General features: G+C 37.2%; 4 protein-coding genes across 8 annotated transcripts; all 4 read right to left on the bottom strand.

The window, feature by feature from the left end:
- Positions 1 to 4,834: 4,834 nt before the first annotated feature.
- On the bottom strand, positions 4,835 to 7,816 carry pou4f1 (POU class 4 homeobox 1). The gene is made up of 2 exons (XM_026256300.1): positions 7,343 to 7,816; positions 4,835 to 7,022 (listed from the first exon to the last, which is right to left on the bottom strand). Exons 1-2 carry the CDS (start codon positions 7,463 to 7,465, stop codon positions 6,042 to 6,044), a joined length of 1,104 nt encoding a protein of 367 aa, XP_026112085.1. The 5' UTR covers positions 7,466 to 7,816; the 3' UTR covers positions 4,835 to 6,041.
- Positions 7,817 to 8,954: 1,138 nt separating this feature from the next.
- Positions 8,955 to 12,969, bottom strand: obi1 (ORC ubiquitin ligase 1). The gene is made up of 6 exons (XM_026256301.1): positions 12,798 to 12,969; positions 11,973 to 12,108; positions 11,757 to 11,848; positions 11,216 to 11,437; positions 10,570 to 10,658; positions 8,955 to 10,432 (listed from the first exon to the last, which is right to left on the bottom strand). Exons 1-6 carry the CDS (start codon positions 12,867 to 12,869, stop codon positions 9,319 to 9,321), a joined length of 1,725 nt encoding a protein of 574 aa, XP_026112086.1. The 5' UTR covers positions 12,870 to 12,969; the 3' UTR covers positions 8,955 to 9,318.
- A 45,162-nt stretch (positions 12,970 to 58,131) lies between these two features.
- rbm26 (RNA binding motif protein 26) lies at positions 58,132 to 69,293 on the bottom strand. Of its 2 annotated transcripts, none has more exons than XM_026256305.1 (22): positions 68,906 to 69,293; positions 68,436 to 68,554; positions 68,100 to 68,236; positions 67,790 to 67,878; positions 67,429 to 67,664; positions 66,452 to 66,715; positions 66,118 to 66,357; positions 65,903 to 66,043; positions 64,890 to 65,024; positions 64,641 to 64,752; positions 64,214 to 64,373; positions 63,978 to 64,130; positions 63,037 to 63,144; positions 62,861 to 62,926; positions 62,537 to 62,662; positions 62,367 to 62,441; positions 61,414 to 61,581; positions 61,226 to 61,330; positions 60,173 to 60,361; positions 60,002 to 60,088; positions 59,801 to 59,914; positions 58,132 to 58,933 (listed from the first exon to the last, which is right to left on the bottom strand). In XM_026256305.1, exons 1-22 carry the CDS (start codon positions 68,962 to 68,964, stop codon positions 58,844 to 58,846), a joined length of 2,973 nt encoding a protein of 990 aa, XP_026112090.1. In that variant the 5' UTR covers positions 68,965 to 69,293; the 3' UTR covers positions 58,132 to 58,843. The 2 variants fall into 2 exon arrangements, with proteins under 2 accessions (XP_026112090.1, XP_026112088.1); XM_026256303.1 differs by having other exon boundaries at positions 67,790 to 67,881.
- Positions 69,294 to 69,855: 562 nt separating this feature from the next.
- Positions 69,856 to 119,939, bottom strand: nbeal1 (neurobeachin-like 1). 4 transcript variants are annotated; one of them, XM_026256314.1, is made up of 54 exons: positions 119,624 to 119,939; positions 118,679 to 119,043; positions 109,979 to 110,070; positions 106,825 to 106,986; positions 105,434 to 105,515; positions 105,118 to 105,245; positions 103,700 to 103,782; positions 103,156 to 103,241; positions 101,624 to 101,966; positions 101,438 to 101,544; positions 99,967 to 100,050; positions 98,241 to 98,324; positions 97,341 to 97,439; positions 96,669 to 97,243; positions 95,479 to 95,611; positions 95,270 to 95,389; positions 94,810 to 95,196; positions 94,189 to 94,278; positions 93,916 to 94,090; positions 93,018 to 93,151; positions 92,776 to 92,935; positions 91,733 to 91,835; positions 91,483 to 91,639; positions 90,322 to 90,480; positions 89,479 to 89,638; positions 88,882 to 88,970; positions 87,986 to 88,528; positions 86,815 to 86,990; positions 86,355 to 86,643; positions 85,246 to 85,557; positions 84,922 to 85,071; positions 84,306 to 84,463; positions 84,054 to 84,178; positions 83,832 to 83,955; positions 83,024 to 83,172; positions 82,807 to 82,940; positions 82,436 to 82,540; positions 82,254 to 82,349; positions 82,018 to 82,142; positions 81,382 to 81,522; positions 80,475 to 80,605; positions 79,520 to 79,629; positions 79,093 to 79,210; positions 78,641 to 78,738; positions 78,380 to 78,496; positions 78,213 to 78,302; positions 77,893 to 78,002; positions 77,543 to 77,715; positions 77,278 to 77,372; positions 76,064 to 76,180; positions 75,674 to 75,835; positions 75,443 to 75,591; positions 74,071 to 74,206; positions 69,856 to 71,940 (listed from the first exon to the last, which is right to left on the bottom strand). In XM_026256314.1, the coding sequence occupies exons 2-54, from the start codon at positions 118,727 to 118,729 to the stop codon at positions 71,839 to 71,841; spliced, it is 8,178 nt and encodes a 2,725-aa protein (XP_026112099.1). In that variant the 5' UTR covers positions 118,730 to 119,043; positions 119,624 to 119,939; the 3' UTR covers positions 69,856 to 71,838. The 4 variants fall into 4 exon arrangements, with proteins under 4 accessions (XP_026112099.1, XP_026112103.1, XP_026112098.1 ...); XM_026256318.1 differs by lacking the exon at positions 99,967 to 100,050; XM_026256313.1 differs by lacking the exon at positions 69,856 to 71,940 and having other exon boundaries at positions 73,456 to 74,206.
- Positions 119,940 to 121,896: the final 1,957 nt, after the last annotated feature.

The following is a 121,896-nucleotide window of genomic DNA, read 5'->3' on the forward strand; positions in this document are numbered from 1 at the left end:
CTGCCTTTATGTCTTGAACACGCACACAAACTTTCAAACTTCCACTGGGCTCAGGCTAAGGAATATATTCAGTCATTCATCGTGGTTCACGCTTATCCAGACTGAAATGTGACGAGTCAATGAGTTCATAGTGACACAGTATTGGCCCCGTCATGTCAGATCTTGTTTGGGATATGTTTCATGCATAATGTATCGCATTAGGGCTATCTTTACCTTTGTGTGCAGACATCTGTGATCGATAAGCCATTCATTGGGATAAATGATCAGCTGCCTATTTTTTCCCATGTAGAGATCTGTGGAAGTTTCTGCAAGAGCTGTAATGCTTGATAATATCAATATCAATGGTTAAGCAGAATTAGGCAAAAAAGATTAAATAAGATGGATCTTATGATGTAGTGACATAATTTGTACAGGGTATTATAATTACAAAAGATTTTGTTCATTCATAGCTTAATGGAAATCTCAGATTTGACTCGTTTGAGCGTCAAGTTTGAAAATATAGAGCTATAAAATTAATTAAGATAGATAATTTGGTCATTGAAGAGAAATGTGTATTCAAATTAATCCTTATATCTATTTTGCAAGGAAAAACATGAAAATACTGGGTCATTTTCTGAAAGAAATCTGAAAAGGAGGAGCCTGAAGCAAAAGTCTCCATTTGTTCTCAATGCATCTCACTGAGAAAGCACTGAGATGCCTTTTTTATTTTTATTTTCCCTAGGAAAGCATGTTTGCTTTTTTTCTTTAAAATTGATTTGAGATGCATAATAACATCTCTACAGTTTTCTCCACACTGTCTTTGTGCCATCAAAAGGCTTCAAAACTCCATGTGAAGGGCCCATTTGTAAACAGTGTCACCCAGAGCTGGTTTGTAAATATCTCCACGCTTTGGCGAAGAGGGATTGCTGGAACAAACGATGAACTCCAGAGGCAAAATGAGGATAATGATGAGGGGCGAGTGTGTTCAATAGAAGGTCAAAAAGTGCAGGGCCCGGGGCCATGAGAGCGTTAAAGAGACAGGATGAGAGAAAACACTTGACATTTATACAGCCCATCATAAAGAAACAGACTGACAGCTACTCTAACAATCCAATGGCAGAGTTGGATCAGCTGCAGTTCTCACGTGCTTAAAGCTATAGCTGAATATAGTTTGGCAGGAACCTTGCTGGCTCTTTCATTTCTGTCAGTTTGTTCTTGAAGGGTGCGTTCATTTCTGGAGTCGTCCTGTCTGTGACAGAGCAGCATTTGATGCGCAGATAAATACAGAGAGCCGAGCAGGTTTTGATCTGCATAAAGACTTTAACCTCTATTTCCTCTCAGCTGCAGTAAACGCTGCGGGTTTGGAGAGGGGTCAGCCTTGCTTATCAAATATTTTTCAACTTAAATGACGGATTTATTAAACAAATAGCTTTTTGGTCTGACTCTGAACCCCTTGTGATTGAAATACGCCGTTGTGTCAACAGCCTGCCTCCTCTCGTGGCTGGCGAGATGCTGAAGATCACTGAATAAATACAAGTTGGAAATGAACACAGATCCGGAGGATTCGCTCTCCCAACCCCCTGTTTGACATTTCCTTCCATGGGCCATCCTTCATGGACATTGTTATAACGGATACAGAGCCGTGCGCTCTATGTGTGCACGTGTTTTCCATAAAACAGCCTGCATTGGTTGCTACAGTGGCCAAATGGTTAATTACATGTTTAAAATATAATAATAAATGGTTAATGCCATCATATAGTCATATAATAGATAATTTGCTTATTTAAATTTAATTTCTTTATTTTTTACTTAAAAATTATATGTCATTTATCATATGAATTACAGAAACGTTACATATAAATAAATGATTTTTTTTTTTTTTTTTTTTATAACTATTAACTATTCTAGATCATTGTATGCCAATAGGGAGGCTCTTCTAGATAAATCTGAGGTTCATCATTTACTTGAGTAACTTCATGTTTGGATTTGATTTATTCTGCTCGCTTAAATATATATATATATATATATATTTTATAATTAAAACCTGTATTATCTATATGGGTTGAATCCTGCAGAAATTAAGTCATTTTAGTTTATCTTTCAAATTAATGTGTTTTTTATCAAAGGTAAGAAATTATACCAATGATAAGGGTTTTATCAAACATTCTCATTGCTCTATTAATTCATGCATTTAACCGTGTAAAAAAAAAAACTGTAAAACAGCACAGCTCGCATCTTTAACTTTCCCCAGTTGCCCGTTTTTCTCTTTCACATCCATCCGCAGAGTGTTTCTCTTTTTGCCTTAAATGGGTTAGCTGGTGTTCTTGTTGTCGCTGTTTGTAGCTGCTGAACTTTGAGGGTGGGATGCTGTTGAGTTGTGTTGATGAAGTATCTCTTGATTAATAGATCCATGAGGCAAACCGGCTGACATATGGCTCATGAAGCAGCTGGGATCTGTACCTGCGGCATCCCCTCCGGCCATTAACATATTAGAGGCTTTAGTGCAGGCAGAAAGACAGCAGCACCCTAGAGCTGTTTGATATAGACTCTCAATAATGCATTAGTCTTCAATCTGCGAGGGAGCTGTTCGTGGTGCTGAAAAATGGCGCTTGCGCTTTTCGGTGGTGTCAAAATGCAGGCAAAATATAGTTTTAAATTAATATATTAGGAATTAACAGCGAAATTGTGCCTTTTGTGTTTAAAAAACTCCTACATCGTTAAAAATATATTTAAATGATCGAAATATTTGAATAAATTATTATAATATCTGTAAAAGCGAGCTGTTTCTAGCTGACGTAACTATTAGAAATTATTTTCGTTAAGGTAAATTATTCTAGTCGGGTTGATGTGGATATAAATAATTAATTTGACTTTAATAAACGAGTTAATTTAGTTCTTACCATAAACACATTTTTAGATTAGCAAAACATTGTATAGTGTAAGAAGAAAACTTGATCTCAAAACTGACCTCCAAGGCAAACAGCATAAAGACGAATAAAAATAACTAAAGCAATACACTTGCAAATTCTAATTTCTTTGAAATATTCGTTTGTAGAAATTGTTACAAAATAGAAAACTAATTGAAACTGCTGGGTGGCACAAACTCACTCGATGGCACTTATGAGCTAAAGCTGAAAATGAAAATCTGCTATATCTTAATAAGCTGTTGCAACAATAAAGCGTCGAATTATGGAACAATCCAAATGCATGTGTAGATCGGGAGAATTTTAATGCCAGTCAAATCAAACTTGTCATTCTTTCCAAAAGAAAATGTCCATATACTCACTGCGTTCTTCTCTTCGTTGCCAAAAGCCAAACAGTAGCAATAAATGTTTCTTTCTCCAGCAGCACTGCAGCTGCGACCTGCTTTCATCAAGAGCTTCCCTGAAAAACCCCGATAGCTGTCTGAAAATATTGCATTTTATATCAGCAAAGCGCGATTAATATTGCATCACCTACATATAACATATCTTTTTTAAAGGCAGCAAAATGTAAAGCTCCCCACCCCTTCCCCCACTGAATTTTCTTCAAAATTACAGTGAGGAAGATTTGCGGTGTCGTTTTTTATGAATAAACAAACTTTTAAAATTAGACGCATTTTATTGTGAGGGTATATAAAATACACTGTTTGGAGACGGCCTGGTCTCAGGCTTCATTAAATGTTTATTGTCAGTTTGGCAGAGTAAAACAAAAAGCATAGCCTTTCATAGCATTTGCTTCTGTTTGAGGGAATCATTTCGTATATATTATAGGCAGATATAGAATCGCAGAATTGCGTTCAGATGGAGATCTAATGTAATGATCATGTTACCTCATTTAGCAGACACGTGCATGGCCAAAAATTCCATTTGTTTGACACACTAACATCCCATTAGGGCGCCGATAACAATTACCAAGGTTTTTAATTAGTGTCTTGTTGTATTCCGTTTATTAATTTTCCAAACCACAGAGCATGAATTATTTAATAAACCGTAGTAATAGTATTTAAATCTAATGCTCAAGTAGAATCATGGCCGAAATAGTGCCACATTTATTAAAAAAGTGTCTAATATTATTAAGTTATTATTACTGTTTATTGTTATTATTGTTATTATTATCATCATTATAGACCGTCTTGTCTCTTATTTACTATTTTGTCTGCAATGTATTCTGGTGAACGTAAGACGTTTTCTTGTTAACAGTTAAAAACTTGAATTTCGTGGTAATGAGTTGTTTTTTCTGGTCTAACGGAATGCACGGCCTGGACTGAGAATTTCAGATCATGGAAATGAAGAGAAATAAAATGTATAAATAATGCATGTTTCCAGAGTAATGACTGTATATCAAAGATATGCGCTAAGGAAGCCAATCAAACCACTGTAAGTGAAGAAAGAAAGAAAGAAAGAAAGAAAGAAAGAAAGAAAGAAAGAAAGAAAGAAAGAAAGAAAGAAAGAAAGAAAGAAAGAAAGAAAGAAAAAGAAAGAAATTTTATTGGATCGATTTTCTCTTTCAAATCAAACGAGGGTTGGACTAATATTGGGCTAATGTTTTCCGCCATTGATATATTACGTTTTAATTATGACATGAAACTTTCTGGGTTCATCGTTTCGCCGTGTCTTGTTTTTTATTTTTATTAGTATTTACCTAAAACTTTATGAAGGCTATTTTGGATTTAATTGTGCAGAGCACTATTTGTTGTTGTGTTGACAACAGTGGGTGGGTGCTGATAATTTTGAATTCTAATAAAATATATACATTTTACATTCCTCGTTGATGTGTAAATGTAAATAAAAAGCTGAGTATGAGAACGAAAAATGTGTCTGTTTGTACAGTAGAATAAGATTCTCATCCAATAAACCTCAATGACAGCCTCGACTTTGATTTTCCATCGTTTATTAGAAGATTGCCGGGACGTGTGTCCCTGCAGCTGGATTTGGCTTACAGAATGGAGAAAAGTTTGGATGATAAGATGGTAAGACAGCAGACTGTTGGACAGGTGCACAGGTATGACAGAGTGAGACGTCTCGTGACGCGCACGTGGCCGCTGTTTGTAAACATACTTGTGCACAAAATAAAAATCATTACAACTTTTTCAGGAACAATTAACACGACAAACAACGTTGTGTCTTTATGTGAAAACAGGCATTAAACAGTGACTTACACCATCCACAAAGGTCTACCAGTAGATACTCTATGTAGTGCTTGTTTTTTCTTTTTTCTGTTTTTTTTTTTTTCTCTCAATGCATAGAATGTTTGCACTGCAAACCAAAGTATACAAACCAACGAAATTATATTTTAGGACAATCTTTCTTTAGAATGTAAGTGTAATCGTCTTTTTCATGCGAGTTAACTAATATCCGCAGAGGAAGAATTCTAATTAGCCAAAATAACCATTAAATTAAAAAAATAACAGAAAATAAAAAATCGGCCATTGAGTTTTGCACGGTGAGCAAGTGTCATTTGTACGTAAATCCATATATATACAAAAGCATTTGAATATATCTAACCAATCTAAATAACAGTAGATTTCAGTGCAATTTCAACAAATACGAGCGGTGGTTGCCACCTTAATTATTTAAAAGGGACTGTGTATCATTTTCTTTTCCTACTGTGTATTCATCAGAGCAGACCTTTGAAACACTGAATGATCACATTAGTTCATCAGCAAGACTGTGAAAGAGGGATCTGCTTTCAACACATTTAATAATCAAAAATATAGCAGTTCCCTGTACGAATGAATAAATACACAAATATGCCCAACATAAATAAATACATACATAAATAAATAAATTAGGATAGAGTTAAACTATGAGGTAATCCATCAATGGCTATTTTTCGTCATTCGTCGCGGAGAGGTGGGGGGCAGAGCTGGGTGTATCTAAGTAGAGTTGAACCGCAGAAAAGTAGTTCATCTGGATTACCTGTTATTTGCATACTTCACATTCACCAGTACAGTGAAAAGAAACACGAGTTGTGTAAATAAAACGGTACTAATCATGAGCACACGCGCATTTGAGCCAAAGCGATGATCCTTGGTCCCCAGAAGTCCTATTCGTTTTGTTTTCACCTAGAAGTAAAGTCCATCAGTGAGTCGCGGAAAATTTCAACCTCTTCTGTTTTTGTCTTTGGTTGCAAAACCATACTCGCACCACGTTCTTTTTGAGGTCCAATTTCTCAGCTATAGCCGCGATTTTCTCCGACGACGGCCGGGGCTGCACCGCGAAATACGCCTCCAGAGATCGCTTCTCCGGGGCCGCTATGGAGGTCCGCTTGCGCTTCTTCTCGCTGCCGTTGAAAATGTCGGGTTTGCTCATTTTCTCGCGCTGGGCGCCCTCGGCCTCCTCCAGCCACGCCTGGAGGATGGGTTTGAGCGCAATCATGTTGTTGTGCGACAGAGTTAGAGACTCGAAGCGACAAATGGTACTTTGGCTCAGGCAACCCACGCCTGGGATCTTCAGGTTGGCCAGCGCGCCCCCCACGTCCGCCTGAGTCACCCCGAGTTTGATCCGCCGTTGTTTGAAGCGTTCAGCGAACGCCTCCAGCTCCCTCGGGTCCGTGTCCGAGTCGTTAATGGAGGGCAGTCCGTTGTTGGCGAGTCCCGGCGCGCACTGGTGCGCACCGCCGTGGTGGCCCGGTAAGAGGCCGTGGTGCGTGAGCGGCGAGTTCATGTTCATAGCAGCCTGGTGGGACAGGTGCGTGAGCCCGTGCATGTGGGAGTGAGGGTGGGCCGATGTGGAGATCAAGCCCCCGCCGCCGCCGCCTCCTCCGCCGCCTCCGCCGGACCCCTCGTGCGCGCTGGGCATGAGCGCGAGCGACGGCGAGCCGATGTGCTCCATGAGGTCTGCCGGCTCCAGGTTCTGGTGGTGGTGGTGATGGTGGTGGTGGTGGTGGGCGAGTGGCACAGTGGAGGCAGACGAGCATGGCACGGTGTTCATCGTGTGGTACGTGGCGTCGGGCTTGAACGGGTGACTCTTACCCTGGGACACCGCGATGTCGACGGCCGCCAGAGCTTCGGCGCGGGCCAGGAGCGTCTCATCCAGACTGGCGAAGATGTTGCTCTGGAGCTTTTAGAGTCGGAGAGACGAGAGGGAAAGACAGAGAAAGAGAATGAAAGAAGAGATGTCAGCTGGGGAATAGTGTCAACACACATAACACAGAGAATATTCCTTTTAAGGAGCTTCCAGTCATAAAAATGTATACAAAAAAGGCTGGAGCCTGAGCCTTCAGTGAGCATGCCTTCAGAAAAGATCACAGGCGTGCAGATGATTGCTGTGGAATACATGAAAAAAACATTAAGGCGGTGTATGCGCCTCCAGCGCTCCTCCTCGCGCGCGCAGGAGAAGAACGCGGGAGGAGAAACGCAGAAGTTTTGGAGCTCGTTTACCTGTGGAGTCTGCAGGCAGGCTCTCCGGATCGCCTCCGAGCTCGAGTGCAGAGTTGTGTACTTGTGCTCAGGTAAGCTGTGATGCATGGCGAAATGAGTCTGTTTGCTGTTCATGGACATCATGTTTGCGCGGGATCCGGCGCAGATCAAATGCGCGAAAAGCAAAGCGAGAGTCCGGCGGCGCCTCTTCTGGCGTCTCACAGCAGTCAGGCGGATGCGGTAGCGCTCGGCTGCTGATGCTACAGAGGAGATGCCCGCAGTGTGTTTGTGCGTGTGTGTGTATGTCTCTCTCTCTCTGTGTATGGCTGTGCTGTGTGTGGATGAGGAGCGCTCTTACACCTGAGTCCCTCACATCTCGTCCGGCAGCCTTGCCTATTCTCGCGAGACGAGCGCGATTGACTCACTTCTCCTCCTCTCCTCTCATCTCATCTCATCTCATCGCGCCTCTTCGCCTCTCATGTCCCCCTCGAACTGTAAATCGGCCTAACGACGGTGAGGGGAGCTTCCTTCCATACCTGTGGATTCTGCGCGCATGCGCACTGTCGCCACCGATTTAGAATGTTGTGGCTTTAAACGTTGTGATAATGGAACCGCTAAAGTTCCATATGCAAATGAGGGCTGTATTTTTATGTTTTAAAACACATTAAATAAAAAATATGTCCAAGGCAATATTTTAAGATAATTATTAATTATAATTATGTTTGTGTGTGTGTTTTAATCATATTAAAATGCTTACAATCAGCATAATTGTTCTTATATGAATCAATAAAATCAATTTAAATCTAAAGGAAATATATAAATATAGTTAAACAGGGAAATAAAAAAAGTTAAGTGAAAAGAATCAAGTATGTTGACCCATACTCATAATTCATGCTCTGCATTTAACCAGTTTAATGTTATCAATTTAAGTTTATTTTGAAAATTGTTTGCATGTATAAAAATAAAGTGAATGTGAATGTTTCAGAAGAATTTGCAAGCCTGGATATTTAAATTTAGCTAATTTAATCAGGCTTATTTATTAAGCAACGTGAATCGTGTTTCTATTAAATTAAGTAAACGGAAAGAAAAACGAATAAAACAATTTAAACATATAACGAAGATCGTTTTGGACATTTCATATAAAGGCTAAGCATTCATTACAAATTACCTAAATATGACATTTCTAAACATCAAAATATAATCTGTTCGTATTTATTTGAATATTTAAATTTCCCTCAAGTCAACGCGAGTCATTGTGACAATGTCTTGATTGATTACGCAACTATCATGTATATTTCACTAAACTCTAATCACGGCATGAATTTTTAATCGCCTAACACTTATAGTTGGCGCTAGTGAAGTGTTAATTTACTTGCATTAATTAATTCTTTAAAATACTGAAGAAGTATCCTGGTGACTACACAGGAATAATTCACCATTAAACACTGAAAGACATGTTTTTGCATGCATTATTATTAAAATTATGACAATTACAGTGTTTGTCATAACACTAAATCATGACTTGAAAATGAAACCATGCATACAACAGTGTTTTTTTTTAGACAACATCCAAATACATAAACATATGCGTAAATATTAGAAAAATAGAAAAAAATCACAATATTTTCAAACCTTATGCAGAAATATCATTTATTGTTTCCAGTGTTCATATACAGAATTATTTAGATGCCTCATCATTCTGTACAACCACAAAAGCATTGCAATTCCATAGGAAAAAAATCTGTTTAATTTCAAGAGAAAAGCATAATGTTAACACCTTATCCCCTCAGGATACTGAAAAGGTTTTTAGAACATACAGAGTAACATCATCCAGCACACACTGCTGTCATAATAATGAACAGTGAGGCAAATTCATAATAAAAAACCCTGATGGAAAAGAAAGGCTGTTAAATCTCTTTGAACTCCTAAAAAGTTACTGAGAAGTAACTCACTGAATTAGATCAAAATAGAGACCATGCTGGAAAATACTTCTGCTTCTACTTTAGTTTTGAGAGTTTCGATGGACTGGAGATGGACGATCCTGGGGGACACTTGCGTTTGGTGGGCTGTGTGGGATTTTCCATCATAACTCCAGCTCTGTCACTGAACTCCACAACTGAAGCCTCTTCCTCACAAACCGTAGCTGCATCACAATTGGTGGTCTCCTGAGTCAAAGATGCAGTTTGGTGCTCTCTTGCCGTTCCAGGATCAGCCAAGAGGTTGCTGCAAAAATCCAGTTCTGGTATTTGGGTGGCATCAAAGTCTGGAGATTGTGATGATGATGATGATGATGATGATGCCAGCGGTAGGTGAGAAACTTGACTGTTGGAGCTCTCCCCTTCAGCCATCATAGAGTCCAACTCAGAGATCTTGTCCAAGTACGCTGCATCCATACAAGCTTCACTGATACCCACAGGATCCTCTGAGCACTTGAACTCCTCTCTATTTTCATCCAAACAGGGAAGATCGGGTCCACAGTCCATCCAGCCTCCACACAAGACCTCTTTGTTCAAATTCACAGTGGTTTTCTCACCAAAAGGAGCACCTTTGTTGATCTGGAAGGAGCCTGGGCTTTGATTGACTGATGATGAACTGGTTGAACCCTGGCAATCATCAAAACTGAGTCTTCTCAGGTAAGTGAGAGGTTTGAGACCTAACTTTCGGTCACTACAAACCGCAGCAGGACTCTTCAAGCTGAGAGATCTGAGAGCCGAGGAGGGCGTAGAGGGAACCGTAATGTCTTTGAGTCCATCATTCTGTGGAGTCAAGGTCCCTCCTAGAAAACCCACATCAGATGTTGTCAGGAGCTGCCCATGGTTGTTTGGCAGCTCTGAACACTTTTGGTCCAGGTCTGTGCAAACAGAAGTTTCCTCCATTTCACTCAGGCTCCTTCGCATCAGGGCGATTCTTTCAATCCCTCCGTTTGGAGTCCCTCCAGAGGCAGCGTTTGAACAAACTCCTTCTTCAGACTTAGGGTTGTCCCTCTGGTTCTGGGCTTCAAGCTCTTCGATGTATTTATCACTGCGCTCCAGAGCTCTTTTCAGCTGTGCCACGTCCCGCTCATACTGATGAATTTTAGCCTCAAGAGCTGCGACTGTATACCTGCCAAACCTTGATGGAAATTGAGACAAAACACAAATAAGATCATTTTTGTACATCCGAGTTAATAATACTTTGTACGATTTCTTGGTGTCATATTTTGAAGTGGGTACACCTCACCAGCATTATATTATGAACATTTCGCTTACTTTTGAGGAGATCTGCTGTCCACTTCAGCTTTCAGGCGCATATTTTCCTGAATTAAGTCAAAAATTTGGGACCGCAAAGTTTTGTTAGCCTGAGGGAGAGAAACATGTTGCTTTCAGAAGAGTTTCTTTTTTTATTTATAAGCACAGAACACAAATAACACTATTTCCCATATTTCCAGTGGTCAGTAAAAATCCATCCAGATATATATATACACACACACACACACACACACACATAATCTTATTATGGTTTTCTATGCACATTTAAATAACAATTATTATATTCATATTATATTATTTTATTAAGTATGCGTTTCTATTCATCCATTATAAAAACAACAAATTTTAAAACATTTTAATAATGCCAAATGAGACATTAAATGTCTCACATGAAAGAAACAATAAACACTTCATTTCATATATTTTCCCACAATGCACTACAGAATATTTGAAAACAGAAAATGTGCATTATTCACAGGAATAATGATAAACAACAGGAGATTTCCTGACATATAGCTTCAGTTAAATGACCAAATGATAGTCAATGCATAGTATCTTAAAACGGCTAAATTATGGGATTAGATTTATTTATGCACTATTTTGACCTGTTTTTATTGTATATTTAAAAAAGCAATCACATTCATACTTCTTTTAGCCTTTCGAGGTCCTGCTTGACCTTCCTGTAGAGGTCATTGGTAGCTCTCAGCTTATTGGCCGATTCCTCCAGAGCACTTGGGTCGACAGTACTGGTTTCAGTCTGAGGAACCAAGACAGTGGTCGGTTCCACAGCCGTCTTAAGTTGCATCTCAAGGCTCAGGTTTTTGCTTTTCAAGTCCTCGTTCTGTTTCAAAAGGGTTTCGATTTCATCCTGTAAGATTCATAAAATCAGTGAATGTGAATCTTCCTGGCTTTCATTGCATAGTTAGGACAATTTCTAATAGGCACACTGTGTCAAATTTAGAGTTTCATGTAAGTGTGCCAGTTATATTGAGGCCCATATGGAATGTACCAGATTTTGTTATACATTTTTTTAATGTTTTTTTGGAGGGAAGTCTGCAGAATTTTTTGCAATGGATTTAAACATGGCAATGGGTATACAATGGGTATTCCACTCTAAATTACACAGTAAATATCAACATAAAATTGTGTTCATCAAATATTTTCATTTTGTGTTTGACTAGAAGTACCTCGTATTCTCTTAAAAGCAGCTCCCCTCGAGTCTTTCGGAGCCGTCTCTTCACAGAATCTCTCTCACTGGACTCACAGTCAGTTGTGGCTCCTGTGAACACATATACACAAAGGAACACATTTCATTACACTCACCATCCCACAATAACACTTAGTTCTACAGCTTTGCATTTCAAAAACAACAATATATGACTGCTGAGGTCAGCTGACATTACCAATGATTTCTCTGCAGGGGTTTTCTGGGGTGATGGCCACTCTACAGGTGGGACACTGACTGCTCTTCTCCAGCCACACTTTGATGCAGTTGGAGCAGAACACATGGTTGTTGCAGCAAATGACCGGCTGACGGACCTTTGAGGTGTAGATCAGAACAAACCAACAGGTAAATGCATAGTAATGACTTGTAATATTATTGAATCGTACAGAATCATTAGAAACAAAAAAGGACAGGTGCATATATGTGTGTGCTTGTGTGGCATAGCATGTCAATTTTCCCTGCCCATATTAAACTCACACCATTCAGATCAGGTGATGCATGTCAAGTACTGGGTTTGCAAATGTTTTAAATAGATTGAAGTGACTGAGTATTAAACAACTTTAAGGCTCCTACATTAACTGGCCCATTTTATTTCATCAATCTTTATCATCACTCTATCGTGAATATTTAGGGAATTAAATGACTACATAAAATGCAACCGTGCACAGTCAGAAGAAGGCGTTTAGACGACTGCTGGCTGGTCTTTATTGTTATTTTGTGTTTTAGTGGAAAACAAAAACTACTGTAGAAAAACTATCGCTGCTTTGAGTTGTAGAAATATTATTGTCTATAATATGCACCTATTTACACATTATCTTCATTAATTACATATAAAAGTGCGTTGCATTATATTATGTATAAATGTAACTTAGGCCTGTAATAGAAGGTTGTAATATTGTATAATTCAACAAAGAAGAAACATGACGTTCACGCGCACACTGCACGACTCTTGTTTGTTTTTCTTCTGCCGTGTATTTATAGTTTTTTAAAAAGTTTTTTTTACCTTTCCGAGGCAAATCTGACAGGATATCGGTAAAGTCAGTGAAAGAGTAACGTTTTGAAAACTTTGCGCCATGATTTAGTCCTCACACGTGAAACATGATCCGAAACTCCCTCCAACAGAAACAAAGCAACGAGCAGCGCACGCGACTACGGCAAGCGAAGCGGACAAAACTACTATAACGAAACGCGTTCTCAATGCGGTTAACGCTGAAGAAATTATTAATGCGTTTCTGAAGTAATGTTATTTGTTCAAATTTCTTATGTAATAAATCTTGACTTTATATAATTTTTAGTCAAAGCGAATTCAAAAGTAATTCATAGGCTACATTAATACCCCGGAACAGAATATTATATTTCTGTTAAAAAAAGAATGCTAATGCATGCCTTCAGTAACCATTAACAACAATAGCAATAACAAATTGCTAAATTGCAAATAGAAATTGTAAGAATAATTTATACAATTTAACATTATTATTATTAGTAGATAATTATTAGTACATAATTAGATTAGTGGATGTAATATTAGTAGATAATAATAATAAATCAAAATCATCTGTGTTGTTGTTGGTGGTGTTCTTGTTGGTGTTAGGTATATTTTATGTATATGATCAAATCTTGAATCATGATGTCTGAATGTTTAGATTGAGATCCATTTCAATTTCATTTTGAATGGGATATCTATCTGCAAAACAATGTATAAAATAATCAAATGTCTTAATAACAATTAAAAAGTCAATTTATGTGTATTTTTCTAATATTCAAAATACTCTTTGATGTAAAAACCTGTTCTGTGGATGCATCTTGCCTCTTTTTTTAAGAGTTTTATCACAACAGGGCAAACCTGTTTTACTTCGTTTTTATTTGATCTCATAATTCATTGGTCATTGCCAAATGATGGCTTTATTATCCCATAATGACAGACCCAGTGGCTGAGCGCTTGTGAGATAACTTTATTAGCATTGAACTGATGCAAAACAATGTTGTACATTGATTGCATCAAGCGGACTATTGGTGCTGCGACTACATTACTGTCATTTGTTGCAGGTCTTTCATGTCAACACAGCGCATGGTGACTTCACTTTGTCTAGACTATGAGCAGTCTGACTGTACGCCAATTGGTCTTAAATGTGGAAGCACTCCTGGAGAGAGAGTTTGTGAGCAAAGACCAAACTGCTGAGCATACGCTTACATAATAACAAATTTGCCTTGTTTTCTTATTTTTACAGACCCCCTCCCTCCCCTTTTGTCGCCTGTCAGTGAGATCAGCATCTCAGAAATACACCCAAAAATCGCTTGCTGCTCAATTTAAAGTTCGTAAGTGGAACTGTGAAGAGCTGTGTCGACAAGAGATGTCCATTTCATCACCACATATATTAAACCCTGATGTTCCAAAGTTTGGGGTCGGTACAAATTTTTAAAAGCTTTTGAAAGCCTCTTTTGCTCAGCAAGGCTGCATTTTTTTGTATTACAAATACAGTAAAATCTGTAGTGAAATATTATTACAATTAAAATTCCTTAATTTTCAGCATTATTAGTGTCACTTAAACCTTCAGAAATCATTTTAACATTTCTTAGTGTTCTCATGATTATTTCTTGTTTTATAAAGAATTTTTGGTGAAAATGAAAAGAAAAACTGCTGCAGCATATATTTGAATTAGAAATCTTTTTTAACATTATAAATGTCTTAATGCTTAAATGTCATTTTTGATCAATTTAATGCACCCCAAACTGAATAAAAGTATTAATTTCTCTCTCTTTTTTATATATCTTTCTGACCCCAAACTTTTGAATGGTAGTGTATATTGTGTTATATTATAATTGATGTCAGATTTCTAATGTTTTGATGATTTATGCAACCAGGTACAGTTTTACACAATGCATGATGGTTATTGTCGTAAACATGGCAGTTTACTTAGAAAATCTGCTTAAAAATATTAATTTGCATTTCCACATGACGTTGTAAGTATCTAGTTCAAATCATATTACTGCAACCTTTGCGATACTCTAAGGATTGCATTTTGTCCACATATGCTCCAGACAATGGTTTGTAATCTTTCCCCCATTAATTGGTGACAGTCAATTAATCACGGCCAGTTGAGGACCGCAGGATCTATTGATCTCATCCGAGGCCTTATTTTTCATCCCTTAAATGACACAGATCAGCACATTTGCCTTGGCTGGGTAATGGAGGGTGGCGAGCCAATGACCCGTGTGTCATGCCTACATGTGTCCCATGCTCCTCCATTGTGAAATGGCATCTTTACCATTTAAGCTGGAAAGGTTTAGACTGCCCTAAGAGCAAGGCACTGGGACAGGCCTTGCGCCGCTACTCAGCTGACCTTTCTGTTTAAAACTTAATCACTGGCAAGTGCTTACATTAATTAGCCTGTCCTCTCTCTTTCTCTCTCTATCGCCCACCTGATCCCACACACACACACACACACCAACATCATGCCAGTGGCTTGAGAACCAGAATGAGTGTAACCTGCAGTCGTGCAGATCTTAAGAACATTAAGACATTTTCCCCCGCACTCCTGCAGGCTTCATGTATTGATTAGTGTGGCCCCTGACCGCGATTGCTGTGGCGCCAGAGAGTGTGTCATGGAGATGAGGGACCCCTGTTGTCCGCGGGATTCTTTCCTAAGCTCTGGCTCTCTCTCCACAGACACCTCTCATTGCCCTTTCGCAACCCTCCCCTTTAAAAGTTGGAGCCGCATCCGGTTCTTTACGTTTTGCATCATGGATTGAAGCTCACAGCATCTGGAATTATCCATTATGTGTCAGAAACTGTGCTAAAAGCTTGCATAGGAAGAGTAAAAACATGAAATGTTCTGGCATAAACATTACTTCTTTCATTTTTTCTCATTCATCTATCTATCTATCTATCTATCTATCTATCTATCTATCTATCTATCTATCTATCTTTGTCTGTCTATCCATCCATCTATTTTTTCTTTGCATATGTTGTTTCAATTGTTTCTCAATTTTATTTATTTGTAAATTTAGAACTAAAGTTTTTGTTGAATTAGCTTGTGAAAATGTCTTCACGCTCATGGATTCAAGCTAACGGCATCTGATTAAATACATTTAAAAAATGAAATTTTCTCTATGTATAAAAATAGAAATTTGCTCTATGTTTAAAAATATTTTTATACAGTTATCTAGAGTATGTCTTTTTGAAAATGATTGTACACCGAATACGGTTCGTGATTGAGACCCATTGCTCTGTTCTTTGTACATCTTGATCGGAGGTGGGGCCAACTCTTTGTTCAACCAATCACAGACGAGGACAGTGTTGGGGAAGAATGTTTGGAAACAAGGAGATGGGGCAGCATCTTTACATTTATTTTGAATCATGGATTGAAACTCACTGCATCTGGAATTAATCTGGAATTATCCATTATGTGTCAGAAACTGTACTAAAAGCTTGCAAAGAAATGGGAAAAAAACACTAGATGTGTTCTTGCATAAAAAATTCCCTTATGGAATTTTTAATTTTATTTTTTTATGTTAAAATGTTTGGTTCCAGCTTAAAACGCAGGAATGGAACAGAATTATTCTTGCACTTTTGTTTGGTCACACCAGTATTGAAGAAATGACAGACTTCAAATCAGTTAAACATAGAGCTCTACACTTAAGACACCTGTCCCGCCCTCAGAGTCATCTGATTGGACCAAAGATGTCTATTTGCCACATGCATACACAGATTAAACACAAGAACCCATATCCTGCACAAACGATCCCTAATTGCACTGTAGTCTGCCGAAAACCAGACACACATGAATACATGCATATAAACACTCCTCTAATGGAGAGCGTGAGATGCCATCCCAGTTATTAGTACGAAAGTCTGTTCTCTAGCCGTGCCGCCACCCCCTTCATCTCTCTACTCTCTCCAGCCTCAAATTTATTCTCCTCTGCGGGTGCAGTTTTAGTGGTGGGCCGTGCGTCACGGTGCTGAGAGGAGCAGCGTGTGGTGATTTTATTGCATTGCCTACAGGCTGCTTCAGCCACACGACTCGCTCGTGCCGCCCCCACCCTTCCACACCGCAGATGAGGCTCCGCTCAGCCCGACGGTGGCTCTGCTACACCCCTCATCCTCCACCCAGCCCTCTCTCAAAGGGCCCCTGGGAGCCCAGGGTGGATTATTATGGAAATACTATCTTCCACTGGCCCTCTGAAGCACAGCTGGGCAGGGCCATCATTACATGCATTGTGACAATCTGTTCTGGGAAGGGCAAATGTGAACGTCACGGCAGCAGAGATGAGAGTGGCATGCATAGATCACATTAAATGTGTGCCGGATAAAATGCAGAAAACTTAAAAATGACCTCGATAAATTCTGTACTTTTTGCCTCTGGTTTTATTAGGGCTCTCTTGCAGCTGCATCTTACAGTACGCATGTAAATAAGACATCTTCATCTCAAATATTTTATGTCCACCTGTATTACGGCCTGTTTCTTTTGCATGGCAGGAGCTCTTGTCTCATGCCGTTGTGTTACAGCGCTGATATCAGAGCAATCTGTGCAGCAAACGTCGCCAGTTTGTGGATGATATGTCCGAGTATCAATCATAGTCACCGGTCTGAGTGCTGACCGGCCTCTGAGTGATTGCGTTTAGTTCCTTGTGAGATATTTCTGCCATGCTTGTTATCAGATTAACCCGCGCACTGAGGCTGATCATTCAGTGCCCAGTAAACGGGGTCAGTCACATCCATCAAATGACTGTACTCACACTTTCTGCCCCAATCTCCTGTACTTGATCAAGTAGAGCTTTGAAGACGTAAATAAAACAGTAACATCATAATCACTAGTTTGACCTGAGATATAAAATCCTCATTTCATTCAGTTGTATTTTTGGAAAAATTCGATGAAAGTGGGTGTGGAATTTGTCACAATGATCCATAAAAAATGCATAGAACTTCATTACCTTTTGCAGAAGCTGAAAGCTCTTTCTTATAATCTCTTTCTTTTTATATCACTTCTTTTTATATCTATTTGCAATATTGGATTCATGGTGGCAGCTTTATGAGTCTAGGATCTGATCTGTTGAATTCAGCCTGTAAAAAACTTTTTGAGTTTTACAAATGGAGAATTCAGTTGAAATGCATGCTGTATCCCTTCTGATCGATATTATTCTTTGATTAAAATGTATTTATTTATAAAAATGTTGTAACAGCTATCAAAATAATATATATTGTTTTTATAATTTATAATTCTTTTATTTTATACATTGTATGTTGATTTGTTTTTAATAATTATTGTTGTTATAACTTAAGAGGCTGTTGGAATATTGTAATTTTTTGTAGTTAAAAAAAATTATAATAATAAGTTAAACCACATTTAAAATGAATTAGAAAAAAAAATATTAAAATTATGAAAAAAAAAAAAATGTTAGTTACAGCAACTGTTAAACAGCCTGTGGTAAAAAATAAATGAATAAATGTTTGAAAAAAGAATAATAATAATAAATTATTTTAAAATAATAATTGTTTTTAGAATTAAATTTTTTTTATATTTTATTTAATTATAATATACATTTCTAATTATATGTTGATGTAAATTTTAACCTTATATCTTGATGTTGATTAAATAAAGCTAACGGACATGCACCAAGCTCCCTTGTGTGAAATCTAAATGAAAAAGTACAACTTTTTAAATTTGCTTCTGTACAGCATGCATATTGACATGCAAAACACGCTTCTTGTAATCAAACACACTCTCAGCATAAGAGCTTATTAATTATTAGTGCCCACTTGACTTCATATTGTGCTGCCGGTGGCCTGGTCAATGTTTGTATCGTATTCATCTCCTCTTGCCTGTAGTACTGTATTACTCTCAGCATCTCACTCTATATCTCTCTCTCTCTCTCTCTCTCTCTCTCTCTCTCCCTCTCTCTCTCTCTCTCTCCCGTACACAAGACCAAAAGTGCAGGCACATCATTTATTGATAAGACAAAAAGAATGTAATGAAATTATCAATGTTCTTGAATTAATTATGAACATGATTAAGAAAGCTAAAATCTCAGGAGCAGAGATCTCATTACCCATTCAGTCTCAGGGATTGCTTTCATTCAGGGAGAGGCAAAAGAAGCTGTCCACCCGGCCCGGCTCGAACAGTCCTCTCTGTCCCTGCATGGAGCTCCTCTTTACCCTGATGCTCTGTCCCTGATTTATTCCCGCCGGCCTGTGCCATTCCGTCCCGATGGAGCCAAATGAGATCCGCGACTGTATGCATGCCGAGAGGTCCTGACCTTCCCTCTCAGACAGCAGCTTCTCACTGGAGGTAAGACACACAAGCTGGTTTTACTGGAGAGCAGCCGCTCCGCTCCACCTTAGTTTGGTGTTTGTGTGGAAAGTAGTACTGGGAATTGTCTGTTAAAACTGAATGGTTTTGTCCTAATTGTGGATAATTACTTTTCTGCACTGCTATGGAAAACTTTTCCCAGTCAAGCTGTCTTGTGTTTGTTTATGGAGGGTATGTTGAAAAACTTAAAACTCTAACATTAAACTCTAAACGTATTGACTTTTCCTAAATAGCAAGTCTTTTGACTGATTTGAATGCGTGTATCATTTAAGGGCCACAGAATGGAAGAGGCCGTTCATACAAACTATCTTTAAACATGTGAAACATTTCAGATATATTTAAATATTGAGATAAAATTAAATATAAATATGACGTTTAATTATTTATTAATTTGCACACATATATATATATATATATATATATATATATATATATATATATATATATATATATATATATATATTATTGTTGTTGTGAAATTGGCATGCTGTAAAGGCAAAGTACATTTTTAATGCAGATTTCTATATAAATCACATTGTAAAAATATGCTAGTTATTAAAATGTCTACTATGGTTTGATATGTTTCATATGACCCGATAAAACACTGAATCATTAAAATACTTTTTTATTATTATCTTTTTAAGTTGCATATTAAGAGTTTCTCCATTTTTCATCAGTTGTCTGTGGCTCCAGTCATTTAGTATCTTTGCATTATTACCGTGCCTTTGCTATTTGTTTACACTGCTTGTTTAGTGTGAATCAGAATGCGTCGCTGCTGTGGAGAAGAGTGTGAGAATGACAATTGCTAGTTTTTGGTCACATGGGGAAGTGTGCACCAGTATATGTGCATCCCCAAAGGAATGGAGCTGGGGTTTCAGAGTCCCATCTCTCCCAACGTCTCTGTCTTTCTCTCTTCCTGTCTACCTTTCTCATATCCCTGTTTTCTTGCCTCTATTTTTCTCTCCATCTCTTGTGTCTTCACACAATCAGGCTCCAACACACACACACACACACACACACACACACACACACATTCACTGCAGCACTGCATTGTAAAGCCGCCCATCGGGGAACAGTGTGCAGTTGGCGAAGAACTTGTCGCACTTTCTCAACCGTTTCGAGGTCCTGCAGTAAACATGCATGTCTTTACTGTGACCTAAACAAATAAAAACACACCAAACTCTCATTATTCTTCCAGATAAGAAGGTTTATGTTATCCGGTTTTAGAAAACGTGTGTTTTGCGCTCAACCTCGGTCTCGGTGGATAAGAAAGCCTCTGGAGGATAATGAGAGCTCTCTGGCCCGAGGATTGATCCGTGTATTGGATCTGCTGTTACTGGATATTACCCAGCGCTATCGGCCAGCCGTGATGGCCTCGTGATAAGAAGTGCTTACCAAAGGGGAAGCTCCTACAGGGCAGATACGGTTTCTCAGCCGCCCTCAGGGGAGCGTCAGCCTCATGCTGCTGAGCTCAGGAGCTTTTTACCTCATCAAGTAAATTCAGACCCTTATCAAGTTACCAAGCAGGCCTCTTCCAGGCGAACAAATATTTCTGCCCATTGTCACCGTCAGTGCTAAAAGAGCCGGTCGCATTACAGCGCACCTGCTTTTCATTGATAACCCAGGAAATTTGGGAGGTGATGGATTTGTTTGGGTGATTAGGAGAAAAGTAGGGGACGTGCAAAACTTTATCTCTTTAGCCATCTTAACAGTTTCCAAGTGTTTTCTCTGAGTCTGGGAGTCTTTCGTTTTAATTCATGTGGGATGAGAATTCCCTGATAAAATTATTCCGAATTTACAGTCGGGACTGAATGATTTGAAGTTTTTATGTCCTTTAAAGATAATGGCATTGTTGACGAAGCAATCTGCGTCCTGTAGAGCAGTTTAGCGTGTTCTGGATCTCTAAAAGACACTAAGCTCTCAGATAATGAAGTGGTTGGTGCATAACGTGCCATCTCCAGAGTTTTTCAGCCCTTCGTGGCAGTGTTTAGGGCCCAGCAGAGAGGCGATGCAGGAGTTTGTCAGCTCCAGTGCTATTAGCCAGGTGGCATCTGGTACCCGCCGCTGCCAGAGGAGGAGGGCCCAGATGGTGCGTTAAGCAGGCTAATTATTTCAACACAAAACTATCGCAGCCCGCCAGGGTCCAGTTTCCTTCTTTTGAATCTTACTCACCGGGCTTTGTTTCGGAACCACCCTCCCTCTCTTCCAGTGAATGTGTCTTTGCGGGGATGAGTAACTGGATCCCGTGAACTGGTGGTAAATGGTGAGCGATGCCATGCAGTGGGAGATGACAGCTGTAATGTTAGTGCAGAGAGGTGTCATGGTACAAAACGCCAGACTGGTGGATAAATGGACAGAGAACATTTTCAGATCTGTCGGACTACCACCTGATGTTCATCTCATTGTTTTTGGCGTTATTCTGTGTCAAACTTTGCTTGGACATATAGTTTTTAGGAGCTGTTGATCTGTAAGAGTCGTAGCCTAGCATTGTGACTCTCAACTAGGGTCGTGACCTCAAAAATAATCACTGTTCTGATAGGAACACTGACAAAAGGGGGAAAATAGTGTTAAAATTTATCTGAACCTAACTACTGTTTAAAAAAAAATTATAATAATTAAGGAAGTATGCTTTAAATTAAATTAATTAAGTAAAGACATATATATGGTTATAAAACATTTGTTTTAAACAAAAGCTGTTCTTTTTAACTTTTTATACATTAAGTATTTCATTAAAATATGTATTTCCACAAAAGTATTAAGCAGCACAACTGTTTTCAACATTGATAATAATCAGAAATGAGCAGCAAATCAGCATATAAGAATAATTTCTGAAGATCATGTGACACTGAAGACTGGAGGAATGATGCCGAAAATGATCATAGGAATAAATTACATTTTAAAATATAATCAAATAAATTGTTAAATTCTAATAATACATCACAATCTTTTTTACTGCATTTTTCTTTCTTTTTTTACAAATGAATGCAGCTTTGATGAGCATATGAGTAAGAATAATTGGATGAAACTATTTGTGCTCCTGTATGTTTTATGCAGTGAATAACGGTCTGTCAAGATAAAAAAAAAAAATGAAATTCTAACCAAAACTGTTTTGTCAATAGTTAAGTTTCAATACATCTCATTTAGCCTATAGCTAAAAGAAAACTCAGTGCTTGATTTTAGGGTCATTTTGTTAGTTTTTTATACTATATAAATCATTTTCCACTACTGTAATCAACAATAAAAGCAGCAAAAAAGGTCTTGATGGGTTATTTAACACAAAGCGCTTACCAAACAATATTTCAGAGCTGAGCAGTGTCAGCAAATAAAAGCTTGGTTTTGGCAGTAAATGGTTACCATTTCCCCATTCATTGACCGGGCCGTTACTGTCCAGCGATAGGGCCACTGAGTAATGGGTCAATAAAGGCCAAGTCAGTGCGGAGCACCTGCTATCAGAGCGCCGCAATAACACCAAAATACCTCTTGCTTTCCCTTAAGAGACCTCAGACCTCGTCCTGTAGTCCAATCCAGAGTCCTTCTCATAATAAGGGTCACTTACTAAGTCAACATTAAAAGCCTATTCCATTAGGAGTCCAAAATTACACGTGACTTTAATGTCTTCAAACACCAGCAGTTAAGAGGGAAACAGCTCATGTGCATTAGCAACACATGTTGAAATAGTCATGAGATTATTATCCAGTAACATTTCAGTATGTTTGGCAACACAGATGTGTTTATGTATGGCATACATCTGTTTTCAAGTCATGCTTTATAACGGCTCTTTTGGGAGCTGCAGGTTGTAGAAAAACAATATTTACTGCACGCTGAATTTCCACCTTTGAGTTAAACCCTTCATTGATTGTCTATTGGGAGCAGTTGAGACCAGGCCTTTCACGACCCCTCTTCCTCTTCCTCCTCCTCCTCATCTTCATCCTCTGGTGGACAGCAACACCTCCACCTCAATAAAGACCAGGTGCAGGCCTCCGACTGATAACCTGCTGACTCCTACATCACAGGTTTCACCTCTCAAATTGAGTCCTACATCGTGATCAATTTGTCGATGTCATGGATGAGTAATGCTACTTTACACGTTATCCAAAACACACACATGCACTTTAATTAAAATACTTACATAGGCCATTTAAGGAAGGGATTCAGTCCATAGGTTTCCGTATAGTTTAAATTTGATGCATCATAATAAAACCAAACTGACATACATTCAGACAAGAGTCGATGTATAATTCCTATGCTTAATGTAAATACATCCTCTGGGTGCCATCAGAATAAGAATCCAAACAGTTGATTAAAACATCACCAATAATCCACAAATAATTCACATGCATGTTTATAATAAACAAATTCATCATTAAGGCATTTTATCTTTAAACTGTCAAAATACGAGTCCATAATCCATAATAATGCTTCCTCCAGTAAAAAAAAAAAAAAAGTAAATCTAAATCCACCAACAAATTTGTTAAGAACTGTTTGGCTTATAAATCTGTGCTTGATCTGTGCATATTTCTCTCCTGATTCAGACGAGACACCATTTTCAGTGGAGACAGCCATATTATGAATAAAGGACTTGTATTTTAGAAGCAAAGGTTTCAAATTACAGGACGTTAATTGACGTGCAGTATTACTTGTGGAATATTATGATGTATTTATCAGCTGTTTAGACTCTCATTGTGACGGCACCCATTCACTGCAGAAGATCCACTGGTGAGCAAGTGATGGAATGCTACATTTCATGTACATCTTGAATGGCTTGAGAGTGAGGACATTTTCGACAAGTTGAAATAATACTAATGTTAATGTTATAAAGGATTTTGAGTGTCCATTGAGAGAGACAGTGCAGTTTATATAATCTATTTGCAAAGCTAATGATAACAATATGGACACTTAAAAAAAATAATGTAAATGGTTAGCATCTAGAATTTAATTTGTAGTTTGCAACACATTTTACAGGTCAGTTTATTAAAAAGGGTCATTTTTTAATACACATTTCTGATCTTATTGCACATGTTACTGCAAATCTATTTAAAAAATAAGCTCCACGTCTTAAGCGACTTTCCAGACCTTCTGTGCTACAAAAAAAAAAAAAGCCACAGCTAATGTTGGGAACATGAGACCTAATTAAAAACAAAGTAATAAATGAAAGCACACAATAAAGAAAGAGCTTGTCTCAATAAAGAGATTTCTGAATAATAGCGTTTCAGTGTTCTTCAGAGACATTTATTCTGCACATGCTGTATTGGAGATGGCTGCATTATAAAACACTATGATCAGTAAATTTCGGGCACCCACTGTGCGAGTTAATCATTTTCCGACTGTGTCATTGATCAGCATTACATCTGGAGACGGGCCTTCTGCCTTTCTCCCAAGAGTCCCGATGCCCTGCGAATTAGCAGCAATAAAGCTCTAAAACTGTTCATTTGTATCTCCACATCTCTCTTCCCTCTCTCTCCCCCTTCCTTCAATCCCTAAAGTGTCTCCCATCTGCTTTTGGGACTGTCGGTTGCGGTCTTCCAGCAGGAGTGAGATAAGCACAACATCTTCCTGTCGATATGTTTCTATTAGCCTCCGCAGCTCCATCCATCAGCGAGGCCTTCAGGACCATACAGGACTGACTCTCTGTCTTCTGCTTTTTCATTCAGTGCTGAAGTTATGAAACTTACACTCTCATTTTACTGCAAGGAACGAGAAAACAAAGACTTCAGCTTAGATCTGAGATGTCTTGAACATCTGACAGCTCTCAAAGCTACTATTGTTTGACTTTGTCCATTTATACGGTACTAGGCCACTGCCAGTGGCATAAAATCGTTTTTTGTTTGAGGCACTTTGTGTCTTATCCACTGAATAGTAAGCCTATTGCTTGCCAAATAGTTTCTGTAGAGTTTTCTTAATTTTTTGTTTTGTTTTGAAAGACTATACTTGGTCTATGCTACTGATTGTTTCAGATTTATTCCACGTCAATCTATTCTATTGCAAACTAATAGCAACTAAAATCACTTTTCAAGGTTTTTTTTTTTTTTTTTTGTCTAAATCGGCCACTTTTTAATAGGACTTATAACAGGGTAATTTAGCAATTAGTGTCAAGTGTCTTCATTTGTAATCCACTTTAAGAGCATTAAGACAGAATCCCACTAAAGATGACTAAATCAAACATGCTCTATTGATACTGCCAAAGGTCACGACCTGGAAATGATGTCCCCTTTTGGTCTCTAACCTTTACGCATGGTTGAGCCATAATGACGTTGAGAAATAGCAGTGAATATTGAGATGTAAAGATGTAAATGACAGTCAATGTTAATGTCTCATTTAAACACAATAAGACGACACAAGTCACACTGAGATTGCTTATTGATTACTGGTTAACCATTTGGATCATGAAATCTGTCAGTTTGAACTGTCACAAAGTGATTTTTGTCTCATTCTCAAAATGTTAGTGTTCAGATTAAAGAGATAGTTTACAGAAAATGCTAATTTATCATGGAAAATGAAACAAGGTTTCAACTGATGCTTCTCCTACAAAGAGAAGAAATTACATTCAAATGAAAATAGTTTTAAAATATAGAGCTATAAATTGAACGCAGACAGCAGCTGAGATCATTTGGTGAGAAATGTGCTGAAATATTGAATATCTCTTCATAAACTCTCAGTGTGGTCTTTGAAACCAATGAGATAAAGAGATATTCATATTTATTTCCTGTTAATTACTAATTAAAATCACTTTTATGAAACATTGTGATTGATAAGCCAAACCAGAAATCGTTTTACACTAGCATGCGAGTGTGCCTGTATTTTTTTATAAGTATTGCTTCTGTATTTGCACACAAGAAATGACAGATTGACTCCAGATAGTTCTGTCCTCCACCTGCAGTTCTCCTCAGATCGTCTTTTAGCATTGAGATGAGAGAGTCGCTTTAAACCGCAGACTCTTTATTCGATGGCAGACTGGGCTTCTTCCCGTAACGGGCCTCAGTTTGAAACAAAAGCACTACAGGAACTACATCTGAAGCTATTGATTCAGTAATGTCATGAGAGAGAGAGAACGCAAAGCATGAATGGGCTGTTAAACAGCAAAACCAGAGAGAGCCGAGTTACTCATGCTGCGCTCAGGGCTAAATATGAAAGATTCATTTTGGAGTTTTCTCGCTTATGAATGTGGTACGTTTGTGCCTGCTACGCTGATAAATGCAAATCCCACAATGCCAGCAGATGTACACACATGCACAGATACCTGTATTGTGAAGATACAAGCATATGGCTGTGAACGACATGTGGGTTTCCTGGGGACAGTTTTCCAGATGTTTCCTAAGGAAGAATGCAGACAAAAACATGCCACATCTCTCTCTCTCTCTCTCTCTCTCTCTCTCTCTCTCTCTCTCTCTCTCTCTCTCTCTCTCTCTCTCTCTCTCTCTTCCTCTGCCTCTGGCAGGTGTCTTGTACACACTGTTAAGCACTTGATAATCACAGTGCCTGAGAGCATTGAGCAGAGCAGTGAGACCAGATCAACATCTCTGTGATTTAAACTGGCCATCTCCTGCTGCTCTCAACTACCGACTTAACTATTAATTAAAAATTGAAGAACAGGCTTCCTTTCAGTGTGAATCTATCTATCTATCTATCTATCTATCTATCTATCTATCTATCTATCTATCTATCTATCTATCTATCTATCTATCTATCTATCTATAATAAAAAATGTATAAAATAAAAATGAAGTGCTTATTTAATTATAATGAACATCTAGTGTTTGGCATGTGAACTGATGTTAAGCTAGTGAGTGAACAGGTGTTTTGTGTCACGGCTGTTATTATATCACACATAGCTGAAATGTTATATTGATCGATCATCTAGAACCGGAACTGTCTGATTTGTCATTTCTGATAAGAACTTCCTCCCAGGCTTTTACCGTTACATTCAGCCCTCATTATATCATATTTACCCAAAAACCCCTGCAGCCGCAGTGTAATCCACTGATAATCATCCCAGCAGCAGTTTTTCTTCCTGCCTTTTTTGTTGCGATAGCTTCTTTATTCTTCAGCTTTTTTTCCTGCTGTTACTGGTTCCTCGAATCTCCACAGGAAATCCAGTCTCCTAACAGGTCATTTAAATGCTGTCTCTCTTTCACATTATTGATCGGGCGGCCGGCACGGACGAATGCAGGGTCCTTGAGATGTGTATCTGTCTGGTAAGGGCAGTAGTGTCTACTGTGAGCTGATACACAGCACTGACCTTGTGCTGATGTGCTAATACTGCCAGAGAAACACTCTACAAATGCAAAGAAAATGTTCAGACATTTCTGTAAAGGGAAGACTCCATGTGTTTTTAATTATGATCACACTTTAGTAGCATAATGCATATTATTATTTATGTACCCAACCATTCAAAAGTGTGGAATATTTAATACCAAATAGTTTTCAAACTGAAAGATTGTGCTATTGTGAAATGGAATACTAGTTCGCTAACTGATTGAGAATGAATGATGTAATGACTCACTTATGAAGACAGTTGCTGAATTCATTTTCAATCCCTGAGCTGAAAAATCCAAGCGGGTTTTACTGTTGGCATTAACACGAAAGAAAAGGATGAGTCAAGAAAAAGATGACAATGGCTGATATTACTTCCTGCTCATTCATCACATTGTAAATAGAAAGTCAGGTCAAGCAGACTACAGGCTTACAGTATTCCTCACAGTATTCAGTATGTGTATTTCCACTATATCCTTTCAAATGTTTGTCGTTGCAAATTACATACTGCTAGACATCATGAAGAAATATAGAATAAAGCCAACAATAAATAATAAAGTATGCAGAAATAAGTGTGCTATTGTTCCATTCTGAACATAATCAACATTTTCAAACATTCTTTGAATATCCCACTTGTACAATAATTTCCCATTAGCATCTTTACCATTCGCGTGATTAATCTAATAACTCGCACATGCCTGTTTTTCATCTCAGAGGCCTTCATTTCCCAGTCCACTCTTCCTTTCTGTGTTCGGTTTCAAATGCTCATGCTATCAGAAGGCTGAAGCACATTCATTAATAACCAGCCTTTGTTCTGAGAGATTTCCATTATCACTGCAGAAATCTATCACTCTGCATTTTCATCTCTTAACGTGCCAGCTTTAATGAGCGACTGGGACTCTAGAGAGATTCATTCAGATATAAAACTAATGGAACAGACTCTGCCCAGAATTGTACTGAGAGAATTGGGAAAATGTGTCCCTTTTCTTTTATTTCTACATTGATTCATTAGATGTACCCTAGAGTGGGATAATGCTGAAGCCTCTCTTTCAATATCCACAAGAGATATGAGTTTGTCCTCTCGGTGAGCAGTTCTGCATCTCTGGCCTCCAGGCAACCCGATGAGATGAGACTCCATTGCGCATGACTTGCACGTGAAGGGTGGAATTCAAGGCCTTGGCATAGAAAAGAAATGGCTAGCCTACTGACTACAAATACAGTGTTATATTGACGCTGAAAAGGCACGGTTAAATGTTATACAACACTGCAGTAATGTGTTTTCGGTGGCCTCCCAACCGGGGTTACGTGTACCTCAGAAGACACTTGCTATAACAAACAAACTGTTAAAAGAAAAATATGGTAGTTTAGTGGATTCCAATCAAGCATTTATTAATCTGTTTTTAGTATACTTTTACTTCCTTTAATACATTAGTGGTGGTTATACTCTATGACTCTTACTGCTGGGTTATTGAGTCATTTGAATCATTTACTCAACTGATTTATTCAAACATGCTGATTCATTCAAGAACAAAACATATGATTTGTTATTATAAGTGAGTCATTGAATCATCGATTCAACTGATTTGTTTAAAAACATTGATTCATCGAGGAACAAAACACATGATTTGAGTCACTGAATCATTCATTCAACCGATTTGTTTAAAAAAAAAAAAAAACATTTATTCATCCAGGAACAAAAGAGCACTTTTGTTGTTTAGCTGTGACTTGGTTTAGGTCTTTTTTGTTTGCAGCACAGAAGCAAAAGGTCTGGCAATATTGTGTTAAAAATAAATATTAGCTTGCTTATTGAACTGTTATATAACAGTATTGAGACTTTTCTGTTTCTTAATTTATTTACAATTTTGAATTTGCTTGCATTTAGCCGTTTTGTTTCTTTCAAAATGTTTGAAATGACATTTGTGTCTTTTACGTTTTAACAAAATGCAGTAACTCTAAAAACAGATAACTGGTCACAGAATTGTCTGTGAAATATGGCATGGATAGGCTGGTTTATTGTTTGCAGTGCAGTTGTAAGACCCAGGGTTTGTTGGCCAATAGGATTATCCGAGAAAAACAGACTTGAATTGCTCCCCTGTGTGAATAGAAAACATTCTCTTGAAAGACTATCACACTGTAAATCCAACATTCATGACAAGACATTTTTTTCTTGTGGATTATGTAAACATCATTACTGTTGGTGATATACAGAATTTACACAGATAAACAAATTCAGTGGACAGATGAGAATATCAGGTTAGGAATTCCCAATTCTATTCAATTGTTTAGTGATACATAAAGTTTAAGGGGGGGGGGGGGGTACAATGGTGTTTCGTGTATTCATAGTTGTTCACAGTGTTAAAGAGATGGATTCTCTTGCTAAACATGGCCAAAGTTTTATAAAAATAACTTAGAAGAATGACTGAGCACACACATTGACCGGAGGAGAGCAAGACCGCGCACATCAACGTGCTTCAAAATCGTCGGCAGCGCTGCATAAGATTTGTTCAAGAATGTCTCCAAATAAGTGCAGTTTTGGATATGAGGGAAAGTTTACCGTGTTCAACTTCCCCAAGAACCCAGCGTTACATGAACAGGGGATGCAGTTTGTTCCAGGGCAGTAACGGAGTGTATCAAGTGTGTTTGTGTGTTCTGGTCATTTTAGTGATGAATGTTTTAAAAACAAGGCCCAAGTCGACGTTAGATTTGCACATCGTTTGCTATTAAAACATGGAGCCGTCCCTGTGATAAAACACCACATATGTTTCTGTATTTTGTTGGAAACCAGCACAAAAGTGAATATATGTTAATGGAATCTTTTAGAATGTTAGAAAAGACATCACTGACTTCAAATTTTATCACAAAAAAAGCATTGACATAAACAATAGAAACTTACGAATTGCCAAAAATCAAAAACACCTTTCATTACTTGTGATAGAATGTATGTTAAATGAAATCAAATTGATGTACTTTAAAAAATAATATTTATGTATTTATTTGAAATGTTTCAGCCATTTGCCAAGCCAGCATTTCTCATTTTTGATTATTATAGACTATTTCAAGTTGCACTAAGCAAAAAAATAAAATCTGAACAAATAAACAAGCTCACACAATTACTAAAACTTTAGCTAAAATTAAAGTGAAAACAGTTCATATAAAAAAACAACTAATTCACAAGACTGGTTTGTTGACATCATCTGGTTTGTTTCTAAGCCACGGTCGGCTGATATTTTTTTAATTGTTCTGCTTTCTAGCTCTCATGACAACATCCTGACTTTAACTTCCTAGTGTCTGTGCTGACCCTGTGCTCATGAAACATTTATTTTGAGTGTTTCTTGCCATCATTCTCAGTCTTGATAAGTGCTCAAGCTAATTCTGTCCAGACGGAGGACTGTCGCTGCACATCAGAGAGATCTCAGCAAAAACCTGGACCTTCAGTGGGGAACATGTGGCGTTGTACCAGAATAAAATGTCCCATAGCAAAAACCTTCAATAACTTTGTCCTTTTATGTGAATGAAATATCCTAAAAGGAGACATACAAAAGAATCAGTCACTTATAATTTCCAGCCACAGATCTGTTTAATAACAACACATCTTTTTCCCCTGCTGTGTCCATCATTTTGCACTGTATCCGGATCTCTCCTGACATTGCATCACTGATCTTATAGCTGTCTATTAATCTTGGGCATTATGGCCCTTCAGTCCCTCTGCAAACAGCCAAGCAGCCCAGAGAGGCTCGTTCAGTCTCTCACCGGCCCAAATCTGATTATGCTGCTGTGAGGAGCCGTGGCCCCTGGCCAGAGCCAGCAGGTCCGGCGCAGGGCCGCTCCGCTCCACCATGGACTCGCACCTTCAGACTGTGTCTTAATTATGCCGAGTGTGTTGAGCAGGTGGGAGCAGATGTGCAGTACAAGGAGCCCTGCAGCAACGGGATCCAGACCTGTGAAATTTTACAGCGTTTAGATCAGGCAAATGGCTATCACATTAAATTAATAGAGCAGATAATATGACATATTGAATTCCAGACAACATGGGAATCAGAGCTGGTTTTGGATTTAAGGAATGGACTTATCATGTTAGAGGGAAATGATGAATTTCCTGAAACATCTGGATTTCTAATATTGCTTTTCTTGAATTAAAAGAAGGGTGATTCATTATTTGGAATTTTGATGTTTATTTAATTAATACAGTTATTGTTTATAATGGTTTCGGGTAAATAGATTAGCATTTTCTGGTTATGTCACAATGTTGTTCAGTTTTTCTTTTAAGGAAATTAGTATTTGATGCATAATTTCTGTATGGACTCATTTTTCTCTCTCTTTTTAATTTAATTATATTTAATTTAATTTTATAATGTTATCTACACAACTATTCAAAGATCTGTGTCAATAAAATGTTTAAAAAACAGTAAACTTTTTTTAAAAGAAGTCTCTTATGCTCACAAAGACTGCATGTATTTAAGCAAAAATTCTGATTTTTTTTTTTTTTTTTTTTTCTATGATTACAAAGCTGAATTTTCAGCATTTTTTTCAGGAATCTTTGATGAACAGAAAAGTTTAAAAGAACATAACTGATTTGAAATAAAAAATCTTTTGTAACTTTAGAAATATCTTTACTGTCATTTTTATCAATTTAAAGCATTCTTACATTTATTAGCATTTAATGCAATTTAATGCAATTTAATGCATTCTTATATTTTATTATTTAATTGAGCTGTATAGCAACATGAAAGGCGATTTAAAATTATTATTATTATTATTTTTTTTTTTTGCTACATAGTTTTAATGGTCCTGTTAGTGACAATACCAATAGTCTTCTCTCAATTATAGTGAGGTTTGCTGCATGTATAAAATTGTACAAAGCACATCATGTAGCAGGTCTGTCAGCTTCCCAAAACTATTCCATGTCAACAGCCCAAACACACAGAGTGCAGATGAATGTGAGATGTGAAGAATGAAGCTGTGAGACACTAAGCCAAACTGAAAGAGTGCAGCGAATCACAGATGGATCCTTCTTCTGTTGGATTAATAATTGAGTCTGAACTCTATGGCCATTGTTTTCAGTGAGGATCATCAGATCATGTGGCTCCTAACAGGAAGTGACACGTCCACATCTGTTAGTTCCTGAAAGGTGGACCTTCTTATTGCTTAATGCTTATTTGGCATTTTATAAATCTGAGTTATGTTTGCTTGTTAACTTTTCTCACAGCTGACAGTTTGTAGCAGTAACACTGTCTTCAAATCCTGCAGGGAATTTTCTACTCAGAAGTCTGGTCTTGATTATAATTTGATGTTCGTTAGAGCAAGTGCTTTTGCTTGAATTAAAAATCACATGCTCTTTTAATCACTTCCTGACTGTACTACAAAAGTTTGGGGTTGGTAAGTTTTTGAATGTTTTGAAAGGAGTCTATTTCTGTATGCTCATCACAGCTGCAAATATTTGATTAAAAAAATACATTAAAAACTGAAATATTATTACAATTTAAAATAACTTTTTCTATGTGAATATACTGTAAAAATGTAATTTATTCCTGTGATCAAAGTTGTATTTTCATCAACTTTCCTCCAGTCTTCAGTGTCACATGATCCTTCAGAAATCATTCTGATATACTGATTTGTTGCTCAGAAAACATTTCTGATTATTATTATTGTTGAAAACAGTTTCATATTTTTGTGATACATTTTCAGAATTCTTTGATTAATAGGAAGTTTAAAAGAAACAAAATGTGACAATAAAAGTGACTTGACTTGAAATGTGATTTAAAATAGATAGATAAATGTAATACATCCTTACTGAGTAAAAGTATTAATTTCTAAATTAATAAAGTAACAATTATTTAAAAAATAAAAAAAAAACATACTGACCACAAAGATTTGAGTGGTAGTGTATAAGTGTATTTTTTTCAACGTTTTGATTTATTCACTCCCTTTAATTTATACTACATTATTATATTGCTACATTTTAGTTTAGTTTAGTTTATGCTTTCATCAACATTACTCTGTTTGAATGACCTGTCACTATGTCCAAACTGCTTCACAATAAGGGAAAAACAATTGTATGAATTGTTAATTGTTTAATTTTGCTTTTTGCATTGGTTTTTACTGATTATGACCAAAACAAATTAAATTCTCAGAAAGTCTGTACTCAACAAAAATGCACTGCACATTTGTGACTGTATTTGCGTGTCCTGATCTTGTAAATATGATAAATATTATAACCCAACACACTCAGAATGCAGCACAATCCCAAAAATATGAATTCAAAAGAAAAATATGAAACCTCTGATTGGTTGATCAGCACAGCGAATGGGACCACAGGACACATGTGAACAGTCTTTGTCACACAGTGTATATTTCCGATGCGAAGGCATACTGAATGCATGCTTTTCATCTGCTTTAGCATGGTTTGTATGTGATGTTGTGAGAGGTTTGTGAGGCTCTGCTGATGGGTGATGCCATGGCTGATGATGATGTAAGCGCTCTTTATTTAGAGCCTGATCTCAGAGCAGCCTGCAGTAACACAGGGAGGATTTCATTTCCCTCTGCGGACAGGACAGGACGGGACGGGGCAGGAGGAGAGGGCATATCTCTTACAGTGTGGCTTGGGCGGCACAGGACAGATCTCTTTACTTAGCTGCTAATTGATCGAGGGGAGGAGGAGGAGGAGGATGTGGAGGAGCGGGTCGAGAGGTTGATGGTATATGTGTTCTGGCCCTCAAGGAGCAGGTCAATGTACTCGCTCCCCCCTTACCCTGCTATTGATCATGTAATGGTACGGTCCACAACCCTTAACCTCCTAATCTCATCAGACTCTCCGGCTCATCGCTGCCAAACTCTGTCAACTCGACTACAGATGGAACAAGGAACGTAAAATGTAAAAATATGGAGGACTTATTTACCTTTAGGTGAACATACTCTCCATGTCACTGAATGCTTTTGTTAAAGGTCACACAGTTAAAGTCAAGTACTACCTGGCAACCGTTTAATAATTCTATTTATTTATTTATTTTGATTGGACATATACATTTTTTGATGTCAACAACCAAAAATATGGCAAGCATTTTCTCTTGATTTATTTTGCTGTCCAGCCTATGCACATAGTTAGTTGCATTTTAGTTGTTATTTTCAATTGATTTATTCTACATTTGTTTTAATATTTATATATTACAATAATAATATAATAATAATTATACATTTCAAATCTCTCATGTTCTCAGTCTTTAGGCTGTAATGCTCCAGCTGAGAACCAGTTGAGAAAAATAAGATTTAGATGAACTTGGATTACTGCTCTTACTGAAAAAACCTTGCTATTGTCATCATGGTGCTGTCCGAAACCTTTTAGATCAGTGACCCATGAGCACACAAACCTCTTTTCTTGACAGGCTCTGGTTTAAAATGACTTGTCTGTCCAGGTCCTCCTCAGATCATCACCCGAACAGTCAGAGGTGTTTGCCGTGATGTGAGCAGGTGTGGGCGGGAACTTCTTGTGTGTGAAATAAAACCTGGCTGGATCGACTGCGGAGGCCATGTGTCTGTGTGTGTGTGTGTGTGTGTGTGTGTGTGTGTCTACCTGTTTGTATTGAATAGTGCCCATTAATAATTTAGCTGCATAGCTGCTGGCTATTATTACAGAAAAATAGTGCAGTGCGTTTAGACACATGCCTCCTGCTAGTAAGTCAATAGAGAACAGTTCACCCAGTAGGACCAGGACAGAGCTCTCAAACCCGTGACAAACCTCTCGGCTTCATGTCTTTGTCTACAGTTTCCATTACAGAGGTCTTTGTATAAGGTGTGAACAGTGCTTTAGGAATGAAGCTCATTATCATCACTGATATTATTAGCCTAGGGCCTTGGGTGAGGGTTGTTTCAGTAAAATAGGCTCGAGAAGCATCTTCTATCTTACGTTATATATCTAATTCATTAAAGTGATTTTATTTGCATGAATGTTTTTGAAGGTTAAAGCCAGTGTAAAAAGGGGAAAAAATCTTGTTATAGAAAAAAAATGTGGATGCTCAATTAGTTACTGCATGAGAAATAATCTATTTTCAAAAACCATACAAGTTAAATGAAAATAACTTGTTAATTGTTACATTTCTATTTCTAATAAATGCTGTCCTTAACATTCTGTTCATCAAAGATAATGTTTCTACAAAAAAATATGAAACTGTTTTCAACACTGATAATAATGAGAAATGTTTCTTGAGCGGTAAGTTAGCATTTCAGAATGATTTCTGAAGATCATGTGACACTGAAGAAAACTGAAGTAATGATGATGATAAATTCAGCTTTACATCACAGGAATAAAATACATTTTAACGTATATTCAAATACAAAACAGAATTTGAAATTCTAATGATATTCCACAGCATTGTTGTTTTTACTTTTTTTGATCAAATAAATGCAACCTAGGTGAGCAGAATAGACTTTGTTCAAAAAAAGAAAAAAAAAAGTTCCTTTGTATGACCCAGACTGCATTAAATTCAGGTTTCTGGTTTGATACACCTTGGTTGCCACAAAATCTGGATCCTGAAGCAAAGCCAGCTAAGAACCAGTGATCTAATGCAATGACAGTCATACATATTTAAGCATGGCTTAAGTGTCTAAATCCGACGTATGGGCATTTGTGCATGAGATGTGTCTCATCTGAAATCTTCAGATGCTGAAGTGCTTTTCCATCCTCTGACATCTCTATTCCTCTGTTCCTTCTGCTTTTCACTCTCTCTCTCTCTCTCTCTCTCTCTCTCTCTCTCTCTCTCTCTCTCTCTCTCTCTCTCTCTCTCTCTCTGTCTCTCGGACTCTTTACAGAGGAAAGCATTTGTTTCTTTTTTGAGTCTGTAGGGATGTGGTAGTGTTTGGTGGGCTGCAAGGTGAAGGGTTTAGATTGAGGGCAGATTTTGTCCAGCTCCGTGCGTGTTTGATACGGTCTGTTATCGATGCCGGGCCTGGATGGAGTCGAAATTGTTTGCCGAGTTAATAGCGGTGTGATGATGTCACTGTCAGTGACCTGGGGGAAAATTGACCCCCGTGCGGCAAGAATCACTAAAATGCCACCCGTGCAATTACGAACTACAGGCCCCAGCGGTCCGCTGCGTTTTGTTTTATGTCCTTCAGAGACACACTTGCACACAAGCTCTTACGCATGGATAAAGACTCAATCCATCGCTGTCTCTCTCATGCACACACACATGCATGCATCTCCTAACACACTTACTGCAATCAGGAACACAAATACTGGCAATGTGCATGCAGTCTGATTAAGCCATGCATTTTGGATTTGATCGGCGACCTGCATTCGAGTGTGTGCGTGCAACGGAAATGGGGCAGTTACTATGACGATGAAATTTCAGGCGCATCATTTATTCATTAAGAGTAAGACAGCATTACATCACCTCGCACTCACTGTTTTCACGATTTAGTGGCTCTTTTCCCTTTTTTCACGTCTGTTAATGTGGCTTTTGATAGGCCTGCTTGGAAACAGGAAGCTTTTTTGGTTAGAATAAATGTTGACAATCAGTGGGAGATTTTATGACGGCGTTTTGCGGCACCTGCTTGCATTTGTAGTGCTAACAAATCTTATGATCTGGAACCCACACAAACGCTTCTAACGACGCTTCTAGGGTGTTTGCAAGCACATCCCTCTTCAACGTAACAGTCCAAATAGGCTTGTAGCGTATCTATTTGTTTTATCTGTGTATTGTTGTTTTTTTCTATCCCTTTCTGTCCTTTAAAAAGAAAAGACGGAAGCAGGAGCGGAAAGAGAAAATCCTCAGGAGGCATCTATAATTCATGGCTGGGAAAGAGCGCCATACTGCTGTTCTGAGCTTTATTTGCTGATACCCCCCTTTTCTCCACACGCTTCCACTCGCTGGCTTTACACGGCCGTGGATTGAGTTTACACGCAGGCAAAAGTAAGGTCAGCACAGGTGCAGGGTTCAGGACACGTGGAAAACATTTGCATTTCTTTCCTTCTGCCGATTTTTGTTCAATTGCCTGTTTGTGTTTTCTAATTTCATTCTTATAAAACTATTATTACTAGTGAGTCAAGGCCCCAGTGTGGGTCACTGTTTTCTTCTGAATTGTTTTAATTGATTTTAAACACTTTTTATACTGTTAGCTTTTTGTATGAACAAAAAAAGACAACAACATAGGAAATAAAGTTGGAGGGAAAATAACAGGACAAATGTGAGTAAACAAGCAATGGAGTTTCAGGGATCCTAGGCCTGTTTTGATTGGAGGGAAGAACATTGCTTAATGCAAATAATAAAATGCAACTAAAATATTAAGTTTTGGATACTAGCTTGAGGCAATGCATTAAACTTGATCCTGTTTTGGTGCAAATTCTGTCACCTGGATAATGAAATTGTCTTATGCGTGGTAATAATTTTGCGTATTGGTGGGAGTGTGCAGTTGAAGGTCAATGTGTTGGCTTGCAATGTTTGTTTTGTAAGACATTTTTGGTTGACTTTTTAATGACAAACAGCTGTGTTGGGTCACCACTTGATGTGAAGCTCTGGTTTAGTGTTCTGTTCCGTCTCTGTTTGGATTGCTGTCCTGCCGTCATGAATAATAGAGTTGAGGAGTCCCGTGCGTGCGCCATGGCATTGTTCACAGTTTGTGTCACACCAGCGCATGGTTAACTAGGCAAAACAAAAGCTTTTCAATATTTCAGTGTGTTAGGGACGCCGCTGCACACAGGCCTGAGAGAGAAACACACTCACACACACTGAGAGATGCAGTGCTTTGACAAATTAGTACACTCATATAAACATTAAACTCAGACGTCTTTAGAAATTCGGCTTTAATCATTACATAATAACACATACATTTGCAACAAAATAAATGCATATGTCAAAAAACTGGTTTGCATGCCAGTATCAGCATAAAATGATATGTCCTAAAAGCTGATGTCTTTGTTTGGCTCTTTAGTCTCACTGTCATCAGGCTGGAGCTGCAGTGCTGTAATGCAGGTGTCTCTGATTCTGCATGGACCCATTGACCATAAATGATTTCAATACTCTGTCCAGTAAGAACTCTGAAGGATGTGTTCTGTGGCTTCTCTCATTGCTGATTATGGCTCATGGTGGTATTGTTATACAAATGTTGCTTTGCATTATTGATCTGAAAGACTGTCAGAGTGCAACACAGCCAAAAACTAAAAAAATGTGTGGTTAAACATATAGATACACTCTATAAACACATACATTCTGGAGATTCTGTGATGATCAGTAAAGCAGAAGTGTGTGTGTGTGTGTGTGTGTGTGTGTGTGTGTGTGTGTCAGTCAGTGCAGAGAGACAGTTTCAGATCTAACCACGGGCCTTTAATGGCCCTCACAGAGCCCAGGGGCCTCCCGCCGAGTTCCCAGCTAATTACTCACTGCTTAATTGAGCCTGACTCAACATGACTTGAGTCAAACTCAACCAGATCTCATCCAATTCAAATGATGCATGTTGTAAACTCTCACAAAAAAAAAGTATGAAACTGTCACTGGGGTGCTTCCATTTCAAAAAGTTCTAATATGGACACATGCGATACTGTCATTTTAAAGTACTAATACTGTATGTACAGTACCTTTAGTTACTAATGCCCCAGCTAACAGGAGCATTTTCAGAAATAACCTTCAAACAAAATTCTTTCAAAGTTATGAACAAATGAACAAACTTTTTATATAATTTTTTTCTCTGTTCTCAAAACATTATTTATACATCATTAATGGAATGGGGTTTTTTTTAGTTTCCAAATCGCATCCAGATGAAGGTTTTTTTTTTTTTTTTTTTTGCATAATATATGAGTACTGTGTATATTTATTATGTATACATAAATACAAAAAATGCATGTAAATATTTAAGAAAATGTTATGTTTATATATTAAATATATTAATATATAATATAATAATATAAATATATGCATTTAAATATTTTCTAAATATATACACTGTATGTGTGTTTATTTATATATACATACATATATATAAAACTTTTTTTGGATGTGATTAATCGTTTGACAGCACTTAAGAATATAACCAAATGTATTCAGAGCTCACTTTTGCCAGCTGGGCTATAGCATTTAAGGGTAAATAAGGTACTTGTTTTTCCTTGTTTGTTCACCTTTCTTTCTGAGAGTATAAATATTTATTGTATTTATAACATATACTTAATTTCTCTCTGTTTTTCCAGTGAGCGACTGTACACTGAACAGTAAGCTGTTGAGACATACAGTAATAAGGCATGTATGGAGGTTCAGGTCAGAATGACATGAGATGACCACATTCAATCAATGTATGGATCCTGCCACCTACTGCCAATACTGAAAATGACATCTAAGAGCTATTAAGTGAAAAGCAATGTGTGCTATTCATCAACACACAGCACAGGCTTCAGAGATAATGAGCAAATCCACCTCAGGATCGTTCGACAGTTTGTGCTTTATAATATTTAAGGATTTCAAAGATATTTTAATATTTTTGTAATAGTGGATTTTAAAGTCTTGCTTCTATAATTTCAAATGCCAATATTTGTTGCATTTTTTTTTCAAACATTAATTATAAGTAGGATACCTCATTACAGCTTAGGTTTTATGACACCTCATTCAAAGCCATTCTAATTTTTGTGTTTTAAAACTTTTTTAATTCACTGTATAACTACAGAAAAATGCTGAATAATTGAATAATTAACGAGTATTACCACACAAAAAAAAATGGACTTGAAATGCTTAATATTTTTGCTTTAATTATATATTATGAATGTTAATATCTAATATCCTTATGATTATATAAACACAATAAATTAGTATAAATCAAATAAGTGCATTAATGTAGCATACTAAACGTGCTGATGAAACATTAACAATATACACTACTGTTCGGTAAGAATTTGTTAATGTTTTTAAAGTCTCTTCTGCTCACCAAAGCTGCATTTAACTGTTTTCTACTGGAATATATTTTAAAGTGGCATTATAGAAGCATTATATTTAATGCTACTGTTATGTTTACTGCACTTATGCACTAATACAGAGAGACTGGCCTCTATTGGACATCATCTGCTATTGCTGCTACATTCACACAAGCAATGGCTATAATCTATATGATTCATATTTGTATCTCATTCAGTCTTTCCTAATCTGAATCCTCAATGTAAAGACACACACCAGATCACATGTGCAAAGTTCATTGGTAGCTTTAGTGCCATTATTGGCAGGTTTAAAAGTGTATCTCTCCAGCACAGTGGGTTAACAAGCTCCTTGATCCTTAAAATCTCAATAGTGCTCATGGAAGCATAAAATGTATTTCTGATCAATGTATTTGATTCATTCGGTTTGACTGTGGTCTCCACCAATCAGGATTGAGCTCAGCCGCTGTATACGATTGCAGAGCAGTGTTGTGTTTTTCTCTAAACGGGAGTTAATAACTGCACTCGAGAACAAAAACACACACAAGTACAACTCCACATTACACACCAGGGAACCGATGCAGACACTTAAGTTACACTAACGTCTGAAAATGAAAGAAACGACTAGCCGTTATTCAGTGCTAAATGATCTCATATCAGAGCGTGTGTGTGCGTGTGTGTGTTTGAAATAAAGACACAGTGCTCATCCACAGGGGTTGATCTTTACAGCTCTCAAACCACAGTTTGAGGATCCACATTTACGGCACACAATGAATGTTGGTTTAGCACGCACACGTGTTCTAGCAAGTGAACGTACAAGCTGCTTTTATGCTTTTGTATGAGAGGAGGTTTTGTTGGCCGTGTGGCTTCATTATTCTGTACAGGCCCATCCCTGAGGAACACCGTATTGCTCAGATGTTGCTCTCTCTTAGTTCAGGAGATTTAATGGAGCTCTCAGTTTTGTGTCATGCCTTGTAAAAATCTGTCCGGAAGATAAAAAGTGTGACAATCGTTGACTGTTGTGAAATTAGCAAGGATGGCATAGATCAGATTTAATCAGGGAGAATCTGATGTGTTTATATTGAAATCTCTGACTTTTGGGAACAGAAATGGGCAAAAAAAAATGATTTGAAACAGTTTTAGGTCTCATCTGAAACTCGAGGATCAGAAACATCTGACTTACAACAAAAGTGTTGTTTTTTTCTCCTTTTTATGCTTTTGCATTCTTGTAGAAGCAATTGAGATATTAAAAATAGAAATCTTATTGGTGATTTTTATAAGGAATTCTTTATTTTGTCTCAGATGTATCTCCTGAAAAGCAAGCATAAACAAAAGTCTCCAATTCCTCTACACTAATTTTATATTTAAATGCAATTCTATTCCTTAAAAACATAAGAGTAAATTTGTGATGTCTCTTTCTGATAGGAAGAATAAATGCTGCCCGGGATACTCTCTTTGTCTCTGAATCTTGCTGTAGCAATTCTCTTTTTGTGTCATCTAATAGCCAAACAAAGGCATTGAGGCGTCTGATTCAGCTCCTTGGAAACTCTTTATTGCAAGGCTTCATTCAGGTCAGCTTGTTAAGTGGCTTATTACACAAGCAAACACAATAACGGCGGCCACAGGACACTTGTGAGGGAAGACACTGCATTACATTCTAATAAAAGATTACAAAGACATGCACGACTCTCATTTTATAATACAGGCAAAAGAATCATGCACATTAAGAACATAAACATGCAATAAAAATAAAAAAAATTCAATAAGGCTCCATTTTAATTTCATGCTGCCTTTAAATCAGTACTGCTATTAAAACTCGGCCCTTCCTTGTGTTGTGAAACTAGCCTGATCACACGACCTGGAGGAAATTTAACAGCCAAATAAAAAGTGCATTAAAACTGTCACTTCATTTTGTATCACCAGTGATCTCATCGTGAATATTCATTATATCACCAGCCCCGAGATGGGAGCATTTCAACCTTACAAAATCGAAACCGATTCATTTGTCTCGGATGAAATATAACCAAATCTGATCTCCCCTCCATACACAAATAGCCTCCTGCCTCCAGACCACATCTGCATTAATCATAACAATGGCATGAAAACCATGAAAGAGAGAGAGCCTGTGGGAATGAAAGACACGCATGTGAGGAGGACAGGAGCGTTTCAGAGGGGAGATGCTCTGGTCTGCCTGGCCGTGTTCCTCTGTTGACAAAGTTGGGTAATTAGGGGCAAGAGCCCATTAAAGGAGAATATTCAAAGGGTGATAAATGGCTTTAATAAAGGAGCAGTGTATCCCTTTAACAGAGACAAATCCTCCCCATCTTTCTCGTGCCTGATAAAACACGCCACACAGACATCTCTTTCATCTCACCTGCTGTGGACCTAAAGCGCTTCCCGTGTACCTTCCTCTGCTGATTATGTCTGTTTCTGTTTTTTACAGTAATATGGTAAGCCTGATGTGCTTTTCTCAGATATAGAGACATTAATTAGGTCCATGAAAGCCTCTGTTTGCTTGCTGGGTAGAAATCTGACAAGCCAAACGCTTTAAAGTTTGGTGAATCGTCTCTTGCAAGCTAGGTTTAGGGTCTAAGCTTGCAGGTCAAGAGCAAACATCTCTGGTGTTGAGAGCGAAGAGAAGCTCTTTATGAGTCCAGCAGGTGTGTAATAGTACACATGCATGCTGTGTTAGTGTGTAGCAGTTCTGCTTGCTCTCTGTAATTGTGGAAATGTGCAGAATAGAACAGAACATACTGAAAATGTAAGGTCAAGCAGTGTGCATTGCACTGTGGGATGCATTGATCCATTCATGGTGCTTTCCAGCTGACTTTGGTAAATCATCATTATGGCATAAGAGTTAAAATTATAACATAAATTGAAATGATATAAAAGGATGAAATTTCGACAAAGTTGTAATTTTGAGACAAAAAGTCATAATTATGAGAGAAATGTTTTTAATTATGAGGTACTAAAGCATAATTATGAGATAAAAGTCTAAACTTGGACAGCTAATTGTGAGATACAATGAAACGATGAGAAGTCAAAATCATGAGATACTAAATCAGTTGTGAGATTGAAAAAGTTGGAAAATTATGATTTGAAAAGACAAAATGAAGTTGATTAAATTTTGGAACTATGAGACACAGTTTGTGATTTTGATCAATCTCATAACAAAGAAATATGACAAGTCAAAATGCACAAATAAAAATGTGAAATGATGTGATAGAAAGTCAAAATTATGAGATACTAAGTCTTAAGACATTTTTGACACTGAGTCACAATTATCAAATTAAAAAAGTGGAAATTATGACAAAATTATGTTGAAGCTGAAATTCTGACATATTAAGTCTGAAAAATTTGATAAACATTTTAAATCATGACGTGCATCGAAATTAAGTCCAAATTTTGACATACTAAGATTTAGTATAGTAACTAAATCATAATGAGATAAAAAGTCAAAAGAATGAGATATTTATTCATAATTATCAGATAAAGTCAAAACAGTAAATTGGGAGGTAAAATGAAATGAATAGAAGTCAAATGATGATATACTAAATCATAATTATGAGATAAAACGTTGTAAATCATGACACAAAAATTCAGAATTATACATTTTTAATGTTGTAATTTTGACTAATGTCACAATTATGACTGACCAAAGCAGGATTTTTTCGGGTGTGTCAGAAGAGAGGTGTGTGAGGAGCAGGGGTCTGCGAGGTCTCCATCAAACCTTTCTCTGCCGTGTCATCCAGAGACAGCTCTCATGTTCCTGCACAAACAGACAGAGCCAATCAAAAACACTAATGAACCTCCACCTCTCTCTCTCTCTCTCTGTCTCTCTCTCTCTCTGTCTGTCTTCTATCCTCAGGTTCTTCCTAAAGAGAGTCAGACCCCATTGTTCAGTGATGATTGACAGGATCTGATCTCCTTCAGCTACAGATCATACTTTATATGAAGGGTAAGATAATATTGTCCTTTTTAATCAAATTACACATGATGGCCAAGAATTGGACACTTTTATCATTTGTTAGAACTAAAATTGTATTAAGAATCAGAGTTATTATTTTATATTATAATAATAGTTATGCTATAATAGTAACTATAATAGCCTTATTATATAAAGGTTATTATAACTATTATAACTAAAACTAAAATAATGCTAAACATTTTCATTTCTCAAACTATTTTATTTCAGCTAGTTTCAACATTTCAAGTTAGACATTTAGACATTTAGTTTAGACATAGTAAAATAACTAAAACCAAAAAAAAAGTAAAATAATAATAAACTATTCAGACTATTGGTATAGTTTAATTTAATCATTTTTGTGTTTGTGTCATGCCATATATAAAGACAAAACAACAAAAGTGTTTGAAACTAAATCTGAATAATTATAATAAACTATATTGACTATTAATATACTTTAAGTAATTTTTAGTTTTTGTCATGCAATATATATAAATGACAAACACACACACGCAAAATACTGAAACTTTACAAAAATTAAAATGAAAATAAAACTATAATAGTGTCCAAATAATACTAAAATAACTGTCGTTAATGTAATTTTAAAATATGTATAGGTCATAGGTCAATATTTATTATGAAGCCTATTTTTAGGTTATACGTATTTTTCATTTTAAAGAAATATATCTGAAGTATTTTATTGAAATAAAAGGTTATTTGAACTAAAACGCCGCAGTGGTCTGTAATCTTAACCTACAGCTAAAGTAGATCTGCAGGTTAACAACTGGTATATTTGTTATTTTACAATGATCAGCTCATTTGATTCTCCTTTTGCTTTTTCCCCACCAACAGGCCACTTCAGAATTAATAATTCAGTTTAATAATCTAGTCCCATTAGAGGCAGTAATACTTTTGGGTCTTTAAACTGTTCCCATCATGCCTCCATGCAGCGCTCCTGTGAATCACTGCAGAGTGATGACTTACACAACCTTTATTAGTCAGAAACCTTTCTGAAATGATCGTGACACAGTATTATCAGGGATCCTTAATGTAGGACACTTAGCCTAATGTCCCATGATTGGCATGAAATTCTCCTCTCAATAATGACAAGAGTAATGAAACGCATCATGTTTTGAAAGCTTGCAGCATCTGTTTTCCGCATGTTAGCGACCTCCTCTTCCAGCGAGAGATGTAATTAACCTTGCTTATAGAAAGGTTGCCTATTTGAATTACTGCGTTTTTGTTATTTAGGAAGAAAATCATTTTCTTGGCTTCATATTGGATGAAATATTGCCCGGGACATAATTTTTATTCGGGAAGCAGCTCTGCGCGAGATATTATTTAAATTACCTCTCCTTGGGCTAAATTCTGCTGAAATATCTCTGGTTTGATTTATCATGCAGTCACAGTGAGAGAATGAAGCATATGAGGGTTTTATTAGGAAGAGGAAAACCTCGGCGCTCCTGCATAAAATGAGTGGGACTGAATCCTGCAGTCATATTTGGACACTAGATGTGAATTATTACAGACACAAGCCTGTCCACCTGCCAATTAGAGCCGCTTCATAATTCAAGCTGATTTAAATATTGTGATCTGTCTCTCTGCGCTGGCAGCTATACATTTGTAGAAAATGAATTTTGTTGTTGTGTTTTTGGAGGAAACATGCACTTTTCTTAATATAAACTGTAAAATAAATAAATAAGATGTAGCAACTGAAAAGTGGCAGAAAACTAAATAATTAAATAATAAAATAAAAATAAAACATTTTATCATACTTATTAAAAAAAATTAAACTCTCTTGATATATAATAGCTTCCCCAAAAATACGAAGCACCACATTATAATAATAGATATTATAACAATGATAAAAAATGTTTCTTGAGCAGCAAATAATCATATCAGAATGATTTCTGAAGATCATGTGACACTGAAGACTGGAGGAATGATGCTGAAAATACAGCTTTGATCACAGAAATAAATTACATTTTACAATAAATTCACGTGGAAAACAGTTCTTTTAAATTGTAATAATATTTCACTTTCTACTGTTTTTTGATTAACTAAATTTCCCCAATTTTTTTACTATTTAACAAGTCTCCCTGTATGTTTTCTTCCGTTTATTTGAGTTATTGCTACTCTATTTTTGAGCTTTTTCTGCTGGATAGAACATTTAAAGCTGTTTTTAATCCAGCTCTTAGTTGTCTATTTCAGTGCGGTGAGAATTACAACCGTATTTTACGAGCTGATAAGCAATAAGCAAACATTTCAAACTTTGTGAAAACTCAATTTCCCATTATTCAGTTTTAACACGAGGCCATAAAGCTGCAGGATCCGTTGTGACATGTTGCCCTTTAAGACTGCCATGTTATATTACCTTCCAGATCACATTTCATGAGTGTCTCATTAAAATAAACCCAGTGTGTTTTACACGCACGCAACAGACAGATGTTGAGCTTTTAGAGTCTGATGATGTCTCAGACGCTCCTCGAGGACATGTCTGAGGACACTTGTGTCTGGACTGTCATATTCAGAGTCCACATGATCCACTTCACATGTCAACATGCTTGTTTTAAATGATTAAATAATAGATAAACTATATTCAAAATTAAGATCAAAGACGTGGTTTTGTGTTTGTTAATCATTGGTGGATCTCCATTAATGGGATTCTTTCCTCTGCAACTGACTTCATGCATTCACTAGAAATCCCCATAAGTCAAGTCAGTTATGTATATAGCGCTTTACACAGTGTACATTATTTCAAAGCAGAAAATAATACAGTAACAACATGTTAATTCCACGGGTCATTTTTTTAGATGTTTATTTTACTTTACAACTCAACAGGCCATTATACACCTAACTAACAACTGTAATTGTAATTATCAAAAAACATTTTTAAGTTTGTTACAATAAAGCTGAAATAAAATCAAATTCAAATCAAATTCAAAGTAAAAAAGCAAATTGTAAAAACTTAAAAATTAGAAATGTGCTTTTGCAACTACATAAGCACTAAGTTAAATTACTAAAACTGGAATAAAAATGATATATGAGAATTACTAAAAAAAAAGAATAACTACAATAAATACTCAGTATGAGTCACCAATGTCATCAAAAAATTATGGGGAATATATATATATAATTCTAATCAAGAGGAGATTCCAAATTGTATTTTTATTTTATTTTTTATTAAAAACAAATTGATTTATTACTAAAGCTTAATATATATATATATATATATATATATATATATATATATATATATATATATATATATACACACACACACACACACACACACACACACACACACAAACTACTAATAAAACTAGTACAATAAAAAAATTGTACGACACTATCATCAAAAAAAGTTACAAAATTTAAAATTTAACAAACAAACAGCTTAAAATAAATAAAAAACAACAAACAATTTCTGAAACTTAAACTAAAAGTAATATTAAATGTAAAAATTAGAAGCAAATTCAAAATATGAACAATACTGTAATAACATAATTAATGTCAAAGGTGACAGGTAAGTAATAAAAAAAAAAGTTGCTCAATAATTATCTTTGAGCAAAAACAAAGTAGAAAAAAACGTGAGAAAAGCTTAAATTGCTTTTTTGATCACTAGGTGTGATATCTCTGATGCACTGAAATTCAAACACTTTTAAGAGTGATGAAGTGTACAAATACTTCTCAATCCACCATAGTTTCTCCTTCTGAAGCCCCTCCCACAAACACAGCCCGCAGCCCGGAGCCTCAGCGCTGTATTACTGAGCGTGTGCTGGAGGATCTGACATCACTGCTGTCCACACAATCCATTACAATGTGAATCCTGCTCTAATTATGACTCTCTCAGACGGCTGACAGGGGAAGATTGAGCCTGAATATTTTATAATCTGCATCTCCTCTTCAAATGAGAGATCATTTTGCAATCACATGCTAATTTTTGTCACAGCCAAGAATTCCCAATAACAGTAATTGGAAAAGTCTCTGAAGGAGGGTTGAAAATGAGAGGAGATGATATCTACCAAACACTGCCACTTTACCAGCTGTTTCTCCTCCATTACTGAATCCATTTCTGATGATAAATACAGGCCTCTCAATATTTTGTGAAGGCAATAATACAAGTTAATATTCTGAGATTGATAAATGCCTGTATTTGAATTTTTTTTAAACGTACACAAATTGTGAATTAAGTACATTTCAGAGCCTAACATCCCTACAATATTAATCAAGGTAACAATAGTTTTCATCAAACTATTTAGTCATATATACTGTATTATATGGCATGTATATAAAACATAATTTTAAAAAATCATCAAAATAATTTTGTCATTTTAATTTTCATAATAACAATTTAGTTGTATTATATTGTATTTATTTATAAATATTGTATTAATTATTTTCATTACATTTTTTATTTTTAAATTGCATTTATTCAAATAAATCTGTTCATTGAAAACATTTTTTTTTCAGTTAAAAGAATATACGTATAAATTATGTAAGCATAAACATGGTTAAAATATGGCTAGCTGTGAAACAAGCAATATTCAATAAGTTAAAATGTGTGATATTGGACGAACCTGGCATCATTTTAACCTGGCTTTTTAATTGTACAAAAATTGCACCTGTTTCTTACCGTTTTAATTCATGTATGATTGATGATTGCATATGAATGCTGTATTTTAGTAAGTTTATAATGTTAAAACTGTGTAATCACAATTTTAAATGTAATTCAAATACATACATTTTAAATTTAGGCTTAAATATTTTTCTTAGGTGTACTGAATTTTTGTTGGAGTAACAATAAGTGCAAACATGTAGTAAATTTTCATATCTGAATTATAGATTGTTAAATATTCAAATGTGATCTCATTTGAAATATGATTTAATAAATAATTAGTCATACTTTAATAATTTGCTTTAAAATCAATTCAGTCTTGAACGTTTGTCATATTTGTTGGCACAATGCATTTAGTGTTTTGATCCAGTTTCAAACGGTTATGACTATCAATGTAATGCGATTCGATTTTTTTCTTGTACATTGTCAGTGTTGTTTTGTCAGACTAATAAAGTTATTTCCCGTCTGTTAATGTGAGTTGTGCTCTCTCCGGTGTATTGTTGTGTTTGTGATGATGAGAGTGAGAGGTTACAGTGAAGATCACTGTTAAAGCTCACGGGACACCACAAATAAACCAACTGGAGCAAGAACAAGGTGCGGGTCTAAATTCGACATGTTGTGGAATGTCAAAGCCATGAATTAATAAAGATCAGATAAAACCCATTTGTGTGTCCAGCATCTCGAGTGTGTGTGTGTAAGAGTAAGAGATGTCAGAGCTCCTCAAGGTAAATGAGAAGTGAAGGAGAGCCGGAGGAACAGAGTCAAGCAGCGAGGTCAGAGATCTTCTGCTCACAAGCAGGGATGAGTAGGTGAAAGATGATTGATTGAAAAGGGCCTTAAAATACCAGAAATATAAAAATATATAGTTTCAAATGTATTTTTGTTATTTAAAAAAAAAAGGTTATTTGTGAATTCCTAACTATTTAAACCTTACACACACAAACCTAAACATCATTTATCAGTAATTATTGTCATTAACTTAATCACTATTTTCCAAAATGTGGTTTAACGCAATACTGTTTGAACGTCTGGGTCTGGTAAGATTTTGTTTCCTTCATGTTTTTGAAAGAAGTTTCTAATGCTCACACAGGCTGTATTTATTTAATAAACATACAAAGTAATATAATAATATAACATTTTAAATAAAAGCATTCTTTTGAAAAAAAAAAAAAAAAATGATAAATGATAAAATGATATTCCTGTTGACAAAGTAGATTTTTCAGCAGCCATTAATTGGTGTGTTAAAAAAAGTAATAAAAAAAAAAAAAAATTATCTCACCCAAACTTTTTTTTAATGATAAGAATAAAAATAAAAATAAAGGTTTTTGAAATAAAAATAAATAAATATTTGAAAAATCTGTAAAGTTGTACTCTGCACTTTCCCCCAAAATGATTTGTGATGAACTGTTTAACATGGATAAACCATAGTTTGAGTACTTCAAGTAGCCAAAAGCCAGTAGTTGAAGGTTCACTCTGATATGACTAAATAACATCATGATGTAGTCCACAGGCGCTCAAGCGCTCCGCTGCAGAGACATGCTTCAGCTTCAGCATCCTCCCATCAACCTCTTCTCTCCTTCACCATGCAAATCAGACAGGAACAAATGTCCTGACTCAGTAGGGACCCTCGACCCCAAGTGTTTAACTCGACAGCCCCCCATCTCACTCGTTCCCATCTCTTTGATGTTCTTTAAATGAGCTTTCCAACTCCACTTCAATTTTACAAGGCCATTATGGGGAGATATAATGTGAGGGTTAAATATATCGGGGCAGACATTATGTGGAAATAATTAGTGCTGATGAATAATGCACTAATTCAGCTGATGAGGGATGGTTAGCAGAGTAATGGAGTGTGGGGAAGGCGGCGGCTTGACAAATGAAATTAAAATATTTAAACACTGCTTTATGATATTACGGGAGATCATCATCATCATCGAATCCCTCTCACCTCCGGCACGGAGCGCACGGCTATTACGGCTGACGCTTCTATTCGAGTGATACGTTCACGGTAATGTGATGTCCATAAGTCACACGGCCCATCCGTCAACCTGAACACAGACGGCATCAGAGCAAGGACGAAAGCTTCTGAAGACTCACAGTCACATGAACCTGCACCAGCGCTGATGTGGAAGAACACACTCTCAGTGATCAGATCCTAAAAGAACCATTTTTTCGGTGTGAAGAACTTTTAAAAATTCTAAAGAATCATTTTTATACGATAAAGAACTGTTTGTGCAATGAAACGGTTCCATTGATGTTAAAGGCTCTTCGTGGAACCATCAACGGCAAAAAGTAAAATCCTTTGTTTTAAGAGTGTCGCACAGACTGGCATGAGCCCACACTCCTGTAAGACAATATAGAAGTTAGAGGAGAAAATGAGACGGGAGTTTTAAAAGCATACCCTAACTTTCATGAACCAGAAAAAAATAGAGTTCGGAAATAGACAAGACAAAGGTTTGAGGTTAAAGGGTATATTATTATTATTATTAAATAACTGATTGTTTTGTTAGATAAGAGCCTTCTTCCTCGGCTGGGATCGTTTAGAGCTCTTTGAAGCTGCATTTAAACTGCATTTTGGAAGTTCAAACTTAGGGGCGCCATAGAAGTCCATAACAGGGAGAGAAATCCTGAAATGTTTTCTCCAAAAACATAATTTCTTTACGACTGAAGAAAGACAGACATGAACATCTTGGATGACAAGAGGGTGAGTACATTGTCATTTTTGTTCTGGAACTGAACTACCCCTTAAAAATCAGGTTATAGTCTGATAAGTTATGATATATTTTAGAAACAGGCCTATAGCACTATACTTGATATGTATTTCCCCTTAGGGATAACTTAAGCGTACGTGTCTACAGTGGATTGTGACGGAAGTGAATATGACGTTAGATCTGTGTCTCTTTAAATACTCATCCGTCTCTGTCCCGGGGAGCAGAGTTATTTATGACGGGACAGCGACCCACCTCATTCCCCTCGTTACGATCACATTTTACACCCATCATCTGACAATGAAGTGGCTGCACAATAAATCCCAGCTTCACTGCCATTTCCCAGTAAATTGCCTGTAAAGAATCAATATGGCGGTGGAGGCAGCCGCGTCCTGGTAAATGACAGAGTATGGATAGATGAGAGGAGAGTCAAACAGACACCTCTACAGGAGCAGAGTTAAGGGAACAGACAATGAACACCGCATTACTGACGAAAGTAAAACACTCTTGAGGGACTTTTCTGAAAGCCTTTTATGAAAACACCTTCATTTTTGTAGAGTTCAAAAGGTGCTACAAGAACAGGCCGACAACCGATATTTTTATGGTACATCATACATTTTCAAAAGTTCACCAGGTCTCCTTTAAAGAGTCGAACTAACTAATCAGTCTAACTGTATCAAACCAATTTCCATGGGGTTAGAATTAATGTGTAGTAATCAAGCGCCAATGTCTGCTACCAATATGGCTTCCGGCACTTCCAGATATATGAGCGTTGTGCTCTGATAATCTTAATATCTGGGAGATGCGTTTGGCCGTATATTAGAATGAACAATTGCGGTATATGTGAAGTCAGAGAGAATCATTACTGGCCTTGAGCTGACTTTACACTGGAGCTGATATTTCTGAGACGAGGACGGCGGCAGAGGGACGGGGGAAGCATCGTCTCAGCTGGAACTTTTTATTAAGCTCATATTTTGCAACTGTCATTGGCGCTGCATTTGACTTGTAAAACAGACCTAACTACAGGCACCAAATATGCGATCCGCACATCAAACGCTAAGCTACAGTAACGGCGTCCTCTGTCCTGGCTCTCCTCTCGCTCCCGCGCCTCCTGCTGCTCTAAAGCCTCTGATTATGAGAGAAACATTACTGCAAAACTATTTACTCTTAATGTAGCAGTCATATCTGCACAGGGACAGGAAAAACGACTCAAATATAGCCGGATTAATAATACATGCTTTAATTAAACAGCTTGAAGGTGCATATAACAGGGACATGAGATGCCAAGATTGAATCTCCTCGCTGCAAATAAATATGAGCGGTCAAAGAAATCATGAGAATCTACAAGATAAAACTTCATCAGAGTAATGCAGAAAATCCATTTAATACTTTTGCAAGAATTAGGAGAGGTAAATATTTGCTCTCATAATGAATCCATTCTTAATTAAATCTGACATTTTATAATATTACATTTACTGTCTGTCACAATGTCAGAATAATGTAATTGTTTATTAAATAAATAATTTGATCCCCATCACAGAGTTCAGGAAGTTGTTAGAATCTTTTTTTTTTTTTTTGAAGTAAAAAGAAAATGCAATAGCTATGCAATTTGGGTTAAAACTATGCTAACCATGGTAAATTACTAAAGTATGTAATTAATAACTAGACAAAATCAATAGCCGTGTTGTACTCGCTCATATTAGCGATTAAATTATGTTATGGGAAACTTTTGACACTTGCCTTAAACTTTTGATATTATAGGCACCTATAGCTCATGAAAGAAATCTGGAAATAGAGGTCTGGTGTGTCTATCATGTGCTCACGGGTCTGTATGGGGTTTAGAAATGATCAGAGAGCCATAAGCTCAAGCAGACTCTCAAACACAGGCATTAGAGCTCGTCTTGTGAAATCTTCGTCTCTAATTACTGTGTAAGGTGTGAGACTCCACACAATCGCCCTGTGTGTGTGTGTGTGCCATTATTGCACGGGATAATAAATTGTGTGCTACATTGATAAACTAATGCAATTACAGGCAGGGTCACGAAGTCAGCTAATTTACAGATAGCAGTGTTTGGGGTGGAGGGGATGTTGAATGGCCCCTGGGGTCCTGATGCAGTCTCTTTATTTCCACTCGGAGTTTAAAGCAGCCGAATGCAGCAGGATTGATCCTCTGAACTGCGTCGTACTGACCGTGTCTTATAACAACACACAGAAATCTTTAACACAGGGCAATTACTTCTGCAGATAGCATCCAGACTAAAAAGAAAAACAGGCTTAGTAATCAAAGCAGGTGATTGAAAACTTGCCGAAATAACCAGATTCATTTTCTATTTGATTTTCTCAAAAATGATTGGTTCAATCATGTTCAGTTTATTCATTTACACTCATACAGTTTCCAAAAGTTTTTTTTTTTTTTTCTTTCGACATGATGCCATAGAATTTTGGGCATTCCAAATGAGATCAGCAAAGTTGGTCCCAAAAAGAATCTTTCAGTGAGAAGATTCTAAAATTACCTTTATGAAGAACATTCTAAATAATCCAAATCCAAATCCAAAGAACCTTTTTGTGCAATGGAAAGATTGTGCATATGTTAAAGGCTCTTCATTGAACTACTGTTGCCAATAAAGAACGTTTATTGTAGGTATGTTAACATAAGTTATCTGAATGACTTGAGATCTTTCTAATCTACCATCTTGGCTCCAGGATGTGTTCACAAAGTAATGTGACCTTTGACCCATAATTAAATTGACATCTTTAACCTTCATTACAGCCTGTCACAACACATCTGTGCAAATCAGAACGTCAATACATCATTGGGTTCTCATTAACTGCACAACACATATTCTTAAATGTAAAGCACACATATATAGAGGCAATATAGTTAAAAAATAAAGCTTCTTTACTGACATGAAACATCCATCTAACCGTTTTTGCATTAAACAAAAGTTTCTTTATAGTGGAAAAAGTGCTCTTCACAGTAGGAAAAAAAAAATAGCACTTGTGTACTGTTCCCTGAAAACGCCATTATACATGCTTGTTCTAAGTCATGGTAAAACACTGATGTGCTGAATATATTTGCAGCACACTGCCATCCAGTGATCAGTCACAGAACTAGAAAACAACAATTAAAAGTTGAATCTGAACTGCAAAGTCCTAATATTATCTATAACAGCTCAAAATCTCCTACTAAACATCTTTAATAAGACATGCGGAAAACTTGCGTCACACACTAGCCAATACGAATAAAAAACGAGAGCTTTGTATGTAGTCTACGTGTTAACATTCACATCGACAGACACTTCTAGCAGCCCCTGCTCGTGTGTTTTTCTCAGACTTCACAGGAGTATTTTTAACACGAGTGATGGCTGGATGTGCCCGCGGTCTCACGTCCTGTGGCACAGAGACTCACGCACCCCTGACACCAGTATCTGGGATGATCCATCGCCCCTGGCCTATTCCCAGAGGCCCCTCTGATTTATGGAGCTAATTTTGCGGAGTTGCTGGGGAATCTGGGATTTGTGGTTCAGCTGAGGGCAGTTGTCTGCATGACAAGGCCACTGTAAAGTTCAAACAGCCAAAGCTTCTGTCAGCACCAGAGTGAGACGGATGGAGCGACTCTTGACAACTCACCCAGAGATGAAAACAACAAGTAATCAGCCATTAAAAGCAGTGTACTGATAGCCCTCATCTTTTCTACTGTAAAATTGCAATGAATTCATCCACTTAATTTGAGAACTCCGGCTGCAGACGGTTCTCTTGAACTCAAAAACTGACTTCCAATTATATGCATGCAAATGTGGGAGACTGGAAACACAAGCTCATGCTCATATCACGTTTCTGAGGCATACAAACATTTTGGGAACCTGCCAATATTATTACAAGAAAATGTAAAACCAAAAGGATCTACACATCAAAGATCCATCTTTTGGTCAGTTTCACAAGCACAAACTTAAAAGCTGTAAATTCAGGTTTTGAATGCAATCATTTGTGATTTCTTATACCACCCTGCATCATTTTTGCTGAATGAAATCCAGTACTTGTTTCTTATCAATTTTGGATTGCTGATTGCAGAAATAGTGCATGTTTGCATGAGTATGTGAAACGTTTTCACAAAATTGTAGAATTTTTGCATTTGACAAATTATTTGTGAGGTTAAAAGTCTTATGGTAATCTCTGAGCCAGATTACAATTTTTTCTTTTTTCTTTTCAGTTGCTCTTATTTTCATAAGTATGAATTAATTTAAAGACTTCATGCCAAATCAGGATTTCTGCTTTTTCCACTCCTTTACAAATTGATAAAAGATATATTTTGAATTCTTTGTTTTGTCATCAAAAGCAAAACTTTTGACTGCTTTTTCTCAGCATCGAGTCAGGTAAAATTAAGCAGGTGACAAAGGTACCCGTGAGGTAACAAGATAACACTAGTTTTTGCAAATTAGCTTAACTTTTTTTTCCAAGATGCAGGACTGTGTAATGTATTATAAACAGAAACCCTACAGTAGAGTGAGATTATAGATTTTGCATATGTTCAAAGTCCACATTGTGACCACTGCTTTAACATACAAAACAACACTTCCACTGTTTCTATTTAAAGGGACAGGTCACCCAAAGATGAACATGCTTTCATCAATTACTCACCTTAATGTTTCTTTTATAAACTCTTTATGAACTTGTGTAAATTTCAATTTTGGCTTTTCAATCTCTCAGGTTTCATTAATAATATCTTAATTTGTTTTGGGCAGCTAATCGAAAGTCTGATGGGTTTGGAAGGCCATGAGGGCGAAACATTTATGATGTTGGGTGAGCAAACTCTTCAAAGCTATAGGAACACTATGTATTCTTGGTTATAATTTAAGTTTTAAAAGCAATAAGGTCACGATGAGGTCACGTTTGGATATGACAGATAAGACCACCACTGATCTTACTCTACTGGATCATTTTACCAAAACAGAAAATAAAAGCAAATGTAGAATAAACTGAAATACTTCTCAAACTTCTGCTTTCTCGTAAGCAGTAAGATTTGCTCAGTCTATATTGACTGCTGCACAGCGTTATAACACCCAGTTCAAAGAAGCCCAGTCTTCCTCTTTCTCTGATATCCAAATAAGAAACTGTGGCCCAAGCAAAGATTCCTCCCCAGGCCTGTATTGTGATGTAGAGTTAGAGATTACGTCTCAAACTGAGCTCTGCACGTCTGGCCGAGGGGGTTTTGTTTCTAAGGGATGTCGGGGATAAACACTAAATTAATCATGTTTTGGCTGAACTTGCAGGGGACTGAAATTTGCGTATAGAGGCCTGTGATCACATCAAATATTAAAGACTTTTTCTCAGCACTAGCAGGAGGCTACGAAAAACACCGGGCACCGTCACCCATCGCAGATTTGGAGATCGTTTTAATGAAACAAACAAATAAATAAATCCACATTTAATCAGAACTGGATGTGGATTACATTGAAATTTAAGCAGGACGAATTATGAGCTTGCATACATTAATGACCCAAATCAGAATAAAATGACGATGCTTGATGCTAACTGCACACCTTACTTCCGATTCTAAATTTGAGTCAAACATCGTTCACTTCACCGGTTAAGAAATAAACCCATTTATCTTACTGACACAAATTACAGATTAAAAAGTCTTTACAAATGACTGGGCCAATGTAAACGCGTTAGCCGAAGCGCTCCGACACGCTCTAAACTAGTTAGCCAACGTTTTCCGCGGTAAACGCATTATGCAGTTAATTCCGCCGGAAATGCATTGGCCTCATGGACTCACAGCTCACGATGAGTCCGCGTTTAACAAATACATCACTTGATTACGGAGTAGTCGGGCTGCAGGGGTCCCTCAGATTAAATAGGGCTATTTAAGAACCGCGATTTACATTCCTCACGCACCGCCACCATCTCCACAGTAACGACACACTACCTGACCCAACAAAGCTTATTAAAATGTTAGATTACACCGAGAGAGAGGTCAAAGGTCAAATTTTAATGCACGTGTAGGAGTGGGCGAGCGAGTGTCCACTTAAGGGCCCCCTTGCTGGGGTAAAGCTGAGCTTCATGGCACACTCCAAGAGCAAATCGAATTCTTCACAATTAGCTGAGCTTCCACGACAGGCACCAAGGTGAGAGAGCCACATCACCGACTGCTACAGCTCTGATTGGGTCATTCTTCTCCGCTATGCAAATGTGATGCTCGGAGGTTGTATGGGGGGCCGGATTCACATCGTCAGGATGGTGCGATGGCGCCAAGGGTCGACAAATATTGTAAAAACAGGTTTTAGTGTCCTGGGGGAAAAGAGCTGGGCGGTTTCATCACAAGTTGACAATGAAAATGTCCAAATAATTACAAAAGGCCATTGTGAATATGAATGAAGACCATACCGATTTGTAACGGGACATGTTTGGTGATCTGACGTAGTTCAAGCTTCATCCATAAACACATGACCTAACAGACAGAAATGCACAACAGTTAGTCACCCGAAGAAAAAAAAAACTGATGTATAAAACACTTTGCTTATCTCATTTTATGCTTTTTTTGCTCTATACTTACTTGCTGGTACTGTGTGTGCATGATGAATTTAGGAAATTTGCTCTTTTTGTGAGGATTTTGGGGGTTGGGGTTGAAATGGTCTTTATTCAGCTGCCCAAATGTTTTTGTTTTCACTGCTGCTTTTGCAGCAGAGCTCTCAATATTTTTTTCTTTTTTTTTTTTTGCAGCTGATGTTTTTTCTAGACCATTTCAATTCTTTATTTTTTTTTTACATTTCAAAATTAAAGCCAGGAGATGAATCCAGAAGCAAAAAATTCATACAAACCATTAAAATTGATACATAAAATATGTACACAAAAAGCTACATCCTCATCAGGCTGATATACTAAGGAAAGCGTGTCTTATAACAATGCTTCAAAAATGCTCTGCTGTTGACTTTGAAATCGAAACATTTCTCATATTTGTCTCAAACTGTAACATTTTCAGTACTGCTGAAAATACATTTGGGTCAACAAACCATAAAAAAAAAAAACAAGAAAAGAAAAGAAATAAAAAAACAATGCAGCCGGCAAACGTTAGTCAATGTTCTGACACGATACAAAACAAAACGATTACAGAGAGAAATCAAATCATTCATGTTATCTTACATCTCAGTAATTGAAATTCACAGCCTTTAAAGTAAACTGCTCAGGTTTGATAAGGAAAATAAAAAAAGCCGATGAAATGTAAATCGGATTTTTAAAAACAATGCTTTCAAAAACACAGAACTCGAGATCCGATGCCCTCGAGTGGTGCAGTGCAGCAGGACTGGACACACGACTTCATCTTCATCTGCGCCATGAGCGCGACTCATTATCGTCTTCCTCTTCATCATCGTCCTGCAGCAGGGAATCGTCCACGAGCGAGTCCGCTGGAAACTGCAGCCAATCAGAAAGCAGACGCTCAGAATCAAATTAACGCACATTGACAGTACAAACGTTTTGTGCTTACACCATGGTACATTCAGAGTGGTCTTTGTTATTTAGACACAAGAACAAGAAACAGTAATATAAAGCGGGACATATCCAACATTTATTAAGGTATAAGGAACAATGCAGAGTTGTTTACACTTGCTCTTTAACATCACAACAACAAAAAATATAATGTGATATTGCAAACTGAAATTAAGTTTTTGTTTTTAACTTAAGTGCTACATTAAGCTCTATACAGACACTGCTGACTTAATTTGTTATAAAGGATAACATCTTTGGGTTGTGTCCATTAGGTTCCAAATAAAAAGAAAATAATATGAAGATTCTTCCAATTGGTCAAGTATTTCACTCAATGGACAATTAAAATATGTATTATCGCAGGACTGTTTAGTGATTTAGGGTCACTATATTTCTATAAAGTTTTTGGTGTTTTTGCACATATTAAAAAGTAATTTATTCCAGTGATGCAAAGCTGAATTTTCAGCATTATCCCTCCAGTCTTCAGAGTCACATGACCGTTCAGAAATCATTCTAATATACTGATTTACTGCTCAAGAAATATTTCTAAATATCAATACTGAAAATAGTTTTGTTAAATTTACAATGCTTTTTTTAAATAGAAATATTTAAAAAAAGAACAGCATTTATGTTTTGTAACAAATGTCTTTTTTGATCAATTTAATGCACCATTACTGAAAAAACTACTTTCTTTTATCCTTCAACAAAAATAACGTCTACAAACGTTAACATTACTTGAATACCTAATAATAGTACAGATGGCTTGAACAGAGTACACTGTGATGAAGGGCGTACCTCCTCATCCTCAGGATCAACCTCGTCTGGGTCAGTTGTGTTGAGGGACGCCGTGGGCTTGTGCCAGGCCAAGCGCAGCTCCTGATTATTTAACCGAACGCCGTGGACGGCCGCCTGAGGAACAGAGCTGAAGTTTAGACTCTGCATGAAGCCGTGCATGTACTGTATGTGTCTACTGATGTTTATGGGTTATGTCAGCACCTGTTCCGCCTCTGCACGGCTTTTGTATGTAATGATGGCACTAAGACTAGAATCCTGCATCTGGCAATCTTCAATCTCCCCGTATCGCTGGAGGTTAGCGGGAGAACCGGTTAGGACTCAGAGACATACCTCATAACAGTGTGATGCAACACACCCTTTAGAGTTACTCACTGCGAAGTGTGGGAGCAGGTCGACTCGATCGGCCTCAGTGAAACCGCTGATCTCTAAAGCTCGAGGTCGATGATCCACCGTGGTGTGAGTTGGGACTCCTCTCCCGCGTCCTCGGCTCCTCAGGGACCCCCGACCCCTGCTGTGGGCCCCCCTCCCACGTCCTGGGGTCAGCAGCCCCCTTTTGGCAGCCTGAATGAAAACATCTCATATAAGCTTACAGAGTTTAAGTAGCACTACAGTGCCACTCAGTGGAAGAACTGAGAATGAGTTTCCTGTTCAGAACCCATTCACTGCTTGAATAAAACTTCATTTCTCATGCTACTAGCACTGCATCATTTCTGGATTGACAATCATATTTAAATGCAGGTAATGTAATGTGTGTTTTTATTTCTAAAAAGAACTCACTTAGCTGCAACATTTTGTTTAATTGTCATATTTATACTAAATATTTTTATACTGGTTCAATGGTGCTTATAGGTAAATATGATTTTAAACATTTCTTTTGGGGTTAATTTATTTACGTAGTCACTATGTCTAGATTTCCATTTTTTAAATGCTGATTTTTTTTGCAGTGTTATTTCAGCATCATCATTTATTAATACTTTAAGTTTATTACATTTAACTTCAGCAAAAAAAAACATTACATTTTGTGGTGTACTTTTTGTAATGTATATTTATTCTATTTTTTTATTATATTAAATTATTATATTTATTTCAATTGTAATTGTAGTTACTTTTGCACATTAAACTAAATTAAAATGAGCAATATTGCATCTGCAAATAGCCAACATAAGTATTTTATTTCATGTATTTTTAGGTTTTAATTTTAGCTTCAGTCAGATAGCTATAATGTTTTGTAGCAAACTATTGTACATCATGTACTTTATAACAATAACTTTTCTAGCCAGTCCATGCCTTTTTCATATTTTTTTGAGCTATATACAGATTGTAAATTCAGAATAAATACTAAATGTGCCATATTCTAGTTACAAGAATTAAAGTAAGAGCATAAACGTGCTCAAGAATACAGCTTCTTGTCTCTTTGTGAAATACCTCCAACTGCAGCTGAGTGTATTTGATCTTGAGTTCAGCAGTGTCCTCTCCTGCCTGCACTTTCTTGTAAAGGTCCAACTCTGTGTCCAGGAGCTCCTTTTGAGCCTGAAAACGGAGAGGTATCATATAGGCTACACATGCAGAAAACTTCACTTGTTGTTTGTTGTGCTTTGGGATGGTGTGTGTACCTGAGCTTTGCTCTTGAGTGTGGTCTTGAGGGCATTAGCGCTGGACAGTCCCTTCATCTCCTCCTGTAGTTTGGTGATGCTGTTGGTGAAGGTGGCGAGGGTCTGCATGATCAGAGCTTTATCCTCAGCCTTCATGGACCGGTTCTTCTCAAGCTTAGATATCAGCAGCTGAAGACACACACAGCTCTCAGTCGTTTATGAACACAGTCATTCATTTCTCTATCCCTAAATCAAACCTGCTGATATTAGAAGTGAAACTTTTTATGAGCTTGTTAAACAGCACGGATCAATTAATGTGCTCTCACAAGACTGTCTACCAAATACTGGTTTCCATCACTAGTTAGTAAGCTGTGACAATAACAAAAAGCCATTTTCTAGACTTTTTATAAGACGTTTATGCACATTTATAAACATTATATCTAGTGCTGTCAAATGATTAATCGCATCCCAAATAAAAGTTTTAGTTTACATAATGTGTATGTTTATTATATATATATATATAAAAAAAAGACAAACACATACAGCATGTATATATTTATATTCATATAAATTATATCATATATAGATGTAATTTATAAACAACCTTTTTCTTAAACATATACATACATGGGTGTATTTATATATCCAAAATGAATAGACACAATACACACGCATATGTGTGTATAAAAAAAATAAATAAACAACATTTCTTCATATTTTTGTGGAAAGAGTTTAACTTTTTTTCAGGATTCCTTGATAAATAGAAAACTCAAAAGTATAGCATTTATTTAATAAAATAAATCTTTTGTAACATTATAAATGTCTTTTTGAATAAAATCATTTCCCAAACGTTTAAACGGTGGTGTACTTTTTAACTTTAACTCATTAAGCGAGCATCACATAGGAAACAATGAGCATCTCTCTAATTAACATAATAAATGAACAAGACAAAAGGACAACAATTAAATGCGCACCTTCTGGGTCTGAATGTGCTTCTCCAAAATCTCCTGTTTCTTTTTCCGAACATCCTGTTGAAGCTTCAGCGCCTCCTGGTGGAGAATGACAGGACCACATTTACAATAGTTCAACACCAATATAAAACATGTGACTTGAAGGTTGCTTTTCCCAGCACACTGAAACAAACCCGTTTCCTTTTCAGGGCATCTTCTGCGCTGACAGAGGTGCTCCCAAACGGCGCTCCCTTCTGGCCAGCTTTCAGTGCAGCTGGGTTATAAACAGTCTTAGTCAGGCCAGTAGATGTGGAAAAGACCTAAAAAAAAAAAGGAGGGAAAGATTTTACATTATGTATAAATGTAAAAGGGTCTCAAAAGAAGCCAGTGGGCCACAATAAGATGGCACTGCTGAATGCATACTCTACACAAACAAATAATCAGGCCCTTGATGTGGAAGTGGGAGGTTTAGAAGCTGAAACATGGACTAGGTATAAAGCCTCACTATGAAAACAAACCTTTCCTCCAAGGCCCGCTGGTTTAGAAAGGCCCAGACGCTCCTTCACTGAAGCCTTGACTGTATTCTGTAGAGAACAGGAACACAGAGACATGCTGAGATCTGAGACCACAGAGACAAAGCACAAACACAAACACAAACACGCATGATCAGGAAGTGTTTGAGGCACACATTCACCTGTGGAGCGCCGCCGGGGTCGTGGGAGGGTTCAGGCAGGGGTCCGAGCCGGTCTTTCACTGACTGCTTCGGTGCGGTCATCACAGACTCCTGGGCTGTCTGGATGCCCTACAGACAACAGACATGACTCCAACAATCAGATTTCACAGCTGGAATATATGATACTGATGATGCACTGATCATGATGTTTGCTTCATACACTCAGCGGTCAGATCATGCACAATAAAATGACTTTTTTGCCCTAAAAAGAAATGTAAATAATCAATATGTAGCCACGGTTGATTAACGAGTGAACTGTTCATTGTAGTTTTCAATTTGTTTTCTGTTCATGAGTGATTTTTAATTTCTAAAACATTATAATAGGAGCACAGAACAAGAAGTCATTGGTGAAAATGTATAAATACATTTTTAACACATTTAAGTTCAAATAAATTTTCGAATAATGTTATTTAATATAAATATGAATTGTATTGCTGTGACTGCTCTGTGCATGTAAAATAACAAATATTTAAAACTTTTAGTTATTATACTCAATTATAAGCACTGAGATTAATGTTAATTACAGTCTTGAAATTTAAGTGTTAATATAAACAATGATAATTTTATAAGTGCATTAATAAAAATTGATAAACATAATAGTGATAAATATAAAAATGTATTATTTTATAAAAATTTTGATGCGTGTTACTCTCTTAATATTAAATGGAGATAAATCAAAAATAGTGATGTGTTATTTACTCCTTAAAGAAAAAATATTTACCATCTTTAAATTGTAATATATGTATTTAAAAGTTACTTTAGTTATCTTTAAATCAAATATGCATTTAATACATACAGTAAAATATGTATTAAATCAATTAAATATACATTTTTAATGCCATTGGTCTCTAAGAAAATTTAGTTTGAGCACTAATTGTTCAGTTTCCTGTCTGATTTGATACCGGATGTGGAGTGTTGTGTGTGTCCTCTCTGTGCCAGTGCACTCTGATGAAGCGGTTGTTGAGCACTGCCTCTGTGCTCTGCATGGCCCGCTTGGCTTCTTCAGGAGAGGCGAACTGGATCAGCGCCCCCTCTGGGTCATTATTATATGCCACCTAAACCAGAGGAAACGAGCTTAGAACATCTTTACAATTATGAACATCATATCACAAATGTTGATTTTTAACCGTCACAGTACCTGTAGATTGACGATGGTCCCAAACTTGCTGAAGTGCTCGTTTAGTTTGCTGATGTTGTTGAGCTCAGGAGGAATCTGACGGATGGCCAGTTTGGTGTTTGCTGAACAGTAGGGCACTTTCCTGTGAAAGCCGTGGTGGTTTGGTTTGTTGAAGTTTGGTCTGTAGAGCGAACAGAAACATGCACACTGAGGTCAAATGTAAGTAATGAAACTAAAATGCATGCAACACAAAACAATGGATACTTGTTTGTGTGGATTCAAGAATTTGAAGAGATACATTTCAATAAACCTCTTTAGGAAGACTGCATTCATATTCAAATATATTCACCCTTCTAAATATCCATTTAACCAGAAAGTTATCATTAAATGTAATTTTATTTCTCAAATTCCGGATTTTAAAAGGATAAAATGTTTGATTGACTCTTACTTGTCAAACCAGGGTTTCTTTGCAGGAATCGCTCCATCATGCAGTCCCGCTCCTCTCTTCCTGGAGTCTGATTCTAAAACTATCCGAGCGCTGTTACTGTTTGACATTTTCTCTAAAAGAATCACACACACAAAAAAGGGAAGTAAAGGACAAGAAAATGTGAAAAGGATGCATTTCAATTCCACAGGAAGAGAAAAAGGTAAATTCCTGAAGAGCTGGTTTAACAGAGAGGCCTGGGCTCACGGTTACCTCGAGGGGGCAGATCCACTTCTCCCATGGTCAGACCAATCAGATTGGGCCGCTGAGCGTTGACTCGGTGTCTGTACATGGGCCGTGAGGTCATGCTGGGGGCTTCAGGATTATACACCTCTGGCTCAAACGAATCTATGCATCATAAAAACAATGATGGATGTAATTCCAGAATTATGAAATGACTAGTAGTAGCATTTTATTTAGTTTATATACTACCATTAATTTAGGGTGAGAATGATTCGTTTTGAAAATGTATACTTTTATTCACCTGGGATGCATTCAATTGATCAAAAGTGACTATGAAGACCATTTCAATGTTACAAAATATTTCTATTTCAAATAAATGCTGTTCTTTTGCACGTTGTATCCATTAAAGAGTCCTGAAAATAGCAACAATGGCTTCAACAAAACATGAAATAGCACAACGATTTTCATTATTAGAAATGTTTCTTAAGCAGCAAATCAGTATAACTGAATGATTTCTGAAGGATCATGTGACACTGGAGATGCTGAACATTTTGTTTCGTCATCACAGGATTGAATTACATTTTTAAATATATTCAAATAGGAATCTTTTTCAATTGTAATAACATTTCCCAGTTATTATTGTTAATTTTGATCAAATAAATGCAGCCTTGGTAAGCAAAAGAGACGTCTTTCAGAATCCATCTAAAAAAATCTCACCAACCCCAAATCTTTAAACCTTAGTGTAGTTGTGTAACAAGTGAGATGACAGATATCCGGTCATTCATGCAAAATAAATCCATAAAGTATGCCATAAGTCCTATTTACCATTATGTACTTTACCATCTTTCCTGGCTGATTGTACATTGTTCCCTGACATATTCCACACTTTTTTGTGTAGTGTCACTTGTGTAGTGTTAATCAAAAGTTCTGACACCAAAACTAGTCATAATTTCCATTAATCCTCACAGGAGTCAGTTAGAATATGTCTAGTTGAGTCATCGTTGCATTCCTGTATCAGACATGAGGCATTCATGCGCACTTACCTGAAGTGAAGAGAGGGGGAGGAGGCTGGCTGATGGGAGGCCGGACACCTGACGTCACTATAGTGGGCACAGAGCTGGTGATGGAGTTTGGTGGAGCATCCATACCAGAGGGCTGCAGGGCAGGAAGCGGAGGAGGAGGACCTGAAAGAGAGAGGAAATGAGCATTTATAACATTAAAATGAACAATCTTGACCTAGGAAAAATGATTTTCATACCTGCTACAGGTGGAAGACTGGGTGGCATGGTGCCCGGTGGGGGCACAGGTGGTCTGAGGTTCACTGGTGGAGTCAGGTGTGAGTGGGGGGGCGGCAGGCCTGGAGGAGGTGGGCAGTCTACTCCAGGAAGAGGAGGTGGCTGGAAAGGAAGTATGCTGGGAAGATTAACGTCCTCCACCACCACTGGATCACTTCCGTGATCGAAAGGGCACATGTCTCCTCGCATACAGAAGCCTTTTTCTGTCGAGACACAGAATCAGGACGTTACTGACTTAAAGATTAAAGGTTAGTCTGTAGCATACACGGTTCACTGATTAGAGAGTGAAAACTGTACCATCATAGTCACGACAGCGTTTCCTCGGTGGGCCGCCTCTGCCGAAGGGCGCGTGGTCCTGTGGGAACTCTGACCAGCTCTCAGTGGTGGTGTTCCCATGGTGGGTGGGGGCGAGGACAGTGATGGTGCTACTGAGGGTGGGCACAGGGAAATGAGTAGAGGGGATGCCGGGTGTGAGAGGCGCAGCGGTGTAGACATCGGTGCTCGCGGCCTCCTGACGTTCTGGACGACTGTGCTCGTACTTTGGCTTTCCAGAATCACGCTCTAGAAGAGCAAAAAAAGCATTCAACTGTAAATGTTGTGAAAATGTGTGGGGCTTTTTTTATTTCAATGCAAGAAAGTATATTACAGTTAAAAAGGGGTCCGTTTTTTTTGTACAATTCATAATTTTATTTAGCAAGGATTTACTATACTGATCAAAAGTGACAAACACATTCACAATGCTACAAAAGTATATCTGGAATCTGTGTGTTCAAAAAAATAATAATTTAATTGAGAAAATTGCCTTGAAGTCCTTAGCAATGCACATTGCTAATTAAAAAAAGTTTTTATATGTTTACGGAAGTAAATGTACAAAATATCTTCATGGAACATGATCTTTACTTAATATCCTAATGATTTTTGGCATAAAAGAAAAATCAATAATTTTGACCCTAACAATTTATTTTTGGTCATTGCTACAAATACACCCCAGAGACTTAGGACTTTTTGTGCTCCATGGTCACATATATTTTCAATCAAATAAATTCTTCAAATTATTATTATTATGTTTTTTACTTAAATATATAAGAACTAAACTACTGGTTTTGGCTCAAGTATGTTAGGTAGAAATATTCCATGCGGTCTCTAATAATATGAGCAAAACATAGGCACTTATAAATCTGTTTTAGACGAAGCATAGCAAAAAGTATTTAATGTCAACCCCATGCATAAAAAATCGAATTTGAGTATAAAGCAAAGTAACAGTGGCGTCTCACCTCTGCTTCTGCTTCTAGAGGGACTGCGTGTGCGAGATCGTGATCGTGTGCGGTCTCGCTCTCTGTCCCGATCTCGGTCTCTCTCCCGGTCACGAGGGCGCTCCTTACTCCAGCTGCGACTGCGACTGCGTTCTCTCCTGCGGTTATAACGCTCCCTGTACGAGTCCCTTCTGGGAGGGTTACGCTCATACTCTCTCTTCCTGGAGCGGTCATCTTTCTTGTGGTCATCTACTCTCCTGTAAATTCATTGGAATAGAGGAGAAAATATGAGGATAGTTAACAAAGTGGCTTAAGAAATGTGTGCATGTGTGGCATTTTGGGAAAGTTAAATCTTCTATGTTATATTTGATGTGATTCCCACCTGCTGTCTCGGCTGTATCTGGAGCCAGACGGAGGACTGTGGTTTATTCTCCTGGAGAATTTCTTTTCTCGATCCTCTTCTCGGCCGGGCTGCTGATGCAAAACCAACCACAGAAATCATTACTCCAGTCTTCAGTGTCACATGATCTTTCAGAAATCATTCTAATGTGATGGTTTGCTGCTCAAGAAACATGTCTCGTTATGTTGTAAACAGTTATGCTGCTTGACAATTTGTATTTCCTCGATGAAAAGAAATTCCAAAAGAACAGCATTTCTTTCAAATAATGGACAATGTGATTGTTTTGTGTCACCTCATCTCTCTTTGTTTCATCTTTCTCCGTGCGCTGGTGAGTTTCAGTTCTGCTTGCGGACGTCGGCTGCTCTGGTTGAGGTAGATAACTCTTTGCATTCACAGCTTCAAAAAGTCTATCCACAAATGTCTGTGTTTCTGCAAGCAAAAGCACTAGATTGTGAACAGCTTCAGAGGTTCAGCACTAGCTGTCTTAGAAGTGGCATGGAATTGAAGTATCTGTTATGCAAATCATGTCTAAAAGGGACGTTGATATCATCCTACTAGTTAATGACCTTCATGTGGTTTGAGCAAAAGAACTGCACGTATTCAGATCATTAATGGAGTTGAATTATACCTTTCTGAAGGAATACATCCAGCTGGTCAATGCATAGTGCTTTCAGCTCCTTCTCCGATTTTTCTTTCTTCAACAAAGCAACCACATATTTGGCAAGAGCAGAAGGGTCAGCATCACATCTGCAGGACAGACACATACACTTCAGTTACATTAAACCCAAATGATGCTCAGCCAGACCTAATGATCGGTTCATTATTAAATATATATATATATATATATATATATATATATATATATAACTTTAGAGCAAGGTTAGATCATCTGTATAATAGATACAACTCACAACTGTTGGTAATTCGTGATTACTAATTTAATAGGATAACCAAGTACAAGCAGCATTACAGTCAATAGAATGTAAGTGCATTTGTCAATAATAAAGTCAATAAAACCAAAGCCACCGACATTCAGGGAGATCTGAATCATTTTGCTAGCATCATTTCAACGCACTGTGCAGCAGCAGCATCACTTACATGGGTTCAAGAGTCTTTGAGAGCCACGTCTTCAAGGCCTCGAGGTTTTCAATGATCATTTTTCAGAGGGCTGTTTTTTTCTGCAGTTATGCCCCTGTGAGAGTCACCAACTCTCGCAGAGAGTTTACAGTCTGAACCTAGCGTAGTGTGTTTGTGCTGTCAGGCCTCAATCACTCACTCACTCACCGCCCTCATAAACTCCGACTGGAATATCGCATCTAATTGTACACCAGCCAGAGCAGACAGACGGTAACGGGGAGCTCTGATGCGGCTTTTACTTAAGGAGTTGTCGGGGATGGTTTCTGTGCGCATGGGAATGAACTTGTCCGCCACACTTCCAGCTCTTTCTTACTTTCCAGAAATGGCGACTGTTTACTCTCGCGGGCAAATCTCGCGAGAGTCCGCCACAGCACACAGTCACTTCCAGAGTTTCTTAAAGGGGCCGCTGCGGTTTGAAGGCAGCGTCATCACATTTTACAAAACATATACTGTATGAAAAAAAAGTGTTTTATTAAAAAAAAATAAAAAAAAATTTAAAATTAGATTACATTGGTTCGAAATATATTCACAAATAACAAAAATAGTTAGTAATACTAACGTTTATTAGTTTCTTTTATAATATAATTAGTAAATTTATGACATATACCCTTGTAGTGTTCTAATGTTCTTTATTAATTTTACTATTGTCTGTTATTTTACAAAACACAAATAAATACTTTAAAAAATGTATTTGTATCGAACATGGTTCTGTTTCACACTAAAATATATTTGTCATATACTGTATTTTTTAATTAAAATAAATTAAGGATGCAGCAGAAGCATACACTGACTCCTAAATAAAATTATACATGATAGTGTAAATATTCACTGTGATTAATTTTGATGTTATAACATAACAGTAATATATTTTATTATATAGTTGGCAAACAACTTAAAAGTAAACACGTCAGTGACTTTTCAACAGGGCTTTAATGATAAATCTTCACGTATAACAAAGCTGTTTCTCTGTACAGATCAAGGAGACATTTAAAACAATTTCTTACAATTATTTGTACCTGGAAAGTGCACAAAAATACAATTCATAAACAGAAATAAAAATCATGCTGTACATTTCATACTGGATTCATAAATAAGCACAGATATACACACGTCCATTAGTGACGACTTAATCAAAAGCAGCTCAGTAAGTCACAGGTCTGATATGACGGAGGAGTCGCTGCTGAAGTTTGTCTGGCTGTCCACAGGGGTCACGAAAGGTCACGCTGTAGAGTACTAATTTGCATGACCACAGAATAAAAAAGGCACTCCATTCATTTAATTAAAGGAAGACACAGACATGTGATTAAAAACAGCCACCCCAGGGATTTACATTACATGGACAGTCTATGCAAAGAAAACCAAAGCATTCATTTAGATCTCTTGGTATAACTTATTTCCAAAAAGCCAGTAAATGCACTGAGCAATTTACAATAGGAAATGAACATAAACTTCAGCATTATAGCAAAGTAAAGCACATATATGGAAGAACATACAACACACAAAACATCCTGATAAACACATCTGCATTGTGGTATTAGTATCTTCACATCACTTCATAAGTTTCCAAACAACCGTCCTTTAGTAAACAAGTGAGACATTAGAAAAAGAGAATTAAAACAAACACAGACTAAACCAAGTAAGTATAGTTTCCACCAAAATATCAGTTTTATCACATACTTAGTCAAATGATTTAGTACTAAGAAATGCCAAAACTTTTTTCACACACATGTTTGTGTATTTTGCTTGAAACTATGATTACTATGGTACATTCTTGTAAAGGAAACCCATACATCTCCAGCCTACGGCAAAGAAATAAAAACTGCATATGATGGAGCAGAATTCAGATGTCAGTCAGTAACTGAATTCTAGAAGTTTACCTGCATAGTAAACGAAGACTGCATGGCTTAGAAATATAAAAGAAGAAGGGAAACAGCATCTCACCTGACTATGCGATTATGCTGCATTGGTTCTAGCTGTTCTACGAGTACCTCCTCTCTCTATGTAGTGCTCGGTTTGGGTACTAGGAAGACTGCGGGGCATCGTTTAGCCAGAGGAATGATTTAGAGGGACAAACTGTATTGCTTACTGTCATGTCTCACAAAGCCCTTCGAAACATCTCCCCCTTTCTATTTGTAGTGTTTCAGACACAACAAATCTATAAATCAAACTAGAATGGTTATACAACTGCTTGCATGTACTGTAGATCCACGACAAAATGAAATCTTGCCTACACATATATAACTACATCACAATTCAAGTAATGAATGACAACATTCAGCGTTCAGCATTTGCACCCCAGATGTCCGTTTTGCTAGAAAATGTGTTGGTCAATTGGAACAGAATACGTCGTGCAGATTTTGAATTACACTGGTGTACAATATTATCCACTTTTCGAGGTCTGTGCAAGAGCAAGACTGTGCAAATAAATAATGCCTGTGTCCACTAATAAAACAACATATGAAATATTACAAGGCCACTACAGAAACAAATACTTGGACACGTACTGGACACATAAAACCTGATGCATATGTGAATGTAGACATGACAAAAACATGTTGGAATGATGCTGATGATAATGGTGTTAATGATGATTAACTAAATGGGTGTGGCACATGTGGTGGGAGGAGTCAGGAGGGTCAACATTAGGGTTTTTCACAGAATTCAGACACATGTAGTTAGATGGTGCCTGCACCAGTTCAACTACACGTCTACAACACGAGGGGACAGGCATCTGTTTGGCTCAACACACACACACACATACACACAGATTTGCATACAGGTGCTAAAAAGTCCTTCATATTGTTTCAACAAGAGGACAGAGCCATCCTCCCATCTGAAACAATGGATTTGGCACTGGGCCAATCAGACAGGAGGGCTGTGATTTGGGGGCGGGGTCAGGGCTGCTCTTGGGTGTGATACTCTGTTTCCCCAGACGAGATCTGAGTGAGACGCTTACTGGAGCCCCAGAGTTTCCTCGTAATCTGACCAGAACGCATCTGAGGAATGGACAGGAGAGGAGAGGAGAGGAGAGGAGAGGAGAGGAGAGGAGAGGGAAGTGAAGGATGAAAATAAAGAGGAGGTGAACAGTGGGGATGATTGATGAGTGCATGTGAAATCATCTGTGTTGGATTCATTTTGAGGTTAGTGCAAAATCAAAATGTGCATTTTAAGTGAGGTAACTCAAAAAAGAAGATGAGATCAGAAAACGATAACACCGCCCTGCATCATGATTGCTGGATGAAGTCCAATACTAAGATCAGTTTCTTACTAATTGGGCTGCTGATTCCAAAAATAGTGCCTGTTTTGCTCAAGCACATCACTTTGCATTTTGACAATCATTTGTAAGGTGAAGAAATCTTCTATAATCCCTTAAAAATGCCACAAAGACATGATAATATCTTCCTGTGAGCCAAGTTATGACTATCGGTTTAATTCTCAGCCAATTTGCACATGTATGAATGATTCTGAAGACATTATTTTATGCCTGATCCTGATTCCATGGTAATTGTAACCTGTGGGTGTTATACTACATCCAAAAAGGGTTAGAAAAGCACACATTTTGTGAAGAAGGCTTATTTTGTAAAGTTCTTTGACATTAAATGGAGTATAATGTCAAATGGAGTATGTCAAATGTTTTAATGCTTGTTTTGCCATTAAATCCAAAACCTTAAGAAACTTTGAGCGTTATTTTTGTAATGCATTAAAGCTGATAAATGCTTAATTTGAAAAATTATCACTCTTATTTTGTGGAAAAAGTCTACATGATGGAAAGTTGTTATTGATATTTTTGAACTCAGCACAATCCAATCACATAATATTATGCTTTTTTTGCAAATCAAGATGCAGCGCTGTGTAATTGCACTGTATGTGATGACTGTGAGTATAAAAACCCCCTTTAAGTTAGAACTGGTATTTTATGGCAGAAACATACTCTACACAAGCATTTAAAACACAGATGCTTGCAAAAATGCATTGTAAGCTTGTGGCCCTGTTGTAAAAATGTGCGGCAGATTGAAATCGGCAAACCGAGTCAGTGTTTTCCATTCCTCCGTCTGAGGCAGAGACTATGTTCACCTTAACTAATCTCAAACTCAAGGGGGCGATAGAGTTCACATCAAACAATGTGCAATAATTTAAGGAATTAGCTACATTATAGCACCCCGTACGAACGAAAAAATGAATGAGTAAATGTATTGCAATATACTACTACTGACATAATATCAATACCATCAGTTACTTCACATTTTGGAAAACACTGATGTGTAAAATTGAGTTTGCGTAGCTAGATGGAGAGTTTTTCAGACTGTATTTTCTATATTGGTTCATCTAAATGTAGAAACCCAAATGTTGCTAAACAAGCTAGTGATAGTTAAGAAAGATCCTTGAGAACGCTTTGCGCTGTTTGGAATATCTCAAAATAGCTTCAGTGTTTGGCATGAATACCTGTGCATTCAGTCACATCGAAAACTTTTTTTTTTGTTTAAAACAAAATCATCAAAAAACAAACTTTTTCAATTATTCTAGAATGAGTGTGACACTATGAGTTTATTTTATTCTGTTATCACTATCATTATTATACTATCGTTGTATCGTCTCATAACTAGCAGTGTTAGTAGTATCACGAGGGTTTGGTTTGGTTAGCTTACAACTCCAACTGCTGAGAGAAAACCAACAGCAAACTTATTTAAAAACATTTACACTTCACACAATCACCACTGATTACTCAACAGATGTTTAAGATAAAAATCCTTGGCCACGCAGTTTTAATGCATTGTTATGTCATTACTATGTTCATGAGTGTACGGTTTATTATGTTTACATTATTGAGTGATTGATAGCTTGGGGACAAAATTGATGAAAAGCGTCCTCAGAAGTTAGCTGAATCTGAAATTCTGTTTTTTTTAGGGGAAGAGATATGGTTTTGGATTTCTTAGATAGCTAGGTAAAGGTGTGAACTTTACGCATCTGAACATGACTTGTATGTATTTCTCTCAGATGATGTCGGGGCTGAACGTGTTCTGGTCTCTGAGATGCAGAAGGCGTGCGGGCGATCGCACACGCAGCGTGTTCATGAGAGGAGAGCCCTCCATCCTCTGGGTGATGTAGTTCCTGAAGGAGTTTTTTACCTCGGCGGGTTTCCCGACGCCCACCACGATCAGCTTGCCGTCATCGAGGCCCACCAGAACGTGAGACTGCTCCTTGGTCACAGACACACAGCGGATGGGCAACCGCATCGCCATCGGGGTCACACACAGAGCCAGGCTGCCATGATAACCGAGAGAGAGGGTGTTAGAAACAAGCTCCAGGAATACCACCCAAGAAAATATTCTGAAGAATGACCATACAGTTTCAGCTCCCCAATAACTTCCACAGTATTTAATTTTTTCCATTACAGACATTCTTCAAAATATCTTTGTTTGTGATCAGCAGACGAAAGAAACTCACAAAGGTTTTAGATACAATAGAGTTGAACTATTCTTTAATAAAGTGCAATAGGCAGGTACTGGAGGTAAAAGTATTGATGATTATTTTGAAACGCTAACTTAAACTATTAAAGACAGGCTTTCTGGAAACTGTGAGGTTGTTAATCAATGGTACGTGCTTTTGTTAAGGCCATCAGCCTGCATTATTTCAACTTATTGTTTAAATAACCATGGAATTCCTGGTGAGATTCCAATTATGAAAGGAAATCTTCACCATTCAGAAACACAACAAGCAAAAAACAACAAGCAATAAATATGATTTCTGAAGGATCATGTGACACTGAAGACTGGAGAATTATGCTGAAAATTCTGCTTTGTATCAGTGGAATAAATTACATTTTAAAATATATTCTAATAAATCAAAAATTATTTTAAATTGTAATATTTCACAATATAATTGTTTCTACTGCATATTGATCAAATAAATGCAGCTTTGATGAGCAGAAGAAATTAAAAACATTAAAAAAAACATTGTTTACAAAATTTTTATAAGTTTTTTTACTGTATATATATATATATATATATATATATATATATATATATATATATATATATATATATATATATACAGTAAAACAATGTAAACAATGTTTTTTTTAATGTTACAAATCGAAAGAAAACTCTTTAGCGCATATGAAGCACTGTAAATCATGCTCTAATCATACTTAAGCAACTATTTATAAATAATATTTATAAATAAGTCAGATTGTTTCGATATTTAATCAGTCGTTTTTAAATTAGATCAACTCATTCCCCTCAGAGCTGGTTTGTTTAAATGAAGACTCATTTTAAAATCCCAACAGGAGTAATTCATGAAATAAGAAAAAGAAAACACTTCCGGAACTAAAGCAGCTGGGGAAAGTTGGTACTGCTGCAATATCTAGATATGACTCTATTGCCTCAGTGCATGCGTACTCTTTCACTCATTCACACATTGTAATACTGATACTTAAACTGCTGAAACTATTGTTTCAATGCGTGTTAAAATATGAAAATAGCAGGTTTCCAGGTTTACCTGTACAGGTCTCTGACAGACAGGAACCCCTGCTCGCTGCCAATGACCACATGCTCTCCCGAAACACACATATCTGTCACCTGCTCCTTCAGAGGAGCGCTGCACAGGTGCTTCCCGTTCACAGAGTACAGGTGCAAGGTGTTCTTATCCTGAACACACACACAAAACACTTTAAACAGGCACAGAAATGTGTGTGGAGAAGGAGAAAGGGAACTGAACTGTGTTTGATACCTTCAGTGTGGCTTTGCCCTCGACACAGGTGTGCACCACTAGATGTCCCTCCCAGGACACAGCCAGGTGCATGATGGACACGGGCAGAGAGCTCTCACACGGCGGCCGCAGAGAGCGCATGTACTGACCCTGCCGAACAGTGTGAATGATCACCGTCCCATCCTGTGACACACACAAACTGTCATTTAGATTTCTGCATCATCTTTTACTCCCTGAAATCCCCCAGTTCAACCATCCTTAAAAATGTGCTATGTAAATCAGCTGCAATGTGACTGGCTAACCTTTCTGTATTTGAACTAAGGCACAATGCCAGTGTCAAGCTGCTGATAACCGAACAAGTGTGAGTAATAGACAGGGTTTTTGCATGATTTTGGGAGAGGTGAGTCTCACCCGTGATCCAGAAACTGCCATGTCCAGCTCTGTACTGATAGACACACTCACAACTTCATCTGTGTGTCCGTACAACACCTGCACTGGCTTATGGGACAGACCGACTGGAGCTCCTCCCTACAAAAACAGACCAAGTTTAAACTCCAACACTGTGTTAGAAATAAAAACCTCTTCTTTATACGAGTAGAGAATAAAAACTTTATTCATTATTTAAAGGTGCAGTAGGAGAACTTGGAAAATGCGAACTTTAGCCTGATAGCACTGAGAGGTAATGTCCCACCCTCCCATGCCCCCTGAACACACGAATGCGAACAGATAAGAGACAACATTACTACGATACATCATGTGTCATTAACCCGTGAGAAACTTTATAGCACAGTTAGTAACTATGTTAACTTGACGCTATCAGGATGTGAAAAGACTTTTAAACAGCAATAACAAAAATGTTTCTGAAGACAAATCACCTATTGCACCTTTAAAAAGTGATGAGGTAGGTATAAAAAAAATTATTACCAATTAAAACTAAATTCCCAAGAATGTTAAATTAAGGAAGAAACTTCTGAAATATTTCTTGTAAAATTCCCAGCTTATTATAAGAAACATCCAATCAAACTATTATTTAAAATTCATCCATATGTTAAATTAATTATGCTATTTTAACAAAAAAGAACAAAGTAATGCAATCTCTATCTTTAAATATTTTATTTTATTCTTTATTCAAACGAATGAGTCATTGAAGATACATACAGAAACTTTGGAGTCAGTAAGGTTTTTTTTTTTCATTAAATGGATTACATTGGTCAAAAACATTTCATATAAATGAAAAAATTTTATTCAAAGAATCCTGAAAAACTATAGAGTCTACAAAAATATAAAGCAGCAGAACTATTTTAAACATTGATTATAATCAGCAAATCAGCATATCAGAATGATTTCTGAAGATCATGTGACCCTGATGACTAGAGAAATGATGCTGAAAATTCAGTATTGATCAAAATAAAAAAAAACTGTTGTTTTAACAATATCATTGCAAAAGACACAAAAACATTTTTAATAGTATCTTTAACATCACATTTGAACAGTAGTGTATCATTATATACCCAATAAACACATGATTTAGACATTAAAATACTTCATATTTAGGAAAGAAGCTTCTATAGGAAGTCATCTGAAGACGACTGATCATGTGGCTTTTCCAAGAGATCAGAACATACCTGCTGAAGCACCTGCCACACCATACAGGTGGTGTCTCTAGAGCCAGAGATCAGGTGGATCCCAAAGTGATCTGTGGCCAGGCACGTTACCATGTCTGCCGGGACGGAAAAATATAGACACACACAGACACACATTTACAGAGTTAGCAGATCTCTTTCCTACAATTCAAGGTTAAACTTAGAACGTCCAGTACAAGCTGGATGTGCCTATTCAAGAGAAAGAATGAAGGGGAAAAACAGCAGAGGAAAGTCAAGTTTCCATTACCCATATGTCGGATGTGCTGCCCCACTGTTCTGCCCTTGACGAGAGACGTCACTCTCAGACTGTTGTCCCAGTGGCCTCCACTGAAGAGCAACTTCCCGTCATGAGACACAACAAACAGCTGAGCAGTGACTTCTACCCCTGGAGAGAACGGCCCAGCTAGAAACCTCTGAGTCCTAGAGAGAGAGAGAGAGAGAGAGAGAGAAACAGAGAGAGAGAGAGAGAGAGAGAGAAAGAATGAGAGAAAGAGAGAGAGAGAGAGAGCTTGCTGATGTGTTGGTTATTTTCAAGAAAGTTCAGGGCAGCTACAGAACAAACGGGACGTGAGGACGTTAACCGTCAGAGAGACTCACTTTACACCAGCCACGGTGGGGTCTTTGATGAAGGTGAAGTAGTTGGATATGTTTTTGTCATAGGGCAGCCAGCCGTGAGTTCCCATCAAGCAGTTCTGGCTCAGCGTTACCTTGATAACCCAAAAACACATTATTTATAAGGGCATTAAAGACAATCTGGAATGGCATGTGTATTTGTAATGCATTAATTATTAAGTCATAAAAAAATAAACTCTGTTAGGGTGATCATAACATTATTTGAGTCAAAATTATTTTATTTATCTGGTATATATATATATATATATATATATATATATATAGCTAATCAAGCCCAGACTTACCAGAGTATCTGGACTCCCCTGTGAGATGAAAGAATGGGATTGGTTCTTAGGGACAACAGCTTTAACCAGCGGCACATTATCACTGATGCCCTAAAACACAGACGAAACTCCATCAGTCCACAGAACAACATCTGGACGAACACACGAAGCACTGCTAATTCAGTCACCTCAATGAAGAAGGATTTGAGCTCAGTGAGGTGCTCGAATATGTTGAGAGGACCGGAGTCCATACGGGTTCTCCTCTTCTCCAGCTCCTCCAGAGAGAGACGCACAGGATGGGGCTCCTAAAACACATTAACACACACACACACACACACACACACACACACACACACACACACCATCTTATCAAACAACAAATACTTGATCTCCATTGAAGCTTCTTCTAACACTGTCTGTTTGTGTGGGGAAGCATTAGAGTGCCGTACCTTCAGTAACTGGCACGGCGTCTGTCCAAAATTACTGATCATGCCTTCTAGAGCCTTCCTCTCTTTCTCATCTGTGATGGCATCCAGATCAACAGCCCCTAAAACAACCACAGACAGTTTGATTTTGCTGTATTTGAATGTCTACATCAAAAACTAGATGGACACAAGTTATAATGTGGAGTCTAAATAAACTCCAACAGGGTGACAAAATACTGATTTGAGATGACATTTTCATTATGGGAGAACAAAGAGAGAAATTGCATGAATTGAGAAACTGCATGAATGCATATGTACGAATGCATTCACCGCTTAAAACAATTCATTGTAGCATTATTATTTTATTTATACAAATGTTACGCTTTATTTTTTATATTTTCATTAATCACTTTACAATGAAAACACAGTTTAATTATGAATTAATGTCTGAAATATGGTAGCCACATCACGACTACCTTCATATGTGCAGTAGTAGAAGACATTGAGGGCCTCCACTGCAGCCGGGCCCCTCTGTTTATAGCCGAAGATCAGATCGATCCATTCATGCAGGTGGGCCGACACATACTCGGATTCCTGAGCACAGACAAATATCATCTTCATCAATAAAACGGTCACACGGTACGCTTCCAAACCTTTATTTCTCTTCGGATAGACCTGAGGCCATCAGTCATTATGAGAGGAATCTATCGAAGTGATGTTCTAGTTTTGTAACCTTTCACAGAGCCATTTCTCACTGCTTCAGGCTTTAATAGGACAGAAGTGGCAAAGGAATTGAGAAGAAGAACAGAAACAGATACTGAGAGCGGGCCGTATTCAATTACACATCCCTCCCTGGAGGCTCTGTATTGAGCTCAGTGATGAGGTCATCAGAAATGGGCTCACCAGGGCTTTGCGGTGCTTGTAGATGAAATCCTCGGGGGATTTGGCCCATTTAGGCAGGATGACATCATTTACCCTCTCTTTAGAGATCTGTAAGCGTCCCAGGTCAAATCCTACAACAGTGAGAGAGAGAACGAGATGATGCAATACAAAGGAGTCTGAGTGGAAGGGAATGTTACACTTTGTTGGTTATAATTAAGTTTTTAAACTCAAAGTGTCATTTTTTTTTTGTGCATTGAATGAAATCTGACTTTGAAACAGTGGCTAAGCTATTTATTTCTACTTTATATTTGGTGAATATTGCCCATTTAAGGTCGACAACTTTTGTGTGGGACATACTGACTCCCCCCATTGGTTTCTATGCAATCTGCCAGAAATCAACACTTTGAAAAACAGCAAAGAATCAGGTGAGGAAAATGTTTAGCTTGGTAAAGACTAAAATATGAAATACATGAGAAATATGAAAAACTTTTGAGTTTACTCCAAAGACAACTTGTGTTCAGATTTACCAAAGGACAATTCAGATTTAATTTGCTAAAAAACTCACAGAATGTTTATGGATTATGTGAACCCTAAATTATGTATGGGTTTGAGAACCAGATTACAAAAAGCAGAGCAATTGACAAATAGCAATAAATACTACTTACTCTAAGCACAAATAATGTTAGATAATATTTAAACATGCATGTGGTTATTTGCACTTTTGTGCGCAAATAGTCATTACAAGTAGTCTAGACCAAAGAGAGAGAGAGGGGAAAAAAAGCATCATTTTAAACATAAAATATGTGGGTAAAATTGACCCCTAACACAATAGAAATTGATTGAAATGATTCAATTTCTCACATATTTTATATTTTTTAGTCTCTGAAAAGCTACAATAGATGTTTCCACAACACAAAAGTTGAACCCAGTTTTTAAAACTTGCAATACTAGCTCAACTAATCTTTGATTTACTCACCGTCCTGGTTCTCCAAGAACTCTGGGAAGTAGAAGAATTCTGGGATGAGCTCTTTGACGTCGTTGGGATTGTCCATGAGGGTTTGCCAGGTAGCAGGAATAGAGTGAAACTGACGGTCGGCACAGTCAAACCTGCCACACACAGACAGATCAACTTTATTCATACCGTATAATAAAACAGGCTTTATGAGGACATGGCAACCCTAAGTATATTCAGATACGATGGAACCTTTTCACAAGACTGTGTTGACACGTTTAACAGTCATCAGCATCATAAATCCTCAAAAGATTTTTTTTTCTATTTTTTTTTATGTATGTTCTTTGTATTATATTACATTTGCATAAAAAAAATAGTTTGCACAAATGCGTGGGTGTTTTCTTATCTATGGAAGGGACGGTAAATTTGACTGCCATATCAGTCTCTCTCAATTTTTTTCCTTTTATTGAAAGTCATAAAAATACTGTTGTGGAGTCTTTCTTTTGCTATTTTGAACAAATGGGAATGCAACAAATATATTTGTGGTACTGGTACTCCAATTCACGTCTCAATGACCCAACTATGAGGACTTCCGCTGCTGAGAAACCCGGAAATGTGAAAAAGCTCCATTGCCTTTGTTGAAATATCTATCAGTCAAAAGCCAATCATAAAATATACCATTGTTTTGAAGAATCTGTAAAGGTACGTTAGCAAAAGCAGGCTGTTTAATTCTAAGGGACAGACTGTAATAATCCTGGCCATTATATGAATTTCACTTCAGTAACTTTTTCTTTTCAAAGCATGCAAAAATATTGAGTGAATCATTTTCGAGAACAATTGAGTCTGTTGATAAAAAAAAGGACAAAAGAAAGGGAGGAAAGACAGTGAAACCGAATTTTAAGGCAAAAAGACAAACCCAGACGAGCATTACCTGCCGCTCTGCAGCTGGATGTGCAGGGATGTGAAGGGTTCGACTCGAATGAGGTAATGCATGACTCCAGCGGCGTTCGAGTAGTGCGTGCCGTAGTGGAAACGGTCTATGGTGCCCGTGGGGTCTTCAAAACTCTCATATCTGCAGAATAAACATCACTTACAATCAGCTGCATTCACTGCTGACATGAATTCAATTCTATAGTGAACTGCTTCACTGTTAAACAGGAAGCTACTTTCTAAGGGAACACCTCAAAGTGGAACCTCATAAGTGACAGAGAACACCACACAAGACCAGTGTTCCAGGTTTAAAACTACAATCATTAAAAATGGGCAATATATATATATGTTTGTGTATGTATTTTAATCAGAGGTTAATGAAACACACAAAGTTTGCTTATCATGTACAAAACTCTTCATGTTCATCACAATGCATTCTGGGATGGTGTTATGTGTGACGGGTGAATGCTACCATATTTAGCCTATACAAGGTATTTTATAAAACTGAAATCTCACAGCCTACTATTTGGTAAATCCTTCAGATGACTAAAAATGTTGCCTAGGTGTTGTTATAGTTAACTAAAACTTTTTTCTAAACTAAAATGACTGAGAGAACCAGACCAAGACAGGAACGCACTTCTCTCTGACGGCTTTGGCGTTCCTCTCGTTCAGCACGGCCACAGGTTTGGAGAGATCTCTGAACACCCGCGGATCGGACAGATCCAGCTCCTCAGACGTATAATCCGAGAGGATCCAGGGGAACTAGAATCAGCAGATAGGGTCACATAGAGTATGATCATTCAGGAAGTGAATGAGCGCTGATGTGCTCCACATTCAAACAGAGCTCAGAGCAGCTGTGGAAGGGGCACTCACCACAGGATACTGAGACAGATCATTATACGTCCGTCCTGCTATGGTGTTCAACTGCATCAGGTAGTCAAAGTTTGAGATCTCCCTGTTCACCCATTTCTGATGAGAGAGGGAAAGAAGAGTCAGCTCTGAACCTTCAGTGATGTACTGGATGAAACCGAGATGCTTCGTGTGTGTGCAGTGACCTGTGTGAGTCCAGAGGCTTCCAGCAGCTCCTGCGGCGAGTGAGTGACATGAAGAGAGAGAGAGCGCAGCAGCAGCAGCATCCGGCTGTACACTTTATTACGCACCTGTCAATCAAACAGAAACAACCAATCATAAGAGACAGAACAAAAGGAGGAGGGAGTTCAAAAATAACAACCGCAGAAATATCTGTGTGAAATCCAGGGTTATCATACAGTAATTGACAAAGCACAAAACTATTTTTGCTACTAAAAATATATCTAAAACAATAAATAAATGTATTTTATTTCAGCTAGTTGCCAAAGCATGAAGCATTACGTTCATATAGGGAAAGAGAAAAAGAAGAGGAGAAAGATGCTGTAAGATTCCCGACCTCCTTCTTGAAGTTCAGGAAGTAGTTGGTCTGGTCGATGAGGAAGATCTCCAGAGCCGAGCGCCGGAGGTTGTACCTGCGCAGGTGAATCTCTCTGATCTGAGACAGAGGCCATTTGAAGTCCTGACCTACACCTGAAAAGAAAGATCAGCATCATCTCTGTCCTCATATGTATGACTTCACACTGCTGAATTTCACTGCACCAGCTTCTCCTCACCTTCCTCTTTCTCTGCGCTGCTGTCGTAGAAGTAGATGTGTTGTGTGGTGAGCTCCAGACGACCCGGATAGACGTCCACCACCGTGACCAGCTCACAGTCCTCAGAGATCACCAGCTTCTCCTTCTGACCCGCCTCTTCTGAATCAGCCCTTTAAAAAAAAAAAAAAAAAGAAATTCATACTTTTATTCAGTAAAGATGCATATGGCAGTAAAGAGATTTATAATTTTACAAAAATAATATTTAAAATAAATGCTCTTCTGAACATTCTATTCATTGAAATATCCTTAAAAAAAATATTAAGCAGCACAATTTTTCAATATTGATAATAATCAGAAATGTTACTTGAGCATCAAATCAGAATATTAAATGATTTCTGAAAGATCATGTCACACTGAAGACTGGAGGAATGATGTTAAATATATTCACATAGAAAACGGTTGCTTTCAATTGCAATAATATTTCACAATATTACTGGTTTTTAATGTACTTTTGATCAAATAAATGCAAGAGACTTCATTCAAAACATTTTTTTTTTTAAATCTTACTGACCCAATACTCTTTAAAAGTACTGAACATGGAAATTGATAATGCAGGAAACAAACTAACCCATGTTATATGCAATGAAAAATTAGAGGCTCAAATTATTAAATAAAAAACAATTATCAAATCTTTGAACTAAAATCTAATCTTTAGGATAAAAGAGCATTATTCAAGGCCATTACACATCCAGTTATTAAGTAAAAGTGTGTTTCTGTATTCAGCTCCAGTGACTGGTTACTGCTCCCGTCCATCCAAACTGAGACTCACTGATTGGCCGAAGCAGGATCCTCCTCTAGGAGCTCCAGGATGTCATCCTCCAGATCACTGACCTTCACCTGTTTGACCGCCTCTAACAACAGCGACTCGGCGTTTACCTGCTGGTGCTGCACACCTGAAGCAACACACACACAAAACCACTTACTTCCTAAAATGCCCACCACAAGATTTATAAATGTTACAAGTAACCGTTTCTAAGTGTGTATATCTTGCCTAGGTTGTCTCTCAAGGCACTGGCTTCTCTGTGGGGGTCAAAGTTGTAATTCCGCACCAGTTTGAGTCTCATACGAGAGTAGTTCTCAGCGCTAGAGAGCTTCCAGTGTACGTCCTTCTGCTGCCTGCAAACACAAACAGAGCACATTAATTAGCGCTGTATTATATGTGATTTACTGCTTAAAGTCGATGTGATACAAACAGTATCCACTCCTGGTCTCAGTGACCTTTACAGACAGAAAGGACACTCACTTGTCCACCCAGGGTCCTCTCTCACAGAAGAGTCCTCTGCGCGCCGCTCTCCACTGCCTGAGGATGGCGCTGTTCTGCGTGTGGATCTGTTTCAGCATGCTGTTGTACCTCAGGTTCTCCTGACGCCCTCGGCGACTGAACGGTTCCACAAACTGCTCCTGGGGGGGTTGAGGGAAACGAAAACTGTTTGTAAATTCTACATTAAATTTGAACACTGCAATTCGGAATCTTTTGAAAATAAGTTTAGAAAAGTTTTGATAAAAATACAGTAAGAACTGTAATATTGTGAGATATTTTTACAATTTAAAATGGCTATTTTCTATTTGAACATATTTCAAAACATGATTTATTTCTATGATCAAAGCTGATTTTTTTTGCATCATTCCTCCAGTCTTCAGTGTCACATGATCTTCAGAAATCATTCTAATATGCTGATTTGCTGCTCAACAAACATTTCTGATTATTATCAATGTTGAAAATGTTGTGCAGCTTCATATTTTTGTAAAAAAAAAAACGAGAATCCATACATATCTTTTAGGATTCCTGGATGAATACAAAGTTCAACAGATCAATTACTTTCAAAAAAAGTGTGTAAAAAGTGCAGATGTTTTTGCACCTGAAAGCGTGTCTTGCTCTCTCCTCTCTCTCGCTCCCTGCGGTGCAGTCTGAGCATGAACGCCTCATAACAGTCCTTCCAGTAGAGAGCCATGTTCTCATGACCCTGACTGAACGTCTCCAGCTCATATTGCTTCATGTAGGGTATAATCTTATAAAACAGATTCACAAAACTCAGATTTATTAACTACTGTACAGGGTGTAACGAAGAGCAGACACCGAACAACTACTACAATGTATTAATAGTTAAACATATCAAAAATAGAACATACATGAGACATCACCCAGCTCAAAATCACAACTAGTGTATTAATACAGGTCTTACATATTTATCCAAATAGACCCTCCACTCCGGAGAGCTGCAGTACAGCTGGAAGTCCTCGAAGAAGGACGGGCTCCCGTTGGAGTCGGGGAGCGAGGGGAGGTGCAGCTCCATGTACAGGAGCTTGTGGACTTTAGACAGGAGGGTACGGAGGAGAGGCACTAAAAACGAGTAGGTCTCCCCTGTCCGCTCCTCGCTCACGGAGCGCCTGAGGATCCCCTCCACACGGCCCAGAAGATAACAGGCCTCGTCCTGAGAGTCCACCGTCTTCGTCTGCAGGATGCCATTCAGTTTGGCCGTAGCCATGGCACACACCTGCCAGGATGAGGACCCTTGTGAATGAACTGAAGATCTGAGTACGTTTATGATTATTAGTTCAAAAGTTTGGGCTTGGTAAGGTTTTCTTAGTGTTTTGAAAAGAACGCTCGCCTTTATTTGATTAAAAAATAAAGTACAGTTTTCTAGTGAAACAGTAACACTGTAATACTTTCCATTTGAATATATTTATAAAATGCAATTTAGTCCTGTAATGCAAAATTGAATTTTAGTGTCACGTGATCCTTCGGAAATCATTCTAATATGCTGCTCGAGAAACATTTCTGATTATTATAAAAGTCGAAAACAGTTATGACTTAATTTCTTTGTGGAAACCACAAGATTCAAGAGTCTCTGATGAACAAAGAGCAGCATTAATTTAAAATAGAAAACAGTTGTACCATGTAAATTACTTTGCTGATAACAAATGATTCAAGGATGCAGGATAAATGTAATGCATCCTTGCTAAAGCATAATTTGTGACCCTGGACCACAAAACCAGTTATAAATAGCACAGGTATATTTGTAGCAATCGCAAACAATAATACATTGTATGGTTCAAAATTATAGATTTTTCTTTCATGCCAAAAATCATTGGATATTAAGCAAAGATGATTTTTTAGGAAAGATATTTTGTAAATTTCCTACCGTTAATATATAAAAACGTAATATGCATTGCTAAGATCTTCACTTGGACATATTTAAAGGCGATGTATAAATCTCAATTTGAAAGAAGTTGACCCTTATGACTTGTTTTGTGGTCCAGGGTCTCATATGACGACTTTATGACCTCTCACCTGTGGGTCTTCCTGTGCCATGAACCCAAACAGCAGCCGTAGTCCCACCTGAGACAGCTGGAGCCACTGCGTCCCAGAGGCGTACCACACCATCAGCCCGTCCATCAGAGTCACCATCTCTTCCAGAACCTTCTCAGTCCACAGAGCGGGATTCACCAGCCCCTCAGCCTGCAGGAAGTCCTGCACCACGTGCAGAAGACGCACCGCGTTCTCCGTGTGCTGCGGCAGCGTGGCCGTCGTCGCCTCTCGGTTGTCCGTTACGGCCAATTCCAGCATCCTCTCCATCAGGCTGGAGAGAAATACATGAGAAGATGCGTGAACAACTAAACTGTTCAAATCGATTCTGAATGCAAACATATTAAACGGAAAATTAAGCTCTTGACTGAGAATAATGTATTTGGGTGCATCACAAGCATTGAGCAGCAGTTCCAAAGAAAGCACAGGGTGGATGTAGTCTGACCTGAGTTTGATGTGGTCGACGGGCAGCAGCAGCTCGTTGGCAGTGCCCAGTTTGGTGAGAGCGGAGAACACCTGCCCCCTCTCCAGCCAGGCGGCGTCATCTGACCCCTCCACCCCTCTCCACATGACACACAACACCATCTCCAACAGCAGACGGGACAACTCCTCCTCCGCACGCTGGGCGACAAGACAGAGGCTTACATCAACCAATCACTGACTGCAAATGAACAGACATCGGCTCTGGATAATAATAGTATTTTTGAGGAAACTTAAAACTATTAGTAATATATAAACTATAAAATATACAAAATATTATATTTAAAACCCATGGTGTTAACAGTTTATTATACCAACTTGCATGGGACACAATTATAAATATATTAGTAAAATATAAACTAGTATATTCTATGCCACTACCTTTCAACAGTTCCGGGATGGAAATATTTTTTAATGTTTCTTTTTTAAATAAAAGTCTGATACGCTCAGCAAGGGTTGCACTGATTCGATCAAAATACAGTAAAAGCAGTACTACTGTGAAATGATTATCAATGTTGAAAGGCTTAATATTTTTGTGGAAACAGTGATACTATTATTTCAGGAATTCTTAGATGAATACAAAGTTCAACAGAACAGCATTTATTTGAAACAAATATTTTGTAACATTATAAATTTCCTTACTGCCACTTTAGATCAATGTAATGCTTTCTTGCCAAATATACATATTAATTTTAAAGAGTAGTGTAATTATAATTGCTATTGCTTTTGTTTGCTAAAACAATGTTTTGTTTTGTTTTTTACCACAAAATCTGTGTTTTTTAATAAAGCTTTTATAAAACAATAAACAGTAAACAATATAACACATCAATATTTGATAAACAATATTTAACAATTTTTTTTTTAAATAAAAAATATGGAGTTAATTCATATCAATAAATCAAAATACACAACTATTCCTGCGAGTAATTAAAAAGTGGCTTTAAAAAGTCACATTAATATTGAATGTGTGCGGTCTCATATAATAAGTATTTTACAATGCATTTCTATGTGGCTCATCTATAAATTATATTTAAGAGTCACTTCATACGATCACCAACAGTACTATTTATCAGGTACTTCTTCCTAATAACAAAATAAATAGTATGACACCAAGCAGTAACGCACATCAGTCTCACCTCACTGTTAAAAGACTCTCCCAGGGACACATTGTCACTAAACAGGAAGCTGTCATCGTTCAGAGAGGAAGCTCCTGGGAAGGGCTTTGTGTTCTCCAGAGGAGACGGTGTGCTCTGCATGCTGCCCGGAGTCTGACTGCCGCTGTCCCCGTGATCAAACAGATGCAGCTGGGACAGGTCCAAAGTCAAGACCCCAGTTTTCCCGCCCCAGGTTTTGGGTGTGGGTGCATCCCCTGGTGTTTCAGAGAGGGACATCAGCTCTCCGTTGTCCAGGCTGTCTATGGACCTGCTGTCTGAGGCGCTGTCTCGCTCCTCAAGCCTTTCTCCCAGAGTCCTGCGCTCCAGAGGAGGCTCCAGACGGTTTCCTCCGCTGCTGCGACTAAGCTCCAAACTCCCCAGGCTGCTGGCGTCACCTCGGCCTGAACCAGAACCTCCGTCGCTCCCGGGGCTCCGGACAAACAGACTCATTAGAGTGCCCTGCCAACACGTCTGCCTGGAGATCTGCAGCGCTGCGTCCTGCTGAGACTGCAGCAGTGCATACACCTGCAGGAAACAACAGAGGGATGTATACTGTAGACTAGAAACATGACTGGACAGCATTTCATTTAGTGCACAGTTAAGGTTTTTTTTTTTTTTGCAAACACTATTTATTTATATTAGTTAAAGACAAAGTTCAACCAAAATTGAAAACTATGTCTCATGTATGCAAAATATTTAAAATATATATATTTTTTTCTTTCTTTTTTTTCTTTTTTTTTTTGTGCTCCACAGAAAAAAAAAATAACTTGCTTGTTTTGAGTGACACTCTTCTTTTCTGAGCTATTCCTTAAAATATATGTTTTACCAAGATTTTAGCACTGATAACTGTGGTGTATTCACGTGATAAGTGCTCTCACCCTCTTGCATACAGTCAGGCGAACGCTGGGGCCGGCCTTATGGGTCAGCAGAACCACATCCATCAGATCTTTATAGTTTTTAACAGTATCTAGAGGACAAAGAGATTAAACAAGGAGGGTTTCACATCACAAATTCAGTGCGGCCTCATACGGGATATGCTTAATTAAAACAAAACCAAAAAATTGTTACCTAAAAAAAAAAAAAAAAAAAAAAAATTAATATTATACTATTGTAATCCAAAAAAAAAAAAAAAAACGAATTATTTAGAATTAATATAAATTTCCAAGGCCACATTTTTTACTGATGTACTAAAATACCTGAAACTGAAATAAAATGAATGAAAACTACATAAAAATACCAAAAATACACAAATTACATAGGAATAAAAACCAATTCAAAATACTAATACAAACTATATTTAATAAAAACTAGTATCTTAATGACACTGAAATTAAACTCTGATTATACAGAGCAAGCAAAAGAGACATAGAGAGTAATAATAGCAATTATTAAAAAATGTTATATTATACACACACACACACACAGACACGCACACAGACACGCACACAGACACGCACACTCACGCACAGACTGACCAGTAGACAGCACTTGGTGAAGGAGGCACTTGATGAGGGTGGAGGTGAGGTGCAGGTCAGAGAACAGCAGACTGAGGCCGGAGTATCCCACGTCCCTCAAGCGCAGCCTCTGCTTGCTCTTCTCATACACACGGTCACACTTCAGCATCTGCTCGAACAGCTGCACAAACACACAACAACATTCAGACTAATAACACATGCATCTGACAAAGATTCATTTTAACTCAACACAGCCATTAGCAAATATGTTATAATGCAAAAGGCATCACATAAATCATATTTATAGCTAATTAGAATTCTAATATGAATATTATATTGTGATATATTTCAAATGATTACATTTACATTTACTGCTGCAGTGTAGTTGCTAAGGTGTCCAAACAGCTGATTAAAACACATAACAATATTTGCTTTGGACTTTCTTTTGTTGTAAACAGTGTGTCATCAGTGCATATTTCTCTCCTGATTCAGACAAGACAATTCTTTCACTGGAGAAAGCAATATTATAGATATTTAAGCTGGCTTTAAGTTAAAAACAACTTAGTGGTGTATTATTTCTTACAAAAAAATAGCAGCTTTTCACTTCACTTCATAACTGATGGACTGGTGTGGATTATTGTGGTTTTTATCTACTGTTTGGACTCTCATTCTGACGGCACCCATTCACTGCAGAGCATTCACTGGTGAGCAAGTGATGCAATGCTACATGTCCCCAAATCTGTTCCCATGTTGAAACAAACTCTGAGGGTGAGGACGTTTTCAGTAAATTCTCATTTTTATGCAAACGATTCCTTAAAGTTGAGATCTCTAACTGACAGAGGCTGCTCAGAGCATGAAGTGCACCTTGAAGACGAGCTCTCGGAGGCGGTCCGAGTGTTTGTTGTTGAGCAGCAGAGCGTAGCAGGAGTCGATCGCTCCTGGTTCAAACAGCAGCAGGAAGAGCTGGTCCCGCGCCGCGCTGGTCTGCAACAGAGTCAGCAGCAGCTCCAGGATCCCACACAGCTGCAACAGCACACACACACGCGTCAACTCCATGCCTCGTTAATGTTTATTGCTAATAAGTGATAAGAGCAGGAGAAACCGGAAGAGACTGCGATTGAATGAATTGGCAGGGCAGTAAATCCAGTTTGCGGTTAAGCGCACCGAGGTTTAGGAATAATTAAATGGAGAAGGTCAGAGGATGTTTGCTACTGATTAGAAAGGGCAGATCAATAACAATAAAGGAGAGTGCTTCTTTCCTAGTCTCTCTCTCACACACACACACACACAGAGACAAAGAGTTAGACGTTACCTTATCACCACACAGAATGTGAAAAATGGCAGGTTAAAAAAAAAAAAATACGTACCAACTTGTTGTTCAGAGTCAGTCTATTTTATTATTATTATTTTTTTTTTTTTTTTTTTTTAAGGAAACCTTAAATACTTAAATATTTCTGTTGAAACATTTTTGAAATATAATTTAAATGCAATATTACATAAGATATTTTAATTTGTAATTTTATAATAAAGCAGCTTAGAGTTATTTTACTAGAATATCTTCAATTGAATATTAAAGCTAAAATAATGCTCAAGGAAAATAAAAAATTGGTAAACCAACTCGTGAAAATACAGAAAAATTCCCTGAAATTTAGTCTTGCAGCTTAATTTAAATTTAAATTAATGAATACCTTGCTAACTTTGTAAATAGTTGTAAATAATAAACTATGCACTGCAGTGGTGATGATAAAGTACACTCTTTTTAGTAATAAATAAAAAAGTACGGCCGAAAGGGACGGTGATCTTTCATTTAATGTTACTTAATATTTTGTTTCTGATACATGTCAATCAAACAAACCTTAAAACTGTATCAAGGTTTATCAATGAAGCAGCAATGTTTTCAACATTGATAATAACAATCATCATATCAGAATGATTTCTGAAGATCATGTGACACTGAAGATTGGAGGAATGAAGCTGGAAATTCCCAGCAGTGAATTCTGAGAAACTGCATCTTCCTCTTCTCACCTGCTCCTCGTCTCCAATGGCAGCGATGTATCCCAGAATGCTCTGGATCTCTTCTTGGGTGGTTCCCTTGCTGATGTAATACTTCAGGAGGCCGCAGAGAGAAGCTCTGATTGTCTTGATGTCGTCTTCGATCAGATCCGCATCTTTACTTCCAGAACTAGAAAGGTAAGAGAGAACAGATCTGATGGAGACTGACTGGATGGAGAACAGCTGTGAGGAGATTAAGGGATTGTGGGAGATGTAGTCTCACCCATAATAAAGCCGAACTGTGTCCAGCAGGAACTGCACTCCATATTTCTTCCTGAACTGCTTCCTGCTGTCTTTGATGACGGTTGACATGTACTGGATGTGACCTTCACCGTGAAAAACACATCAAGATCAGAGTGAACAGAGACCTCTGGAAGGATCTTCCCTTGCATTTTCTTCATAGGGAAATCCGTCTTCCAGATTGAGTTTAGTCCAAAGATTTAAACATGATTTAAAAAATAATATATATAATATTTAATATAAATTAAAATCACAATAATTTGATGCTTCTACAGAAGAATATATTTGTATTTTCTATAATATAATATAATATAATATAATATAATATAATATAATATAATATAATATAATATAATATAATATAATATAATATAATATAATATAATATAATATAATATAATATAATATAATATAATATAATATAATATAGCAACCCCAGAGCTAATGGTTATGGAGCACAAGAGGGACATTTAAAAATAAAATATATTATTATTTTATAATAATGTAATTTATTTATCAATTACGAGTAATCAATTTAGTAATTCATTAAAACATTAAAATGAAAAAGCTAAATAAAATTATTGCATGGACAAATTAATAGACAATTAAAACCTTAATTTAATTGATTTTTTACAATAAAAAAAAAAATGAAACTATACATTACAGAAATAATAAAAAAGGCATTTACATATAAATAATGCATAAAACACTACTCAGTGTGTTTTAAAATGTAAATTAATAAAACCGTAAAGTAAATTAATAAATAATTTTTTATATGCACCAATAAAAAACAAATATGCTTATTTATTTGACAATCAAAAAAAGAATATAATAATTTTTATTATAATTTTTTTTTGCTATGTAGAAAATGAATGGGATTTTCTCTACAATCATAAATCATTAAAATATTTAACAAAAATAATGACAATCAGTTTGTGTAACAAAAGCATGCATGAACAAAACCATTTGCTTGTTTAAACACATAAATGCAGCATGAATAAATCTCCCTAACACACACACACACACCGATGCGCAGCGGGAAATCTCCTTGGTTCCAGATGCTGAAGTTGAAGAGCAGGTGTGTGTGGAGCTGCTGCAGGAGCTGCGAGTTCTTCTCATGCGTCATCTGCTCGATCAACAGCTGAACCGCCACCAGCACGCTCACGTCCACCAGGAACGCCGGCAGCTGCGCACACACACACACCGACAGCAAATGAAGACATACACAGTGAAGGACTGAGGAACCAAAGGAAAGAGATCTATGGTACCTTCTGCAGCAGAGCTCCTAGCGTGGCCACAGCGTGGGAGTGCAGAAGGGTTTCCTGGTTTATGGGATGCCTCTGCAGGAAGTGCTTGATCACCAGCAAGAACGTCGCCACCAGATTCTTCTCCAATCTGGCCTCTGAATAAGAAATGTCCACAAACATCATATCACAAGATTATTAAGACCTAAAGAGGCAGGCAGTGACATCTTTAAGATGCAAAAGATCAGTCACACAGCAAGCAAATAACACTGTTATTGTAGCATTAGTTATATACTATTTATTCATATTTTTAATTAGCTATTACTTTTATATTTTGACTTTTAATATTAATTTTATGTGCTTTTGTCTTTTTAACTATTTACTTCTTTACTGTTTCTACTTTAATTATATTTATTTCAGTTTTACTTTATAAAGTAATAATTGTAATATATACTACTTTTTTTGAGCTTGACATTTAATATATATATATTAATATATATAAAATAGTTTGCATGATCAGAAATAAAGCTAAAAAAAAAAAATATATATATATATATATATATATATATATATATATATATATATATATATTTTTTTTTTTTTTAGCTTTATTTCTGATCATGCAAACTATTTTTACAGTCATAAATTGAATCATAATTGCAGAAAAGGAGCAGGTGAGATGCAAAAGATCTTTTACTTTTTATATTTTCCCTTTTTTCACTTTTGTTGTTTTAGTAACTCTAGTAATGAAACTTAATTAAATTTAATTACATTTTTAAAAAAGAAAAAAAAAGGATTTTCTCATTTTTATTCATAATTTTCGTTTTTAATTTTTTTTTTTAATTTAATTTTATTTTAGCATTATTTCTATCAATTAAAAAAAGTTAATAGTTTTAGTAACTTATCAGGAGCGTGTGCTCACCTGACGCTCTGTTTGAGGGCAGTATGACCCAGTCTCCATCAGCGGGTGTGGCTGAGTCAGGGGTGATGAACTCTGACCCCGAGGGGTCCACGTGATGCACATCAGGGGTTAACAAAGTCAACTGTTCCAAGACTGGGAGCAACACAGGAAGCCCTCCAACACAGTTGATCATGTCCTACAATAAGAGAGAGCTTGTCAACAGAAGAAGAAGAACTGAAGACACACTTGGACAGATTACAACAGTCAGAGCAGAAACAGATGAAGGATACACACTTTGATATCCCAGTTGACCACTTTATTTCCTGTCAGGCGACCGTGGAGCATATTAGGGGACAAATCCAGACAAATTGGGTTCCTACATGCCTGTACATGCAAAAGGACAGTAATCAGTGTGTTTATTTTTAATTTCGGCCACTTGTGTCTCTTCCACTCACCAAGGCGAAATGTACTTGATCAAAAATATTGTGAAAAATTATTACAACTAAAAATAATTATTTTCTGTTTTAATAGATTTTTTTAAAATGTCATTTATTCCTGTGATCAAAGCTGAATTTTCCCAGAATTTTGATCTTCAAACATGAAAATCCAACATAAACATCTGAATTACTACATGTAGAACTATAAACAAGGCAAAAGAATCTGAAATAGTCACAAACTATTTAATATTAATTATAAAATATTATTCATATGTTGATTTATCACTCAGTTGTGGTGTCAAGTTTCACAAATGTAATTAAGTAATTAACTAAGACAGCAGTGACATGAGATAAGATGTCAAAAGAACGTTGAGATAAAAATATATAAAACCCATTTAGTTAAATATAACATATTATCCCTGTGCATGATTTTATATAGCTCAGCCCTATTTTACACTGACCTATAAAGGCAGCTCACCTTTGGAGAATAGTGTAGCAGAAGTTTGGGCGCCAGATCTCCGAGTTCAGCCTCTTGACTTTTAAAGGCAGAAATACAGTTTGGGCCTGTGCTACAGAGGGCTTTGACGTGACTGGCTTGAAGGGGCTCGTGGAAGACCATGACGCTTCCCAGCTGCCCTTGCAGTGAGGTTGGACTGCCCCACTCGCTGTCCTGAGTCCCCGCCGAAATCAGTTTGGTGACAGACTCAGGTTTGGTCCCTAGCAGCCCGCCCCAGCCCGGGAGGATAGCGCCAAAAGATGAGCGTCCGGAGGAATTGCCTCCAGAAAACGGAGGATCTGGGATCTGAGAGGGAGGAGGCGTCGTGGTGCGGTGACCCGCTGAACCGATACAGCACGACGTGAAGGCCTGAGAGAGAGATACACACAATAAAAGACTTGATCGCACTGACACAGGGAGATTTGGGAGGGTTTTCAAATACCTCAGTCATGGTCGGGTACTTTAAAGGTGCTGATAGTTTCTGCTGTCCATCCACAAAGATGTAGACCAGACTCTGGCCGAACGGCCTCTTCCCCGGCACGTGAACCACACCAATACTGTGCTAAAGGTCAAGCACAAACCAGACATCAGTTAACCCATGGTAAATAAATACAAATACAAGTACGACTCTTCTTTGGTCATGTGACTCACCCAGAGCGAATCGCAGAAGCAGTAGTCAGGCAGCATGACGGTGACGTATTCTTTCTTAGTGCACACCGCAACCACAAGCACTCCGGCTGAACTGATGAAGGCCTCGAACCCGGTGCCGCCCGGGGTGAAAAAACTACACAAAAACACACAACATTATAAAGCAGTCCACATAGCCATCATAGTGCAAATAAATTATATACTGCAATTAAAAGGGACACACACACACACACACACACACTGGAGACTGCAAATTTTAAACAAAAATTGTTTCAAAAAATAACTAAAAGCATAAAACAAAAAATTAAGAAGCTAGAAAACAAAATAAAAAACAGCAACATGTAATGCAACAGCTAAATACACAAAGTGCTGAATACGCAAACAGACAAATAAATAAAAAGTGGGGCACACAAAATACACAAACTTGTCCTTTTAAAAATTCACTCCTATTCTTTATATATAAAATATATTATACAATATTTTGAAAATATTTGTAATGATTGTATTGTATAACTGTTTCTAAATTGTACTTAAAAAAAATGAGTTAAAAATTAAAGAAAGAAAAAAATAACTAAAAAAACAAACATATCTTGGTGCTAAAATACTATCATTCAAAACTGACAATAAATTGATACTTTTATTCAGAAAGGCTACATTTTAACTGATCAACAGTGATGGTAAAGGCAATATTTCTATTTTAAATTAATAAATAGAATATTTGTAAACTTTCTATTCATTAGATATTGTATTTATGTGTATTATGGTTTAAGTTTTCAAAAAAAGTTTTTTTATCCTCATGATAATAATAATTTTTCAGCAGCAGATCAGCATATCAGAATGATTTCAGAAGATCATGTGACACTGAAGACCGGAGGAATGATGCTGAAAACTCAGCTTTGATCACAGGAATAGATTATATATTAAAATATACACAGAGAATACAGTTTTTTCAAACTTTTTTCATTATGGTTTCTACTGATTTAAAAAAAAAACATATGAATAAATATAGCCTTGGTGAGCACAAGACACTTCTTAACATTTTTTTTTTTTTACTTGCGGTGGTGTATATAATCAAAATATATATATTTTTTCAATTAAAATAAATACTAATAAAATTGAACAAAAGTCTGAAAAACATATTTTTTTTTCCTTCTTTTTTTACCCACCAAAAATCACCATCACACCAATCTCACCTATACAGCTGCTTCCTCTTCTCTCCTTTACTGGGCGGGCCCAGCTGATCTTGGTCCAATGAGAGCCAAGCAAAGAAGCTGAAGGCGGAGCCTGGCCAGCGGAGGATGGTCGGCACAGCGATGCCAGCCATGGGTGGTGACAGATCAAAGTACTGCATGGCGCTCTCCATGCCCTGTTTGCGCAGCATCCCCAGGAGCGCCCGCAGCACCGGTCCCACATACGGATGAGCGCCGCCGGGCTCGTCCTGACGCAGGAGTCTCAGCAGATTCTGGAGCTCAGAGGAACTCAGCGACTGGCTGCCTAAAGATCCCAACAGGCCCACCAGACTCTCAGCACAGGCCCGGTGCAGCCGCTCGTGTCTCTCCAGAGCCGACAGCACCACCAGAGTCATGCAGGAGTTGACACAGGTGGCTCGCGTCCGCCGGTTCAGACCGCAGATGCGCCGGAGCCAGTCGGCAGTGAAGATCTGCAGCTCGGCAGAGTCCAGCTCTGGAAGCCACTGGATCAGGAGCAGGAGAGGCTCCACGTTACTGATGCCCAGGAGACCCACGGACGAATGCTCACCCTCAACAGCCTGCAGGAAGACAGCCATGAAAAGAGAGAAAGTGACTTGAAAAAATGGGGAGGATAACATCATGTGCCTGACAGGAAACAGGAAGTGTCGGACTCACCATGTTCATGAGTTCCTTCAACAGGTGTCTGGATGGTTGACCCAGTGACACCAACACCTCATACAGGTGAGTGTAGCCAATCCGCTCCTTAAACACTTCCTGCAAGGGAACGAGGCCGTTTTATTTACTATAAATAATTCAATGAGTTGTTCAAGACCTCTATCTATCCCTTGTCTCATGCACTAAAACTAATAGCATTAAAGCATGAATTGGAAATATGATTTGAAATAAAGCTAAAACAATTGGAGTGAGTATGTTTTACAAGAAAATTCAATTTCAGCCATTCTACTCCAAAATTTAATTCTATAAAATTAGTTGTGAAATTTTCCAGCAATTTCTGAGAGAAAATTCTAAAGTTTCTTACACCATTTCTGTCATAATTTAAAACCGATCCTAAAAATGATTTTAAAATTCTTTCATATTTCCAAGTTTTCCAATGAAAATTATTTCTTAAGATCCCTTTGTTCTACTGCTAATTATAACAAGTATGTATAACCACACTACCATTCAAAAGTTTGGGAGTAGCAAGATTTTAATTATTTTTTGAAAGAAATTAATACTTTTATTCAACAAGGATGCATTAAATTTATCAAAAGTGACAGTAACAACATTTATGATTTCTGTCAAACAAATTAGGTTTTTTATTATTATTCAAAGAATCCTGAATAAAATAGATCAAGATTTCACAAAAAAAAAACATTTAATCAGAACAATTGTTTTCAACATTGATAATAAGAAGAAATATTTCTTGAGCAGCAAACATCATATTGAAACGATTTCTGAGGGATCATACGTTTATTTTTTATGTAATAATCCTATTATAAAACATCACTTTAGGCCCATTCCAGAAATGCATCCTGCACATAAAGTCTTATAATAGATCACTTGATTATAACAAACCTTTGCAGCAGGCGACTTGTGCATCACAGTGGTGAGAGTTTTGATCGTTGCCACGGCAAGAGAGTCAAGCCTCCCTTGGAACACCTGATTGGAGGAAATCACAGTCAATCAAGAGATTCAACCAATGACTGAAGACTCAGAAGTACAGCATGAGGCCTATTCTATTCCTGCCCTATCTGTTTACTTTGCCATGCAAATGATGAGAAAATAAAGCCATGACTAATGGCAGAAATGCTACAACAGAACCATGCTTACATGAACAGGCAGGAATAGAATCAGACACTGTGGGTAAAAAAAAAAAAAGCTGATTATCAGAGCGAAACTGATTCTGATATATACAATATCAGACCATCAGAGCTCAGATCTGAAACTCAAAACTCCCCAACACCAACACAAACACCAAAAACAATGTATACCCTCCACAACCCCAAAAATCTGTCCAGCCACACCGTGTCATGAGACTCCTGATTGGCTAATTGCAAAAATCACATGACATTCAATCTGCCATTGCAATTGGCTAGTTCATTAGGTATAAGAATATGACAAAGACTGGCTGGAAAGTGATGCAGCAATAAACTGAGTAAGACATGAAATCAAGAAGGTACTTCTATACAGCGTAAGGCTGAAGTCACAGCATCCCAACCCTGTTACCAAAGCACCAGAGGACAGGCCAAGGGGGACGGGAGGGAAACAAGCAAAGCAAAATATATCACATGAGATGATTATTGAAAGACCACTCCATTACAAGCTTCTACGTGAAGAGATAGACTAATAACTGTTCTGCTTCTGCAACGAGGAAGCACTGAAAGGCTCATGAAACAGGGCCGGTCACTTATGGTGTCAGATTATCTGGATATGACACTCAGTGTTGTCTGGTCACAGTGCAAATACAAATGCATGCATATGACTGGGTTATAGAAACAAAAATGTACCATTTTAAATATATCATTTACTATATATCGTTTTCAATGAGTCCATATAAATGTTATGGAAAAATCACCTAAAAACCACAACAAAAAAAGTTCTTTTAAATGTGAAACTAGTGATAGGACAATATTTTAGCCAATATTAGACTATAATGAGAATATCAGAATATGCCAATATCCATATTCAGTTGGTTGATTAACATAAACAGAAAACACTTTAAGAAAAATTTAGTATACTCTATTTTTTAAGTAAATCTTGTAATATTACGTGCAATTTCAAATATTTCACATTATTTTAATTGCAGCAAATTAATGTACATTATTTTCCATTATTAAACTGAATTTTTTATGTTTTATTATTTGTTATATTAGGACTTTATAATATATTCATTATTATCTAAGTAGGAGTGTCCATCATATATTATTGTACATGAATATTATAAACTTTTTTAACATATATGAAATAATCAATATATATAAATATATATATATATATATATATATAAATAAATATATATATATATATATATATATATATATATATATATATATATATATATATATATATATATATATATATATATATATATATATATATATATAGGCTCACTATAGATATTGTTATCAGTTAATTATTAAACAAATTAAAATTTGAGTTATGTGACTCACAGTGACCCTGCTCAGGTGAGAGAGAGAGAGAGAGAGAGAGAGAGAGAGAGAGAGAGAGACTTGTCCTGGAGTGGTCATGTGGCCGGCGGGGGGCGTGGTTTGTGGGAGGGATAGGCACAGGTGGGCGGTACCTTAATCTCACTCTCTCCTGTCAGTAACCTGTTGGTTAAATCTTTCTGGTCCTTGTCTGCGGCTGTGCACCTAGCGTTAACCAGCTGCCGGACGGAGCCGACCGCAGCAAGCACAGACGGGCAGATGAGAGGAAAGTGCAAAGGGTTAAGGTTAAAAGGTAAGAGGTCAAAGGTCATGGCCCTAAGTGCCTAGGTGTTCCGTCTCTAAAGGACAGAAACATGCACGGATAGAAGGCAGTGCTGCAGTTCTGATACGTGTACATGCTGTAAGATGATAAGCACAGTGAGACAGTTTTAATAGCAACAGAAGTAGTAAAGGAACAGTTAATCTGAAACACACAAATATTCACAAATAGATAAAAAGAAGGATTGCAAATATTTGCACAAAAAACTGACTGGCAAGACAAATTATTGATAAGCACACAAGGAAAATCCTGCACTTGAACACACTGTGAGTTAAACGACAGTAAAGGAGTCTTTAGATTCTGACTGGATCTAAAACAAACAGATATTCCTCTCAACCACTACAATGTATGCGGCAATCGGTCATTAACAACCTGAAAAAGTCCTCGAGTGTCAACAGAGCTCAACTTCTGGGTCTCGGAAGAATTCAATTAAAAACCTGAAAATAAATCTTTTAGAGATGACATCTATCTCTCATAAGAGACCTACTATGATTTTAAAGCTGCCGAATTCTGTAGAAGTCAACTTCTTTTGACTACATTATTAAAGGATCACAGTTAACTGCTGAATATTAGTATGTTAGGGTCATATGTGCCCTTAGGGAACTCATTTACATTAAAAATATAAATAATTATATCACATCTTGTTTAACAAACTAATGAAGGCAAAATAATCTATCGTTCAAAAGTTCAGTAAGTGGTCAGTAAGATCATGTTTTTGAAAGAGTCTCTTATGATCACCAAAGCTGCATTTGTTTGATCAAAAATAATTAAAACAGTAACACTGTGAAATATTATTACAATTTAATTTGAATTTATTTTAAAATGTAGTTTATTCCTGTGAAGCAAAGCTGAATTTTTCAGTAGAACAGCACTGAAACAGAAATCTTTTATAACATTCCAAATGTCTTTACTGTCCCCTTTGATCAATTTAATTCATTGTTGCTGAATTAAAGTGTTATTTCATTAAATTTAAATTCCAGTATAAAAGACAGCAGTGGTGTTGTCTAATAAGAAAATACATTATTATTATGTCTTTTTAAAGTCTTATGAGAAGAGTAGTGCATTCATTCCCTCAAAACAGACATGAAATCTTTCTTCCCCCACAGATTTTCAAAGGCTTTTGTCCTGTGAATCAAATATTGATTCATCTTGGAGAGGCTTAGGAGGAAAAATTCTCTGAATGTTCCCAAAACAAAGAAACCTGAAAAAGGGATTGTAGTGACTCAGAACTGAATAAACCTGAATGCATGTCGGTCAGGAATCATAGCATCTGTAGAGGAGCTCACCTTGCTGTTCTGCAGGAGTCGGGTCAGATGCTCAAAGCAGTTACTGTTGAGGAAGATGGCCTGCAGGACGGGGCGGTCGCTGCACTCAAACATGTCCTGAATGGTTTCTGAGTGAAACGGAGGACAGGATTCAGAAGAGAGGAGCGGTCGAGATTAAAGTTAAACACGAGTGACCGATCTACTCACCGAGCATGTTCACCTGTAACCCCACGAAGCGGCTCTCCCAGTGCCGAGAGCGGGGCGGCGACGGGTGACCTTTGACCTGCGCTGTGGCGGCAGGGTCCGAGTTGAGCAGTTTGAAGTAGCTCTCCAGCACAGAGCTGATTTCCACCTGTCTCTGATCGGAGCTGCTGGCCAGGAGCCGGTGAACTACCTCTCTCAAACAGCCCAGAGTCAACAGAGACTTCCTGTCAGGAGCCTCACTGTCCCAGTCCTCTCCGTCTCCATCTCCACTCAGACACTCGCCGGCACCCAACACTCCCAGCAGCACCTCCATCGTGGCCGGAGAGATGGCCAGCAGGGCGTTACGCTGATCACAGGTATGACCCATCGAAAAGAAGAGTGAAGCACATCATCTTGAACCTAAACCACCTCACATTCTAATTCCACTGACATCTTTGTAGGTGATTTTAGTGGAACATTCACACCTTTCAAAACAGCTAAAATGGATCTTAATTAATTAGAAATGAGTACTTTATAGACATGTTTTAGAAGAAATGTTTAAGAACTATTACTTAAAAATGTGCGCTCATGCTGTGAGACACTGAAAACAAAAACAGCTAAGTCATGAGCATGAAAAACACTGAAAAACAATACAAAAATTGTACTGTCAAATGATTCATCACATCCAAAATAAAAGTTTTTGTTTACATAATATGTGTGTGTGTACTGTGTATATTTATTATGTATATATTAATACAGATACATGCATATTTAAGAAAAATATATGTATATATAAAAAATAATATTAATATTAATATATTTATGTAAATAATTTCAAAATATATAGATTTGATATATAGATATTTACATATAGATATATAAGATTTATAGATATACACAATACATAAACATTATGTAAACTAATACTTTGGAAACGATTAAATCGCGATTAATCGTTTGACAGCGATATTAAAAACAAATAAAATAAAAAAACATTTTGCAAAAGATTTAGATAAATGTTAAGCATGTCAAATGTAACAGTCACGGCATCAATGACATTTGCATATTTGGGCTTCACTCTTGCATTTATTTGCATACTTAATATGACTGGTCTTGTTTTTTGCAATTATTTGCATGCTGTATTGCAATTGGTCTTCTTTTGTTTATTTATTTGCATACTATATTGCATCTGGACTTCTTTCTTGCAGTTATTTACATAATTATTTGTAAAATGAATTGCAACTGGTTGTCTTATTCATATTTATTTGCACAAGAAATTATGACTAGTCTTCTTCCTTGCAAATTTTTTTAGAAAGAATTGCAATTGGTTTTCTTTAATGCATTTAATTGCATACTAAATTGTAAATGGTCTTCTTTCTTGCTATTATTTGCATACAGAATTGAATTTTTTGTATGTGTACAATTTTTATACTACATTGCAATTGGTCTTTATTGCATTCTGAATTGTGACTGGTGGAAATGTAATTTCACCAGTTAACGCACCATTTTATCTCTAACTTCAGCTCTATTTTTTTGCTGCAGTGGCATGATCTCACCTGTCCACCCGCAACAATGGCTCCAAACAGGTGCAAAAGGCAACATTTAAGACTGTCCTTCAGGTGCTCACTCTCCTGAAAACATTCTGAAACACACACACACACACACACACACACACACACACACACACAAATGAATGAAGAGATGTCTGTTTTTTATGCAAATACCATGCAAAAACACACTGAATTATTTCCTTGCATTCTTCCTGTTGTCTCTACAGAGACCCCCAGGGTTTTTTTCGTTTGTTTCATTATTACTCATCAGCCCCTCAGTGCTATAGACTCAGACAACAGAACGTGAGATAATGACAGCATTAATGCACAGGTACACTCAGAAACAGAGTGACACTTCACATCTCTGACACACAGATAAGCGGCGTGAGTTTCTAACCACAGGAACACTGAAGCTGCTTTGTTTAGAGAGCGCTGGTTATGTGTCATCGCTGAAGGCCAAATGATAAACAGCAGATCTTATCAGTAAATAAACACACCACGTGCCCCACAGGGTTCATCCAGTGAAAGAGAGAGAGAGAGAGAGACTTACGATAGAAGAAGGGCACAAACTCTACAGTGAGCAGTGCGGCTTTAAACTTCTGTCTGCTTCTCTCCACAGTACTGAGCTGCTGTCTGCAAGAACACACAGACCATAGACCCATCACACACGCTTCAGTACAAGATCTCACAATCCTGCATTTGACCTTATATGTTAAATCCCCAAGATTTAAAGTCAATATTTCAATGATTTAAGAACAAAAATGTGCATATCCGAGGTTATCAGGAAAAAAAACTAAAACATTTAACATTTTTTCATGTTTTATTTTGATTGTCTATATAATTTAAAAACATACATTTTAATTTTGTAATTATTTTTATGAATAAATCCATTATTTGCAAAAATCCCTCCAGTTGCGGTGGGAGTGTAAAATAAATAAAACAAACACTTAAATAAGCACATAAATGTATTAATGAATTAATAATAGTGAATGTATTAACCATAATATATTGATTTAAATATTAAAAATATAAACTACTACATAAAATTGAAAAACAAATCTATTGAGGAGATTTGAATATGTTAATATTTTCAGTGGCATTTGTTCCACAAACACAGGTTATCTTCCCCAGCCATGTTACCTGCCCTCAAATAACCTTTCAAACACACACACACACACACACACACACACACACAAAGACGAACAGCTCTTCACTGAACCTGTAGAACCAGACTACAAGTGTTTATTGGTCAAACACAGCTGTGTTTTTCACTTCATATGTGTGTGTTTGCCTCATTTGACAGTGTGTATCTGTGTGGATCATGTTACTGAATAACAGCCAGCTTCACTGGATTGAGGGCTTTTGGTTAGCAACACCTAAACAATACCTTGTAACATAAACCTTCACATACTCATTCTCTCCACTGGCCGGTCGTTATTGTGGTGCCGAATAATTTAAGCAACATTTACAAGCATTTCACTGCAGACAATGATTTCAGAGGTGAAAAGTTTTAATATGATAAAAGATTATGAAAACAAACATTTCTTTCTTTCAAATAACACACTGACGAATCATTCACAGGAAGACCAGGAGTATTTATTAAGAAAGTAAATGATTTACTCTTTCAGTAAATGGTTTTGATTTACCGTTGACTCTGCACCGCTATTTTAAACAGAGCAGCGGTTCATTCCACAGATTAGCAGCACGAGGAAACGTCTGGATTAGTACATGCTCGTACAAAGTGATTAACAAATGAGGCCGTGTTGTCCTATTACTGAAGCATGACTGGCATTTGACAGCTGGGATGTTTACATACAATGCATTTTTTTGCATGCGAGAAATGTTCCCCGTTTGACAGTTAGGTGACAGTGTCGTAAGACGCATCATGTGTCATCAAAAAGAAATATTTCGGTAATTTCTGAAAAGCTTCAGCTGTGGGATCTGCATGGGTTGCATATCATATCTCACCCGTGAATGCCATGCCTCCAGTTGTGATAGGGATCATACAGACTCTCACAGAAGGCCAGAGCGTGACGGACAAACTCCTCGGCCTGTGTCTGATCAGCCAGCTCCTTCTCTTTCGTCTTACTCTTCAACTGAACAGAGATAAAGAGAGTCGACTTACTTTAATAATGCAGAAATACTGGGGGAATAGGGAAGAGGGAAAGGAAAAAGGAAAAGAAGAGGGAAAAACAGTACTGTTTGACTACCTTTAAATAAAAGGGACAGAAAGTAACAAATAAATGGCTAAACAGAAAACTTGATTTTGAAGCGAGTTCCAGACCTGTTGGATGTAAAGTGTTGTCATGGTGATGATGTGGTTTATGTAGGAACAGGCGCCGATCTCTTCCACATTTGACAGGTTCCTGTCAGACAAATCACACAGCTGTCAGTGTGTGTGTGTGTGTGTGTGTAGCAGTACTGGACAGACTGCCGTGTGACAGGACCATTAGTTCTAGCTGTCAGAGAGATTCCCCACCACCCCGTGATCATAAATAACACACTGACTGCTGCTGAAGCAGGACGTCCAGCTGACGCTACAGATACTGTGAGTGGACAAATGACAACATCTTACTGAGTGGACATGCATGTGAAATACACGTTCACTGAAGAAGACAATATCGTCCCAGGAGCTACAGTAAGGTTATAACGTTTGCCATCGGTTAGATGTTTTTAGGCTGCATTTATTTGATTAAAAATACAGTAACGATAAATTACATTGTGAAATATTATTACATTTTAAAATACATTTTTACTATTGTAACATTTGAAATTGTAATTTATTTATTTGATCAAAGCTAGATTTTCAGCATCATTATTCCAGTCTTCAGTGTCACATGATCCTTCAGAAACCATTATGATATGCTGATTTGCTGCCCAGGAAACTGATTATTTTTGTGGAAAACAATGATTTTTCTATTCTTTTAATAGAAAGTTCAAATGAACAGCATTTATTTAAATATTATATATTTTGTAACATTATTTAGAAATGTCTTTACCGTCACTTTTGATCAATTTAATGCATCCTTAATTTCTAAGATATTACTGAACCCAAACTTTTGAATGATGGTTGTAAAATGTAGCCATCTAAAATTAGCATTATATATTCAAGAGTTTGATTAGAGTCATGTTAAACAGCCTTAAATAAAGTTATCTATGGGATTTACATTTACATTTATGCATTAAGCAGACGCTTTTATCCAAAGCAACTTACAGTGCATTCAGGCTATACATTTTCTGACCAGTATCTGTGTTCCCTGGGAATTGAACCCATGACCTTTTGCGCTGCTAACGCAATGCTCTACAACTGAACCACAGGAATACAATATCCCCATTAAGTGTGTGTGTACATTTGAGAAGCAGCTGCCATTCGAGCAATAGCACTTTGGGACCTTAAAAGTCTCGATGTAAAAGTCGCTGAAAGTGGAAACCATGTATGAAGCCTCGGCAGCAGGTGCTCGGAGAACTCTTGAAACATACAGCAGGATCACAGGTGTCCAGTTTCAGTTTTTACTGAGATTCGGTGCACTTCATTATTTTCATAAGAGACTCTATATGCAAACAGTTCTTTTACTTGAGTAAGTTTGTGCATTAAGCTTGAATACTGATCCATTTGTGCAATGATTTTTCTTAGTCATAAAGCGCTTCTCTCCCATCAGTCCCCCAGAGTCTGACCTGCAGATGACGATGAGGAACTTGAGGAGCAGGAGGGCTAACGTCTGCTGCTCGGGCTCCAGTCCCTCAGATGCTTTCTGCACACACTGCAGCAGCTGCAGACGCAACACCTGCAGGATGTTATCAGGTAACAGCGTCATGACGGGTGGCGTCTCTTCCAACCTGCAGAACACATGTAAAATCACCAGAAATTAGGGCTAAATATTGACACAAATTTCACTAACTTGCAATTCACAATTCACAAACTCGTGGTTCGATTCACAATTCACAAACTCGCGGTTCGATTCACAATTCACAAACTCGCGATTCAATTCACAATTCACAAACTCACGATTCGAATCACAATGCACAAACTCGCGATCTGATTCACAATTCACAAACTCGCGATCTGATTCACAATTTACAAACTCGCGATCTGATTCACAAACTCAGGATTCCATTCAAATTCACAAACTCGTGATTAGATAAAAAATTTAGAAACTCACAATTAGCTTCAAAATTCACAAACTCGTGATTCGATTCACAATTCACAAACTCATGATTTGATTCACAATTTACAAACTCATGATCCGATTCACAATTCACATACTCGTGATTAGATTTACAATTTATAAACTTGCAATTCGCTTCAAAATTCACAAACTCGCGATTTGATAAAAAAAATCATAAACTTGCGATTCGAACCACAATTCACAAACTCACAATTTGATCCACAATTCGATTCACAATTCACAAATTCGCAATTCGATTCACAATTCACAAACTCGTGATTTGATTCACAATTTACAAACTCATGATCTGATTCACAATTCACAAAAACTCAGGATTCCATTCAAATTCACAAACTCATGATTAGATAAAAAATGTGGAAACTCGCGATTAGCTTCAAAATTCACAAACTCGCGATTCGATACACAATTCACAAACTCACGATTCGAATCACAATTCACAAACTCCCGATCTGAATCACAATTCACAAACTCAAGATTCCATTCAAAAATCACAAACTCTTGATTAGCTTCAAAATTCATAAATTCGAGATTAGCTTGAAAATTCACAAACTCGCGATTTAAAAAAAAAAAATTCACAAACTTGCGAATTGATAAATAATTCACAAACTCACGATTCCAGTCACAATTCACAAACTTAAGCTTGCAATTCAGTTAGCATACTTGTGAATTCGATTCAATTCTGATCTCAATTGGTAATAATGGAATTATAATAACTTTTAAAAGATATAATTACATTTCTACACTAGATTGTTGTTTAAAATATAAACATATAAATGGTGGTTATGAAACATTGTTTTCATGATGGATTTGTTCAAACATACATGAAATATGAAAGAAAGGTTTAAGGAAAAATAATATGTAATATATTACATATTTAAAAATTCTTGGAATCAATATCAGTTCACCAAAATGAGAATCTATTAAATAAATTATCCTTTTTCAGCACATCCCTATTATAAACGCAGAACCATTATAAAATAGTCCATATATATTGATTATGATATCTAAATGGAGCTTTTGTGATGCTTGAATCCCCTTGGGACTAATTGCATTGAAAATGAATACCAACATATGGGGTTTGAAGGCATAATTGATGACAGAACTGTCATTTTTGGGTGAATTACTCCTTTAAAACACCTCTGGGATTAGTAATTCTGCAGTCCTGACTGTGAAGGCAAATACTTTGCACTACAAGAGTGTGTTTTTTTCCCATCTGTGTGAGAAGAACAGCACAGCTGCAAAGGAGAAAGACCAATAAACCCATGACAATCCCATCTCCCACTCCGTCTGTCGGTTCCTGGCTCTCCTCTCGCTCCACATTACGTAATGTCATTTGACAGCCTAAGCACTTCATGATCACATGACCACAGCTGGGAAAGCGAGAGTGATTTTCTCATGCCACATACTCTGCACTACCACCGCATAAATCCTTCAACGCTGAACACTCTCCCTCTTTCTGTCCTTCAGCCTCTGTAACGGTCTTATTTCCCACTTTTATTTAGTTCTAGACTCTTCAATTTATTTTCCATGCAGACATACACATAGAGATAGGGCTGGCTTGATTTTCTCTGTATTGCTGCTCACTTGCATCAGAACGTGACCTTGATGGCAGGGGTCTGTTAAATATGTCAGTGGATAATGAGCCATGAATGTACACAAACCGACAACTAAACAAAACAACCATGTGATGCGTCCATAATATTAAGCCATTAAATTTAGCTCATTAAGATTAACAGAGGTTAGCAGTTAAAAAAGTCTGTTTAGTCTCATATTACACACCGACAAACTACTCAAAAGTACTGCCATTAATTAAAACTAAAAAGTGTTACTTTATTTCGTTACTTAAACTTTTAAGGCAACACTTCACATTTTAAATGTAGTAACTTCAAGTACTAACATTACAAAAACCAAAATAAAACTACTAACACAGCAAAGATACAACAAAATTATTACAAGTTAATACAACTTAGCTTATATTAAAGTCAAAACCAAAAATATAAAAATAAAATCTAATTCACAATATTTACAAACACTATTCACCATTTTTCCAGTACGTTTTTGTCTTCCTGTATGGATTTTTATTTTAAATAAATATATTCGAATATTCGAAATGAAATTTTTTTTGAAAGCCCTAATTCATATGTGCATTCTTAAGTAAATACAAATATTATTTGTCTCTTTTAACTGCAAGATAGGACTTTTATTTCTACAGCTGCGATATTTTATGTAATGTTGCCTCTAACACAAAGCTGATTGGCTCTTTTAACTGTAGGCGGGACTACGGCTGCCATATTGAGCATTATGGTTACACCCATTCATATACAGGTATGTAGTGTACTAGAAGGCCGACCTCCACTTCTACACAGTTCTACACAGGGAGTGATTCAGAATACAAAACTACATACTTTAAAAATCTGACTGAATAAGCTCCAAGGTGGAGCAGACTTGATACCAACTGTCAAAAGACTGGCTATGCAAAACTTTAGCAAACGTTAGTCCAGAAAAAACTGAAAAGATGTGACAAGGAACTGTGAACTTAATCTCATTCTTTTGAGCAAGTATTCACTTGATAATGGAGGTTTAAGTGCATCTCAGATGGTTAACTTGATGGATGAATGTAGCTAGACTGCATTAATGTCTACCTGGTTGGTGGTTTCTCGAAATCCACATCCAGGCATCTCTCGTAGGAGTTGATGAAGATCTCCAACCAGAGTTTCAGGTAGTCTGGGTCCTTCTACAGGTTTCAGAAAACCGATAAACAACAAAGAAAAAGGAAAGTGTTAATCATGGAAAGAATTATTCATGGAAATGCAATCTGCTGCTAGGTGTGCCTTTATGCTTTTGGCAGACGCTTTTATACAAAGTGACTTGAGTTGCATTCAGGTATACCTTGTCATTGAGCTACAGGAATGATTTCAGTTAGATAGGCATCTTTCTAAGGTGTGTCCAAATGTTTTAGGTTTAGCGGGTGGATAATATCAGGTGCGACACGAGACACCTGACAACTAACAAACTGGCCTGACCACATTCCTGCAGGAATCGCCAACCAGATACCCATTCCAGCATTCCTGAAGACAGACGAGCTTGACCTAGAACAACGCTCCTTAGAAATATCCACAAACAAACCCTTTCACACAGATTACCACGTGCAGAATTAAATCTGGATCGATAGCAATCTGAAGAGCTGTTCATGAAGCATGTGACACTGTAATTGGCGTGGCTGGAGTGTATCACGACTCAATGCGGCCGTTTGTGTGGTCAATGTTTAAGCTGTTCTACACTCAGACATCCAGAACAGGAAATCATGCTTTAAAATTCCTCTCGGTGAGCTCATCAGAAGAGAGCTATGCACATCTACAGCAAAAAAACAACTGACCACTAGCAGATATGGACAATAAAACACCAAAAGGAGAGTGTTTTGGATTTTTCCAAACACAAAAAAAAGTAGAATGTGTTGATGCATGCGTGGAAAAGAAAAGCCCATTCATTTGGGATCGAGCGGCAAGACACATGTCTATTGAGGTCTAGATCTGGCTAAAGGTGGCACACCCTGTTTATTTAGAGCTCACGCCCCAGAGCGGGCCCTGCTTGCTCCTGATGCCCTTTCCAGCTGAAGGGTGTGGGGCGAGTCGGTCACATCCACCTACCCATGCATGTCAAGCTCCCAATTAAACGAATAAGCGGTTCTTCTCCTAAAACTGGTAAACTTTAACTTTAAGTCGCCTTTTTTATATTTTAACCCTGGGGGAAATGATTTTGTTGTAACTTGTTTTGTTTGTTCATGTCAAATTGGTGTGGCTTTTGTGTGGGATTTAAGTATCTGACAAATGACTAGCACCTAGTACTAAGAGTACTATATTCTGAGGGCTTATTTCAGAAATGATTACGTATAGAAAGAAAACTCCCTGAGATTGGCTAATGTGAAGCATCGCTAATGCTGGGTGTATGACCTACAGCCACAACACTGAGCTCACTCTTATCACATGGGCAAGACATTCTGTCCTAAGACACGCCATAATGACTTGTCTTCAAGTATGCAGCATAGTCTCTCTCCTGTGATCATTTCCAAATCTGTTATCCTCTCTTTCAAGAAATAGGCTACTGCTGGTTAAATGTAACTTAAGCTTGGGATGTTGTCAGTCTCTACAGAGAATAACGCCGCCTCTCCCCTTTGATTTGTAAAAACAAATGAAACATGCATTTACAAGTCAAGCCAACGAGTATTTAAACTTGTCTTGCTGTTCTAAGCATAGACAGTAAAAGAAATGGACACAGCGACCCCATTGGAACTCAATTGAGACAAGTGAAGCCCATTTTTAGCGTTTTTTAGCACTTCCGTTTCTGACGCGCAGACTCAAACTAAGCTTGATGACGTCACCAACCTGTCTGCCAGATGTAAATCTTCTAGTAGCTGTGCGTGCAAACTGCCATCGTTAATCTTGCAGAGACGGCGAGCTTGAGCGGGGAGTTCTTTGTCGTGAGTGAGCAGGAGTAAGTATTCTGATTAATTATTTTGTATAGTATTTTAAAATGTAACGCCAGTACGCCATATTAAGTTAATTGCCTGCGAGCTTCTCCTCCAGTCTGTACGGTAATGCGACAGAGAGACGAGTGGTTATGACGCAATCGTTAGCCTATTTTTTTACAAAAACTGTTTATACGGGGCCATAATGTAACATAGAAGGTAATGGAGCCCTTTATACATTGTCGTGTATCTTCAGAAATAAATAATGGACAAACGGAGTCTTTAAACGCCTCAAATGTTAAGTTATTCGCTGTCAAAGTGACGCCAAAATGAATGGGAGTCAATGGGAATGCTAACGCAAGTGAAGTTCTGCTAAAGGATGACAGCCCCCACCCGACTTCAACTTCCGGTCGAGTTCCTTGCCCCCTGGTTCTAAGTCTTCTAAAGCAGTGTTTGTGTTAGCATGGTTGCTAAGCTAACAACATGATACTTTTACAGTCCTAAAACAAACATTTTTTAACTTCTGTTTCCATCGTCCCAAAATAAAAGGTTGCCTGAAATGTGGTCTGTGGATAAAGCAAGCTCAAAATAATGTTTTAATCTTTGACATAAAATACATCAATACTCCATTCCATGTTTTTTTAAGCTTTTTGTGTCTTGAAAAAGATGGTTGCTAGGGACATTAAACGCCATCACACTAAATAGATAGAGTAAAGTCACTCCCTCACTTTGTGAATAACACAAAGTGTCCTGCAAACTATTTTAACTCAAACTTTCTAGGTTGTAGATTTTTAATACAAATGTAAAGAGTTGTTGTTAATGGTGGTGACACTGAAGTCACATGACAGTGGTGTAGTTCATTCATGGCCTTTTTAGCTTTTTACTTCCAGTGATTGTGCAAACATTTATATACTCCTTTCAGATTATACAAAATGTTAATAATTTTAACAAAACAAGAGGCATCAGGAAAATTTAGCATATCATTTTTTATTTACTGCTGTCCTGAATATGCTATTTCACATAACAGATGTTACACTTATTCCGCAAGACAAAATAATGACTGAATTCATAAAATGTATTTGTTCAAAAGTTTACACACCCTTGAATCTTAATACTGTGTGTCATTACCTGGATGATCTATGACAGTTTTTATATTTTATGATAGTTGTTTATGAGTCCTGAACCGTTGAACTGCTAACTTTTCTCTAGACAAATCCTCCAGGTCCTGTACATTCATTAGTTTTCCATAATCTTCTGCATATTTGACCCCATTCCAACAATGACTGTACAATTGTAAGATCCATCTTTTCACACTGAGGAAAACTGAGGAGCTAATACACAACAACTTCAAAAGGTGAAAACATTTACTGAGGCAACCTGATGCATTAAGATTCAAGCAAGGGTATGTAAACTTTTGAATGGTGTTATATGGAGTTATCATTTTGTCTTTTGGAGTAAATGTAAACATCTCATTTAGCAAGAGGAATGCAAAAAAATTCTGTTTGTTCAGTTGTGTTCATAAAAGTTTATCTTGATGTAAGGCTGTAACAAAATGTAAGAATCATAAACTTTTGTTGGTGATAAAATACTACTGGCTTTTAGTTGAGGAAACCAGGATGAACTTTTAAGTTGGCCAACAAAATAACATCATCCCAGTAAAAGTCTGACATAAAAAAAAACATAACGCTTAAATAAAAGCTGTTTTTATACTCTGAAAGATGATCAATTAATTTCTGCAGCAATCGACAGAATGCCAGTGCACAAACATTGAGGAAATATTCTGACTTCATGTCACTTGAACAGACGGTCTCTGCATTTCTTCTCTCTCCTCTAATATAGGAGTTGTGCGTTGCATTTCAGTAGTCAAATAATCCTTCACAACATGACCTCGAGTTCCTGCGAGGATCGGATAAGGGCTGTTTCCATGGGGAGGAAAGCGGGTATTTGTGAGTGAGATGGCACAGGCCTGCACAGCACTTTCCAGCCGCTCGCTCTCTCTCACTTTAACACATTTTCCTCTTTCTCACCACATTATCTCGGTTTTCTTACTTCTCTCTCACACTGAATTTAGCATCCTGCTGTCCTCATCTCCTCTCGCTCTCTCATGTGTGTATGCAAGCCCTGCAGTGCCCTCTGAACCTGCAGACCAGACGAGATGGCGAAAGAGAAAGGACAACAAGGCAAAAGATGATTTATGGAGCTCGCTAATGTCACGGTCTACAGATATGCAGGCGGTTTCGATTCATTAACCTCCGTTTTATGAGAAACCACAGCGGTGTGCAGATGATGTTAGGACAACAACTGGGAAATCTGTGATCAAGGGGTCCTGAACGTGCAAAACTGTAACTAAATAGTACTAAGCATCCTTAAATCCCCCAAAAAAGTAATATTGGTCACAATGAAATAGTAATATATCTGCAAGCCTGCCAATTTGACACTAACAACTGGAGAAAAGATGCTGAAAAATCAGCTTTGCATCACAGTGATAAATTACTTTTTACAAAATGTTACAATAAAAAACAGTTATTTTGAATTGTAATAATATTTCACAAAATTACTGTCTATACGGCTGAGCATTATAGACTCATTAAAAATCATGCTGGGCCCAAACTTACAAATGGTAGTCTACATATTTTAAATTGACTCATTCATTTTAATGTAGGACAATTTAGCTCAAATGTAGCCTTGGTTAAAGAATTAAAATGTAATAATTAATGTTTGTTCAATGCATCTTGCAATTTTTTATAGAAGGATTCAATTCAATTCAACTCTATATTCTATTCTATTCTGTTCTATTCTATTCTCAGAAGAAACGTCACCAGAAACTTAAAAAACAAGCTTTATGTACTTATTTACCAGAATGTACGGTACTAGATACAGTCAATTTAATTTCCACATTGCACTTGTCAGGATGCGACAGAATCTAAACAGAGAGTGGATTACACTCACATACACAGGATTTCCCTCTAATAGAGGAGGACTGTACGTGTGTGCACATGTAGAAATAGCACACAGTCCTGTAAAAGCTGTTTATAGCCATCACTGAAGGACGAGCTCTGATAATCACTGGTCTTCACCGGGTCAAAGGTCACTGCACAAGTAGCTCCGTCCCATTCACAAGACAACTGCTGCGGTCACACATGTGTGGACAGTGACTCTGTGCAGTCTATCATTATCTCAGAGGGTGTGTGTGTGTGTGTGTGTGTGTGTGTGTGTGTGTGTGTGTGTGTGTGTGTGTGTGACCATGACTGTAACCAGGAAACACAAAGCGCAGCATCTATTCAACTGCTTGAGTAAACAGACCTCATAAAAAGAAAGCACTTTGATCACGAATGCCTCATTCCATCCGTCCGCTTCTTGCTTCAGTCATTTTCAACTCATCTGCCAGTACGACAGCAAAGACCTCACACTTGGTGGATGTTTCTACCTCAAGGACACATAAAATACACCACAAAGATCATCTGACCCAATATGAACAATTTTTTTTTTTATTGGGTTGTTAACGTCATGCTAGCTGTCTGAAGTTCAGTGTTTTTCTCTCACAACTCAAAAGAAAATGTCTGAATTACCTGCTGGTTTCTGTCTAATTTCTATCTAATAATCTATCTAATTTAATTGCTGTCTGATCTATGCATTTACATGGAGGACCCAATGCAAAGAGAAACCATTGTTAGATGCAGTAAGGTTTTTGTTAATAGTATGCAATAAGTCAAATATTACAATAACTCTTGCTCATTACACTACTGTTCAAAAATTGGGGGGTCAGTAATACATTTACCTTTTTAGGAAATTAATACTTTTTATTAAACGATGCACTGAACTCATCAAAAGTAACAGTAAAGACATTTTAATGCTACAAAAGATATCTGTATCGGTTCATCAAATAATTGTGATTTTAAGCAGCACAACTGCTTTCAACATTGATAATATAAAGAAACGCTTCTTGACCATAACATTTTCAAATTAACAGATATTTGAAATCGAATTACTATTTCACAATATTACTCTTTTTAAACTGTATTTTTTGACACTTCTTTAAAAAAAAAAGTGAATATAAAATTGGAGCTTTCTGAAACTTCAGAGTTAAAAACAGCTTTTACTGGTCAGAAACTTAATTGAACTAATTCTACTATAACATGAGCACACTATTAAGTTAGAAGGAGGGGCCTGAGTCATAATTAGAAACCAGTTAAAAGATGACCCTAGAAACCATTAGAGCACACAATCTCTCCAGAGATCCAGTTTCCTAATGCATTAAAAAAATGCATAAAAAAAAAACACTCAAAACACTTCATCATCCACATAGCTACACAAATTTTACACTTGTTTTTTTAAAAGAATTTAAATGAACTATATAAATAATGCTGCCAATCACGGTGCATGAGATGACAGAACATCAGATCAGAATGCATGGGCTTTTTGTTTCGTGATCTTGAGATGTAATATGTCTTATAATATGTCTTATTCATCATGATCTGATGGAAGCAAGTGTTATTACTGAACGGTGAATACTTCCATCAGATACTGCAAAGCAGGAAACGGAAGTGTGCAGAGGTCAAAGTTTTGCTTTGGCAACTTAATACAGGTGGTCAAACAGGAAAACATAACTCAGAATCAAATATGAGCTCTCAGTACAAGGCTAGAAGGTTCCCAGAACAACATTTCTCCAGTATTTGTTTGTTTTCTGCAGCACTGGGTTAGATTATTGATTTCCTCCGTGGCTATGCTCTCTATGTTTCGCGAACAGGTAAACGAACACACAGAGCCTGAGAAGGTTGGGAAATCATTTGTTCCCAGGAAAAACAAAGCCCATAATCATGCATAAATGTTAATCTGACACACATAAACGCTATGATGATGAGGCTACATTAGCATGCTAAAGAGGAAATGAAGATCACAAACTGGTTAATGTATGAGCACAGAAACCATAAACAAAGCAAAGGTCATTCTCTCAGTGGGAAAAAACACACACACACACACACACACACTGGACTTCAGCGACTATCAGCTCATGATGGAAATGGCAGGTTGACCGTTTCACTGTGAGAGAATCAAGACTTGATTGAAAACTGAAACAAAACTGTATATCATGATGCTCCTTTATCATTTTAAACCTGATTGAAAAGTAAAATGTGCACATGTTTAAGTCTTATATTCCTTCTATTTTAGACCCAAATCTCACGTTTCCTGCCACGACCCAGGGCTGATGTTCAGATTTGGCAGTCGTATTTTATCTGGCAGGTCATCTGGATCAGATCTGCGTCCCTCTGAGGGGCTCACGCTCTAATCGCTGTATTACGCTGACATAACAGACCCACAAGACACCGCTGACACTCGGGCTCTTGACCAAGCAGAGTATACTCTCTCTGGTCTGGAGAATGTGTTATTACATTTGTTCTGGCTCATGATTACGGAGAATGATTTGGTGTTAAATGTCCTGAACCCATCACAGTCTGATGATCACAACAGTCTCGACACCAGCGTGAGGGTAACTGTTAAAGATCTGTACTGACAACACAAAACACAAAGACAAGGAGTGTAAAGGAGTGTAAAGTGTGTTGTTGTGTTGAACTACTCGCTAAAGATCAACCTGCAGCTAAACGGTGCAACTAAAACTTACAAATCGTAAAAAAAGTTAAAAAACATTTTTGATTATAAAGAAAATGCTATTTTAGTTTTTTTTTTTTTCATTTAAAATGTCATGTTTTATTGAATGTTACTTTGTAATTATTTGTGAAATTTACTAAAAAAAATCTATAATTGAATTATTTTTTTAAGTAAATCATACTTTTATGTAACTGAAATATAGATATTAGATGAAACCCTAATGAAAACTGGAAATGCAGCCTTTGCATCTAATGGAGAAAATAATTATTAAATATATTTATCAAATAGTTCATTAAAAAATATTAATTGAAGTACCAAAAATAGCTGAAAGAACAGTAAATTTATAACTTTTTAAAATTAGTTTAAAAAAAAGTATTCAAAATTACAGAACTAAATTACTAAAACATACAAATATAAATTGAAAAAATAATAATATAAAAATAAAAGCAAAGCATTAATTAATAGTATACAGATAATAGCAAAACAACACTGCAGCTGTACTACAAACACAATATCTAGGGTGAAAAACATAAATTCAACATTTTAGAGGGCATAAAAATTAAAAACACATTTTACTTCCGTAATTTGATTTATTTATATTTCAGGAATTGATAAGACGACGAAACCACCCCAAACTGCCACTATTGGTTGAGTCAATGTTGCACAAACAAATGGAGCAACGTTTACACTTTTTGGGGAAACTGACATCTAAATGTGTTCTTATAGTTATTCCTACGTCTTGAACTGTAATAAGAAAGTTTTTATCATTTAAAAAAAAAGACACTTCTCCTTTAAGACTTTTTCTTTTTTTTTTTTTCTTTTTTTAAAGCAGCATTATTTTCTCTTCATGAGCTCTTCTTGGGGAAAACTCTTAACACCCAAATGCATCTGTGGTCAGTGGGGAAGTATAACAAAGAGAATCTGTCACTGTGCGCTGAATTATCTCGGGTTGATTATCTTAAACTCTGATTATGTGATGTCACAGATGGGGGTCGGTAGTATCTCCAATCCCTCATAAATGAAAACAACTGACATTGACATCCACCTGAGCTCAGCGGATCTCTCCAGAGGGCATCCATCTCATGATGTCACCACATGCGTTCACATACAGAACAGAGTGTACCAGTCCCATACACTGCACGAGAAATAAATAAATAAAACTGCACTCCTCCTCATGTGCAAGGAGATTATGTGGCTGTGCTCAGTGATGCAATGTGCATATGCATGAGAAATTAAATGCATTAACTCTATGAAAGTGCAAGCTTTTTACCTTATTGCAGTATAGCATCCAAACCTCATACAGTCTCTCGGTCGATGCCATTCTGCACCGCAAGCTGTGAGCATGTAGGCAGAAATCTTTCTGGTGATATTATGGTCAGTATTCCCAATCCTTCATGGTGTCAACATCCTGCCAAAAGGAGTTTGCCCAAATGCCACGTACATTCGTGTATAACAATCCCACCTCGGAGTCCGAGTTAATCCAGGATGACAGACCGTGTCATTTCTGTGTGCACGGTGAAATCACATCCATCATGTGAACGATACCAATCCCAGATGACTTGGACTTGTTAGTTTCCGGCAGTTTTCCACCAGCCGCTTTTTGATATTCCAAAAATGCCTGTGCTCTTCCAAGCCCTGTCGAGAAATACAGCACACATTAAAAACAGCCCTGGGTTTCGATACTGCACAAATGCATTGCAAAAACACATGCCACAGATAACAGTAAACATGTAATGCATGACTTTAAGAGAAGGCAAAAAATAGTCCAAAATAAACAGACCCATGACATCATCCCAGGCCAACTCAACATGTTCACAAAGCCAACATTATAATTCAGCCTCGAAATAGCATGTCAACTATATTTTAACTCGACAACATCAGTTTGAATATTTTCTATTTCTATTTATAAATGTCCAAACATTCGCACATAGTAAGTTGATCTGCTGTTTTTTTAAGATATACATGCAAAAAAAAATGACTGATTCTAGATTTAGATACAAACTCACAACACAAGACAGAAGACGTTCAACATTTAGACCAACAGCATTACCTTGAAATAAATATTTACTTCTGAATTAGATGTAACGTTGACTCTTACGAATACACCATAATATCAACAACTTGTCATATTATAAAGATCAGATCATAATAACAAGTGGCAGAGGCATATACAATACTAATGAATAGATCAGCTCACTGTCGCTGTTAAACTCACCTGCCTCAACAAAAGCAGCCCGTCGAAACTCCCGAGTCCTGAACCAAAGCTTGTGTTCTGGTGAAGGATCTAGGAATGTGGCATAAACTGAGAGCGCCACTGACATTTAAACCAGCTCGGTTTCAACCACCCAAACTAGCTTTTGACTCATTTTGTAAGCAGATAAGCCTGACAGCCCGGATGCATATGACAAATACCATCGCATTGGACTGGGACTGCTCGTCACAAAGCCACTGCACGGGCTCGAGACGCTTGAAGGTGCGTGCGCGCTCGCGTGCGTGCGCGTGTGTGTGTTTTCTTCTTCCCTAAATGTTTTACGACAGTCAGCGCTCCTTTACGTTGCCTATGTGGAGCTCATGTGCGTCGCAAAGGCGTGGTTATGGTTGAAACTAGAGAGACGACCAATCGCTTGGTGTAATGAATATTAATTACCTCATACTTACGTTGCTACGTAAGAATGCTTGAGATTTGTTCTTTTTTTCCTTCTCTGACAGTCATATTTTATAACTGATCTTTTAGTTGGTTTATTTTTAGACTATTTAATTTACTTCATAAAAATCTAAAAATGTATTTAAAAGATTAACTTTAAAATCCTAAAGAAGAATGTGGCGTAACTTGTGTGTAAATGTGTGTAACTTTTAAAGTCCTAAACTTTTATACAATTTCCCTACTTAAGACATACTGAAAAAAAAGAAAAAAAAGAATAATAATAATATATATATATATATATATATATATATATATATATATATATATATATATATATATATATATATATATATATATATATATATATATATTTTTTTTTTTTTTTTACTTGTTTATTTATTTTACGCAGTTTGTCCCGGGTGTTCTGTTAAATTAAACACCAATAATTCGGTCGTTGTTGTTTTTAAATCGACAATTAATGAACTTTTGTAAAGATTAAGTCACCTTGACATGAAATATATTGGTTTCTGCAAGCATTATATGTTAAACAAATGCAGGATCTATTTATGATGATTTAATGGATTATTTTGACAATATATGACCGTCCCCTGCTGGCCAGAGATCCTAAATACAGAAATACTTCGGTACAGTTAATAAAAGCTCGTCAAATGCAACACAAACGCTGGAAATCAAATGTTTAAATGAGTTTAAAAGAAAAATTCACCGAATTAAATAAATTCGCAAAATTACAAGGGAAATAAGGTTTGAAATATTATAAATAACTATAATTATTTAATTGGCGGGAACCTTTAGAATTTCACTTTAAATCTACTGCATTAAGAAATCGCACAAGGCAAAAAAATTAATAATAAATGACAGGACACCAAAGAGGTATGAAACGGAGTAAGAATATATTTATCATGTCTAAATATCTTATTTAGCTAACATGTTTAAAAAAAAAAAATTAGTAATATAATATCAGTCACAGTTACAGCTGCTCAGTCCATCAGTGTCATCTTGATTGGGTTGAGGCAGTGTTGAACAGCACAGCATTGATGTTTTGGTTTGATTCTTCACAGGATTAATACGTGCAGTGTTAAAAGTATTGCGCCCTTATACATTAGATTACAGTATACAAAATTAGCTTTAGTTTCTATTTGGAGGTATACGGTTGTGTACGTGATGACGTTATATCATTACGTGATGTTCTCAGCTAAAAAGCAAAGATGTGAACTGATGTTATGTTCAAGTGATGCTGCTAAAATAAAAAGCTGCTGAAGAAAGGATAAGCACTGAGCTACGTTTTGTTTGTTTTTCCCACACGCGAGTGAAAGTGAATAGCGCACTCGGGTGCTCAACAGGTTATGGGCCCAGTCACGGAAACAAACGAGCGTGAGTAAAGTTAAGTTCAGTCAGACGCGACGTATAACGCGTGCTATAAAGCTAACGATAAAGCTAAACTGAAGAAACATATAAGAAGAAAGGTCGGTGATCCTACAAAATGGCGAACAGAGCGGTAGGAGTCATGGCACACTCTTTGTTTGATGGATCTGAAGATAAATATGATCTTTGGGAAACGAGATTCTTAAGCTATCTACACACTCTAAAGCTAAAAGAGACTATTTTGCATGAGCCCACCGGTGCTAATGAAGAACAGCTAGCTGAAGACAGACGGAAGAACGCTGATTGCTATGCTGAACTTGTAAGACTGATAGATGATAAAAGCCTATCACTGATAAGACATGAAGCTGCTGACGATGGCAGGAAAGCCCTAAGAATACTGAAAGAACATTATTCAGGGAAAAGCAAGCCACGGATAATAAATATGTACACATCGTTAACTC

Source organism: Carassius auratus, chromosome 6 (genome assembly GCF_003368295.1).
Source record: "Carassius auratus strain Wakin chromosome 6, ASM336829v1, whole genome shotgun sequence".
Taxonomy (NCBI): domain Eukaryota; kingdom Metazoa; phylum Chordata; class Actinopteri; order Cypriniformes; family Cyprinidae; genus Carassius; species Carassius auratus.

Excerpts from the sequence above, each read along its gene's own strand:
- pou4f1 (XM_026256300.1), bottom strand. The coding sequence starts at position 7,465 with ATGATGTCCATGAACAGCAAACAGACTCATTTCGCCATGCATCACAGC. Across the intron at positions 7,023-7,342 it reads CCTGCCTGCAGACTCCACAG|CTCCAGAGCAACATCTTCGC; the intron begins GTAAACGAGCTC and ends CGACTCTAAAAG.
- obi1 (XM_026256301.1), bottom strand. The coding sequence starts at position 12,869 with ATGGCGCAAAGTTTTCAAAACGTTACTCTTTCACTGACTTTACCGATA. Across the intron at positions 11,438-11,756 it reads TGCTTTTAAGAGAATACGAG|GATGAAATCGAAACCCTTTT; the intron begins GTACTTCTAGTC and ends TGAATCTTACAG. Across the intron at positions 10,659-11,215 it reads ACCTCGAAAGGCTAAAAGAA|GCTAACAAAACTTTGCGGTC; the intron begins GTATGAATGTGA and ends TCTCTCCCTCAG.
- rbm26 (XM_026256303.1), bottom strand. The coding sequence starts at position 68,964 with ATGATCATTGAAAACCTCGAGGCCTTGAAGACGTGGCTCTCAAAGACT. Across the intron at positions 68,555-68,905 it reads TCAAAGACTCTTGAACCCAT|ATGTGATGCTGACCCTTCTG; the intron begins GTAAGTGATGCT and ends TCTGTCCTGCAG. Across the intron at positions 66,358-66,451 it reads ACGCTGTCGTGACTATGATG|AAAAAGGCTTCTGTATGCGA; the intron begins GTACAGTTTTCA and ends GTGTCTCGACAG.
- nbeal1 (XM_026256313.1), bottom strand. The coding sequence starts at position 118,729 with ATGGCATCGACCGAGAGACTGTATGAGGTTTGGATGCTATACTGCAAT. Across the intron at positions 110,071-118,678 it reads GGATGCTATACTGCAATAAG|AAGGACCCAGACTACCTGAA; the intron begins GTAAAAAGCTTG and ends TGAAACCTGTAG. Across the intron at positions 95,612-96,668 it reads AAGAGGAAGCAGCTGTATAG|TTTTTTCACCCCGGGCGGCA; the intron begins GTGAGATTGGTG and ends GTTTTTGTGTAG.